This window comes from Chanodichthys erythropterus, chromosome 1 (assembly GCF_024489055.1).
Source record: "Chanodichthys erythropterus isolate Z2021 chromosome 1, ASM2448905v1, whole genome shotgun sequence".
In the NCBI taxonomy this organism is placed as follows: Eukaryota; Metazoa; Chordata; class Actinopteri; order Cypriniformes; family Xenocyprididae; genus Chanodichthys; species Chanodichthys erythropterus.
In genome coordinates, this window is record NC_090221.1 from 19,280,551 (window position 1) to 19,409,760 (window position 129,210).

General features: G+C 38.8%; 4 protein-coding genes and 1 long non-coding RNA gene across 14 annotated transcripts; 3 read left to right on the forward strand and 2 right to left on the reverse strand.

Annotated features, from left to right (window-relative positions):
- Positions 1–730: 730 nt before the first annotated feature.
- On the forward strand, positions 731–23,159 carry anxa6 (annexin A6). Of its 3 annotated transcripts, none has more exons than XM_067389047.1 (25): positions 731–965; positions 2,189–2,225; positions 8,111–8,195; positions 8,298–8,392; positions 8,485–8,598; positions 13,068–13,158; positions 13,247–13,326; positions 13,488–13,544; positions 13,783–13,876; positions 14,225–14,320; positions 14,406–14,464; positions 14,551–14,673; positions 14,925–14,983; positions 17,500–17,578; positions 17,971–18,052; positions 18,140–18,234; positions 18,345–18,458; positions 18,836–18,926; positions 19,115–19,194; positions 19,291–19,344; positions 19,441–19,534; positions 19,622–19,717; positions 21,073–21,131; positions 21,735–21,857; positions 22,734–23,159. In XM_067389047.1, exons 2-25 carry the CDS (start codon positions 2,217–2,219, stop codon positions 22,791–22,793), a joined length of 1,989 nt encoding a protein of 662 aa, XP_067245148.1. In that variant the 5' UTR covers positions 731–965; positions 2,189–2,216; the 3' UTR covers positions 22,794–23,159. The 3 variants fall into 3 exon arrangements, with proteins under 3 accessions (XP_067245148.1, XP_067245142.1, XP_067245157.1); XM_067389041.1 differs by having other exon boundaries at positions 732–965; positions 21,735–21,872; positions 22,734–23,157; XM_067389056.1 differs by lacking the exons at positions 731–965; positions 2,189–2,225; positions 8,111–8,195; positions 8,298–8,392; positions 8,485–8,598 and adding an exon at positions 9,049–12,989 and having other exon boundaries at positions 21,735–21,872; positions 22,734–23,158.
- LOC137022724 (uncharacterized) lies at positions 21,879–37,511 on the reverse strand. The gene is made up of 4 exons (XR_010895424.1): positions 37,315–37,511; positions 36,826–36,988; positions 34,454–35,319; positions 21,879–22,111 (listed from the first exon to the last, which is right to left on the reverse strand). It is a non-coding gene; the product is annotated as an uncharacterized lncRNA (long non-coding RNA).
- On the forward strand, positions 25,560–55,814 carry tnip1 (TNFAIP3 interacting protein 1). Of its 7 annotated transcripts, none has more exons than XM_067389095.1 (18): positions 25,560–25,578; positions 40,153–40,335; positions 40,716–40,865; positions 40,969–41,057; positions 41,960–42,022; positions 42,611–42,805; positions 42,919–43,013; positions 43,284–43,419; positions 44,534–44,626; positions 44,737–44,802; positions 45,634–45,765; positions 49,887–50,015; positions 50,695–50,820; positions 51,321–51,446; positions 51,583–51,662; positions 51,800–51,989; positions 53,042–53,126; positions 54,208–55,813. In XM_067389095.1, the coding sequence occupies exons 2-18, from the start codon at positions 40,191–40,193 to the stop codon at positions 54,267–54,269; spliced, it is 1,962 nt and encodes a 653-aa protein (XP_067245196.1). In that variant the 5' UTR covers positions 25,560–25,578; positions 40,153–40,190; the 3' UTR covers positions 54,270–55,813. The 7 variants fall into 7 exon arrangements, with proteins under 7 accessions (XP_067245196.1, XP_067245180.1, XP_067245188.1 ...); XM_067389079.1 differs by lacking the exon at positions 25,560–25,578 and adding an exon at positions 36,051–36,096; XM_067389087.1 differs by lacking the exon at positions 25,560–25,578 and adding an exon at positions 37,649–37,736.
- A 146-nt stretch (positions 55,815–55,960) lies between these two features.
- gpx3 (glutathione peroxidase 3) lies at positions 55,961–61,568 on the reverse strand. Its single transcript, XM_067389159.1, has 5 exons — positions 61,333–61,568; positions 59,922–60,072; positions 59,625–59,742; positions 58,935–59,034; positions 55,961–56,571 (listed from the first exon to the last, which is right to left on the reverse strand). The coding sequence occupies exons 1-5, from the start codon at positions 61,414–61,416 to the stop codon at positions 56,353–56,355; spliced, it is 672 nt and encodes a 223-aa protein (XP_067245260.1). The 5' UTR covers positions 61,417–61,568; the 3' UTR covers positions 55,961–56,352.
- A 1,457-nt stretch (positions 61,569–63,025) lies between these two features.
- On the forward strand, positions 63,026–72,758 carry dctn4 (dynactin 4). Of its 2 annotated transcripts, XM_067389141.1 has the most exons (14): positions 63,026–63,303; positions 63,874–63,944; positions 64,173–64,351; positions 66,034–66,077; positions 66,170–66,277; positions 67,287–67,307; positions 67,845–67,918; positions 68,648–68,760; positions 68,968–69,077; positions 69,699–69,772; positions 69,870–69,924; positions 70,218–70,325; positions 70,677–70,774; positions 71,923–72,758. In XM_067389141.1, exons 1-14 carry the CDS (start codon positions 63,169–63,171, stop codon positions 72,134–72,136), a joined length of 1,404 nt encoding a protein of 467 aa, XP_067245242.1. In that variant the 5' UTR covers positions 63,026–63,168; the 3' UTR covers positions 72,137–72,758. The 2 variants fall into 2 exon arrangements, with proteins under 2 accessions (XP_067245242.1, XP_067245250.1); XM_067389149.1 differs by lacking the exon at positions 67,287–67,307 and having other exon boundaries at positions 63,030–63,303; positions 71,923–72,757.
- Positions 72,759–129,210: the final 56,452 nt, after the last annotated feature.

Below are 129,210 nucleotides of genomic sequence, written 5' to 3' on the forward strand. Positions count from 1 at the left end.
TCTGTCTGTCTGTCTATCTCTCTGTGTTTGTGTGTGTCTGTCTGTCTGTCTATCTGTGTATGTGTGTGTCTGTCTATCTGTGTGTGTGTGTGTGTGTGTGTGTGTGTGTCTGTCTGTCTGTCTATATGTGTCTATCTGTGTCTGTCTGTTTATCTTGATAAGTTCTCTCAAATACTTCTAATTGAAGTGTACTGTTTTAAAGGACTGACAAAGCATTACATAATATGAAATTAAGTCTAATAATTCATAATGTAGTTTCAGATATTGAGGGTGCACTTTGTTTTTAGCTGCTCTTTATTGATCCCAAAAAGTTTTGACATACTGAAACTTGGCTCATCGCTTTATGTCCCAGCAATGTACTTTCATGTTTATGTTTTTAAAGAGGCTCAAGTTTTGTATATAAAGAAAAGTATGTAAATTAAATGCCAATGATGATTGTGTAATGCCAACATGGCCGCTGCCATAAGAGGGCAACCCGCTCCATGTAGAATAAAGATGCTTAAATTACATTTTCAATATCATATTTATTTTATATTGTTTTATTTGTATAAAAAATAAATTATTTTACAAAAGTTGGTGAGTACATCTTCAACCTCACAAATACTGTGTATTTGTTTCTCAAATGTTCATCTTGACTCAGGACTTACAGGAACCCCCCAAATGTGCTGCATATGCAGATCAGACCAGGTCAGGAGGTGCACTGCAGATAATACTGACTGAAAAACCAACGGCTCATATGCCTTCCCATGCTCCACGTCATTTGTGAGAACTGGCTATCACGACACGTCACCCGTGGACATTACATCATAGCTGGTTATCCTGAGTTTAATTCTCCCTGCCATTTGCGCCGCATGCGTTGCGTCTGGGAAGAACAGCTGATACTCGCCTGAACGTTTCTCAGCAAAACCACTGACAAGAGGCAGCGGACCACCCTCAGCCGCAGCTCGAGAATTCCTGTGATTAAGGTAAAATGTTGTTTTGTTGTTATTATTTTTTTAACTATTCGTAACGTAATTTATTAGCAAATAGCGGAGTTTTGGGGCGCATATTATAGCATATATATGCGCGTTTTATAGGCAAATGCTTCACACAGAGGCGTTCACATTGTTTCATACCACCACAGACTTTATATAGACATTCAATTCTATAGAATAAACATACGTATGATGATTCAAAAAGTTGACCGTAAACCAAAAGTTTTAGGCTTATGATTGTAGTAATGGTCTTTTTGTATTATATCACATCAGCTGAGAATGGTTTTATTCATTTTTGATTGATTTAATTATAATTTGTGGTATTGGTTGGGTGGGGCTATGTGAATGACTATCTCAGACCTTGGATGTATTCCTGACTCAGACCAGAGACATGCCTATTTTTGGACTTCTCTGATACACATTTACAAACAATACTAAAAGGTTCCTGGTATTTTTCTTTTCTTTTTTTTCTTTATTTTATTTTATGAAAGTTTGCAGAGTGCCAAATCAATCATTCTTACACGACAAATAAGAAGAAGCAAGAAATTTGATGATTTATCATTGTACAGTAACTGCTTGCATACTCCGGATGCTTTGTGCACAAGTTTAACATTATAACAGAATAAATTTCCAGTGAACTGCAGACTAAACATTTTCAGTCACTGAGAGATCCCTGTTCTCTATTTGCCTGGTTATGATGTAGTGAAAGAGAGCATAGTATAAGTTCAGAGGGTGGAGCCACGAGTGTCCTGTGGAAAATGTGGCTGTGCCTTCAGCATTTTATCCAGTAGAAATGGTTTAAATTAGGGGGAATTTAATATATATTTTTAGAGTGTTGTGTGATGAAACAGGTTATAAAGATTAAACAGGTTTGGAGGTTACTTAACTAGGAGTATACATTCATAGTCTGTTTGCTTCGGCACTGCAGAAATGTATTTTGAACTCATTTACACTGCAAATAGAAGACTTTAGATAATGTATCTAACAATTTCCACTGTGGCTTATAGCTCAGAAAAAGAGGATTCTGAAAATAATAAACAACCATTTAAAAAAAAAATAAAAATAAAAAATATATATATAAATATATATATATATATATATATATATATATATATATATATATATATATATATATATATATATATACACACACACACATACACACACAGAAGCTAAGGATAGTCTAACATGCTTCTTCTTAATTCTCTCTCCAGGTGCCAGATTATTATTCCATTGGTAAACATGGGCAAAGTAAGTTTAAATTTCTACATCATTGTGTCTGCTTGCTTTATGCAGTGCTTACAATTGATATTTATGTATAATTTGTTTTTGGTCATGTAGCAAGAAAGAATTGCCACAAAGAGATGACCTCTGCCCCCTTTCTCATTGTCATCATTCTCGTTTTCCATCTATTGTAGTTCAGGGAGTGTAGAATGTCAGAGTTTTCTTTAAGGAATCTCAGAGGTCAATGAATTGCTCATTAAAAAATTAGATCTGCTGAGAACATCACAATGCCACATGTCGACCTGTGCTCAGTGATCATATTTTTTTCATTTTTGTTTCATTTTTTGAAACAATATCTTGTTTAGGTATCATTTTAGATACCTTGAAATGTATAGTGGCCAATCTATTATTAAAGCACACTAATAATTTATAAAACATTAGTGCATTACTATTGGTATTGCTTTTGTTAGGATTAGGGATTTGAATTAACCTCTAGTATTAAACATGGTTTGCACTGTGCATGTGAATGTCTCAAATGATCTTATCTAAGGTGAGCTATTGCTCTTTTATGTGCTCAGAATGTCCAAATGCTGAATGACAAAACAGGAGAAAACCCCCCCATAGATTTAAATGGAAGGATTGACCTGGGCCATGTCTAGGATGAGATTTGGGCATGTTTTTATATGACCTATTCACCTTGCACCCTAAAAACACCCTAGAAACTGTATAGTAACGCCCTGGTAACCACTAATAACATGGCATAACATTTTAATCAGAAAATCTAGTTTATCTTATTATGTTTTATATATAATTATAAGTTATTTTCTTATTTGCAATGTTTGCAAAACTTTCAGTGACATCTTAGATATTTCCTGAAAGAAAGAAACTGGCTTGCTACTACAATGGAGGACTTAATATTTTAGAATATTTCTTAAAATACTGAAAAAGTGTGTCTGGCTGGATGTTTGTTTGCTGAGATCAGTGTTGCTAGGGGTCTGTTCTTGTAGACGTGGAAGCCTACAGCTGCTGTGTTGAGCGATATCTGCAGGACAGGCCTTGAGCATGTGCAGAGAAGCATGAGGGGGAGGACTCTGGATCTGTGCCCTTTTATACTGAGACACGCCAGTGTTGTGGGAAATAAATGTAGGTAGACAGTGAATACAGAGGAGCTTTGAAAATGCACAGTCATGTAGCATTTATGCCCTGTCAGATGTAAGGTCTGCAGCTTTATGAAGGGGAATGACATCCTGTAGATTCAGTAGGACTGAAAGTGTAAGGTTACAGACATTTAAGTTGCACACAAGCTTTCTGTCTCTCTCCGTCACACACAAACTGAAACTGCCCTTTGCTACTGACCATAACACACAACTGCTGCACTGACAGGTGTCAGCTGACCATGCTATAGTCCTGCCTGTGCCTCTGAGTTTGGACCAAAGGCCAGATGAGGGAGAGTCTGATTGTTGGTGTAATATTTTATTTTGGGAATATGTAAACACATGTAGGCTGTCCCACCCAAGAGCAACTTAAAATAATTTGAGTTCTGTGTAATGCGTGTGACTGTAAATGCTCTCTAAATTTTCTTTATCAGTATTTTCTCGTTTTCAGTAAAAATATTCAAATATCCTTTAAACAAACTTTCTTTTTTTAACTCTGTCTCTCTCTCTCTATGTATATATATATATATATATATATATATATATATATATATATATATATATAAAATATGTCATATATGTCATAACTCTCAGAGATTGGCATGGAAATGGATATGGCAATGTTAATGTATTTGGTCTTGGCGGAATAAATCTGCTATGCTGCTGCTGATTATTGCTGCTGCAGCAGAGCAAGTACAGGGACTTGATACTGTCAATACATAATGCTGTATTGCAACATTTCAATGCTGAGCTTCAAGCTCATTGGCTGCTGATGCTACGGCAACCATTCAGCTGTGCTATGTAGATAACGATGTGATCGCTAACAAACTGAGCTAAGGACCTATCAGCCTGTGCCATATATAGTTTTTATAACAGAACATTTTATATATATATATATACACTATATTGCCAAAAGTATTGGGACACCCCTCCAAATCATTGCATTCAGGTGTTCCAATCACTTTCATGGCCACAGATGCATAAAATCAAGCACCTAGGCATGCAGACTGCTTCTACAAACATTTGTGAAAGAATGGGTTGCTCTCAGGAGCTCAGTGAATTCAAGCGTGGTACCGTGATAGGTTGCCACCTGTTCAGTTGTTACGGTGCTGGTGTGGTAGAGATGAGGCATACACAGAAATCCACAACACTGGGTACTTTTAATCAAACAAAGGACACACACACACACACACACACACACACTAGACTAACAATAGGACAGACAAGGAGTGAAGGGAGTGGGTGCTTCTCAATTCTTATTTGTGCATCCTCGTTTCCTTTCCTTGCTTCCTTTCCTCGCGTCTTAGCTCCACCCCTCCAGGAAGCGAGGGAGGGACGCAAGGAAAAGACGAGAGGACGGAGGAATTGAATCAAGTGAAATGATAAATCCTCGCTCCCTTTAGCGTCACTTCAAAGCGTCATCAGCTGCGCTCGAGGGATCTACCCACATGTTGTTAAAGTTTGGTTATTTAAAAAAATATAATATTAATAAAGCAAGATGCCTAGTTGAAATATATGAGATATAAAGTTTATTTAATCTGTAAAAAGCATACATTTAAATGATTGTGACAGATAAGAAGGGGGAGGAGAATTTATGCGTGCGTCAGGTTACTCGATGAGAAAGACTTCCGCAAAGGATGCACCTGTGTATCCTCGCTCATGACTCCTCGGGAAGCCTCCTCACTCCTCGATCCTCGCCTCCTCGGGGTGCAATTAGAGAATTGAGATGTCCTTCAAGATGGCTGAGCTTGATCGTTTTCCGGGTCATAGGATGGTGGACGGAGGAGTGAGGAGACGAGGAGGGATATTGAGAAGCACCCATTGAGTCCATAATAAAGGGAGTGCAGATGATCCAGTCCAGGTGTAGGTGATGAGTGCTGATGGGGAGATGACGAGAGAATTGAGTGCAGGTGTGGAGACAGGAGGATCTTGGGAAATGGAGTCCGGGAGACAAGGGAACTGTGACAGTACCTCCAGCCTCGCGCCATAGATGGAACAACCGGGGAGGGGGGGTGGGCGCCCTGGAGACGTCACGCAGGTGCAGGGAGAGGAGCGGACAGGAATCCAGGAAGCCATGGCGAGTCAGAGGCCGTGGGCGGCCATGGCGGGTCAGGAGCCGTGGACAGCCATGGCGATGGCCATGGAGCGGGTTCGTTGGCTGCTGGAGCATGTTTGTAGGCTGCAGGAGTGGGCTCGGCGGCAGCTGGAGCGAGTTTGGTGGCAGCTGGAGCGGGTTTGGTGGCAGCTGGAGCGGGTTTGGTGGCAGCTGGAGCGGGTTTGGCGAGGGCTGGAGTGAGCTCGTGAAAGCCTGGAGTGGGCTCGGGGAAGGTTGGGGCTGCTGGTTCAGCCGAAAAGTCTGTTAGCCATTTCTCCTCTGAAGGCGGTTCTTGGCAGGTTGAAGTGGGCTTGGCGAAGACTGGAGCGGGCTCTGCGAAGACTGGCCTCTTAGACCGCCTGGACCTCTTTGTGGCCCTTCTTTTGGACAGTTTGGGCGTGGTCTCTGGTTGGAGCCCTGGTGCACACCCATTGGAGCGATAGGTGGAGGAAATTCCTCCACATATTGCTCCAGCGGGCAGTTGTCCTGCCGAAGCATCCACAGACAATCTTCAACAGAGAGTCTGGGCTGGCATTTTCTTGAGGACTCTGGAACTAAGAAGATACCCATTGTTAAGTTTGTGGATATCCGGTGGTTTGTCCTTCTGTTATGGTGCTGGTGTGGTAGAGATGAGGCATACACGGAAATCCACAACACTGGGTACTTTTAATCAAACGTAGGAGATACACACACACAATACACATTAGACTAACAATAGGACAGACAAGGAGTGAAGGGAGTGAGTCCATAATAAAGGGAGTGCAGATGATCCAGTCTAGGTGCAGGTGATGAGACAGGAGGATCTTGGGAAATGGAGTCCGGGAGACAAGGGAACTGTGACAGCAATAAGTTCATTTGCGAAATTTCCTCACTACTGAATATTCCACGGTCAACTGTTATTGGTATCATAACAAAGTGGAAGAAATTGGGAACAACAGCAACTCAGCCACCAAGTGGTAGGCCACGTAAAATCACAGAGCGGGGTCAGTGCATGCTGAGACGCACAGTGCGCCAAAGTAGCCAACTTTCTGAAGAGTCAAAAGCTACAGACCTCCAAACTTTGTGTGGCCTTCAGATCAGCTCAAGAACAGTGCGTAGAGAGCTTCATGGAATGGGTTTCCATGGCCGAGCAGCTGCATCCAAGCCTTACATCACCAAGTGCAATATAAAGCATTGGATGCAGTGGTGTAAAGCACTGGACTCTAGAGCAGTGGAGACGTGCTCTCTGGAGTGACGAATCCGATGGACGAGTCTGGGTTTGGCGGTTGCCAGGGCAACGGTACTTGCCTGACTGCATTGTGCCAAGTGTAAAGTTTGGTGGAGGGAGGATTATAGTTTTGGGTTGTTTTTCAGGGGTTGAGCTTGGCCCCTTAGTTCCAGTGAAAGGAACTCTTAATGCTTCAGCATACCAAGACATTTTGGACAATTTCATGCTCCCAACTTTGTGGGAACAGTTTGGGGGTGGCCCCTTCCTGTTCCAACATGACTGTGCACCAGTGCACAAAGCAAGGTCCATAAAGACATGGATGAGCGAGTTTGGTGTGGAGGAACTTGACTGGCCTGCACAGAGTCCTGACCTCAACCTAATAGAACACCTTTTGGATGAATTAGAGCGGAGACTGCGAGCAAGGCCTTCTCGTCCAGCATCACTGCCTGACCTCACAAATGTGCTTCTAGAAGAATGGTCAAAAATTCCCATAAACACACTCCTAAACCTTGTGGAAAGCCTTCCCATAAGAGTTTAAGCTGTTATAGCTGCAAAGGGTCGGCCAACTCCATATTAAACCCTACGGATTAAGAATGGGATGTCATTAAATTTCATGTGCACATAAAGGCCCTTTCGTGTCATTTCCTGTTCCACCTCTTGCGTGCGTTTTCATGACAAAATGTGATTTGGGGACCAGATAGAGTCGTTGGGTGACAAAGTTGTTGTCAGCTTGTGTGTGACCCCCTGTTGCGGATCATTTATGTAGTATCATGTAGTGTGAACACCTCAACAACTTAAAGACTCCACAGCAAGTTATGTAGTCTGAACAGCACAGCGATCTGCTGACGTTTAGACATGTAGTCTGAACTATGCATTAGTTAGCTATACAGTTTTATATATATTTATATATATAAACACTAGAGAGGAGCTTATTTACTGTTAATATGTTTAAATAAATTTGTTATGAAGTCAAGTGCTTATGAAAACTATGTGCAACTGAGTTTTATACAAACATTTCAAAGTGTTATTATATCTGAAAATAAATAGCAGAATATAAAATCTCTGTTGTTAATTGTAACCTCTAATATTATAGTGTACCAAATGAGAGGGTTCCCTTTATAGTTTGCATTTTTATTTGTGAGATTTTTTTTTTCCTTAAGAACTATTTGCATCGTCCGATATCATTCTGAATAATCGGCAGAGAAATTTAAAGTAGTATCAGTGCATCTGTAATATATATGCATATTAGTTTAGTAGTGTTTTTTGTTATCTTACCTATTTTGAAGATTGAAATTTTTGAAAAGTACTTGAATAAAAGCTTGGTCTGCAAGGAGCTTATAGCAATGAAGGAAAACATTTTCATTGTTTGTTATTCATAGGCTATGAGAAGATTCATCTCTCATTTTTGGCTTTGCTGTTCAGAAAAACAACTAAACATCTATAATTTTTGTTTTAGGGATTCAGAGGTATAATTGTAGATCACCCTGACTTTGATGCAGGCAGTGATGCAGAGGCCCTCTATGATGCCATGAAAGGCATTGGTGAGTGCCAGGACTCCTCATCTATAGATGTTTAATATGTATCTAGTGGCTGCTGGGATATTTCTATAATGATCACTCAAAAAATTCTCTGTTGTGTCACAGGAAGTGACAAGGATGCCATCTTAGACCTGATTACCTTACGAAGCAATGCTCAGAGGCAGGAGATCCGCTCTGCCTACAAATCACAATATGGGAAGGTACTGGAAAATCTCCAGCAAGCATTTAATAAATGAATAAATGGCTTATTGAAAAAAAAAATGCTTTATTAAAATATGCTTTTACATTACAGGATTTAATTGATGATCTGAAATACGAGCTGACTGGGAAGTTTGAACGTCTGATCGTGGGTTTGATGAGACCTCCTGCTTATCATGATGCCAAAGAAATCAAGGATGCCATTAAGGTATATAAGAATCTAGATTCTGTGTGAATTTGAGACTCAATTAAAACGTGCTGTGTTCGGCTGATGTAATTGCACTAAAAATTTACTATGCACTAAAATTTACTATGCATGACTTGCACTGATAATTGTATTCAGATATGTTATGCTGTATTATTTCATTTTGCATTTATATTTTCTGAAAATATTGCTGTTTGATGATATATAGTCTTGACTTAGATTTCTGTCAATCAGCTAAACAGAACACAGTAGTCAGAGATTTCCAAATCACTTCTCTAAGCATCATTCATTAAAAGTCCAATTACAATATCAGCTATTGTAGTTTCTCTTTGTTATTTACTGCATTTTCTTGTCCTGTGAATCTATTTGCCCTTGGCTATCGTTAGGATTCGGTAAGTTACTTTCCTTAATTATTTTAATGACGATAGTTAGCTCTTTGCTTTGGGAGTGTTAACCATTTCATGATTTTATGGCTGTGAAAAATCACAAAGAATCCAGCCATTTGGGACTTTAATAATAGAAAACATACCACATTGAAGAACAAAGAAAAATGTCTATCCTTTTGGAAAATATATACATTTTTTATTACAGTATCCTCAGTCGCTTTGGCTCAATTCTCAAATGAGACTTATTTTTCTCAAAACAATACGTTCAAATCTCTGAAAAATTTGTTTTAAATTGATTTAAGCAAATTGCTTTTGTTTTGGCACATGTGTGAAAAAGAGTAAGTACAATTGTCTACAATTTGCACAATAACTAAATGTGCATGGCTTGTTGATCAAAACTGATTTTGCTGAAAAGCTGATTCTCATTGAAATTGTCAAACTCTTCACAACTTAAATATTCTTTCATCATGTAAGCCATCACATGCAAAATGATCCATTCAATTATCAAAATCTTTCTTACTTGCATGTATAATTCAATAAATACTTATGACATGGAATGTTTGTAATGTCTGCTAAATTGGCCAATGGCCTGCCATTGTAATGAAATAAGAATCACAATCTTTCTTACCAATCAACCAATCTTGGAAGTTTGGAAGCATACGGTAGTCTATATGTAGTTTGTCCAGCACAGTCACTACCATTTTTGAACATGAAGGAACGTCACAACCTGGGCTTGACATTAACTTTTTTTGCTCACCACCCACTGTGGCTAGTGGTTTTCCGAAGTTACTAGCCACTCAGCATTTTTACTGCCATGTCTCATAATTTGAGATGGTCCTCACTGCAGAACATAAGTAATCTAGATCCAACTCCTCCCACTTTTCATAGCCTTAAACCTACCCGACTCCGCCCCCTGGCTCTAATGCTTCGTTCACGTCACCTCGTATTTACCGGATTCTTGAAATGACAACACGTGACGTTATATTCGGAGTTGTTCACGTCCTCTGACTGGGAATTATGCGTTTCCATGGCACCACTATCAACGCCTAAATGAATCTACAGCGGTCAGGTGGTACAGCGGCCACGTAGTACATGTGGGAGCTTTCAGAAAACTCCCAGCTTACAAGCTGTAATTACGATCTCTACAAGGACGTGAATGCTTTTTAAAAGCAGGAATCTCGTAACTACAGGAATTACGAGGCCGCGTGAACGCACCTTAAACCTACCCATCTCCACCCCCTGGTTCTAGATCCAACTCCTCCCACTTTCCATATACCTTAACCTACCTGACTCCGCCCCTTGGATCTCGAGTGTTCTGCAGGCTACTGCATAATTTGGCAGGAGGTATAGGCTGCTGTCACTTTAAGCCCTGACGGTTGGATCCATTACATATGCGGCCCTAGACCTACATACATTTTTGTTTCTGCTGGTTGGTGCCCACAACTCCGTAACCGAGCGCAAACACGTAATAATATGTGATGCAGAGTAGAGCCATGAAGACGCTATTGAGAGCTATTGATGCACTCTTTATATTAGATGTCCTTATCTCCTATGTACTGTATGTTCCAGCAAACAGTTATGATATTTGCACTTACCTTTTAGAAAATGTTTGGAAAAATGTGCCAAAGCAATTGAGAAAAACTATAATACATGTGTTACTTGCTTAGCTTCACCTCTTACATTTTTTAAAAATTGCTTACACAAAATTTCTGAAACTGGCTCCATTTGTTGAAATTCTATGCACAAAACACTACTATATTGTGTCTTTTGCTTGTTCAGTGGAACACACAGGCATTTGTCATAGCACTCACACATACATGTATGTGCACAAATACTATATATACAGTATGTATGCACAATTGTTGCACAGTTGATGAATTTTACAGCTGTTGAACTGAACTGAATCAACACTGAACTCACTTGAGCTGAATAATGACACTATTGGCTTGTTAGTTGAAAAATTTGAATTTGTTATATTGTGAAGCCGCTTTGAAATAATCTGTATTTAATAAAGTGCTATAGAATTAGAAATAATCTGTATTGAATAAAGTGCTATAGAATTAGAAATAATCTGTATTTAATAAAGTGCTATAGAATTAGAAATAATCTGTATTTAATAAAGTGCTATAGAATTAGAAATAATCTGTATTTAATAAAGTGCTATAGAATTAGAAATAATCTGTATTTAATAAAGTGCTATAGAATTAGAGGTAACTTGACTTTGTATGCATATTCAGTATATATTTACAAAATAAACAAATGCAAGGGGGAAATATTGATTTGTTTCTCAAAACATTGAGTTTTGATTTCTAAGTGATCAAATTAGGTATATTTACACTATAAACAAATACAAAGGGGTAAAAATAAATAATTTTTTTCTCAAAACAACAAGTTTTGATGTCTTAATTGGAAAAATTAATTAGCAATAAATAATAGAAAAATAAAAAGCAATTTTAAAAAACTGTAATGGGAAATTTACACTTAAATTGCTGTTTATTGCAGATTTAAACAGCTTTCTGTGAATTACCATAAGAGACTGCATGGTTTGACATTTTTTACAATACTGACACTGTACTATATGACAAAATAATAATTCTTCTCTCATTTGTACTGCAATTTCACTGTCACTCAAGTAACTCTACTCATTTCCCTCTGGATAATTATACTAGCTGACTGTTCATTATCCCTTCAAATTAAAGCAGTGGTGTAAAGTATTTGAGTAATTGTTATTAGTTACTGTATTTATCTTTTTGGCTTCTTTGTAGTTTTACTGAATATCAAACATTACCGGTGGGAATCTTTAGTTACCTCACAATCCGATCCAATTCTGATTCCGCTTCTGGGAGTCACAATCCCATTCCAAAACGATTCTTGATCTACCTTTTTTCTTATTAATTAATTAATTAGGTTACCAACTTGAAAATCTTAAAATCCACAGCTGCATGTACGAGCACTCTTCACAAAAGTGCATTTGAAATTAAAAGCAGCCTTTTGAGTTTAATTTTTTTTAATATATAAATCCACTGCATTCCAAACATCATAAATGATGACTTCATGGAGCATTTGTAAAGAAAATACCGGCGGGTGAGACCGCACACTGCATGTGTAACATCAAACAAAGCTTGCGTCTCTCACAGGCCATTCTGTACAATGAAGCCTGTGAATGCCCTTTGTAATTCGCTTAAATCTAGTTAAAACTATAAGCTCAGAATCGATTCTGAAATTCTCAGAATCGTTGGAGAGAGAATCGCGATGCATCGACGGATCGATTTTTTTTCTCCCACCCCTATCAAACATATTAGCAACTTTACTCTATACTTGACTACATTTTTGTACTCTTTACTCCAATACATTTGTAATACAGTAACACAACACATTTAATATGGAACCTAACTTTTTCTGCAGCAGTTTATTTCTGCTACAAAAGAAGTGATATCGCCATCTACAGGGCATTGAAGGTACTATATCTTGTGCGTTTTGCCCTTACTTATTAGTAACGCCTTCCCTATTCTACTTACGGAAAAAAATGGAACTGGCGCCGCATTCGTTCTGTAAGTTGAACAATACGGAAAGCGGAAGCACTTGCAGGGCAATCATTTGTTTATATAAAGCATATACAGTTGTATTTTTCTCAAAAATGACAGATCGTTTCTCTAGATAAGACCCTTATTCCTCGTCTGGTATTGTTTAAAGCCCTTTGAAGCTGCACTGAAACTGTAATTTTGACCTTCAACCGTTTGAAGGCCACTGAAGTCCATTATAAGGAGAATAATCCTGGAATGTTTCACAAATCAAATGTTTCTTGTTTTTCACTGGCATGTCTCTTAGGTGTTGAGGACTAATGCATCTTTGAGCCTACATTCAGTATGAGTAAAATACTTAAGTACTGTTAAAATCAGATACTCTAAGACTTTTACTCAAGTCGAATTGGAATTGGTGACTTGAAACTTGTCAACTAGTCATTTTTGCTGTAAGATGTCTGTACTTTTACTCAAGTATGGTTTTCAGGTACTCTTTACACCTCTGCATTAAAGAGACTGAATTTGCTTTGTGTTCAGAAACTGACTTGCGTGTTTTGCTTTAAAGGGAGCAGGAACAGATGAGAAATGTTTGATTGAAATTCTCGCTTCACGAACTAATGAGCAGATTCATGATCTGGTGGCAGCATACAAAGATGGTGAGATTTTTTTTCTTTCATAAATCAAGAAGAAACCCAATATTCTTCTGAAATGAAGCAAAGCCTGACTATGTGATTGTATTCACAGCGTATGGCAGAGACCTTGAAGAGGACGTTATAGGGGACACATCTGGACATTTTAAGAAGATGCTGGTTGTTTTGCTTCAGGTCAGTGAAATCTTTTTTGTTGATTCATGATAGTATATGTCAAACCTGCAGCCCAAAGATGAGTAGTCATTATCTATGATTGTTTTTCCTTTTTCTGCTGTATTTTTTTTTTTTCATATTGCGACATTCATAATAATAATAGTGATTGTCTTGTTTCTCAGGGGACCAGAGAGGAAGATGATGTTGTTAGTGAAGACCTCGTGGAGCAAGATGCTCAAGTGAGTTCAAAGAAGTGTGTGGTTGATATTGATCACTGGATAAATTATACTACAAATCAATATTACATTGATTCTTATTGGTAAATTGTGGCCTTCTGTGGTCAAACATATTTTTTATAATGAGTGTGCCGTTTACTCATTTATTTGGACTCCTCATTGCATAAGAACAACAGGAAAACAATTGAGTTTGCCCGACCGTGCAACCTAACAAGTGTGTTTTTGACCTCTTGACTTGTAGGACCTGTATGACGCAGGAGAGGCACAGTGGGGCACAGACGAGGCCAAATTCATCATGCTTCTGGGAAACCGTAGTGTGACCCATTTGCAGTTGGGTATGAGAACCGCAGCCACACACTGGACACAGAGATTTCTGCTGACTAACACCCCTCCTCCACTACACAATCTCTCTTCTGTGTCTGTAACACTCCTCACCACACCACCGATTAGATTTGACCATCATTGTTGCTGCTTTTAATAATGTGAAAGAGAGTTTGTAATGCAACAAACAAAACCACTGTGCAATAACCTAAATGATGTGTGATTATGCAAGATGTACTGTTATGCAATATTATGATTGTTAATAAATGTAGATTATTAATGGTTAAGATTAGGATTACTCAATATAATGGATCAATTCTTTATGACATAACAAATTACAAACAAAAAATTGGGTTTTTCAGTATTTGATGAATACCAGAAAATTGCTGAGAAATCCATTGAAGACAGTATTAAGAGTGAGCTCTCCGGAGACTTCGAAAGACTGATGCTGGCTGTTGGTAAGCTTTGGCAGCATGCAATCAATTCCTGAATGCTCACAGCTGCATTTTCACTAAAATCTGCTATTTGATTTATCTACCACAGTTCAGTGCATCAGGAGTAAGCCCATGTTCTTCGCCAGACGCCTTTACAAATCCATGAAGGTTGTGTTAGCCTTGTTATAATGAATATTAATGGAGTAAAAGTACAATTCTCAAGTTTTTAGTCAATACTTCCCATCTGTCTGCAGGGTCTGGGCACAGCTGATAACACTCTGATTCGCATTATGGTCTCTCGCGCTGAGATTGACATGCTGGACATCAGAGAGTGCTTCAGACTGCGCTATGAGAAGTCTCTGTACAACATGATTCAGGTGCCTATACACAAACAAAACACAATTTCTTGATTATGTCAACACATTCATGTGTGTTACATTCAATTATTATAATTTGAAATCATTTCCAATTCTGTCATTGAGGTTTTACTCTGTGATCTTATAATTGCAATTGTCGTTAATTGTGTAGTCACATAGTTTTACATATAAAATGTGGTTTATTCATGTGTTAGACTTGCACACAGCGCACATGTTGTAAAATGGTAAATAATATATTGTGAACCCAACAGGATGACACATCTGGGGAGTACAAACGCACCCTCCTGAGACTGTGTGGAGGAGATGATGAGTAAGCATTTTTCAGGTCTTGAAGTGTTTCATTTATGTTAAAGGTGCCATCGAACTTTTTTTACAAGATGTAATATAAGTCTAAGGTGTCCCCTGAATGTGTCTGAAGTTTCAGCTCAAAATACCCCATAGATTTTTTTTAATAAATTTTTTTAGCTGCCTATTTTGAGGCATAATTAGAAATGTGCCGATTCAGGCTGCGGCCTCTTTAAATGCTCGCGCTCTCCGCCCACGGAGCTCGCGCTTACCTTAAACAGCATAAACAAAGTTCGCACAGCTAATATAACCCTCAAAATGGATCTTTACAAAGTGTTCGTCATGAAGCATGTCTAATCGCGTAAGTACAGTGTTTATTTGGATGTTTACATTTGATTCTGAATGAGTTTGAAGCTGTGCTCCGTGGCTAACGGCTAATGCTACATTGTTGGAGAGATTTATAAAGAATGAAGTTGTTTATGAATTATACAGACTGCAAGTGTTTAAAAATGAAAATAGTGACGGCTCTTGTCTCCGTGAATACAGTAAGAAACGATGGTAACTTTAACCAACAGTAGCCTACATTAGCAACATGCTAACGAAACATTTAGAAAGACAGTTTATAAAATATCACTAAAAATATCATGATATCATGGATCATGTCAGTTATTATTGCTCCATCTGCCATTTTTCGCTGTTGTTCTTGCTTGCTTACCTAGTCTGATGATTCAGCTGTGCAGATCCAGACGTTAATACTGCCTTGTCTAATGCCTTGAACATGAGCTGGCATATGCAAATATTGGGAGCGTACATATTAATGATCCCGACTGTTACGTAACAGTCAGTGTTATGTTGAGATTCGCCTGTTCTTCAGAGGTCTTTAAACAAATGAGATTTATACAAGAAGGAGGAAACAATGGAGTTTGAGACTCATTGTATGTCATCTCCATGTACTGAACTCTTGTTATTCAACTATGCCAAGATAAATTCAATTTTTAATTCTAGGGCACCTTTAAAAACCCAGCTCTATATGCAGACAACTATAAGTAAGTCTTTTGATGTCTGATTCCCCACCAAAAAACTTCACACGCTTCACCTTTTAAAGGGTTAGTTCACCCAAAAATGAAAATAATGTAATTTATTATTCACCCTCATGTTCCACACCTGTAAGACCTTCATCTTCGGAACATAAATTAAGATATTTTGATTAAATCCAATGGCTCAGTGATGCCTCTGTAGACAGCAATGCCATTGTAACTCTTGAGATCCATAAAGGTACTAAAACATATTTAAAACTGTTCATTTGAGTTCAGTGGTTCAAAACACTGCTTCGGAACTTTACGAATCAAATCAGTGACTCGGATCTCCTATCAAATGGCTAAACTGCTGAAATCACGTGACTTTGGTGCTCCGAATCACTGATCCGAAGCAGTGTTTTGAAAACGGCCCATCACTATATTGTTGAAAAGTCGTTATTCTGTTTTTTTGGCACACAAAAAGTATTCTTGTCACTTTTTAATATTAAGATAGAACCACTGAACTCACATGAACTGTTTCAAATGTGTTTTTAGTACCTTTATGGATCTTGAGAGTTACAAGGGCATTGCTGTCTACAGAGTTTCAAATGTGTCATGCACCCTAAGCATACAGTTGAGTTTCACTGAGCCATTGGATTTAAATAAAAATATCTTAATTTGTGTTCCAAAGATGATTGAAGGTCTTACGGGTGTAGAACGACATGAGGGTGAGTAATTAATGACATTATTTTCATTTTTGGGTGAACTAACCCTTTAACTGTGAGTCTAGGATAAAAGCTCTAAATAAGTTTCGCAGTAACTATGAACAGACATTAGAGGGAGACATTGGTCCATCATAAAATAGGACAAAATGTTTTATGTCAAATGTTTGAATGTTTGGAAACAAGACTTTAGTATGTCTTTCTTTAAATTTTCATGTACACTACCATTCAAAATTTTGAGGTCTTTTAAAGATGTTTTTGACTGTCTCTTATGCTGCATTTATTTGGTGAAAAATACAGTAAAAACAGTAATATTGTAAAACATTATTAGAATTTTAAATCATTACTCCAGTCTTCAGTGTCACATGATCCTTCAGCAATCATTCTAATATGGTTTGATTGATATGATTTAATGTTCAGGAAGCATTTTTATTATTATCAATGTTTTTGTGTAAATTGTGGTACATTTCTGTCAGGATTCTTTGATGAATAGAAAGTTCAAAAGAACAGCATTTATTTGAAACAGTAATCTCTTGTAACAATATAAATGACTTTTTTCTTACTGACCCCAAACATTCAAAGAGTGAGGTATTTATATACCTTCATATTTACAATTTACAAACTATATTATATCATTTAGATGTACTTTCAGATTTCAATGAGCCAGAGATCAAGAACTGAAGCTTGCTCTCAATCCCTCATGTCAAGTTTGAATGTGAAGAATGTGAAGTTTTTGTCAAGCTCTCAATCCGCACATTGTTATTTTGTCAGCACAAAAGTTTAAAGAGCTGTTTGTTTCTCAGTATGGCAGGGGAGTTCTTCCCAGAAGCTGCACAGATTGCCTACAAGATGTGGGAAATCAGCGCCACGACCAAAATCCAGGTTGGTGTCACCCACATTTTCTCTCAGCGGCATGCATCATATTACCCTCTGCTCCGGGCCAAACTAGAGTTGATAACTGTGTCATGCACCCTAAGCACACAGTGGAGCTTTTGTCTGTGCACAGATAGCATCCGAATGCTGCTCAATTTGCTAATCAGAGTCTTGATTCACTGCCAGTTCCTGTGACACCTTTCCAGTTCAGTGTCACACCATCCAACAGATCTCAGTGTGTCCTCACATGTGTTTATGCTGCTGGTGTGATGTTGCTGTGATACTTTATAAATTAAAATTACAAGATGAAACAAAAGGAGAATGAGCTAACCTCTTTGCTATTGCAAATCTGATTAAAGAGTGTGTAATTGTAAACTTTTGTCTTTTCTATCTATCTCTAGTTAAGAGGAACTGTGCGACCATATCAAAATTTTGACCCTGCGAGTGATGCGCAAGCTCTGAGAAAAGCAATGAAGGGGTTTGGTGTGTAAAAACACAGTTTGATAGCATGCATTTGCCAAAAATATTAAGAGTAGCAATAATAATATATGATTTCATGTTATTTCTCAGGCACCGATGAAGATACGATTATTGACATTGTGGCAAACAGGAGCAATGAACAGAGACAGGAGATCAGACAGACTTTCAAATCTCTTTTGGGACGGGTAAGACGCTGTCCTGCCCAGTTTTGTAACTAGTTGTACTGTAGTGTATTAGTGTAGTTACTGTAAATGTGAAAGTATTTTTGCTGATATATAAAGTTGTTTTCCATTAGGATCTCATGGCTGACCTAAAATCAGAACTGTCCAAAAACCTTCAAAGACTCATTCTGGGTCTCATGATGACCCCAGCAGAGTTTGACGCCAAGATGATGAAGAAAGCCATGGAGGTACACAGAAACATTTGTGACGGCACTATGGAACCAAACCAAAATTTTATTTGAGTCATAGAAAAGGGCCGTTTCATCATTTAATCAGATCGACCTGCTTTTGTTATTCAACTTCTGTGCTCTTTTCATTCACTGGGTGTCAGTGACCTTTCCAAACTAGAGCAGAGGTGATGGTTGTTTCTCTACAAGGACTGTTTGCGAATGTTGCTTTCATGTTGAGTTTTACTGATAAAGAAATCAGTAGTAGAGAAAGAAAGCAGTATTTTAGCAATATACACAGTAGTGTACAAATAATAATTTAAAGCATTTTCCTATAATATAACTTTGTCTATGATTAAATAAATGTAATGTTTTTTTGTTGTTGTTTTTTTTAATAGGGTGCAGGGACTGATGAACATGCCCTGATTGAGATCCTGGTCACTAGGGGCAACCAGGAAATTCAGGAGATGTGTTCTGCCTATCAGAGTGGTAAATAAAAACCTGGCTGTTTGATTGAATAATGTGTCCAGCAGGTGGCGCCATGTATATAGGCTAAACAGACAAAAAGTCTGCGTAATGGGGTATTTACTATGATATGAAGAGTCATTTATTTACAGGCTGGACATACATCACGTTATCTCTACCCGATCCATATATTTTAATTTTCTCCTTCATAGCTTTTAAAAAAAGTTTGGAGGACGCCATCGCATCGGATACATCTGGGCATTTCAAAAGGATCCTGATCGCTTTGGCACAGGTACATTTACACAGTTCTCACATCCAAACACTGACCCACAGTTCATACTTTGTGCTTTATAAACTCATATTTCACTTCACTGATGGTGTTTGTCAGGGAGCCCGTGAAGACGGCCCAGTCGACATGGCCAGGGCCTTGGAAGATGCCCAAGTAAGTGTGAAATACTTACAAAACACTGTCAAGTGTTGATGGTTTACGAAGTATAAAGGTAATACCAAAGTATTTAATGTTTTCATCCAATGTAAGGAACTGGCAGAGGCATGCAACGCAGACTCTGGTGACATGGAGGACAAGTTCATGAGTATCCTGTGCACAAGGAGTTTCCCTCACCTGAGGAAAGGTAACGCAAACGCATGTTTGCTACTGCACACATGCTAATACATGTCTTCATGAACGCTTCAGCCAACATTTTCTATATCTCCTCCAGTGTTCCAGGAATTTGTGAGGTGCAGCAACAAAGATATCGAACAAATCATAAAGAAGGAGATGTCAGGAGATGTTAAAAATGCCATGTTTGCTATCGGTAAGAACTTTGTCAGTTCAATGAGTGAGCACCAGAAAAATAAATCACTAATAATAATAATAATAACACAAGGGTCATGTCATCTTAAAATCAGAAATGAACTTTTGCTCTTTTGATTTCAATGTACTATCAAAGATAGCCGGTTAATGGATGAAGAGGCAGTTAAATTATATTTTATATTTAATTATAGTATTAAATTGAATTCTATTTTTCCCAATAACCAGTGTTATTTTAGTGTTATAGTAATTTATCATGGTATTTATTAAAATTTAGATTTAGTTTTTAGTTTTCATTATAATTTTAGTTTAAATTCTAATAATTTTGTTAGTAATGTGCTTTTATCAGTTTTAAGTTGTTCTAAAAATGTTTCTATTTAGCTTTAATATATTTTTTTTATTTCTGTTTTAGTCATTTTAGTACTTCAACTTAAGCTTATAGTATTTTAGTTACTTGTCAAGGCAAGATTTCTAATTTAGGACATTTAAGTAGCTTTTATAAACATGCCATAGAATAAATAAATAAAATTACTGGTTTGTATCTTAAAATAGCTCTGACATTTTTTAAGATTTTAAGATTTTTTTTATTTTTTTTTTAAATAATACATATTATTTTAAGATAATACATCATCCACCAGTCAAATTTCTGATCAGGTTTTACACATTTTACAGTTTTTTTTTTGTTTTTTTTTAGTTTAAGTAATGTGCTTTTATCATTTTTAAGTATTAAAAATATTTATATTTAGCTTTAATGTATTTTTATTTCTGTTTTTAGTAATTTTAGTACTTCAAATTAAGCGTAAAGTATTTTATTTCAGTTACTTCCCAAGGCAACATTTCTAATTTTAGGACATTTTAGGACATTTTCTAAGCTTTTATAAACATGCTGTAAAAAATAAAATAAATAAAAAAACATCACTGGTGTGTATCTTGAGGGGGGAAAAAAAACAATGGCAGTGACATATTTTGAGATATGTCAGTGCAAGTTGCTTTCAGTTAAGAAATATGAATTTCAAATATGAATTTTAGTCTGGAACTAGGCTTAAACCTGTTAAAAAAAATTTAAATAAATGAAATACAAAAGCTGCTGCCATATACATGCAGTAAAATTCTGCTATTTATTTTATATGCAAAGAGGCCATCTTAAAGTCTTAAAATAATTAAATAATACGTTTCTAGCTCAGAATCTTGACTAACATTATAAGAGGATTTAAAATGACAGGAACAATGTATAACCCTTATAACCCTTTTAACAATTACATCAGCAAACTTCTGATCACATATTACACATTTGACACAAATAGATCACATGTCTGCAGTCATCTGAAAAAATAGCAATAACATGTTTATATTTTCCAGTGCGAAGTGTGAAGAATCAGCCATCTTACTTTGCTGACCGACTGTACAAAGCCATGAAGGTAAAAGTGCTTCATGTAATACACTTCCCTCGACATCACACTGTGAGCAGGAGGACGAAACACAAACAGCTGACATCAGTCAACTCAAAGTGCTCATAGAATGAAAAAAAATCAAATAAAACAACTGATCTCTTTAATATCTCTTATATAGTAATGAAATTAAAGTAAGACCAAATGGAGATATTTGTTTAAGGCTCCTGCTTCTCATACACTAATAATCACACTCTAGGAGTTCATAAGACATCTCAGTAATATCTGTGCTCAGATTCAATCAGATATCTGCAATCAGATATACAATAAAGCATAACCGCGGACAAGTTTAAATCTCCTGAGCTGATCTCTGAGCAAAAACTTTACTCTGGGTGATGAATAAGAGACGTTGATTAAAAACATGCTCTACTGAAACATGTTTTATGATCTTTTGTGCGCATAACACACTAATGTAAGGCAACAGTCATGTAGAGCTCATCTGATGACAGTGTATCTGTGCCAGCGATGGTTCTCAGACTTGATTATGAGTCACAGGCCCTGTGAAGAGCATCTGCACTATTGCTGATCAGCAGCCAGACCAGAGCTTTCTAAGCGCTGTGACTTTCCCTGCAGGGGCTGGGAACAGACGACAGGGCTCTCATCCGGATCATGGTGTCCCGCTCTGAGATTGACCTCTTCAACATCCGCAAAGAGTTCAAGGACACCCATGAAGCCTCTTTGCATGAATTCATCCAGGTAGAGGCGTTCGTTGTAAGTTGTGTGGTCCTTGTCGTACATATACTGCACGCTTTCGTGCATGTCTTGCTGGTGTGATCGGACGCTAGTTAGTTGTGTAGATATTGTGTTTTGTCTTACTGTAGGCGTTGTACATCCTCTTTTAGTTAAGTTGAGGGGAACAGAGTGTTTGACAGGTTCCTGCGGTGTACTCGCTCAACTCAGCTGTTTAGGAATTTCCCCTGCATGCTTGACTTCCTCTCAGTCTGCTGATTCTGATTGGTGCAGAGAGTGGAGACAGGAAGTGTTCAACAACAGGTCTATACTGGCTCTGAAGTCAAAATTCCCTTCACAGATCAATAACAACACTAAATTATACATTTTATGCTTTATGTTTTTTTGGGCTTATTACAGTATGTTACATTACATTGGCAAGTATGCAAATAAACTAAGCAAAGCATTATTTTAATTCAAATCGCATTTAAAAAATCAAAAATAACAGCATGATTTATTTTTAGATGCTTGCAGTGTTAGATAAAGCATGCAGAGAACAAGTCTGTGTGTGTTTTTAAGGTGTGTGTCAAATGATTTCCAGATCAGATTAATTGTTTTGTAGAATTGCATGGTTTCATAGCACTTTTCGTTTGCATTTTCAAACATTGTTTCCATGGAAATGCATTTTAGGATTTAAAGAGAAGAAAAACTTGTATAGTTATTATGTAAGTTGATATAAAACTCTTTGTAATTATGTAATGCAGTGAATTTCATAATGGCTTAATAGCATTATGCAACACTGAACTTTCACTGATATGATCATGATGTTCGTTCTCAAACTAGGGTGCCTTATTCCAAATTGGTCAAATGTTTGGTCTGACCAAATCGTATTATTTTTCTCAGGGCGACACATCAGGAGACTATCGTAAAACCCTTTTGATCCTCTGTGGAGGTGAGGACTAGAACATTTTTCATCGTCCTGGATGTGTCACAAGATGTTCACACACTATGTTCCTGTCCTTTGTTTGTGAGATGCTAGTCAACATACAGTCTTTGTGCCCTCTGCTGCTGCTGCCATGCCTATGCCAAAGCTAATGACCTATGCAAAAGCCACACCTTGTCCCATTTCATGCACGTAACATTTTTTTTTTACCGTTAAAAGCACTTTTTGTGGTGTTCCTCTACTAGTGCTTTATTTGTTACCCAAAACCCTGTTTAAATTGATCACCCCATAAATAAAAGATGTGATCATGTTTTGAGTTTGTGTTAATTGAACACCAATGTTGTTGTGTTTTAATACCAAAAGTTGCTTTAAAGGATTAGTTCACCCAAAAATGAAATTTCTGTCATTAATTACTCACCCTCATGTCGTTCCACACCTTCATTCATCTTCGGAACACAAATTAAGATATTTTTGATGAAATCCAAGAGTTTTTTTTTTTTATCCCCCATAGAAAGCAACATAATTACCTTCATTCAAGGTCCAGAAAGGTACTAAAGACTTTGTTAAAATAGTCAGCGTGACCATAGGCAGCGATGGTCGAGCACCCACAGAAAAAAACGAGATATTCTCCATTGATTTTAACCAAAAAAAAAAAAAATTGATTGCAGCTTTCAGACACGATCTTCACTTTTTTACGTCAAGAGCGCATCCAAGTGATTTCCTTCACTCTCGCACAAAACTGGACGCACATTCTCAAATATACAGTCTCATGACTCTGCTTGCACTTTCCCTAAAATGGTCGTCTTTCCTGGATTTAGAAGCTTTCATCCACCTGACTTTCATGATTGACTGATGAAATAACACAGTGTAGGCTACCTTTCAGGTAACGTTACTGATCATCAGATATCAGCGAGAGCACGACTTGCAACAACATTCATAAAAAGAATGTGCTTTTGGGTCGAAATTGTCATTAATTTCATTTATACGTTAATTTGATTTAAATAACAAGCGATCTGGCACTGGAACGTGTTGTTTTTGAAATCATGCTGAGTGTTGCTGCCGTTATTAGTGGAGGATCGGTCTCTTGTGGCTCGTGTAGTCTTCAGACATGTGCGTCAGTCTATCGCTTGACTCTTCTTTCCAGCGAAATCACTGACTAAATGCACACAAATGTGTCCCTGCTCTTATATAAGAACATTAATGAACTTCTTTGATATTAGTGAGGGTAAAAAAAATATACGAGGACGGATTCTGATCACTGATACTTAGAGCACGGCTGAACCTCTGACTCTATTAACAAAAGTTCTACCACGAGACCATTAGGCACTGGGCACCCACTGGCAGAAACATAAATCATCGCCTATGAACGTTTCTACAGTGGTTTAACCTTAATGTTATGAAGCGACGAGAATACTTTTTGTGCACAAAAACAAAACAAAAATAATGATTTTATTTCAACAATAACTTCTCTTCTGTGTCATTCTCCTACGCTGTTTACATTCAGCACTTCCAGGTTCTATGCCAGAACGCTGGCTCATTATTGGCCGGCTCCTGCGTCAGCGTTAGACACTTGTGACGTGCTGCTCATGTGATCATTGTTGGCCAATTCTGAGCCGCCATTCTGACATAGAACTTGGAAGCGCTGAACGTAAACAGTGAATTTGTTGTTTTAGCATCGAAATCACGATGTGCACATCTGCGATAGTGACATAGCAGGATGTGCGATGTCTAGTATAGGGATCGTTAATCCATAAGGACCAGACACCACGGTTCAAAACGCGCGTGATTCTATGATTAATTGCAAAGTTTGACAATCATACAATGAAAGATTATCATTTGAAAGTGTTTTAGGTCCTGTCAGTTTAAACATTCAAGAGATTTTATACCATTTGAGCGCACAAAGACGCGCTCAATTCTGAACATGCGGCTGTTTCACGCGTGCGCACACAGAGAGAGTCGCGCCAGATACATGTGAACACCAAATGATGTTCTCTTCTGCGTCTGTTTGTGCCTGAACGGACACATACTTGCAAAATAATTGTGAAAATGCACGTAAAAGATCGACTATCCTTGTAAACACAGTTGCTAATGGCTTAGGTGAATGAAACCATTGAGAAAGAAAACCGGGTGTGTGACAGTATTTTGATCCATGCTGTGCATTCGTTTTTAAAGTAACAAAAGCCCCTACTGCTTTCTGTGTCATGAATGTTAATCAAACAACAAAAGACAAAGAGAAAAATCACTTTTGTAGTTTTTACACAGATTGTTTCATTTATACAGTGAGACTATGCAGTGTTATTTTACGTTTGATTATTCAATTTCTCTACCTGAATACTGACTTTGCCTGAAAAAAATAAAGCACTATTTATTTAATTTGTATCTTTGTTCTATTATATTTATCTGTGCTTGTAATTTGTTCATTATTTTCTATGTGTATTCACTCACCTACAAAATCACCCCAATCATCCTAGGATGATTAATTCTTTCCAAATAGAGCTATTCAAGTCATCTGGTGAATTTTTTTCATATCGCAATATATTGCAGAAAAACAAAATATTGCAATGTCAGTTTTTCCCAATATCGTGCAGCCCTAGAATAAAGTCATCATTTTTGTTTTGTTTTTGCGTACAAAAAGTATTCTTGTTGCTTGATAACATTAGGGATGAACCACTGTAGTCACGTTGACTATTTAAACGATGTCTTTACTACTGTTCTGGACCTTGAATAATGGTAATTTCATCAAAAATATCTTAATTTGTGTTCAGAAGATGAACAAAGGTCTTACGGGTTTGGAACGACATGAGGGTGAGTCATTAATGACAGAAATTTAATTTTTGGGTGAACTATCCCTTTAAATCTAGTACAAAATGTGATGTGTTTCTGAACTTGTTTTATAGGATTGGATGTCAAATGGTGACCCAACACAGTACCAAACTTTTTATGGTACAGAAGTAAACAAAAATATTCTATAAAATTAATTACCAGTTAACAGGGAACATTCTCAGAACTTTGGCAAATGATCTGACAAGGATCTTTTTAAAAGTTACGAACAAACATTCTTCCAGTAATGTTAATAGATGGTTCTTTCAGAGTTATCTGGTTTTGAATAATGTTCTCAAAACGTTAGTGTCACGAAATGGCTCGCACGACGAAGGAGATTAAGGAAATAATAAAGTCTTTAATATTCAATGCAACTCAGGAGAACAAAACACATCTAACATAGACAATTCAGGACAAGGAACTGATAACCCAGGCCTTATAAACACAAGAGTTAATCAGAGTAGAAACAGAGCAGATGTGGGGAACTAATTAACAAACCAACGAGACTAATTAGTGAACAGAATCACAGAGATTGAGCATCCATGTTACAGTTAGCACAAAGTCGTTATTTATACATTGTTCATGGAACATTTTTTTTCTGAAACATTTAAGTTGGATGTTTATCTTACACTTTTTGATTGTTAATGTTTAGAGAATGTTATAATTTAATGGGAACGTTAGCAAAACGTTTTTTAGAACATATTTTTGTTAGCTGGATTTAATGTTATTTGGTGAATTTTCATGGACGAAATCTATGAATACGCATAATCCTGAATTTTCCATGAGGGTGAAAAAATTCGCAACAGGTTTAGGTTGGTCACGTTAAGTTGCAAAGGCTGCTTATGCTGGGTACACACTAAAAGATTTTTGAAAACTTATAAGATTTATAAAATGTGAGAGACCACAAACAAATAAATCCTAGATTTTGCTCCTATAGTGTGTGGTGTGCCATGATGTGACAAAGACACCACACCACACACAAACAGATTTTCAACCACAGTCCCAACTGTGAATCTCTCAAAATCTCTCAAGACTCAGAAAAATGGACAATAGGCAGGAAGAAATTGTGTTGATAGTGATTTGAATGATTTTGGTATGTTTTACAGGACACGTTGTATAAACACTCATGCTGTTGCCACAAAATCGACGGGCTGATCCCCCAACTCTGCTGTCCAAATCCATTTAACTTTGTGCTGCGACTGCATTTGTTATGCTTCTGTCTTCTCTAAGCTCGCTTTTTTTTCTTTTTTTTTTTTCTGATTGGATATTGTTTGGTTTCACGTGATGATCTCCAGAGCGTGCGCACGTTTGTCCTCGGGGTTCCCCCACACATCGGGAGTTGGTTCGTGATCGGGGCTCCTACGATGTTCTTCCGAGCAGATTCAGTCACTCTTAACACACTTCACACCACAGGAAAACCTGATAAGATAATCTGTAGAACCATCAAGATAATCGGGACATTACCTAGGATTGTTGGAAGGGGAGAAATCGGCCCAAAATCAGCCCCGATTATCTTGTGGTGTGTACCCAGCATAAGAGATTCAAAAATGATTCACCAATTCAAATCTCTGTGCAGAAGGCTTTTTATGGTAAAATATTTATGTGAAATATGAAAATGTGGCATGATGTATAATTTTGCTGCACTAAAAGTAGCTTGTTACTGGATAAGCTATAGTATTTTGAAAATAGATAAACTACTGTCAACTGTGGCTACTTTTTAGTTAGTTATTTTCCAACTATGCAAATGACGAGAGCAAAATATTGAAAAAGGTTTACAGGTTTCAGTTATGCAAGGCAAGTATTAAGTAGCCTATAAAATCATTCCAAACACTTTCAACGCCATTTCTCCCTGCCTATCGTCCCTCGTGTTTATTCCGAAGATTTTGCGAGATTTCCCATGCTGGAACTCTGGTTAAAAAACTATTTGTGTGTGGTATGCTGTCTTTGTCACATCACAGCAAACCACACACTATAGAAGCAAAACGCTGTAAATCTAGGATTTTTTTTTGTGGTCATGTTCAAGAGACCTCATGTTTGTGGTCTCTCACGTTTTGAAAATCTTATACGTTTTCAAAAAAACCCAGCATTAGTTTAAAAGTTCTGTGCAAGTTGTGCTTCATACAAATATATGAATACGCATAATCCTGAATTTTCCCTGAGGGTGAAAGAATTCGCAACAGGTTTAAGTTGGTCATTTTAAGTTGCAACAGCTGCTTATGCTGGGTACACACTAAAAGATTTTTGAAAACTTATAAGATTGACAAAATGTGAGAGACCACAAACATGAGGACAAATAAATCCTAGATTTACCCATTTTTTTTGTGGTCATGTTCAAGAGACCTCATGTTTGTGGTCTCTCACATTTTGAAAATCTTTTAGTGTGTACCCAGCATTAGTTTAAAAGTTCTGTGCAAGTTGTGCTTCATACAATGGACCTTTTTTTGCCAACAGAATTTCACTAATATGACCACACCTTTAGTATTTTAAAGAATTGCATAAGCTCATCAATATACGCAATTATTAACATGACATGCGCTGAATAGAAAAAAACGAGGCCCGGTTTCACAGGCAGAGCTTAGATTAAGCCAGGATTAGGCCTTAGTTCAATAGCTTTCATAAACATGCCTTAGAAAAAAACGTACTCGGTTACTAACGTAACCTCGGTTCCCTGAGATACGGAACGAGTACTGCGTATGGGGAAAGGTCTCCCTTTTTCCCCGCTGCTGAAGCCTTTTTCAATAACGCAGTGTAACTGCACCGTCATTGGTTCACTCATAGACAAGTTGTTGAACCAATGGCGGCGCGGCATAGCTGCGCGGCCTATGGCGACAAAGCGCGCGAATATTCCCGCCGAAATGGGCGGGGTATAGGGCTATATAAGCAGGCGTTTCGCCATAGGATTTCAGTGTCAATCGACTGAAGCGACGACCCTGAGCCGCAGCCTCGTGGCACGGCAAGTGACGCAGTACTCGTTCCGTATCTCAGGGAACCGAGGTTACGTTAGTAACCGAGTACGTTCCCTTTCGATGCTTCACTCGTACTGCGTATGGGGAACGAATTCAACCACGCCGTGCCACGGCTGGGAACGATATAGCTTGCATTTGGCCACCCAGAGGGGGGCAAAAAGGACAAGCGGAGGCAAAGCCTAACCGAACCCATGGTTACACTGAAGGAAGATACTTCCTATGGTGGCGTGAAGCGGGACCTGTTGGAAGCCGCTAATCACACCGACAGGACCCGAGCTTGTAAGGTCGGGACATCGAGGTGATAGAACCTGACAAAGGTGGACGGCGAAGACCAGCCGGCCGCCTCACAGATGTCTTGGATGGAAACTCCGTTGGACCAAGCCCACGAGGAAGCCATTCCTCTAGTGGAGTGGGCCCTGACTCCTATGGGGCAATTAGTGCCCAGTGAGGAGTAGCACAGGTTAATAGCATCCACTATCCAACGGGAAATGCGTTGTTTCGAGACCGGAGACCCTTTGGTGCGGCCGCCAAAACAAACAAAGAGCTGATCCGACAGTCTGAAAGACTGTGATCGGTCTATGTAGGTCCTCAATGCCCTGACTGGGCAGAGTAGCTGCAGCTCTGGTTCGTCCGCCGAGGGAGGAAGAGCAGAGAGCGAGATGACCTGAGCTCTAAACGGAGTTGAGAGCACTTTAGGACGTAGCCATGCCTAGGTTTCAGAACGACCTTAGAGTCACCAGGCCCGAATTCGAGGCATGCAGGGTTCACAGAGAGGGCCTGCAAATCGCCAACACGCTTTACCGATGCTAGTGCTAGTAGCAGAGCGGTTTTTAGTGTTAGGGGCCTGAGGTCGGCTGAACCCATTGGTTCAAATGGGGCTCCTTTCAAGGCCCTGAGGACCAACGAGAGGTCCCAGGAGGGAATAGTGAGAGGGCGAGGAGGATTCAAACGCCTAGCACCACTCAAAAACGGATCACGAGCCCGTTTCGTCCCACCGATTGGCCAGCAATAGGAGCGTGGAACGCTGCAATGGCTGCTACGTAAACCTTAAGCGTGGAAGGGGAGCGCCCCATTTCCAAGCGTTCTTGGAGGAAAGACAGTATGGAAGATACGTCACTCTCCACAGGGTCTATGTTGCGTGTTGAACACCAATCAACAAAGACTGACCACTTCTGGTCGTAGAGGCGCCTCGTAGATGGGGCTCTAGCCTGAGAAATGGTATTTAGGACGTCCTCGGGGAGGCTAGTCGGCTCCCATCGAGGGACCAGAGGTGCAGAGCCCAGAGCTGCGGCTGTGGGTGCCAGATTGTTCTGTTTGCCTGAGAGAGGAGGTCCCGTCTCAGGGGAATCGGCCACGGGGCTCTTAGAGAGAGCCTGAATAGCTCTGAGGACCAAACCTGGTTCCTCCAGAGCGGGGCCACCAGAAGGACTCTGTGCTGGTCTTCTCTGATACGCCTGATGACCTGGGGGATCAGTGCGATCGGAGGGAAAGCATAAAGGAGCGTGCTGGGCCATGTGTGGGCCAGAGCATCTACTTCCTTCGAGAAAAATGTTGGGCAATGAGAGTTGTCTTCTGAGGCGAAGAGGTCTACCTCTGCCTTCCCGAAGAACTCCCAGATCGTGAGGACCACTTGGGGGTGGAGCATCCACTCGTCGGAGGGGATGTTGCTCCGTGACAACATGTCCGCACCCAGATTGTTCCTGCCAGGAACATGAGTCGCTCTGAGCGACTGAAGCCTCGGAAGAGCCCATTCCAGCAGTCGTTTCGCCAGAGCGCATAAGCGGCTGGACGAAAGACCGCCTTGGTGGTTCAGGTATGACACCACCGTCATACTGTCTGACCGAACTAGAACATGACGTCCCGTCAAGTAAGCCTGAAAGAACTGAAGGGCTTTCATCACTGCTAGCATCTCTAGACAGTTGATGTGTAGATGGCTTTCCTCGTGGCTCCACGAGCCGAAGGCCGGTCTGCTCCTCGCACACAGCGCCCCAGCCCAAGTTGGAGGCGTCTGTTGAGAGCACCGTCCTCCGTGAGACCGCCTGTAGGGGACTCCGCGTTGGAACCATACTGGATCCATCCAAGGTTTCAGGGCTAGAAGACAGGCCCGATTGACCTTGAGACATAGGCGGCCGTGCCGCCATGCGCTGGGAGGAACCCGGAACTTCAACCAGTACTGAAGAGGCCGCATCCGAAGAAGGCCCTGGCTGCAGCACCGGGGAGGCGGAAGCCATCAGCCCTAGCAGCCTCTGGAAAAACTTCAGAGGGAGATAGGCTTTGTTCGTGACAGATGCCGTGAGCTGCTGAATTGCCAGGGCGCGCTCTGGCGAGACTACTGCCGTCATACGGACCGAGTCGAAAACTGCTCCCAGAAACGAAATTCGTTGAGTGGGGCATAGCGAGCTCTTGGCTAAAGTTGACCCTGAGACCCAGGCATTGTAGATGGCTGAGGAGCACGGATCTGTGGCGTTCCAGCCTCGTCTCGCGAACGGGCTAAGATGAGCCAGTCGTCGAGGTAATTCAGAACCCGGATTCCCATCTGTCTCAGAGGGGAAAGCGCCGCGTCCATGCACTTGGTGAAAGTGCGGGGAGCCAGAGACAGCCCGAAGGGCAGGACCGTATATTGGTATGCCACCCCTTCGTATGCGAATCTCAAGAATCGTCTGTGACGGGGGGCTATCTGGATGTGAAAATACGCATCCTTCAGGTCCAGCGAGCAGAACCAGTCCTCGGGGCAAATGTGCGCGAGGATCTGCTTCAGCGTCAGCATTTTGAACTTCCGTCTCATGAGGGAGTGATTCAAAAGCCTGAGGTCTAGGATGGGTCTGAGACCGCCATCCTTTTTGGGGACCAGAAAGTAGCGGCTGTAAAAGCCTGTCTCGCTCTCTGACGGAGGAACCATTTCCACAGCTCCTTTTTCCAGCAACGACATGACTTCGGCCCGGAGGACATGAGCGTCGTCCGGATTGACCGATGTTTGAAGCACCCCCGGCGAAGCGGGGGGGCCGTCGTGCAAACTGGAGCGAGTAGCCCTGGTTTACGATCCCCATGACCCATTCTGACACATCGGGGATGGCCTGCCAGGCCTCGGCCCGAGTGGCTAGGGGTTGAATAATGTTGGGTGACAGACCGCCGTTGAGAGGGTCGTACACCGCGAGGGGTGGAAGAGGAAATTTGCTCTTTTTGTGATGAGGTAAAAATTTGTCCGCCGTGAAAACGGCGTTTGGAGTGGGCGCAACAGGTGTGGGCCCAGCTGTCACTTGGAGTATGTTTCCCACGCCCGGAAATAAACGAGGCGGAGGGGAAATTACCCGTGGGAGCTTTTGGGGTGGTCCGGTCGTAACGGGACGGTCCCCCATCCTCTTCCTGTCCGACGAATCAGGACGACTTCGGAGGCACCGGGTCCAGCACAATCCTGGGCCGGGGTCCCTGGCGCCTCGGGAAGGGAGGGCGCTTCGCAGGGCGCGAGCGCTGGCGATGCTCCTGGGCGGCGCTGCCTGTGTTGCAGGTGGGGCTGGTTTGTTCTGCTGAGCCGGCGCAGTCCTGGGGCGGCTAGACGCAGAAGCGGAGCTGGAGCGCTTAGGCAAGAAATGCCTCATAGCCTGAGACGATTTCTGCGCGGCAGTAAAGCGCTCAGTGAAGCCATCCACTGCAGGCCCGAAGAGACCAGAAGGCGAGACCGGGGCGTCTAAGAAGGCCGTCTTGTCTAGGTCTTTGATCTCCGTTAGGTTGAGCCACAGGTGGCGCTCCAACACGACCAGGCTGGCCATGGAACGACCGATGGCCTGGGCCGTAGCCTTCGTAGCTCGCAGGGCAAGATCCGTGGCGCTGCGGAGATCTTTGAAGGCTGGCGCGTCGATTCCAGACTCATCCAGAGAGCGGAGGAGTTTGGCCTGGAATGCTTGAAATATGGCCATGGTGTGGAGCGCAGAGGCAGCTTGGCCCGCCGAGGTGTAAGCCCGTCCAGCCAGAGTAGAGGTGGTCCGACAGGGCTTGGAAGGAAGGGCCCTCTTCGTCTTCCAACCCACAGCCGCGGGAGGACAGAGGTGAGCAGCCACCGCTTCATCTAGGGGTGGCAAGCGCTCGTATCCCTTCTCCTCGGCGCCGTCGACGGCGGTGAGGGCGGAGCGGTGCGTAGTGTGGAGGCGGGCAGAGTAAGGAGCGCGCCACGACTTCGTCAGCTCTTCGTGGACCTCAGGAAAGAAGGGCGCTGAACGCTGGCGAGGTGCTTGGCGGCGGCCTGGCAGAAACCATTCGTCCAGGCGGCTGCGAGACGGCTCCTCTGGAGGGGCCCACTCGAGGTCCAGCTCTTCAACGGCTCTAGACAGGATGCGGAAGAGCTCGGCATCCATGCCCTGGCCATGCTCGATGGGTTCCAAGGGAGGCGGTGGAGCGGGGTCTTCCGGCTCGCCAGCCCATCCTTCCGCTTCGGAAGCCGCAAGAGACATGGAGTCGTCTTGTTCGTCGTCTGTTCCCCCGAATGAGACGAGGGTCACTCGCTTCTGCGGAGGGACGCTGCTCAGGGCGAGAGAACAGAACTGGAGAGAGTTCCCTGGGAGGAGAGGGCGAGGCACGCGGGGGCTGGGCCGGCGTGAGCTCGCTCAACTCCTGGCGCTGAGTCGCTCTACCCCGCTGTCTTTTCCTCGCCGGACCGCGGGAGGAAGGAGACGGGAGGGGCGCGGCGGCGAGATCGCCCTCAGTGAAGAAGGCGACCCGCGAGCGCAGGGAAGCGAGACTCATGCACTCGCAGTGCGGGCATGAGTCTCCAGCGAGCGCGCCGTCTGCGTGGGGCTTGCCCAGGCAAGCGACACACTCGCTGTGTCCATCGTCGTCGCGTGCAGGGGGGCGTGCCCACGGTGTGCAGGCCACATGAGTGGCGGGGCATCGTGAGACGCCGCTGCCGTGAAAACGGCAATTGGGTGGCTCTTTTAGAGCGGCGAGGGCCGCGGAAGCTCTTAAAGCGGTGAAAACCGCTGGAAATCGCTCTTTAGAGCGGCGTTTAAGCCGCGGATGAAGCTCTCAGGCGGCGCGCCGGATGGCGGCAGGGGACGCACAGGAAGCGGCCGGAAGCGGGAAGCGGGAGGCGGCGGCTCGGCGACGGCGCTAGAAGCTGCAGTCCGCGAGGGCGCCGGCGCTTTCTTCCACCGGCGAGTCCAGGCGAGTCCGCTGCGGGAGCCTCTTCAGACGGCGGCGAGAGCAGAAGGCGGCGAGCTTCTTCGGCTTCAGGCGGAGATCAGCGAAGAGAAGTAGATGTCGTCGCTGAAGGAGAAAACACTGAAATCCTATGGCGAAACGCCTGCTTATATAGCCCTATACCCCGCCCATTTCGGCGGGAATATTCGCGCGCTTTGTCGCCATAGGCCGCGCAGCTATGCCGCGCCGCCATTGGTTCAACAACTTGTCTATGAGTGAACCAATGACGGTGCAGTTACACTGCGTTATTGAAAAAGGCTTCAGCAGCGGGGAAAAAGGGAGACCTTTCCCCATACGCAGTACGAGTGAAGTATCGAAAGGGAACATTACTGGTGTGCATCTTGAGACAAAATTTTATTCGAATTCGAATTTTAGGATAAGATCATGATGTTTTCATGATATCAGCAGCTAATAATTCACCCACAAAATAAATTGTGGTCAGCCCAAATCATGTTTATGCTCGCTTCAAGATATTCAGGACATTTATTTTTCGCTTCAAGACATTTATTTTGTGTAATTGTTTTTTATTAAATTTTTCTTGAAAAGTTTTTCCATATATATATATATATATATATATATATATATATATATATATATATATATATATATATATATATATATATATATATATATATATAAAGTTGCTATCCTACTGTAACTAACTAGTTGCATTTTATTATTTGCATTTAGCATTGTTTTTTTACCTGCTGTTCGTTTCTGGCTCAAAACGTCAGTTGAAAACCACTGGCCTAAAACATTCAGCATTCAACTCAGCAGAGGATGTTTCTCACGTCCTTATTTTTGATTAGTGGTCTAGAGAGCTGATTCACCCAGATCAGTCATTAACTTTATTTACATTACAGACGCACAAGATAAGGAAATTCCCTCCTGTTTTAATCTGTGAAACTGTTCTGAATAGGAAATATCTGGTTATAAATTGCAGATAGATATGATTGCAAATGTGATATTTGATGTTTGGGAGATGTTATTTACTTTTCAAAGAATCAATCATGCATTATGACGTCAAAAAAAATAAAATAAATAATAATAATGGCATTCTAAAAACTTAAAAAGGACTAGTTACTGTGCCCTGAACACATTGCTTTTATTGGATTTATCCATGCACAACACACCTTAATTACATATCCCGTGACTGCCATTTTAGAGATAATTTTTTTTTTAAAACTTTTTTAAAATTGAACTTCAACACATTTTCTGTTCTCGTGAGCTTCACACCATTTCGAAGGACGTTTCCCAGTTAGCAGACAGCAACAGTATTGTCATCTGCAGATTTCAGGGTGTGAGTAGAAGCATTGACGGGTCTTTTTCTGTACAACAGCCTTCCTCTGTCAAAAGCGAGCCTTCAAACCATTAATTCGTTATACTCTTGTCTGCAGCTATATGTGTATGTGCGCGAGCACGCTTGTGTTTGCGTGTGTGCGGACGTGTCTTTGTGTGAGCGCAGCTGTTGTCAGGCCATCTTTAGTTAAAAGAGGAAAGAAGAAAAAAGCTTGTGGGGCTAGGAAATCCCCTGCAAGTAGACCAAAATCCCAGTCACCATCGATGATGTCTGCAATAGCAATAACATTGTTAAATTCAGAACAAAACATCAAGTACATGATCAAACTGATATTTTCAACTCTGTGAGAACAGTTGCACATGCAAAAGCAAAGAAAAACTGAACTCTCCAGGGTGTTACGAGATGATTAATGTCAGAGGTGACAAAAGGTTACTATGCAGGCAAACTTAAACAACAAGAAGAGATATTGTGCATTTCAAAGTGCACTTTCTGTTGACTTTGCAAAAGTTGCATGCAGTTTTGCATCTAAGAAATTTAGGTTATTTATCAGTGCACTTTCCTTGTGCGTGTAATCGTAATCGTTTTTTGTGCGCGTGTGGTTTAAAAACTTTTGAAAGACAACAAAAGTGCAATTCTACTTGTTTTGTGATCTTTATTCTTCTTTGAGGTTTATTTATAGGACAATTTCAAGACAAATGCATGTGGAATGATGGCGTATTAGAATCCACCAACTCAATATTAGGTATTAAACTGCTGATTTATGAAGTTATGTTACTATAATTTAATATAATAATCCTTTACTCATGTTTGTTACTTTTAAACAGTTAAAATGTGCTGTGTTACTATCAAATTTATGTGTTGTCTGGTAACACTTAGCTAAGCAGTCTCAAGTTCCTGGACGAATACCAGGTCCCACTTTGAGACGAAAATATCAAGGCCTTTCACTATGTGGGAATTCCCCCTTCTGTTTAAAAACACAGCAAACGCTTCCCCCATTGCCACTAGTTTCCTTAAAAAACGCCTCTCGGACACAAGTATAATGTGTAGGTGAGTAATTGTACCACGTTTTTATTGAACATTTTCTAGTATTATTAATAGAAAAAAATGCTGTATCTTTGTTTTTTACAACTTGGATAAAATAATGGGAAATTATACCAGTAAATCTGTGAATTTGCATTTCCATAAAAGCATTGATGAAAAGGTATTTATTTTGTTGATGCAGTAGTAGATTTCAATGGAAAATGTATTAAAAGTAACCTATTTATACAGTATGTATTAATTACTAAAATGTGCATGTGTTTTCTATTCAAACAAGACAAGTATAACTTTCTAAACTGTATTTTTTATTGTTTTATTCACTGTTTTCATTTCATTAACATTTAATTTGGACACTATTTTACTTCACATGCAGCTGTACACGGATGGCAAAGTGTTAAAGTTGACTGATTGCTGACCACCGATATTTTAAATAAACCATATTACAAGTTTTTTAATTTAGTTTAATACGCTACCAGTAGAGTTCTCAATAAACATTCAGATTACACGCATATGTGGCAGAAGTATGTGTGTGATTTTAATCTTAAATACCACAGTTGTAAATTTCCACAAGATGTCACCATTTATTTTCAGTGAAGGGTAAGATTTACAAATAGGATGTTAGGATAATCTTCCTGATTTGTGGTGATGGCTAAAAAAAAATGTGTCATATAAAAGTTGCATTAAATTTCCTCTAAGAATTGTATTGTTCAGTGGTGTTGATGGGAATTGAATTCATACCTGGATTACAGGAAAAAAGCTTAAATCTGGTCAATTTGGAAATCCCTTTGTTCTGAAGTTACCTCAGTGGTCAAAAAATACATCCATCCATTTGTCTGTCCATCTATTAACTTTTATCATGAGTTTCAGTTTCTATTTCAACAATGGTATCATTGGAAACGTGCTGAAAGTGACAAACCCAAAAAAAGAATTATTTAAATTAACTGGATATAACCCTTTCTTCATAATGGAGTAAGATGTACATTTTCTCATACATTCACAACTCACAACAGTTTTGTTCCTGTCAGAACACTATTTTGAGAACTGTGGAATATTTTGACAACATAATTCCTGATAGCCTATGCCAAGCACTTTTCAAATTGCACTCCTCATCATGAATTTTTTTTTTTTTTTTTTTTTTTTGCAGCTATTTTCCAATGCATACTTGACATTTGAAGTATTAAAAGGATAGTTGACCCAAAAATGAAAATTCTGTCATTATTTACTCACCCTCAAGTTGTTCCAAAACTGTATGAATTTCATTCTTTTGCTGAACACAAAAGAAAATATTTGGAGGAAAATGGTTAACCAAACAGTTGATGGGCCCCATTGACTTCCATAGTATGAAAAAAAAAAAAAAATGAAAGTATTTATAATAGACAAACAAATCAGTAATTTGCTTATAATGTTTAAACTTCCAGAATTGGCCAATAATGACAACTCTTCTGTTACCCAATTCAATGTCTCATTATCTGTTTCCTTGTGAATTTCTTAATGTCTATACTAGTGAAATGAACACAGCATTCTGTTTGAACACTCATATTTAAGAAATATTTTTGTTTAACTAGGTTAAAGGTGTTTAGAACAGCAGACAGCCATTTTAGTTCCCTGCAGTAGCCTACTGATTCAAGTTTTAAAGATAGCTCGCATCAGTAAGTATGGCAGTAAGTATGAGTAAGTATGGCAGACCCTTGATTATTAGCTTGTAGCTATAATCTAACCTGGACGCATACATTTACACATCGTCGTAGCCTATATGCTAGGCTATATATGGGTCAAATTAATGCACCCTGGATACAATTAGATGCATAATCTTTATAAAACCAGAATACTGGGTTTGTCAATTAAAATGCAAAATTAAAATGGTGTGTTGTGCGTGTTACTAACTTCAATTTTAACCAGGTGGATTGATAATTACGCCTATACTGTAAATCGCTCTGACTAAAAACACCTAAGTTAGCCTGGTAAGACACATTGCTACTTTTTTTTACTAAATATAAATTTGTTGACTATATTTTACCCACATTTGTAAACTGCAGACACACTAAAAGACGTATAAAAACTTTTTGGTAGGGTTTATGTTGACCACGAATTTTTCACGTAACGTTACATGATATTTGGCAGGAGAACTGGTGCAGTGACGTCAAGTGAAGAGCAGGCGCCCTAGAAAAATCATTTAAAGTTAATGTTCCATTAAAACACGGCATACAATCATGCAATGTGAAAATGAGTCAGTTTTTTCTATAGTAGTCTATATGGGCTCAGTCATTAAAATAGCCAAGTACAGCCACCAAATAAATATATTAAACTAATTTTCAAAAATGTGTGGCTGTTCAGTGCGAGCAAACTAAAACTCGTCAATGAATCATTCTTTTGAGTTGGATCTTTTCCATGAATCGGTTGAATAGGTTCACAACAATGAGTCTGAACAATTCTTTCACGAATTGTAGGCTATTGAATCGGCGGTTCGTAATGAGAATCGATTCGTAATGAAAAAAGTTGGAGTGTCCCAAAGATTTGACTAATTTTGGAGATGTTAATGAGCTGGAAATATGTTTGATTATGGCAGATTTATGAACTCACATACTAAAAAGAGTTTATCTTCATAAACAGACTAGCATTTTTTTTTTAAATATAGCCTAAAAAAACATTTTCAGCTAAGATATAATTATATAATTTATTTATGTTCTAAATGACAGGCTGTTTTTACTAAAACGCTGGCTGAAATGACCTGGACACATAAAAGTACAATAAACATCCTTATTAATAAAACTAGAAAAAATATAGGCCAAATATGTCTTTATTTGAACGTTAAGGATCATGTAAAAGGGGACCATTTGATGTCAATTACGTTCTGACGTAAACGAGTCACTGAATTATGTTCTATCAAATAAACAGTTCGAAAGAACCGAATCGTGGAAATGAGTCGGACTTCCCATCAGTGGAGTGAACACGGCTCTGTTTACATCTGCGGAATTTCCCGGCTCGCGCCGCGAACCACTTCCGCAAACCTCCGGCCGATCAAAGACGCATCTCCGTCAAGGTACAGAAAGAGCTATTCTTTTCATTGAAAACAAAAAAACTAACGGCAAAATACAGCTTATTTTAATAGTCACCGTGCGACCGCTATGTTTTATTCTTTCCTAGAACATTATTGAGCGTGTTTAGGTGCTGTTTGTGGCTTTAGGGAGAGCTAGCGTGAAAGCTTTTGTCTGCTAGCTTGGTAAACACATCACCTGCTGTTAGCTGGATGCTAAGCTAATAGCATCATATATTTGTTTTTTGTTTTTTTAATTGAGTCATTTGTTTAGGCTACAAAATACGTTGGCTTTGACCTTGTGTGGGTAGGGGGTTTCGGCTCATGCTTAAAAGCTAAAGCTTTCCACACTGTATCTCTTTCAGGTCGTATTGTTAAGAGCTTGGAGAGGATTAGAAATAAATATGATCCTCTAGATAAGGTTTCCTCTTATCCTAAGTGTATCTATCATTCGGTGATGGTGTTGAAACTACCTGAGTTGTTTAAACAGGTCTCGTCATGGAAAGGAAAGTGAAAGGGTTTGGCTTTAAGTCTAGTTTGTTGGATTTGCTGTTGCTGTGAAGGTAGGTGACTGTGGTTTTGTTGTCCAAGAGGACACTTATTAGGATCGTCTTATTAGGATTTCTGAGATATGTTTGGTGGGATATGATTATTCATTTGCTTGGCTGCTGGTTTGATGCGTCACTTGTGTAAATGTGTAAATGTCATTTGACATGGTTGTATGCTATTTAGGATTCGTGCTGGTCTTGGTTGATTGACTATTAACTTTTCTAGAATATCTTAATGACTGCTATGACACATTTTAGTTATGATATCAAAGACGTGCATTCAAATCATTATGTCTTGAAATAGCCAAAGAGAAATCCCCAATATGCCATTATTCAAATGCCACTCTTTGAATTGCAAATCAACAATCATTCTTTTTATGCACTTTTATGCCATCGGGATGTTACATTAGTAATCTGAGAGCTTTGTTTAATCTGTTTCTACAGTACACACAAATAAATGACCATGTGATTTCTTTGTTTTAGTACAGGGAAACATGTTTGCTAAGTGACGGGGGTGACAGATGGAGGGAAAAGGTCCATATCGCATCTATGACCCCGGTGGGAGCGATTGCCAGGTCAAAGACGAGGCCAGCAGCCTCAGCTACAGACAGCTGCTAGAGGAAAACACCGTTTTGAGGGAAAGAATGAAAGGTTTGAAGAGTTTAGGTGAGGGATCTGAAACTGCAACCCATTTTTTAATGCCTTTCAGAATCAAGAACCTGATGAAGGCAGACTGGCCATACCATTTTCAATTTCAACATCTGTCAGTGACTAAGCTTAAGGTTACATATAGTTAAATGCCTTACACGTTGCTCATTCAGGACAATTGAGTCATCAAACCCCTCTATTAATTCACTGGTATTTTTTGTGTTGCTATTTTGGGCTTACAGTTCTATTGTTAGGTCAAGAACAGAAAAATGAAGTGATTCTAGATTTTCAGCTTTTAGCAGTTGTCAGCGTGCCATTTGTTGTGTCAGAGCAGCTACGTGTTTTTATTATGTGCTTATGTCAAATAACTCATTGTTTGTTTTTCTCGTGACTGGTAGGAGACTTGTTAGAGGAGTCTCAGACAGAGGCAGCAAAACTTCGGAAGAGGGTGGAGGAGTTGGTGAGGGATAACGAAGCGCTGAAGTCGTCTACGACCAGCTTTGCCTCAAGCCTGTGCATGGGTGCCCCTGTTCAGTCAGACACACAAGGTACAGTGCTGTCGTTATTCCAATGGAGTGAGGTCGGTGAAGGGTTTGATACCAGAGAGACCTGATTTTAAACAAGATCTTTTGTGATTTTGGCTCCCTTTAGGTCATGGAAAACATCACGGTCATCCTACAACGGAAAGACAAGAATCTCGGGATTGTTTAACTGGAAATACTTTACAACCAGAGGCAGCGGTAAGCACTTCTACTGAAACGCTTCTTTTGGAAACGCGTAATAAAACAAGTTATAAATTATACCATTATAGTTTGAAGGTTATCAATCCATGATCTTATGCAACGTAGTAACGTAACTTTTTAACTTGTGAGCAGTAAAATATTCTTTGAGTTAATATTGTATAAAGCATAGCACGTCACATGTGTTATATTACCAATATAGCTTCGATGTTGAGAAACATTATATGATATTCATCGTAACATTGTGTGAAAATCTTATAATCGGAATGAACAAACTTCCAGGCTAATTTAATAAACTGTAGAATATCCTTAATGAGTTAATATTGTATAGGATTAACATGTTATAATGTGTTAAAATACCATTATAGATTTGAGGTTGCAAAACAATCCGAATCAGAAAGCGCTTTATTGCCAAGTATGTTTGCACACACAAGGAATTTGTTTTGGTGCCAGAAGAAGACAACAACAGTTGACAGATAGTAAAATAAAAAATAAAGATATTTGTGAATAATATATACAAAATAGACAGACAATATACTATATTCACATGTAACATGTATGAAAATCCTACAATGGGAATATAACTTCCAGCTATTTTGGTCCAACTCAAACAGCAAAATATCCCTTAAGACTTAATATTGTATTCGGCTATATATATTTGACTAAAGCAATGCATGTGGTATAAATGCGTTAGCCTACATTCCCTTCAGAGCTGTGTTACATGTGAATATATTATATTGCTTCACATCATGTTATGAAAAGCTACCGGGAATGTATCTTGCAGTTTTGTTAATTGCTTGTCACGTTCCTCTTTTGCGAACGGTAAAATATTCTTTACAAGTTTATATTGTGTATAACCGTCAGAACAAATGTCGCAACACTGTGAATTCATGTGTTTACAGGAAAGTTCATCGGAATTTGAGGTGGTGAATATGGAAGAGAAGGCACACTCTGAAACCCAGCAGGTGAGTTTTGGGGATGTTAGGAAATCCTGGGCAGCTGCAGTCACTCAGCTTGCACGTGTAATAACTTGTGTGTAATTTTCTAGATTATTGCTCTGTTTCGAACATTCCGGATTCTGTCATTCTGTGCAGCGGACATTAGTCATGTGACACAGATTCCAGTCAGTGTAGTTGCTCAGCTGTTTCTCTCTGTCCTTCCTTATCATAGATTTATTCATTGTAATGAATCAACATATCTCTTTGAGGCTGTTCCTTGGATGACTCAGAGGGAAACTCCAGGATTTAGTTAGTAAGCAGATAGGCAGAAAACTCATGCGTCCGTGTCAGTTTATGGAATACCTCTTTGGTTAAGGTTATAAAAACTTTTGTTCACAAATTGTTTGCAAAACTGGAAATATCTGTATAGAGGTATTTTAGTTTTTTTTCTTTTTTTCCACTTTCAGTTTATGGTTTCACAATGCTCTTGTATATTGGGGAAGATGAAGGGTAGATATTGACAGTAAGGTTGCTACTTGATGCCCAGTGATTGGTGTTATATATCAGAAATGTTTTTGTAAAGAAGTTTAAGGTAAACTCCACATTATAATGCAGGCTGGAGTGATGCATCTGCCACAGGAGAACTTGGAGCTGGCGAGTCAACTCCGGCGACTGGAGAGTTCTTTCAGTGTTTTTGCTGAAGAGTCCAATCCCAACCAGCTGCTGGCTCACCTGGGCCGCATGGCCGTGGAGTTCCACCACTTATCATCCAAGGTCCAGAAGAACGAACAGAGAACATCTCTCCTACAGGTGAGACGGCAGGGCTCACGACACCTTCTAGGCCTCTGTTTTGGCTGTGAGTTGTGTTATGTGAATTAATCGAAGGTTGATTTGCTGAGTACTAAATTTGCTTTTGTCTCTAGACGCTCTGCGAACAGCTAAGACAGGAAAACAACGAGCTTAGGAAAAAAATGGAGGAGGACCTTCAGTACCGTAACCGTGATTTGGAACAGCTCAGGTAATTTAGTTCACATTTATGTTTTTTTTTTTTTTCATTAATTCATTTACTCATGGAACAAATAAAACCAAAAAAAAAGGCCCTTTGTGAATCTGTGAGAAGGACTGGTGTGAGTAATCTGTGAGAATATAGTAAGCAATATTTCCTGCTGTGCTGGAACTGAGGGGTCTTTCCATCTGATGCTTACTCTGAAGCTGAGTGTGTCAAATAGAGAATAATTTTTCTCCTCCAATCCTCAGTTTTGATTTTGGTTCTGTGTACTCTGGACAGGCAGGAGAACCTGAAACTGAAGGAGCAGGTCAGCGGAGGAGGCCAGGCAGCACCTATTGAGCAACCAAGCCCAAAACAGGAGCCAGTGAAAGAGGAGGCAGCCAAAACCAAGGTGGAAATGACCATGACTCAGCAGGTGTGCGCTTTTTTTTTTTTTTCTTTTTTCCATGAACCTCTTTATCTCAGGTGACATCACCATAGAATTCCTGGTGCTGTTTTAAATTTGTGCTGGGGTTTTTTTTAGTCTTTAATTTCCCTTTTAGACCAGTGATGTCGCAGTCTATTTGCCCCCTTTTTTTTTTTAGTCGGAGTTCTTAGAAAAAAAGACAAATGTGCACAATGCTTTCCAGTTTCTAAATTAAGAGGCTTCTTATTGAGTCACTTTTGCCACTTAGTTTAGTTTTGGGAATATCACCTTGGCTCTGAATACTGCTCTTCCTCAATGGTCTTTCTGGTTAAGTTCCTCATTTGTGGGCTTTTTTTCATGGTATGACTAAATATTGAAGAACAATGCACTTGGTCATTGTGTTATGTTCTGACTCAACCTCAAGACTGCTGTCCTGTAGTATAATGGGAAAGTTCTGGTGTCCTTTGGTCAGTCGTCAGCAAATTGCTGTGATTAATTACGTTATGTTATAATTTTAAAGTCCAGTTTGGATATTTTATGACATTTAAATGGGAAGACTATTCATACTCTTTTTAAGTTCTGGATGGATGCAGATTTGGTCATTTTTATTTGGGGGTCAAATGGTCACACACAGATCAAAGGATTATACTGTCTATTGGTTTAATGATTTTAAAATGTTCACTTCAATAAAAATTAAAACATTAAAATATAACAATTGTAAGCATTTTTCAGTTCAGTAAACTAATTATACAAAACAAGAACATTTACGAGATTACGTGATTTTCTGATTTTCTTTTGCCAGCATGGCTGTTTGATTATAATAAACCAAAATAATAATAGATAAAAGCTTTTTTATTTATTTATTTTTTTATCAGTAGGAGTTTTTGTTCAAGTTCAAAGCTGTTAGCCCTTGTTAATTATATATATATATATATTTATAATTATTTATAATTATTTATAATTATTTATAATTATTTAAAAATGTTAACATTTTAGTGTTGATTTGGTACGAAGTACTGAGATTTGTCTGCAAATGCATAATTGCAATTGCAAAATTGGTTAATTCTATTATTATTATTTATTATTTATTTATTTATTTATTTTTTTTTCAATAAATTTACAGTCTGGTAAAGCTGTGGAAAAAACACCATCTAAGACTTGTGATCCGGAGGTGTACGAGAAGAAGATCAAACTTCTGGAGAAACAGAGGAAAGATGTAAGAACTTTATGGAGGTCCCCTGCTTTCTTCATGCTGAAATTTCTACTGTCATAGTTTCCCATTTGTTTAACTCTGACGTGTAAACTCTTGCGTTTGACATTTCTTAGGTACTGGAGGTTAATAAACAGTGGGACATTCAGTGGAATTCTATGAAAGTACAGTTCGAGCAGAAGGTACATGACAACATAGAAATGCTCTATAAATATGTTCCAAGTGGCCTTGTAACCTTTGTGGCTCACCTTGTTGCTGGTAAGCATGACATAAAAAACATAAAGAAACATGAATCACTCTACTAAGAAACAACAATTGCTTAATGAAACCGACCAGCCAGTGTAGCATGTGAATGAAGGTGGGAGATTGTACCATATGATTCATCACATGAAATTCCTGTTTAAAGTGAAGGGTGCTGACAGGCCCTGTTACTGCATTTGGGTGGCGGTGGAAATGCTGTTGGGGCAAAGGAATGGAAAGCAGCTCTGTGTGTGTGTGTCACAGTGTTGCACACTAGACCACAGGCCCCTCCTGTCACACCTTTGGCAGAATTTCCCTCACCTCGCCCGTACCCACTGTCTTCCTGTTGTGGCTCGCCGTAGGGGCTGGCCAAGGTTGCACAGCCGCGTGATCTCACGGCCTAGAGGTAGTGACGCCTGTTGCATCTCCGCATCTGCTCGGCCTGATAGAAGAGAGAAAAAAGGATTTAAAAAAAAAACAACAAACCGAGGCTGTTTCTATACACGCATCCTCTGTCGTCATGGGGGGATCGCTTAGAGCAGTGGAACAAAAACAACTTTTTTTTTGTTCTCATTGCTTTGTTTTCATTATAAAATAGTTAACAATTCCTTATCAAACTTATAATAAAAATACACAAACATTTTTGCCCAGTTTAACGCAGCTCTGTAACTGATGGATCTTGTTGTTGTGTTAGTATGACATGTGAACAGATGTATTTGATGCCAAAAAAACTATGAGTCATCATCACTTTATGACTTTTCTCTCCTTCCTAGATCACAGACCTACGGCAGCGGCTTGCCGACTCCCAGAAGGCTGTGCTTGAGCTCGAAGCAGAACGTGAACAGAGGCAAAGAGATTATGATAAAAAACTCCTCCTCGCAAAATCTAAGATTGACAACGTGCAGGTACACCTTACTGTCAACCGCAGACAGCACACCCACAGATAAATCAGAACTTATTACTTTTATGTGCAGAGAAATTCTACTCTGAGAGTTTAAAAGTTTTACTTTCTTTATTTGGTGTTTTCTGGCAAATTTGAATACAAAATTTCTATGCCAGTTAATTATTGTAGTTTAATCCATTTAAGCCTGCCTCCTAAAGGGCATGAAATACAAAACAGCTTTATGTGTTTGTCAGACAGACTCTTCCTGTGTAAGTGGGTGTTTTTTTTTTTTTTTTTTTTACTTCATGCTGTTAGTTTTTTAATAATAGGGCTGAGACAATAATAGAGAAATGATTCTGGATCGATTCTGAGATTTTCCGAATGTATTGCAGTTCTCTCTTGAATCGATTCTGAGCTTAGTTTTTAACAGAAGATGGCACTGCGTGCTTTAGAAACAGCCGTACATGAACTCTATACACACCACTTGAACCTTCTATAAAAGAATCATTCATAAAGTTTGAAGCAACTTTTTTAAGGGTGTTTGCAGTGGGCTGTTTAATCTCATGTCATAAAAGTATATAGCACATAGCCGAATGCATGAGCGCTCTTCTTCGTGTGCATTTGAGCATGCAATTAGAAACTAGCCTAAAGGGCCATCTGCTGTTAAAAACTAAGCTCAGAATCTATTCAAGAGAGAATCGGGATGCATTCTGAAAATCTCAGAATCGATCAACGAATCGAGATGAATCGATCTATTGTCCCAGCCCTATTTAATAAACACTTCTTTATGGCCACATTCGGTTGTCAGTCCTGTATTTGAGTCCTTAATATGGTTACGTTCACACACAGCTCAGTTATTTACTGGAGTGACAATCGCATTCTGTAACCAAACTCGCATCCGTAAATTTTCAGGACTCACAAACACATTCTCAGAAAACCCGCGCTGTGTCTGAACCAGACTTTACAATAAAGGTGGGACAAAATATCGATAGGGTGATATATCGTCGTCCTTCTCTGTGCGATACTAGAATCAATACGCTGGCACCAAATATTGATATTTTAATTCATAAAATTAGGTGCTCTAAATAGATTTCCCTGCTCCCAGCGTCGCTACATCAAGGCGGCGCTCAACACATGAATGAGGGAAACGTGAACATAAGTTAAGCCTAAGAAATAGGTTTTTAACGGGATGGCAGAAGCAGTGTGAGTAAAATAATAGATGCCCAAGCCACGTTTTAGTTCAAAGTCTGGAGGTACTTAGGCTTTTATACCATTGATGTGACAAAGTAGACATCTTTGACGTTTTTCGAGCACTTACACAGATATACACAGGAGAGTTTAAAAGCAGGCATTAATCAGCAGATTCAAACGTTCTCATGTGAGTCTGTAAGCGCTCTGTGAAGAGCGTCAAATATGTCTATTTACAACATGTTTTTGAAGCATTGATCATTGTAGCCAATCACAGACATATATGTTGAGCTCGTAAAAACAATGGCCAATCAGAGGTGTTTACGAATCCGCTCAACAACGCTCAAAATGCTAGGCTATGCTGGTATCATCACATTTTAAAGTTTGTCTTTGACCACACTATTCCTAGGTTTATTTTAAGGAAGCTGGTAAACACTGAGATGTTCCCAGGTTTAAATAAAAGAGGTTGGTATTTTTTTTTTTTGAAATGAAACAAGTCGATAAGCAGTTAACTTAGGCTAAATGTGTCTGTTTACAAGAAAAGTTTAAGCTTTTAAAAAGTATAAGCATATAATGTTTAATTTACTTAAAATGTAAAATTTAATTTACAGACTAAAAAACTTTGTGCTGTTTTCTAACAGTGGACTTTAATAAAGAGAAAACCTGCACTTTTACTTTTACCATTTTACTGGCATTTTGCATTCATAGTTAGATATCATGATGTATCATTATAGGATTGTCTAGCAATATATAAATTATCTCAGAATCGCTGTATCGTGAGGTATCCTGCAATTCCCAGCCCTGACAACTAGTTGTCTCTCATGTCATACAGTGTGAGAGAGCTGCTCTGCGAAGCACAAATGCGTGTATACCATGTTGCAGGTTTTCATGTGTGATTTCGATAATTTACGGCGATATGAGCTGTGTGTCATCCGAAGATTTTAGATCAAATCGCTGTTCTCCACCGGAGCTGCTTCCATCAGTTTTGAGTTCATCCACTCCCTGCTCAGATATAAAAGCTGCTGTCGGTTAATGAAGACTTAAACGGATAGTTCACCCAAAAATGAAAATTTGATGTTTATCTGCTTACCCCCAGGGCATCCAAGATGTAGAGGACTTTTTTTCTTCAGTCGAACGCAAATTATGATTTTTAACTGCAACCGCTGCCGTCTGTCAGTCAAATAATAGCAGTGATTGGGAACTTGAACAATAAGAGTATAAAAAACTTCCATAGGCAAATCCAAATTAAACCCTGGGGCTCGTGACGGCACATTGATGTCCTAAGACACGAAACGATCGGTTTGTGCGAGAAACCGAACAGTATTTATATCATTTTTTACCTCTAATACACCACTATGTCCAACTTCGTTCAGCTTCCTGTTAGTGAGGTCTGATCGCGCTCTGACAACAGAAGTGATGTCTCACGCTCATTGAAGTATATGGGCGAGACATCACTTCCGTCAACAGAACGCGTTTTTTGACCTCACTAAAAATTATATAAATAATGTTCGGTTTCTCGCACAAACCGATCGTTTCGTGTCTTAGGACATTAATGTGTCGTCACGAGCCGCAGGTTTTAAGTTTGATTTGTCTAAGCAAGTTTTATTTTCCGTTATAGTTGAAGTTCCCAATCACTGTTATTATTTGACTGACAGACGGCAGCGGTTGCAGTTAAAAATCATCATTTGTGTTCGAATGAAGAAAAAAAGTCACCTACATCTTGGATGCACTGGGGGTAAGCAGATAAACATCAAACTTTCATTTTTGGGTGAACTATCCCTTTAATGGATTAACTTGCTGCTCAATTGGACTCTTGTCATATCAAATGTTTCAGTTTTCAGTTTTATGGACGTTGCTTTCTTTGATATTACTTTGGTCATTGGTTTAAAGGTTACTAGTAGGAGAATATGGGCTTGACTCCAGTTTCACATTCATACGGACAGTATTCAAGACACTACTGTAGGATGCTGTATGAACGGGACATTTTGAGACTTGCACCTGCAAGTAAATGTGGTTGTCAATCCCAAAAACCAAAAGTGTGAGCATAGCCTAATTAATTTCTTTTTAATAATCTTTTTTCTTTTCTTTTTGGAACATTTTGCTGGTATTTCCACCCCTGTGGAGCTCGATGAGACTCATGAGGCTTCAAATAGTCATTCAATGCTTTCAGTTTTCTCATGGGAAGCACCGGTCATTCCCTCTAACAGGCCATATGACATTCTTAGTATGCAGTGATAGTTTCCCTTCTGTCCCACAGGGGACAGTCGAGCAAGCAACACATAAACTGCCTTATAGTTTTATTGAGTCTCATAGACCATGTCATGTGATGACTGGTTTCATTTTCGCATCCACTGCCTACTTATCTGTGCATCTCAATGCTCTCATGATTTTTAGTTTATTTATGAGTTTGACAGCATTACATGGGTTTTGTCAGCATGACTCGCCCCCACAGCAGACCACAGATGTTCCATAGGAGAGGCCTTTAGGCAGAAGCGCTGGCCATATTTTGTGTCCGATACCGTTGCCACACACAGTAGACAAAAATGTGATGAATGCAGACTTTTATATTGGGCACCTTTTTAAAGGTCATAGTTTCATATGGGCTGGCTGTCTTGTCAGATGCTTTGACAGATTGCTTGTGCTGTTAAATACGATTAAGACTTGTTTTTTCCCAGCACATACCATACATATTCTTATCTGTTGATGATGTTAAAGTCATGTGATGATTTCCATTTTGCAAAACATCCCTGTATTGCAATTGGAAAAAAAAAAAAAAAACTTTAAATGTAGCACAATAGTTTTGACAAAGTGTGTGTTGTTTGTTTGTTAAATGTGACAAATGTGACATTTATAGTAAGAAGCCTTCAAATTGTATGCACAATTGTATGAAGTATAGATATATAACCAAGTGACTGTTTTGCTCTGGTGGCTTACCATAGTGTCATAATGTCATAGGGCGAGAAGGAGTGCCTCACCTCAGAGACATGTGAGCTGAAACAGAAGGTGCGTTACCTGCAGGACCAGTTGTTGCCTCTTACTAAACAAAGAGAATACCAGGAGAAAGAGATCCAACGGCTCAACAGGGTCAGTCACAAAACACATACACATACACTTCCTAGCTATCTAAATGGGGACTTTCCATTTGACTTATTGGTAGATACTGTAAGCAGACTGTGGTCATAATTATGAAAATGGGAATACTGATATAAACTTAGTGTATTTTATGTGTACAATAGGGGGAGTAATTGCTACAAAAAGAAAAAAATAGTGGATTTAGGGTTAGAATGCCCATCTGTCAGTCAAGTCTGAAGCAAGACGCACCGCATTATGGCAACGGCGTCTCAGATGGTCTGAATGCAGATAAAAATAAACAGTAAATAAATTACTTTTTAGTGATTCGTTAGAAAAGTGAGCATCAAATGCTAAGATTTTTAAAATGTTTTTGAAATAAGTCTCATTTATTTTCGACGTTTATTTATTCAAAAATACAGTAAAAAAAGTAATATTGTGAAATATTACAATAATATGTGAAATATATTTTCTATTTTAATGTATTTTAAAATTAAATTTATTCCTGTGATGCTTACTCCAGTTTCAGTGTCTCGTGATCCTTCAGAAATCACTGTAATATGCTGATTCAATTCTCAAGATACATTTCTTCTTATTATTATCAATGTTGACAACAGCTGTGCTGCTTAATATATTTGCTTAATATTGTTTTAAAAGCAAACATCAGTTCTGATTGTGTTCTTTTCTTTTACAGGCATTAGAGGAAGCTTTGAACCTCCACTCTCCATCTTCCACTCAGCCAGGCATGAACCTGGGAGAAGGTGTGGCCAACCTGAGACAGCAGGAGCTGCACACACAGATAGCTGTTTTGAAGGAGCAGGTAAAAACACATGGACACTTCATTTGGATACTTCTTGTTGTCCAACGTTAATGGAACAAGTGGAGACTTCGTACACTGGGAATGACCTGGGACATTCCCAGTTTTCAATTTGGGACCAGACAAAATTTTATAATTTATCCTCAAATGCATTAAAATTCATACATTTTGTGTCTCAAGTGTCCAAATACCTTTGGGGCCACTGTATACATTGATATGGCAGAGTGCCTTGCTTTCTGTCAGATGAGCAGAATGAGATCCTCGAGACGCTTGAGTTTTCTCATTGCATCAGAGGTTCTTTAAGAGTTGAGGTTTCACTCATTGAGTCTTTTTACCTCATTTATCAAACATGCTTTGTAAGAAATGAATGTCAAGGTTCCATGGTGAGTCATACAGTTTGCTTGAGGTTTGATAACTTCCTTCAGCCTTACAGTCTGCTGAAATGCACTAATGGCTGCAGAGATCTTGTAGATCTCCATCCTCATCACATGCGTTTTTCTCAGGTGAAAATCTTTGAAGAGGACTTTCGGAAGGAGAGGAGCGATAGAGAGAGGATGAACGAAGAGAAAGAAGATCTGAGGCGGCAAGTGGAAAGGCTGCAGGGTCAAATGACCAATCTGACAAATCAGGTCAGAAGCTACACAGACCCTACTTAGACTGTCAGCTTTAACCAATGAAATGACTTCAGAAAAATGCCCAATTAGTTAATAATGAGACATGAAAGAATCTTATCAGAGTTCTGAATTCAGTGTCTCTGGTTCTCAGCTTCATCAAGCACAGAATGAGTGTCAGAGAGAGCGTGCCGAGAGGTGTAAACTGGAGAGACTACAGATGCAACATAAGCAGGTAACTCAAATGCACCACAGTAGCACCACCTTGTGGTAGAAACTCTAATAATGTTGTTAATACAGATTACAAATATGGCAGATTCCCTTAACTGAAGACAACTGGAACTGATTTAGTTTTTGTTTTTCCATGTTTTGGAGGGGCAACAAGAAAGGAGGACGTCCGATCCCACTTCTGGCTCAGCCAATGGCCCGATGAGCCCTCCATACTGTGGCCCGTTTGTACAGGTGGGCCATCAAGGTCTGGAAGGGTGGCCCATACACTTCCCGCCCAGGATGCCTAACATCAGTACGGCACCCGGCAGGGATTTCCAGCCTGTCAACCCTGTAAGTATACAATAACAATAGCAGTAAAAGAGAAAATAACGGTCAGGCTCCGGAAGTAGAAACTCTATTCATTTTCTCCATAGGGAAATAGATTTTTAATGATTCATTTATAAAACTTTAAAGACCGCCTTACTGTGAAGCCATTAGCCTGCATTATCTCAATTTATTTTTAAAATAATCATGTTCAACAGCGGAATTCATGGTAAAAAAAACTACATTATCCATGATGCTGTACAGAAAATTCCACCAATCAGAATCGAAACACAAAATGCACCAAAGATCTCGTTAGCCTCGCAAATGACGTAATCGAGTCTCCCTCTCAAATTACTTAAATATTTGTTTTTTCCATCCCTAAACCAAAATCTGAAATGTTGATTCACCTTGTAGCCTGTTGATTTGGTTCATGGCTTATATCGCTTTAATGAACACTTTTTAAAAAAATCTTTATGATAGAAATTAATGGAAAAAATACACTGAAAAAGTGGGCAAGCACTGTTGCGCTCTATTGATGATATCACAGTCTTATTTAAATATTAATGACAAAATTAACAAATTAAACAAGTTTATTAAACAAGAAATATTTCTCAATTAAATAAGCATTGCTTTTAAGTTTGTTCAGTTATTCAAGTAAACAATCGATTATCAAAGAACAAATTACGCATCACTGCTGTATGATGTGCATTTTGGTGTTTGTTTAAATCAACTTGATATTGAAATACCAGTTTGCTTTACATGTCTATTGTTCATACACTAATACCATCTCATAGTTTGATTTTATTTATCTATTGGCTTTTTTAGTAGAGGTTAGTTTGATTAGTGAGGGGAAAAAAATCAAAATTTTTGCTTCCTTCATGTCCTGGAACAGACACAATGGTGTCATTCCAGCACTTTCAGCTGGTTAACCACACCACATGTGGTATGAAAAAGACATAATGATTTGTACAAACAGGATTTTACGAGAGGTACAGTGTGTCTTCAGTGTACAGAAGTGGACAGAGATCGAAACCGTTGTCTTTGTAACTGTAATGATTTCTTCTTTTGTGTGTGTTCAGGGTTTTCCCTGGCAGTCATCCTTCCCACAACCACGTGGTTCCAGAGGACAAGCGGACACAGCAAGACCCCCTCCAGAAACTGCAGGTATTTATTAGATTCATCCTGTGTCCTTTCTGCCCTCTTACATCCTTTCTGCGTCACTAGGATCCATTTTGTTTTGCCACACACAATGTCAGTCTGACCCAGTGATATTTTAAACATTCTTTGCTCTGAATCAGTGAGCTTCCACTGGAGGCAGTTCAAAAATGATGACGACAGTGAGAACCATGACAGAAGAAACATGAAATGAAAATAGCTTTACATTTCATAATGATTGTACAAGGCTTATGAAGTTTAGTTTCAGTTTGGTTTTATCCGATTATCTGTATCATCTATAGACATGACATACTAACTGACGCAATTTGCTTTCCATTCTGAATGATTTGTCAGTGTAAATTGTAGATCTTTCATCAAAACGTAATGTCGTTCTCCAACTCTGAAACTCTGAATCTTTGCTGCTGAAGTGATAAAGCTACTTATGCAGTACCAATTTTTTTATTAGTGGTATCATAGCCCAACTTTTAGCAAATCCAGATGTATGTACTTCATGTGGTCTTTTAACAATATCATGACCAGGTTCAGAAATTAATTTGTTGTTGACTAGATGTTAGACATAATCGTATTCATTTATTTCAGTTAAATAATTCACCTTTTAAAGCATGCTACTTCTCAAATGTCTGGGCTCCAGTCTTTAGTGTCACATGATCCTTCAGAAATATGCTGATTTGCTGCTCTTTTGAAAGTTCAAAAGAACAGCATTTATATGAAAACGATATTGTTTATAACAATGTAAAAGCCTTTTTACTGTCACTTTTGATCAATTTTAATGCACCATTGTTGACTAAAAGTATTAATTTCTTTTAAAAACAAAAATGCTGACCCCAAACTTTCGACAAAAACTATTGACAAAAAACTGATTTGACATAATTGGACTGCATTTATGAGCAATAATGAGCATCCCGTCCTCCTCTTGACAAGACCAAAAAAAAAAAAATCTTTCATTTCAATAATCTTACATTATTTACATTTCTGACACTGATCATTAACCCACCTCATTTTCTATAAAAATGGTAAATTATGTTTTATTAATGAGGATTCTTAACTTTTTTTTTTTTTATGCTGACAGAAATGGGAGCAACTGGATTCGGGAAAAGGGAGCGTCAGAACATAGACCCCGGAAAGCACTAAACACATATTCTCTCCTGGAATGGCTCCCGGCTAGTAGCATGATGCAGTTTATTTTCTTTTGGCATGGTGTGAACTATTGTTTTGTTTTTTCCTACTGTGTATATATATATATCTATCACTGATGAAAATGTTGTTTATATACTTAAGTTTTATAATCCTGTTTGTGAAACACTGTTCTGGCAAATTAGGAATATATACATTTATTATTTCACCTTTTTATGATTGAAGTTTAAATTATCTGCTTTATATAATTCTATGCAGGAATTGAAGTCAGTTATTTAATGGATAATATAATTGAACGTTATTTTTATAGCAATCTACCTATAGAGTTAAATCTCCAGTGTTTAATTGAATAATAACCACCTGATAACATTATATTTAGTGATTCCTTGACACATCAGAATGTGTTTTGGTATCGATGTATCTCTATAGGTGAATTGTCTTGAAAATGGCTAACAGTAGAATGTGACTGAACTGATTCATGATTCCTTCATTGGCCGTGTTCGGGATGGTCACACACTGTCTGCATATGTCACCTCTCTGACGGGTCATCTGCCCCATTGTTTATTGAAGCCATATACTGTACAACACCTTTTAAACCTTTCCATCATTAGATTATGTTCTGGGATCACTTTAAAAAGTGCTTCACATGGCTTGTTGATCTTTACTGATTGTAATTGAAATTGATCAAGGAGGGCCTTCATCTGGTCCTAGTAAATGGTCGCCAGAAGTAACAGTAGTTTTGCTTAATATTGTTCATGATTCAGTGTTCAAAAACATTATTCCCGATGTGCAAATGTAAGTGATAATTTATTTATATCTATTGTTTTGACAGCTGAGTGTGGTTTAATGTCTTAAGAAATGTTGTCTTTAGTGTATTGTTATGTCTCCCTTTACATATTGTAGCCACTGGAAGATTGTAGGATTTGAGTTTGTGTGCGTTTGTGAATATGCACAATCACAGAAAGTGGGCCGGAATAAATAAGTTAATGCATCACGTTAGTGCAGCCCACTTTTCATTGGTCTCGTTCTTGATTTAGGCTGAACATGAGCAGAAATCCAATCCCCGGATGTCTGATTTATAATGGGTCCAGTGTTGCACTTAAAAGTATTGTAAAATGTTTGGAAGATGATCAGGGTAAGAATCATATCCTTTAAACTTTTACAGTCATCTGCCATCATGAAGGCTGTTTTTGGTTTTCCATATGTGTGCAATGTCTCCAACTGCACTGACCAATGCTTTGAACCAAACGCAAAAAGGTTTGTATGCTCACAAAATATTCCCAACGGCGAGCAATTTATTTGCTTCCAAAAGGTTTGATATTTGTCATGTAAATGTTGAAAAAAAAATAGGCATTTATTTTATGAATATGTGGTTGAATTCAATGAACAGAACGAGATAAGATGTGTTTTCAAGTTGAAATGTCTTTGAGCTAGATTGCACTCTGAGATGTGTGCTTTATTTACTCATTTCCATAATTTACTGGTTGGTGGTTTTGTGCTTTTTGGAATGACTTTTTTTCTCCAGTGGGTGAAAGCAGATCTCATGTGAAACTTTTGTAATTGATTAGTATAATAAATATATTCTAACTGTCTAAACCTCCAGATGTTATTGTGTGAGTTAAACTACAAGTTTACGAGCCAGTTGCATCACCACCGTATGCCTGATGTGCATTGACCAGAGGAAACCATTTTGTTTCTTGCATTACAGTCTTTAATTAACATCCACAGAGATGGCAGCAAGTTCAAAGGATTGTTTAGGAGATGAGACATGATTGAAAAGGAACAACAGAGCAGCCTGAATGCACTAAAGAGCTGCCTGCTGGCCCTCGGTCTCAGGTCAGGCACCACAGAGTGTCTGTTTTCAAGCCTTCCCGTCATCAACATGCCAGTCTCCAAACAGATCCCTTGACAGCCTCTGGAAGCAGCAGTCTGAGAATCAATTCAAATTCTTGTAACAATAATCCAATTCACAAAGGTTTACATTTTTAAACTTTGCCACATGTAATCTTGCTGGTTAAACACAGTATATGCTGGAAAGAGAGAGAGAGATGAATGTACAATTGAATCCACTGTTTCAAAGTTAATCAGCCTTTTGCTGATTAACAAACTGGTGGAAATATTTCAAGATGTCTGCCCTAACTTCAGATACGTTCACCCTTGGAAACCACCTCATTACTGGTTTTCCGTCTGGCCCCACTAGAAACTTCTCAAAGTTCCACTTGATGTCGTTGACCTTGAGAGGTTCCCAAAACAATCTGTTGGCGTTACCAAAACTGTCTCCCACAGGTGGGCAAGCATTCTGAAAGAGATGGTTTACATTAAAATCTTGCCTTTTTCTTGATGCAATAAGTTGTAAGTATTTGGACATTTAAAGGGCTAGTTCACCCAAAAATAAAAATTGTCACTAATTTCTCACCCTCATGTCGTTCCACACATGTAAGACCTTCGTTCATCTTCAGAACACAAATTAAAGGTCCCGTTCTTTGTGATCCCATGTTTCAAACTTTAGTTAGTGTGTAATGTTGTTGTTAGAGTATAAATAAAATCTGTAAAATTTTAAAGCTCAAAGTTCAGTGCCAAGCGAGTTATTTTATTTAACAGAAGTCGCCTACATCGAACGGCCAGTTTGGACTACATCCCTCTACTTCCTTCTTTAATGACGTCACTAAAACAGTTTTTTGACTAACCTCCGCCCACAGGAATACACTAAAAAGGGAGCGTGGTCTTGTTGTGCTCCCACGGAGAAGAGCAAGAGTTGTGTTTGTAGAGTGTGTTTGTCGCCATGTCGTCGAAACGCTGTTATTTTCAATCCTGCAGTCCAATCACCTTTGTTTGGCCTTCCCAGGGACGCTGTACTTAGAGATCAATGGTTACAATTTATGTTTAACTCGGTTCCCGAAAATTATAATTGTGGTATCCTTACTGCAATAGTTAATGTTGGACTGCAGTGCACATAATGGCCACAAGAGGGGACTGTGTTTATGTATATGGCTGTTTTCCGTATGAGGTACTCTTCTGAGTGCTAACGTTGTACATTTTCTGTCGCTGCTTGTGGAGATTAAAGAGTTCAGTCTCTCGGGAATTATTGTATTTTGTGTTCATTCGGCACAACACCACAATAATCCACATGTAAAACTATGTGCAGCACACGTTATGGTAAGAGGCGTGACCTTTCCGGGCAAGGAGCGCTAAGCTGCTGTCGAATCACAACACAGGAACCGCTGGCACAATCAGAACTCGTTATGTATTTCTGAAGGAGGGACTTCATAGAACAAGGAAGTCATCAGCCCGTTTTTATGACAGTGGAAACAGCGGTATACAGATAAGTAAATTATGTGAAAAATACTGTGTTTTTTTACACGCGAAACATGAACACATGTTATATTGCACACTATAAACACAATCAAAGCTTCAAAAAAACATGAAAAACGGGACCTTTAAGATATTTTTGATGAAATCCAGTGAGACCTCTATTGGCAGCAAGTTAATTTACACTTTCAGTGCCCAGAAAGGTGCAAAAAACATATTTAAAACAGTTCATGTGACTACAGTGGTTCAACCTTAATGTAATGAAGAGATGAGAATACTTTGTGTGCACCAAAAAAACTAAATAATGACTTTTTAACAATATCTAGTGATGACAAAACACTGCTTAGAATCTGCCTCACTGAGCCATCGGATTTCATCAAAAATATCTTAATTTGTGTTCTGAAGAGGAATGAAGGTCTTACGGGTGTGGAACGACATGAGGGTGAGTAATTAATGACAGAATTTTCATTTTTGGTTCATTTTTAACCCTTTAAAATGTTATACACTCTTAGCTTCGATGGGTTTGTAGGGATCTTGAATCAATTTTAAAGAACCATTTATGCCAAAAAGTACAGAGCCCCTAAAGGGACATGGTGCAGGGGTGAAAAATTGTCAATGCTTTTGTTCTCTCAAATTTTTTGTGTTCTCCCAGCCTAGAAACTCAAGGTAACGCAAAATGTTGCGTTCCCTTTGCGTTCCCTCACAAAACTTTTGCATTCATAAAAGCATTTAAATATCACCATGTCGATTTAGGGGCTCCATTAAAAAAAATAAAAGGGAGAAATGTCTTTATGCTGCCTTCAAATGTTATCGGAAATTTGATAATTCCAACTTCTGAAGTTTTTTTAAATGGGAGGGTGTTCATGTGCAATTTTTACCTATAGGAAATTCGTATTTATGATAATTCAGAGAGCATGTGAAGGCAGCATAAATGATTGCATAATAATTTAATGTTTAATGGGTTATTTTATTTATTTTTTCTAGTAATAATTTATGAGCTTAAATTAATTCATATTAAATCCATAAAATGATCCCATGATGAGAATCCCTAAAATGTTCTATATATGAAGTGCCTTCTAATAGTGTATAAATAATATTTACTGTAAAGACAACACAAGCACACACTTCTCTAGGTAAACATATTGATATACATATTAAATGAATGCAATGGCATGCAGACAGATAAAATGTAATTTAAGTGCACTATATAGGCCTATTGGTGTTTTGCATATCAATAGTTTTGTTTTAACTGAGTTTTTGCTCTTGAACTTTTGGTCCTAACAGGCTTTTCTTGCGCAAGGTGTTGCAGTTTCAGATAGATTTTAAAATATGCTTTATGAAGCAATGGCCAACCTTTAAAAATGTGAAAAGGGCCTGTTCGTTGTCTCCATTCACATCCACCTTCTCAAATAACGGGAAATTTGGAACAAATCCATTGCCTGGACGAACATACCTGTGAAGACAAGGAGAAATTTGTTTCATCGAGGGTCTGTCTATAAGGAAAACAAATAGAGACTTCAGGGAGTCAAGACCAGAGAAGTGGCTTCAGATATCACTCCAGAAAAGAGCCTTTAGGTTTAAGATATATGATACGTGCAGTAATTTAAAGGGGATGATGGATGAGAGGGACAAGCTTATTGCACACTGTCTGATGCTCAGATTGTTGCGGCTCATGAGAGAAGAGCAGTAACCCCAAGGTTAAAATACTCTTGAGAAACCTTCAGTGTTCTTCCTTAGAAGAATGGATGAGTAATTTACATAGGTCTTGCTTAGTTTCTTAGTTTAAGCTTTAGAAATACTACTAGTTTTACCTAATTGTTCAACTAAATTTTTAAGTCAGTTTAATATAATTTCACTTGAAAATTTCAGTTAATTCCAATTTGATTGTAATTCAAAATTACAGGTTAATATTAAGAATAAATAAAATAAAAATATAAACACAAACACATATATACATATATATACAGATATATATATATATATATATATATATATATATATATATATATATATATATTATTTTTTTTTTTACAGTGAACTCACTTTAATGCAGGAAGAATTTCATTATTGTCTCCAGGCTCTTGTTTCCCAAATTGGTTGCAAGGAAACCCGAGAATAGTGAATCCAACATTTCGGAGCTCCTCATGTAGTGCATTCAATTCTGATTAGCACATAAAACTCACAGTCAATGCAGTTATTAATAACAGGTTTAATATTTGCTCTTCAAACTTTGCTGTCATGAGACGTGTAAAATATATATTTGTACATATTAATATGCAAACATAAGGAATGTTTGTATATACTTATATTTGTGTAAAGTGAAATAATATGCATACTTACCTACATATTGGAAGGTGAGTCCTCAGTAGGTGGCCACATTGACAATGAGGACATGCTTCCCAGAATAATGGGAGAATGGGATGTACTGGGTCCCATTTATGGTTTTCGCACCATAGTTGTGTATAGTGTCACCTACACCTGGGCTACAGACCTGAGAGAGAAAATCAGAAATTAACACTGTACCACAAATTAAAAAAAATATATATATATATTACAAAATATTTTTTTATTGTTGTGTTCATAAAATTATTCATGAAAAATAAACCTTTTTTCTAATAGAATTGAATACTTTTATTCAGCAAGGATGCATTAAATTGATCAAAAGGGTCAGGAAAGACATTTATAATGTTACATTTCAAATAAATGGAGTTCTGTTGAACTTTCTATTCATCAAAGAATCCTGAAAGAAAAATATGAAGCAGCACAGCTGTTTTCAACATTGATAAGACTAAGAAGTGTTTCTTGAGCAGCAAATCAACATATTAGAGTGATTTCTGAAGGATCATGTGACACTGAAGACTGGAGTAATAATGCTGAAAATTCAGCTTTGTGATCACAGAAATAAATTACATTTTAAAATATATTCAAATAGAAAAAAGTTATTTTAAATTGTAATAATATTTCACAATAGTACCACTATTTTTAATCAAATAAATGCAGCCTTGGCAAGCATAAGTGACTTTCAAAACATATAAAAATCCTGCAGACTTTTGAACAATAGTGAACAAACAATGAACAACTGGATGTACATTAACTAACGTTAACAAAGATTAGTAAATAGAGTAACAAATGTATTACTCATGGTTAGTTCATGTTAGTTAATACATTGACTAATGTTTAACTAATGAACCTCATTGTAAACTTACTGAAATGTTTTAGGATTATATCACCTTGAAGCTGTAGTAGTGGGGTTAAAGTGTCCTGACCATAGGCAAAGTAAATATTTACCATGACTTGGCTTTTGCTGCTGGTATTTGATAAGAACTGAACATGAGTCTCGTATTTTCTCTTCTCTTTTTCATTTATTTATTTATTTTCTGTCTCAGTTACTGTGGCAACCCACTGCACCTGCTTCTGGTGACAACAGAGCACACTAAATCACACTGAATTATAGGCTATAACCTAAACGTCTGTACAGCATTGAAAACATGTTTTAATATATAGAGGTTAAACTAAAAACTTGATGTTACCAATTTATTCCTATTTACTTTGTAAGCTTCAATGTAACATACAAATACTTAGATGTTGTTTACAATGCCTTCTACTTTAATTCAGTGAAAATGGGGATTTGTATCTTATTCTCATGTTCTCTGTTGCTAAAATGTTATCCCTTTGAGCAATCAAATGTAACCAAAATAGCATATTTTAAAGAGTAAAAACTGTATAATAAGTATGTGTCTCAAGATCTTACCTGGGTATTGGATAGTCCACTGACTTTCTGTAAAAGACCCACCAGGACCAGAGCAGAGATCCAGGGATTCTTCTGGTTCCCCATGAGGGTGACGTTTGGCCCCTGCAGGGTGTCTGCGCGCCGTCTGAATGAAGCGTGGCTGTGCTAGAGATGAAAAGCACTGAAGGAGAGTGACGCAGACAAACCAATAATATCACCAGCCTCATCCCACATATTTACATAGTGAATACTTGCATGGGCACTGTTTACTGCAGCTCTAACCTGCCTAAGATTTTATTGTAATATAATTTCTCAATATGTTTCAAAGAATAACCTCAGTTATTTGCTTGACAGTGGTGAAATGTTGACAGTTATTTTTGTCAACAGTCTTTCAACAGCTCATCGGTAACACTGATAACACAAAAGCACAAGAGTTCAGCTCTGCATTACCTAATAATCTTGGTTGAGAGTTGTTTTTAATGTATTTTTATTAAGCTTTGTATGTATTCATGTTAAATCTATCTATCTAATCACGTGTGATCTTGGATTTTGGACATTCAACCAGGGTTAGTTAACAGAAACTAAAATTAAAACCATAACCATAAAACCATGTTGCTTGAAAGAAAATAAAGTAGTACTTTAAAATTTTAATTTTAATTATACTAACATAACACTGCATTTAACATATAAGAAAGACAATATTCTCCCTTCCAAGGTGCCAAATTGAAGCCTTTTCTATAATGCAACATGAAGAAAAAAATTTATTACTCACCTTCACTTAAGCCTCGATTACTGTATCTCCCTCTTTACAGGCATGGCCCATCATTTTTAAAGTGATACAATATAGCACTAACTGAAGAAATGAAGTCCAAGTTTTGTAGAGTTTACTTTGGCTCCCTGTGTCTGTTATTAAAAATTATTTAGTTTTACTAGCTCACAAAGCACTTCATAGCATTGCAGCTGAACATTACTGGTTGCTTTATATTCTATACAGCATCAGGTGCCCTCAGATCATCTTATGTTAAGCTTCTGAAAGTACCAAAGGTTAAGCTTAAGTATAGTGGAGTGGCAGCTTTCAGCTATAGTGCTCAGCGTAAATGAGTACATTTTAAACAATATGTCCATGAACACACACAAAAAAAATTTACTTTTCAAAGGGGGTGTACTCATTTACACTGAGCACTGTATTATGTGTTTACAGAAAAATTACGGAAGCTGTCAGAGTGTAGCTTTTATTTTATGTCAACAATTTAAACTTTGTTTAATACATTTATTTACAATTTGATTATTATTTTTACTAAGATATAATTGAAGCAATGGTGCAAAGAATGCACAAGGGCAGAGCAAAATCAAGTAGGCTACATTTAGTACAGAATAAATATTTTTAGTAAAAACTAGATATTAAGCACTTTATAATGTTAAACATGAAAAATCCAAGGGAATGAGTTGCAGCTGCTGTGCCAATTACACCCTGTCAACAGAAACAGGTGTCTGACTGCCTCCATGTTTGATTAAACTATTATACTGTTTGCTGACCAAATTACTCACTTGATGGATTAATGGATCTTTTCCCCTAACGTTACTTAACACAGACTTGACCTTTAAAATCAAACTGGACCATGGACCAGCAGCTATTTCGTCTTAGTTGCCAATTCTTATAGAAGGAAAAATATGCATAAAACAGCTAAGACAGTCATCATAAAATAACACAGTATAAGAAATTGACTGAGGTAGTGCGAGAGGTAATGGAGAAAAATACAGTATGAACAGCAGAGGCGCTATTAACACAAATGCGGAAGAGAAAGCGACACGTATAATGACGTAATCGTTACGTAGGCAGCAGGATCTCAGTCAGAAATGGCGACGCTGCTGCAGCCAGAGAAAGTGGTTTATCTCGTCCGAGGCGAGAAAAAGATTCGTGTTCCGCTCTCTCAGTTATATTTTTGCCGATACTGCAGTGAGCTGCGATCCTTGGAATGCGTGTCACATGAAGTAAGTAACGCAGGATGTGACATTTAGTTGAAAACAATAGATGTCAACCGTGCTAAGAGCGAGCTAACAGGCTATTGATGACAGTATTGTAACGAATTCTGGTCCTGTGATTGGCTAGTTTATCCATCCGTCATAAATTATACTGCAATGGTGTCATCCAATTGGCTGTGCAACCAGTCTGTCAAATTCTGCACCGCCCACTTTTTTTTGGTATTTGACAAGCTAAAAGCTAGTAGCAGAATTCTGAATGAAATGTAAAATCTGCTGGTTGCATTTATTTCGATTATGTGCATATGCAGGTTATAAGATAAATGAGGTTCCAAACTCAATGTTTGCATCACACATTCGTGTTATTTTGAGGGCATAAACACTACCACACCCTGTAGACAGCTGGAATATTTTATTATTGTTCTTTCTTTCTTACTTTCTTGCTAAAGTAATGTGAGAATTTTTCCACTGGTACCAATTAATCTCCATTCAGCCTTTATCTACGTTTCCAATATAAAAAAAAAAAACAAATACAATTGCTTGTCTTGAAAATTGTTTTTTGGTGTTATGCCTGTTCTATAGGTAGATTCCCATTTCTGTCCCAGCTGTCTGGAGAACATGCCGTCAGCTGAGGCCAAGCTCAAGAAGAATAGGTAAACCACATCTGTGCTAAGTATCTGATAAGCCTGTGAGAGTCTATAATTTAACTTTTATCATTGCCTAATAACAGGCTTTGACACATGAAACTGGCCACTCTTCTCCCTAACCGAGATTCTGAGAATTACGTATATTTGATAAATTGACTATAATGATATTATATTGTCACATGAATCATTTTTCCTTGTAAAGTTGTTGAATTCTGTATGATACACCTGTTTCAGGTGTGCCAATTGCTTTGACTGCCCATGCTGTATGCACACTCTCTCCACACGGGCCACCAACATCCCAGCACCACTGCCTGATGACCCCACCAAAACCACAATGAAGAAGGCCTACTACCTGGCCTGTGGATTTTGTCGCTGGACCTCAAGAGATGTAGGCATGGCTGACAAATCTGTGGGTGAGTCCTGACAGTTCATAATGTGGACATGGGTATTAGTGTCAGTATTGTTTTATCAGTAAACTAGGGCTCCAAGTGCAACTAACAATTATTTTGATAATCGATTATTTCTTCGATTAATCAGGTTAAAAAAATTAGTGTTTTTTTTTTAAATTATTATTATCGACAAAACACTATTCCACATCCGGCCCAGTGCTGTCCTTAATGTTATGAAAACATATATATATTGAATATATCTATATATATATATGCTATATGCAAAAGAGCTATAAAGCAAAAGAACAGTTTAAATCCCTACATTAAAAATTAAGATAATAATAAAGATAATAAAGAAAAAATAAAAACACAAACTCAGTGTTAACAGATAAGTGGAACGTTCTGCAGGAACAAACACATTCACTCTGGACACAGTAACCTGTTACTATCATTTCTTTATCCTGTAAATGTAAGAAACGTCTTACATTTATTTTCAATAATAATTGAATTACATGTTGACTTTTAAACCTAAATTTAATGCCCAACAACAGATATTTCAGCAAAATGAATATTTTTGCGCTGAATATTTATCGTCTCCCTCTCCAACGCATCCCGTCTGTTTGACATGGATGCATGTGTCGGCGCTCATTGAGTAAAGTCTGGAATTTAACGCAGACTGTGAGGATGAACCTTCTTGCAAAATGGAAATACTCACATGAATTTGTCACACTTACAGAAAAGAATATATATGCTTTAATTGAAGTGCTTTAAGGTCATTATTATGTTGTTAATTGTATGCATACTATAGACATGCATAAATATCGGGTAATGTCCTGTCAAGAAATTATCATAATGCAACAGATTTACTGCATCAAGTAATTTTACTGTCCATACTCCATGTGAAAGGGTTAGTTCACCCAAAAATGAAAATAATGTCATTTATTACTCACCCACATGTCGTTCCAAACCCATAAGACCTTTGTTCATCTTCCGAACACAAGGTAAGATATTGTTGATGAAATCGGATGGCTCTGTGAGGCCTCTATTGAGAGCAAAGCCATTAAAAACGAATTGAATCAGTGAATTGGAGCGCCAAACGTGATTTCAGCAGTTTAGCCATTTTATAGGAGATCCAACTCACTAATCCGAAACAAAATTCATAAAGCTCAGAAGCTTCATGAAGCAGTGTTCTAAAATCGGTCCATATAGATATTGTTGAAAAGTTATTTTGTTTTTTTGGCACACAAAAAGTATTCTTGTCGCTTTATAATATTAAGATAGAACCAGTGAACTCACATGAACTGTTTCAAATATGTTTTTATTACCTTTATGGACCTTGAGAGTTTGAATGGCATTGCTATCTATGGAGGCCTCACTGAGCCATCGGATTTCATCAACAATATCTTAATTTGTGTTACGAAGATGAACAGGTGTAGAACAACATGAGGGTGAGTAATAAATGACATTATTTCAAGGGTTAGTTCACCCAAAAAAATAAAAATACTGTGCAAATGGTCATAACTAGTCACTAGAATATTTTGGGACAGTTGTTTTACTCTAGGCTGGAACATAACAGAAATAGAACAAAAATATGTGGTAAAAATTTTTGAAATTAACTAAACTTTTCACTTGTTGCTTTGTGTATGGTTAGGACATTTCAGTCTGCGTGCTAATTGTAATAAAACTTCGGTCTTTTTACATTTTAGCCAGTGGAGGATGGCAGGAACCTGAAAACCCACATACCCAAAGGGTATGTGTGAAACCAACTCTCCTCTAATTACATTGATGTTACATTGTCAGTATTACAATGTAGTTGACAAATCAGTTATGATATCTGTATAGATCAACAAGCTGCTTGAGTATTACCAGCAGCTGGCCCAGAGAGAGAAGCTGGAGAGAGACAGGAAGAAGATGGCACGAAGACGTCCGTTCATGCCTCAGGCGTTCTCGGTACACATTCACACCACTGTGTCTAGAAACACCCTCCTAACCTAACATTTACTTTCCAGTTAGCAAGCACTAAACGGGTGTGGTCTGTCTTGTCTAGTTTCTGAACTTTGGCTGAGTCTAATTGAAAAACAGAAAAAATACAGTAACAGTACTGCTATTTTGTTTTGTGTACATTAATTAATTGTAAAAATGACTAAATTAAAAATATTTATTGCATGTTTTGCACAAAACTAAAATTGCTGACAATGTTCACATTAGCTTTTTCTTAAACATTTCCTTTAAATATGCACCAAGGCTGGCTAAGACTGGTTAAGTTTACTAAACATAGCAGGGTCTGAAATGTGACTACATAATAATTTTCCTAATGTTTGCTATATACATTACCGTTCAAAAGTTTAAGGACAGTTTTTTTTTTTTTGTTTAAAGAAATTAATACTGTTACTTACCAAGGATGCTTTAAATTGATCAGAAGTGTCAGTAAAGACATTTATACTATAAATTCATATAAATAATATAAATTCATCAAAGAATCCTGAAACAACATGTATCTTGGTTTCCACAAAACATTTTTTTTCAACATTGATAATAATAAAAAGGTTACTTTAGCATCAAATCAGCATATCCAGCCAATAAATTATGTTTTATTTTTTTATTTTAAAATACATTAAACTAGAAAAACTGTTAAATTGTAATAATATTTCACAATACTGTTGTATTTTTGATCAAATAAATGCAGCCTTGGTGAGCATAAGAAACTTTTTCCAAAAAGTCTTACCAACCTCAAGCTTTTGAATGGTGGTGTAAGAAATGATGGCTTCATTTCTAACCCTGTGATACATGACTGAGTACTTTGAGCTGCATGTCTTGTTTACTAATGCAATCCTTGTTTCCTTGTGCGTCAAACTGCCACTTTAATGTTTGCTTGATTGCATTTGTTTCACATGATTCTGTCTCTCTCCTTTTCTTTGCTTGTGCACGGTGATATTTTTGGTTTTATACCCCTCTCCAGCAACACACTATTCACGTGGTGGTGAGTGGTATTTTTTTCCCCCACAATTCTTACAGAAACACTAAGAAGGTCTTTCTTTTTTCTCCCCAATCCTTCCATCAGTTTAGCATGTCTAATCTGTTACTAAATGACTTTGCTGATCACATGAGCTTCACTATTTCCACTTGGAATTCTCTTCATAATCGAATCCTTTGTATTTGGTAGGCGATATCTTTAATGGTACACTTGAAGAGTCCTGGTTAGGCTTGTATTTATGTTTGGAGATTATTAATGATGCTTGAAGTTTAGCTGCAAACATACAGTATTTGATTATATAGATTAGAAAAAGAAACCTATTTCAGTAAATTAAAGAGGCAGTCTGATTTCACTCATAGTTGAGCAACCAGTTTCTTGGAAAGCAAGCTTTTGGATAGCATTTGTGCTTAAACTGTTAAATATTACTAAGTGTACCATACCATTAATCACTGAGACATTCATCCATTAATAATGAGCTTTACCTTAAACTTAGAAAACATCTGATTAGCATGAACTGATGTGGTCTGTCTTTATGTCTAAAAGGAGAAGTATGGACTGGGAACCAGACTACAGAGACAGAGATCTGGAGCCCCAATCAGTGCCCTATATGGCCTTTCGTAAGTAACGCTGAGTACTGGAATAATCGATGCATCACGTTTTAATGTGCCCCTATTATGTTTAATATAACTGTTTGTGAATGTAAAAGGTCTGCAAAGTTTTGAAGATCAAAGTGCACAGCACAACAAATAAAGTTATTATCTCCTAAATGAAAGAATCAATTCTAATCTGCCGGATTGAATCGTCAGCAATTCTATCTCATTTAGAGTTCCATAACTATGTAACAAATCTGCATAACGCCAGCCTGTGGGTTTTATTGGCTGTCCGCGAACAGTGTCTACCTTGACTCGTCCTCAAACACTGTAGCTGTAGCTGAGGCCTGGGAGAGTTTGGTTCCTTTTTGTCGACATGTCCAGAAGATGATGTTTTCAGTGCTGCAAATCATCTTTGCATGCACTTTAAAAGGATGAGGACTCGTGCTGGAACTGATATGGAAAAAAACTACACCATCGAATTCGGTTCTGAAATTCAGATACGGTAATGGCCAGTTCGTTTCCGACCCGCAGACCAATCACAGCAGAGTAGGCTTGTGGTAAGGCAGGGTTTAGAGAGACTGAATCTTGGAACAAATCGTTTTCATGCTCTTTGAAAAAATGAGGTGATGTGAGGTATTTTCGATGGATGTTAACCTATTGTAGAAGACCTCCAAAACAAAACTAGCATAATAGGGACTGAATTTCTACTAAATGATTGTAGAAATTGTCTATATGGTGCTGAATTGTTTTCAGATTAAAAGAAGGAGAGGACCAGAAGGAAATCATTATAGAGCCAGCACAGGCTTTGGATGAAATGGAGCCCCTGCCTGAAGACTATTACACCCGCCCCGTCAACCTTCCTGAAGGTTGGTCTCATCCCTGCTTCACTAGTAATACTACTCAATTAATTTATTAATCCAGCACCTTTCCTAGTGCAGTGAGGGAAAGCAAAGCCTCACAGGTGTCATGGGGTTCATGGGGAGTTCACATGTTCAGGGTTAGGATCAAATGTGCAATAATTTTTATTGACTTATTTGATGCATATTTTAAACATGGCTTGTGTTTCACTGCAGTAACGACTCTTCGTCAGAGGCTGCTACAGCCTGATTTTCAGCCTGCAGGAGCTTCACAGCTGCACCCCAGACACAAACACCTGCTAATGAAGCGCTCTCTGCGTTGCAGGGTATGTAAACATATCCACAGCTTCTATTTCATGGCAAAGAAAGCCATTCAGGAAGCTACCGTTGAATCACTGCTCTAAAATCTTTCAGCCTGTTTTTGTTTTATGTACGGTAGCATTCAAAAGCATGGGGTCAGGAAGACTCTTATGCTTTCCAAGACTGCATTTATGTGATAAAAATATGAAAATTTTGTGAAATATTATTGCATTTTAAAATATCTGTTACCTATTTTAATATATTCTAAAATGCAATTAATTCCTATGATGACAAAGCTGAATTTTTTAGTATTATTACTTCAGTGTCTCATGATCCATCAGAAATCATTAAAATGCTGATTAATAAGAAACATTTCTTCTTATCAGTGTTGAAAACAGTTGAGCTGCTTAATATTTTGTGGTAACAACGATGCATTGTTTTCAGGATTCTTTGATGAATAGAAAGTAAAAAAAAAAAAAAAAAAACAGCATTTATTTAAAATGGATTTTTTTGTGGAATATTGTAAAAGTCTTTACTGTCCCTTTTGATAAATTTAATACATCTTTGATGAAAAGTATTAATTTCTTTCATAAAAAAATTTGAACTAAGTTTTTCTACTGTTTTTTTTTTTTGTCCTTTAATTTTAGAAATGTGAGCACAATCTGAGCAAACCAGAATTTAATCCAACCTCAATAAAGTTCAAAATCCAGCTTGTGGCAGTGTAAGTCCTGTTTGTGCCCTAAATTATACTATTTGTTGTTCTTTGAGTGTATATTTGCTAAAATGAATCAATAAATGGTTTCTGTCCTCTTTCATAGGAGCTACATTCCTGAAGTGAGAATCATGTCCATTCCAAACCTGCGTCATATGAAGGCAAGTTTGGTTCATGCTGGAACAGTTGAATGAATTTATGCATTTTTTATTTTTACTTTTTTTTTATTACTTACTTAATTATCTTTGTCCTGTGTGAGACATAAGGCCATACATTATTATTATTATTATTATTATTATTATTATTATTATTGTTATTATTATTATTATTATTATTATTATTATTATTTTAAATAATAAATAAAGACCATTTGTCTGGTTATACTTCTTTGAAATTACAAGTTATAGAACTTTTTATTTTTGTAAGCAATTGTAGTATTTTGTTTTTAATCCAGGAGAGTCAGGTTCTGCTGACCCTGACCAACCCAGTGGAAAACATCACCCATGTGTCTCTGTACACCTGTGAAGAGGGAGACCCAGATGACATTAACAGCACTGCTAAGGTAAAACGCCACAGATGAGCTTCTCTCTAACAGTACAGATGAATTATAGTGATCCTTTATAAATGAATCATCAGCAGTTTATATAATATGGCTATATAATGGACTATAATGATGGTGGTTGGTTATTGAATTAGATAATTGTCCTTATCTGGTTTGAGCTGAAACTCTCTAAAATACAAACACTCAGTTCAGTCTCCAGACAGTTGTTTACCTTGAGTGGGCCACTGCAGGGGAAATGATGTAGACAGCCTCACCATCACTGTTATGCTCTGTTTGTATTCACTGGCACTGTGTCATTGTCTTGTTTTGTGTCCCCCTACGGTTTGATTATAAAATATTATTGTTTAATAGGTCCTGGTGCCCTCAAAGGAACTGGTCCTGGCAGGGAAGGATGCCGCCGCTGAATATGACGAGCTGGCAGAACCTCAAGGTTTTCAGGATGACCCAGAGTAAGAACCACCCCTTGCTAATGGATACTGAGAGCAGATAAAAAAAAAAAAATAAAAAAAAATAAATAAATATATATATATATATAATATATATATATATATATATATATATATATATATATATATATATATATATATATATATATATATATATATATATATATATAAAATATCAAGAATATGTGGTAATACAGAGTCAGAAGGAAGACTGTGAATAGGTTATTTATTAATAAGCTTTGAATTTGAATGTCATAGTTTATTACATCCACTGTTCCTTTTTGACTCTTTTGATAACACTTTCGGGTACCTATAAGAGTATAATAGTACTTTCAGATCTGTTTAAAGTCCCCCTGTAGTCAATAATTTTATCCCTTGAAACTTGTCTTTGATAACCAAATTTTTTTTTTTTTTTTTTTTATTTAAAATAGCTTGAATGTAACTCTACACATGCGTTAACGTTGACAGTACTACTTATAGGATATAATCGATGTGTTTATGTGAGTATGAGGCAAGACATAGTGACAATATTTTCATGTGTATTTGACCATAAGCAGAGCAAGCCATGAAAAAGAGGCAGCTTTATGTGTACTTACTGGGAATGAAGCACGGGAATGAAATCATGCGCAACTCCCACTGAAATTCAGACCAACCTTTCTTATGATTTGCATTTTTATTATAAATTTGTGTTATTTGTTGTTATTGGGGACATCAGAGATTTATGGTACATAATAAATGACTTTTTACACATTTTAGCAATTTAGAAATGTTTATTAAAGCTATTAAAGCTCTATTTAACACCACAGAAAAGAACTGACCTCAGTTTTTTTGTTTAAATGCAAAAAATAGTGGTTGAACTTGAGGAACTTATAATGGAACTGGGTCAGGATTGAAATGCTTAAATGTAAGAGGAGCTTCACATGAATTATTTAGCAAAACTCACTTCATAATCTGAGCTCTAAATACTTTTCTAGGTAAATTTAACTTCTGTTTATGCACTACAGAATTGATTCCTGTGCAAGGGCTCTGTACTTTAAAGCCAAAAGTTGTGGGATCTTACATTTAAGCCATTCCTTCTACTTCTAATCATCTGATAAGATTGGTTCCTGTGATTTTACCCTTCATTAATAAGAGTCTGCTCTTTTGTTTAGTGTGGTGGCCTTTAGGAAGTCAAACAAGATCGGCTTCTTCATCAAAGTGATTCCGCAGATAGAGGAGGGTGATGTCACTGTTGCTTTCAAACTCCGACATGACTTCCGAAACCTCGCTGCTCCGATCAGACCTCCTGAGGAGGGAGAAGCCACCAGTGAGGCCATCTGGCTCACACACCATGTGGAGCTTAGCTTGGGCCCCCTGGCAACTTGAAAACATAACACACTTTGATGCAAGTAAAACATCATGTGGCACTAAACTCGCTTACAAACTTGCACAATCTCTCTCTTACTCATAAAGATGTTCATCAACTTGGTGAAGTGAGTGTAAATATTATCACGCATCACTTACAGGAACACGGTTACTTAACAGTACACACACTACTCCCACACATGTGTCAGATGCTTTGAGCAGTGATCTTTCTCTCTTTCTAGCGCCCCCTGCTGATGTATTTAAATGCATGTGATTACAGTGACATCGCCTTCTGTTGTATCTCACGGCTCCAACTCCAGTTCTTCTCAGTGTTAATAAAAACATTTAGATTAATGCTTCATCTAGTTGTTGTGTTAATTTAATATTTTGTATTTGCTGTTAAACAAGCAAAATGTTACTTGCAGTTGTGTGGCACTATTAGAAAGTGAGACAAAGACATTGGTTGTGAAACACATGCTAATTTTGTGGTAATTGAGAGGATGAACATCAGTGCATCAGCTTTATTTATCTCTCATGTTAGTAGCTGCAGTCCTGATTTAGTTTCTAATATGACTGCCTTAAAATGTGGTTGAGCAGTCAAATATCAAATAAAATGTGAGAAAAGTGATGTGTCTGGATGTGTTTTATTATTAATAATGACAACATAATATTATTTATATTATTTATTTTCATTAGCATTAATGGTTAAACAGGGCTCATGATATACTGTAGAGTAAACATGTTGTGTTTTCCTTTATACTCTGAAAAAAACATTTGAAAATACTTTTAAAAAAAAGTCAAAACTTCCTGTAAATAGTTTTTTTTAAATATAAGATTGATTAAATCATTATTTACACATCTATCCTGCTTATTTTTCAATGGAACAAAGAATTACTAAAATGTTATTCAATTAATTTTTTGTTCAATTATTTTATTCATTTTTTTTTTTGTCTAAATTATACTTACATGAATACCAAAAAAAGAAAGGAATAAGCTTTTTAAAACTATGTACAGAAACCATTGTTTTATTTTCAGTTTATTAAATCATATTAAATCATTATTTATTCTTCTACATTGCAGGTTTTTCTTTTCTTTCTTTTTTTTTTAAAATTTTTTGTATTTTAATATATAATAAACTTAAAGGGTTAGTTCATCCAAAAATGAAAATTCTGTCATTTATTACTCACCTTCATGCCGTTCCAGACCCGTAAAACCTTCGTTAATCTTCGGAACACAAATTGAGATATTTTTGTTGAAATCCAATGGCTCAGTGAGGCCTTCATAGCCAGCAATATAATTTCCTCTCTCAAGATCCATTAATGTACTAAAAACATATTTAAATCAGTTCATGTGAGTACAGTTCTTCAATATTAATATTATAAAGCGACGAGAATATTTTTGGTGCACCAAAAAAACAAAATAACGACTTATTTAGTGATGGCCGATTTCAAAACACTGCTTCAGGAAGCTTCAGAGCATAATGAATCAGCGTATCGAATCATGATTCAGATCGTGTCTCAAACTGCCAAGCGGCTGAAATCACGTGACTTTGGCGCTCCGAACAGCAGATTCAACATGCTGATTCATCATGCTCTGAAGCTTCCTGAAGCAGTGTTTTGAAATTGGCCATCACTAAATAAGTCGTTATTTAGTTTTTTTTTCTCGCCACTTTATAATATTAATATTGAACCACTGTACTCACATAAACTGATTTAAATATGTTTTTAGTACATTAATGGATCTTGAGAGAGGAAATGTCATTGCTGGCTATGGAGGCCTCGCTGAGCCATCGGATTTCAACAAAAATATCTTAATTTGTGTTCTGAAGATTAAGGAAGGTCTTACGGGTGTGGAACGGCATGAGGGTAAGTAATAAATGACAGAATTTTCATTTTTGGGTGAACTATCCCTTTAAGAATCATTTTTAATGAACAAGAACAACACTTCAGTAACATAGGAGAACCTTAAACCAGCTGATGTCATTTTGAATTGGTGTTTAAATGAATAACAATATTTATTTGAAACTTAATCTTTCCTTGCATCCTAGAATCTGTGAGGATTTCCAGTCAGGATTTAGACCATACCATAGTACTGAGACTGCTCTCGTTAGAGTTACAAACGATCTACTCCTATCATCCGATCGTGGCTGTATTTCTCTATTAGTGTTATTAGATCTCAGTGCTGCTTTTGACACTATCGATCATAACATTCTTTTAAAAAGACTTGAAAACTATATTGGCATTAGTGGAATTGCTTTGGCATGGTTCAAATCATACTTATCTGACCATTATCAGTCTGTGGTAGTTAATGAAGAGATGTCGTATCGATCACAGGTTAAATATGGGGTACCACAAGGCTCAGTATTAGGACCGTTGCTTTTCACTCTGTACATGCTGCCCTTAGGAGAGATAATTAGGAAGCATGGTGTTAGTTTTCACTGCTACGCTGACGATACTCAGCTCTATATTTCCTCGCGCCCTGACGAAACCTACAAATTCACAAAACTAACAGAATGCATAGCTGACATTAAAAACTGGATGACAAGAAATTTCTTATAATTAAATTCAGAAAAAACTGATTTCCTAATCTTTGGACCAAAAACTTCCTCACGAAAAAACCTTGAATACTCTCTAACACTTGACGGGTGCTCCATTAAACCTTCGTCCTCAGTTAGGAACCTGGGTGTGCTCTTTGATACCAATCTTTCATTTGAAAGTCATGTTTCTAGTATCTGTAAAACCGCCTTCTTCCATCTAAAAAATATATCTAAATTACGACATATGCTCTCAATGACAAATGCGGAACAGTTGGTTCATGCATTCATGACCTCAAGACTAGATTATTGTAACGCTCTACTGGGTGGTTGTTCTGCTCGGCTTTTAAACAAACTACAGTTGGTCCAAAATGCGGCAGCTAGAGTTCTTACTAGAACCAGAAAGTATGACCATATTAGCCCAGTTCTGTCAACATTACATTGGCTCCCTATTAAACATCGTATAGATTTTAAAATCTTGCTACTTACTTATAAAGCTCTAAATGGTTTAGCTCCCCAGTACCTAAGTGAGCTCTTAATGCATTATAGTCCTTCACGTTTATTGCGATCTCAGAATTTAGGCCAGTTGATAATACCCAGAATATCAAAATCAACTGAAGGCGGCAGATCCTTTTCCTATTTAGCACCTAAACTCTGGAACAATCTTCCTAGCAATGTTCGGGAAGCAGACACACTCTGTCAGTTTAAATCTAGACTAAAAACACATTCTCTTTGCTCTTGCATACACATAACACATTATCAATACATTAACATTTTTCAAATCCGTTAAAGGATTGTTACGCTGCAATAATTAGGTCGGCCGGAACCGAGAACATTTCCTATAACACTAGATATACCTGTACATCAGAACAAGAATGGCATCTACGCTAATATCTGTCTCTCTGCTTATCCTGAGGTTTGCCGGGTGCTGGATCCAGGCCGTATCCAGGTCAGATGGAGAACCTGCGTCTGGACCTGACTACAACGTAGCCCAGGATCCCCGTATCCGCTTACATATATTTATATATAATCGATTTTTAATCTCTATAATAAAAATGTACAATTCAGATTTTGATCTCCATATACATTTACATATATATATCTTCCAAGGGGTTTTTTCCCTCCTAGGACTTTTTTCCCAGTGCTAGCACGCTGGGTTTTTCTCCTAGGGGTTTTTTTCCACCCCTGGAAGTCAGCCGACATTGGCTTAATGTAGCACCATCTTGTATATGTTACATATTACCACGCTTGTTTGTACAGTTTTAACCACTTCCCTTTTTTTCTGAGCTTCTAATATGTAAAGCTGCTTTGAAACAATTACCAATTGTAAAAGCGCTATATAAATAAATTTGACTTGACTTGACTAGAATAACTTAATAAAGGAAATTGGGTACAATTTTTGAAACGCCAAAAATGCGGCCAAAGCCGTTAACAGAGCTGAGGGAACGATTATCAGACTTAAATGTAGGTCTGTTTCTCATACAAAGCAATCTTATGGCTACAGAAGACTTGGAATAAACTTAAAACTTCAATGGGATACTTTTATAATATTTATGGCGTTTTTGCTTCTTTTTGAAGCTTGACAGAGTCCATATTCAATGGCCTCAACAAAGCATTTCATTCAAGCATTCACTTTTTTTCTTCCACTGAAGAAAGAAGTTTGTACGGGTTTGATTGCACGATGGTAAGTAGCCTACATAAAACATATTTTGAGTGATTTTTTTTTTTTTTTTTGTAATATTCATTTAATATTTGAGGCTGTCCACCAGATGGCAGTCTATCACGGGTAAAACGTTTACTCTCAATTTTGACACTGTACAGTCAACAGACATTGCCTGTCAGATAATATGATCTGTATGTTTTACTTGACAGCAATGTGTTTTGAGTTGTTATTATGATTATTCATCAAATTAAAAGATTTTGATTAAAAAAAAAAAAAAATCTATAGGCCATAAAATGGCTTTACTTAAAGTGTTTAGAGATCCAAACTAAGATGAATATACTTTCCACAGGCCTTAATGTGCACTTACCTACTGAAGACAAGCAAAGCCAAGAATATATTTACTTAGTTAATGGAACGATTCAAAACTGTGAGCCTGTACTGTCTGGGAAAACATTTACCGGCCTGTATTTTACACATTACACAATATCCCACAGTGTGTTCAGCATAATGTCACAGTTCTTGTGCTCTTACTTAAACAGGTCTGCCTGAAGCGTAGTGCACAAAAGTACACATTACAACACACCTGATTATGATATTTTACAAAGGTGACAAAGTATGTTCCTAGTGTAATGCTTCTAACTGTCTAGCAATTGTGCTAGGGAGTCTGGATATAAAAATAAAGTGAGCTTTAATGGTAATTGGCAGACCTCTGTGTTTCTCTGCACTGTTGACATTGGCATGGTTGTAGTGCTCACAGTCGCAGTAGATGATGTGGATATGGAAATCTAGACGTTTTGTGTTCGTTTTTTTGGAACTGTAACCAGATGTGTTTTGTCTCTGTGCTTCGCAGATAATCATCTTAAACTATGGCTCTATTAAGAAAAGGAAGCTGTAGCTTCCATGTATGACGCATTAATTTTTCTTCATAGTCATTTCTGCACAGGCCAGCAAGGCCAAAACACTTTATGTGCTGATTGTTCAATGTCTTTAGATGAAGATAGATTAAAAGTATCTCCTGACCTTTCAAAAGAAGTCGGAGAAAAGAGTTTATGTTAGGTCACCTTTATGGCAAACATATGGCAAATAAATAATGGGGTGATGCATGATACACTATTTGATTACTGTTTTTCCAGGTCTTTGACTGACTTTTTCCAGCTTAATGTTTCCATGAGTTGTGTGTTTTTTCTTCTTATTTACAGATGTGTAGTTTTTTCTTATATATGTGGGAACAGTAGTTGACACACATGTTCATAATTCTCAACATCATGAATTTATTTATTAATTTTTTTTTTTTTTTTGCTTTTTGGTACTGTGACTTATCACAGTATATGATTTAAAAAAGTCTATGGATATGTTATGAATTTTTTATTAGCATTATTATAAATATCTAATTCTATTGAGAGTCATTAGAGGCCAAAAATGCCTCTTGTGTTGACTCTTTCTGCGAATGTACTACAGTCTAATTATACGCATGTAAAGTGTCTATTGCTGCTGATCTAAAGCACAGCCAAACCTCATAAGTTATAAAAGTCCTGAGTAGAAGTGAAAACTACCACAGTAAAAATCTCCTACCAGGAGAGACTTTAGTCTCAGGATGTTGTCAAATACCAAAAAGTCTGCTTATCTTCTTTTCACTGGATTCATTCGTAACCAAACACCACATAGAAAGCTTTGATAAACGATGTGTCAGAGATCCTCTCCTGCACTGCGTGTCTATGACCATGTAAATGATAATCTGGAGAATGTTTAAATTGCAGGCTGGTCCATTACGATAGAGGAGGCCCTGATAAAGCTCACTAATGATTCCTCTGTGTAGGATTAGCCACCTCCGGTTGGTTCCCATTTAGGGAATTCTTTTTACTGTTAAACCTATATGTCATGTTATACTGCACGGTTGACGTCCCTAGCTGCCATTATGGGGTGTTGGAAGGCCTCTTCTAATGGAACTGACACATTTTTGTGTAAAGACTCAATTCCGGCAGCATCTTTCCACTGGTGTCCTTCAGCGCTGACCTGTGACACTGCTTTGGATGATTTAGAGTGCACATTTTTGGCTAAACAGAATTCTTTCGCTTTCTATTTTCCACACAGAAGAAATGAAGCTTGAAATTATTTGATGATCTTCACCTGGAGACCTCTGAGAGAAGTGCATGATCGGAAAACACTTTGAAGTCATGATGAGAATTAGGATTCCAGCTTAATGCTCTGATGCTCGAGCAACTACCTCAACTAATGGTGTGATTACATAAAGAAATTTCCCCACACTTAAATGCATTGCACCTTATTTTCTAATGGAAAATAACAGTAGTTCCTACCTTGCAGTTGTCCAAGCCTGTGATGTCCTCATGTTGTTTTGGTTTTGTCTTTAGTGCAAGCACAGGAAAATATTCCACATTAAATTGTGGAGCTGACAGATGTCTGGACATTTCCACCATGACATCACCTTCAAACGCAGTCTTCAATTCTGAACTGACATAATATTCAGAGGCCAGTTGAGAAATAGCAGTCCACGAACACCCCGGTTTAATAGATATATTAGAAACTGAGAATTCTGAGATGCCCAGATGCTGATAAATGCCTTTTTTCAAAGCTTTCATATGGGCTGCAATATTTCCCTATACTGTTTTAGTCATAATATCTGCAAAAAAATGCTTTTAGTCATAACCTGGATACACACACACAAAAAGTACTTTTGTGATAAAATAGACACAATATACTTTAATATAAAAAATTCTGCAAGTACGATTCAAACACACACGAGTGACAAAGTGCGTGCTAACTTCTAGGTTACAGCTATGACACAGTTCCTGGCTTTTCACTCTGTTTCTGCCTAAGCTGGATGTTGGAGACCCAATTAATCACTGTGTTTCACCTCTATTCACCGGACCATCTTGTGACTGATTACAGGTAGTTGACCATGTCTACATAGACAAATGGCTTCAGTCTTTAAGCCCTGAGACAAGGCCAGGTCTGTGAAATCCATGCTTGCCTTGCACATAGTTCCGACAGCTCTCTCTCTCTCTTTCTTTCGGCTTCTGGTGGAATGTTGATTTTGGAGAGTTTGGTGAAAAGTAACACTCTTGAGAAAGCAGCCCTGCTCCGCTCTGCCTGAAACTAACATATATGCAGCCTGTCGCCCTAGACTCACTGTTTCACTTTCGCATTTGTCTTTTAGTCTGTGCGCTATGTGTGCAAGGGAAGGAAAAACAAATTACCCTACAATCCTTTATAGAAACCCCACAAGAACGTACTGTAAAGTCTGGACTCTAGAGGTTCTCCTGCCTTAGTTGTGAGTTTTTCCAGTGGTGAAAATTAAATTTCTCAATATTAATTTACATCTCAGATTTTTCCCATTTGTCTTTCTAATTTAAATTTGCATTCAGTCCTCTATATGAAAAGATGTCATAATTTGTGCTGGCCGGGTGCTGCAGGTTCATGTTTCTTTGTTGCCATGGCTCACTTGGTGTTGAAAGGAACCAGAGGGTGTGGAGGGATGCTGCCGAGATGCACATCCTCCATTGCTCCCTGAAGGCTGGGTAGTGCCAAAACCACATCACATCCCTCTATTATTTTTGATGAAGACTGTGGTTTATTGTGGGTTATTAGGAGGGTATATGGCTGATTTGAATACAGGACACAGTGTAACATGGAACTGGAACGAGGTTGGACTTGCCTTTTGAGCTCAAAAAGATTGAAGAGCATAAAATTGGCAAGATGAAACAAACAACTTCAACCATCAGACTGCGTAGTTTAGCATAGTGAGCAACAAACACTGTGACTAACCCTGTGAAGCCTACTGTATCATATTTAATATGCAAATTTCTAACGCATGATCAAACATTTGCATATATATATTAGAGAGAGAGAGAAACCTATATTTTATTTAGTTAATCATAGTTAATTGATAAACAAAATCTATTCATGACATATTTTTTAAAGCATCCTCACTTTAAGCACAGCATTTTTATACAAGTGCCTAAAACTTTTCCCAGTATTTTAGCTTTACAGGTTGGTTTCTTCAACAGTCTTGGACACATTTCCGCAGTTCTTCTGGCTTTAGTCTGTCACAGTTTTTCTCTTTTTCTTCATGTAATCCCAGATGGACTTGATGGTGAGATCAGATCTCTGTGTGCAGCAAACCGACTGTTTCAGTCTCCATGTGCATATATAAATCTCACTGGATTATTAAATTTAAAAGGCTAGTTCACCCAAAAATGAAAATTCTGTCATTAATTACTCAACCTCATGTCGTTCCACACCTGTAAGACCTTCGTTCATCTACGGACATATTTAAAACAGTTACAGTGGTTCAACCTTAGTGTTATGAAGCAACGAGAATACTTTTTGTGTGCCAAAACAACGAACAAAGCAACTTTATTTAACAATATCTAGTGATGGGCGATTTTAAAGGTGCCGAAGAACATGTTTTTAAAAGATGTAATGTAAGTGTAAGGTGTCCCCTGAATGTGTCTGTGAAGTTTCAGCTCAAAATACCCCATAGTTTTTTTTTTTTTATTAATTTTTTTAACTGCCTATTTTGGGGCATCATTATAAATGTGCCGATTCAGGGTGTGCGGCCCCTTTAATTCTCGTGCTCCACGCCCCAAGAGCTTGCAATTGCCTTAAACAACATAAAAAAAAGTTCACACAGCTAATATAACCCTCAAAATGGATACAAAGTGTTCGTCATGCATGCTGCATACATACATCGGATTACATGAGTATTGTATTTATTTTGATGTTTAAATTTGATTCTGAATGAGTTTGATAGTGCTCCGTGACTAAAGCTAACATTACACACTGTTGGAGAGATTTATAAAGAATAAAGTTGTGTTTATGCATTATACAGACTGCAGGTGTTTAAAAAATGAAAATAACGACAGTCTTGTCTCCGTGAATACAGTAAGAAACAATGGTAACTTTAACCACTTTTAACAGTACATCAGCAACATGCTAACGAAACATAAATATCATGATATCATTTATCATGTCAGTTATTATTGCTCCATCTGCCATTTTTCGAAGATGAACGAAGGTCTTACGGGTGTGGAACGACATGAGGGTGAGTAATTAATGACAGAATTTTCATTTTTGGTTGAACTAACCCTTTAATGGCAAAAGGAATATTCGAAAATGTGAACTGATATTTCCTACTGACACACTACAGCAAATCTTATTATAAGAGCCATAAAAGCCTGTTGTGTCAAATATGATGCTCAACAAAAACATGTATTCAGACTGTAAATGTTCAATATACTGTTTCATTTTTAAAAAAGTTGAATTTTCAGATATATTATAAAATATTGGATGAGGCGCATAAATCAGACCATATGATTTTAATATGAAAAATTTGGTTGATCACCATAATTACATCGATATATGGTTGGTATGGTTCATTCACCAGGTCTGATGTGTTTGCCATACAGTCTTGCAGTTTTATTTCATGTGCAATCTGGATCTTCAATTGAGGTTGGTCAAGAGACACGCCTCTAATGAGCAGAGGCCAGTTGTGAGATGATCCAGATGTGGCTTTCTTTTCTTCAGTTACTTATTAATAGCTCTGAAAATGACAGGCTGGAGCAGAGAACAACGTGTCTGGGCTTGATTTGATAACCCATTCGCTAATAAAATGAGACATTTGGATGAAATACAGATTGAGTGTGTGCCTCATAGTTTCAATATGTTGGTTTATTGTGAGATTACCAAAGCATTATTATTTGAGGGAGGAAGGTATCACCAGAGATGGAGATTACTGAAGCAGGCTGGGCCATAATGGATATAGATGTTAATGCTGCACGTTTCTCCAAGCATGTGTTCTTTAAGCTCCAGATATTTTAGCGCATGGGAGTTGATCTCGACATTCATCTCCAGATGAAACAGCAGGCCCCTGGAGAGTGTTTGAGAGTGATTGTATGAAAGTCCTATTGGGTTTCAGATCATTTGGGTCTGGCATTAAGGAATGCCTGTGCTTGGTTGGGCTTTTGTCTTAAACCATGTTGTTCTGTTTAATTTCCTGTCAAAGTGGCTCACAGATATGATTTCCTGTCGGCGAAACATTATCTGGGCCGCTCCATCTCGGGTGACTCGCCTCTCCTGTCATTTTGAGATGGGCTTCCGTCCGGCCTCTGCTTTGAGTTGTCTGGGCAAAGAAGTGAACTGAGTTTGTTGATGATGACATGCATTGGAGAAGTGGAGGATGTGGGTTTAAAATACCCTTAGAAGTAGGTCAGATGACTGGGGTTTGTAGATCAGGGGGAACTCAGAGTCTGGGATCAATTCTTATTTTTGAAGCAGTCAGACCAGTTTCCCATTAAAGCGCCTGCTTGTTTTGAGAAGTGTTTAATTTTTTTGTCACTCCAAATGTTTTATCTTGAATAAAGTTACTTTGCAGTTCCCAGATGTTCTATAGGGTTGGAAACACTAAACATGGTAAACATGACATTACATTGTAGCAGCGTATCCAGAGTATGTGATTCCTAAACAAATAACACTTTTTCAGTTGTTTAAAGAACAACGCAATTAGTGTTGTTCAACCGATTCCTAAACAAATTAATATTATGAGCCAATTCTTATCAAAATCAAAACCATATAGAGTGATCAGTGTAATCCAAGTATCAATTTCTGAGCCAATGACTCATATAAGATGTATTTTTTAGTGATTCAAAAATACACAGTGTGACAAGTATGGTTTAACCAGTTTCTGAACTAATGACTCCTAGTCAATTCTATTTAATAAACCAAAACCATACTGTGACCAACATTGTCCAATCGACACTGTGATCAGTGTATTACAATAGTTTCCTGAACAAATAACTCTAAGATGGTTCTTTTTTTTTTGTGAATCAAAACCATTCAGCACGATCAGTGTAGTCCAACCCATTCCTGAACAAGTGAATCTTATGAGCTGATTATTTTTAGTGAATCAAAACAATAGCACGACCAGTATGGACTAAAACCCATTCCTGAACAATATACAGTACAGTCCAAAAGTTAACCACTAAGATTTTTAATGTTTTTAAAAGAAGTTTCGTCTGCTCACCAAGGCTACATTTATTTAATTAAAAATACAGTAAAAACAGTAATATTGTGAAATATTATTACAATTTAAAATAACTGTGTACTATTTAAATATATTTCACAAAGTAATTTATTCCTGTGATGCAAAGCTGAATTTTCAGCATCATTACTCCAGTCTTCAGTGTCACATGATCCTTCAGAAATCATTCTAATATGCTGATCTGCTGCTCAAGAAACATTTAATGTGTACAATTGTACAAAATATTTGTGTACAATATTTTTTTTCAGGATTATTTGATGAATAGAAAGTTCAAAAGAACAGTGTTTATCTGAAATCTAATCTTTTGTAACATTATAAATGTCTTTACAGCCTCTTTTGATTGATTTAATGCATCCTTGCTGAATAAAAGTATTCATTTCTTTAATTTCTTTTCAAAAAAATAAAAATAAAAATTCTTACTGAACCCAAACTTTTGAACGGTAGTGTATAATGCTACAGAAGCTTTGTATTTCAGATAAATGCTGTTCTTTTGAACTTTCTATTCATCAAGGAATCCTGAAAAAAAAGTACACAACTGTTTTCAACATTGAAAATAATCATAAATGTTTCTTGAGCAGCAGATCAGCATATTAGAATGATTTCTGAAGGATCATGTGACACTGAAGACTGGAGTAATGATGCTGAAAATTCAGCTTTGCATCACAGGAATAAATTACTTTGTGAAATATATTTAAATAGTACACAGTTATTTTTAATTGTTATAATATTTCACAATATTACTGTTTTTACTGTATTTTTAATTAAATAAATGTAGCCTTGGTGAGCAGACGAAACTTCTTTTAAAAACATGAAAAATCTTAGTGGTTCCAAACTTTTGGACTGTACTGTATGAGTAGATTATTTTGTGATTAAAAACCATACAGTGTGCGATCAGTGTAGTCAAACTGATTCCTGAACAAATGACTCTTACGAGCTGATTCTTTTGAGTGAATCAGAACCCTGCAGTACAAAAAGTATAGTCTAATCGATTCCCAAACAAATAACTCTCATGTGCAGATTCTTTTTAGTGAATCAAACTCATACAGCTTGTTCTTGAGGCTTTAGTCTTCAGTGTACTGACTGGTTGTTCCAATAGTTAAAAATCCTACCCGCCTGTGTTCGGCAGAGCTTGTACTGTAAGGTTAACAGGAACACATACCAGCGAATGACAGCCATGATCCGTTATTAAAGGTTTTTTTTTTCTTCCGTGGTCCACTGAGTGCATAAATATTTTCATGCAGAGGGTTATCATAACATGACCTTTTTAAACAGTAAAACAAAGCATTCCTTCTCCTTATTCACTCAGAATAAGGCTCTGTTCCAAAACCTAGTGAGCTGTGTATGGCCTACATAGGCAACTGAAGGCAGCCTCCTAAATAGAATGCAACCTCATAAGTGATTCCATCTGTAACATTCTACACAGGCAGTAACTCCATCATTCCAATAGCGTTCTGTAAATGAAGTGCATGGTGATCTCAATACTGATGTGCTAATGCTAAGTCTGTGCTAAAATACATTTTGGGTAAAATAGTCTGTTTATAACATTTTTTTTTAAAAATCTATACTTTATGACATTTCTTTCACTATGCCTTTCATCTTGGATTTATTTTATTTGGTAAATATTAGGTGTTTAAGGAGGCAGCATAATTAAATGCTCATTAATTAACTGCATAAAAGGAGCTCACTATATTTTGTAATGTACGCTGCTGTTTGTTTCTGTTCATCAAAGTATCTAGAAAAAAGTATCAGCTGTTTTCAACATTGATAATAATAATAAAAAAAAATTCTTGAGCACAAAATCTGCATATTAGAATGATTTTTGAAGGATCAGGTGACACTGAAGACTGGAGTAATGATGCTGAAAATTCAGCTTTGCTGTCACAGGAATAAATTACATTTTAAAATATTAAAAAAGAAAACAGTTAACTATTAAAGGAGTCATGACATGAGAAATCAAATTTGTCTTGATCTTTTGACATATGAGGTCTTTGTACTATTAAAACGTTCTGCAAAATTCAGAGCTTAAAACGTATATATATAAAACATATATTTAACCAAGCTCTAAAAACAGTGGATATTGGGGGACTTGTGATGTCAGATGGGCAAATAAATTTGCATATGCCTGCCTCCAGAGCAAGACATCATCAAATAATTTTACATAATTGTACAGTAGGCCCCGCATGGTGTTCAGTTGCTTAATGGCTGACACTTGCTTACACCGGATGCGATTATCGCTTCAAAAGCTGCAAATAGAACCCATTATAAAAAGGCCCCTCTCTAAAGTCTTTGATTATAATCACTGACTTTGCCTACATTGGGTACAGTAAACAGATGTCTGTTCACTTTACTCCACATGCTTGAGTCTGCCGACAGGAGGACAGATTAAATAGAAGCAGGAGCGTTAGCTTTGACTCGTCCTGTATAAACAGTTGTTTGTGTCTCTGTCCAGACTTCTGAATGATTCCAGCATCTGAAACAAGTGGATGGTTTATTTTTAATGGTGTCCTGGAATGTGTCAGAGGATTATATGTTTGTTCAGAGAATTTGACTACAGATTGTTTTGTAAACGAGGTACAGTGTAATGGAGAGTCAGCAAAAAAAACTTTTGTTGATAGATGAAGCAGCTGTATTGGATCTGACAGCAGCTACATCGCATTTCATAATGCTATGTCTGTAAATAACTAATTTATATACAAACCCGATTCCAAAAAAGTTGGGACACTGTACAAATTGTGAATAAAAACAGAATGCAATGATGTGGAAGTTTCAAATTTCAATATTTTATTCAGAATACAACATAGATGACATATCAAATGTTTAAACTGAGAAAATGTATAATTTTTAAGGGAAAAATAAGTTGATTTTACATTTCATGGCATCAACACATCTCAAAAAATTTGGGACAAGGCCATGTTTACCACTGTGTGGCATCCCCTCTTTTTATAACAGTCTGCAAACGTCTGGGGACTAAGGAGTTGCTCAAGTTTAGGAATAGGAATGTTGTCCCATTCTTGTCTAATACAGGCTTCTATTTGCTCAACTGTATCAGGTCTTCTTTGTGCATTCTTCCTCTTTATGATGCACCAAATGTTTCCTATGGGTGAAAGATCTGGAATGCAGGCTGGCCATTTCAGTACCTGGATCCTTCTTCTATGCAGCCATGATGTTGTAATTGATGCAGTATGTGGTCTGGCATTGTCATGTTGGAAAATGCAAGGACTTCCCTGAAAAAGACGATGTCTGGATGGGAGCATATGTTGTTCTAGAACTTGGATATACCTTTCAGCATTGATGGTGCCTTTCCAGATGTGTAAGCTGCCCATGCCACACGCACTCATGCATCCCCATTCCATCAGAGATGCAGGCTTCTGAACTGAGCGCTGATAACAACTTGGGTTGTCCTCATCCTCTTTAGTCCGGAGGACATGGCGTCCCAGTTTTCCAAAAAGAACTTCAAATTTTGATTCGTCTGACCACAGAACAGTTTTCCGCTTTGCCACAGTCCATTTTAAATGAGCCTTGGCCCAGAGAAAATGCCTGCGCTTCTGGATCATGTTTAGATATGGCTTCTTTTTTGACCTATAGAGTTTTAGCCGGTAACGGCGAATGGCACAGAGGATTGTGTTCACCGACAATGTTTTCTGGAAGTATTCCTGAGCCCATGTTGTGATTTTCATTACAGTAGCATTCCTGTATGTGATGCAGTGCCGTCTAAGGGCCCGATGATCATGGGCATCCAGTATGGTTTTCCGGCCTTGACCCTTACACACAGAGATTGTTCCAGATTCTCTGAATCTTTGGATGATATTATGCACTGTAGATGATGATAACTTCAAACTCTTTGCAATTTTTCTCTGAGAAACTCCTTTCTGATATTGCTCCACTATTTTTCGCCGCAGCATTGGGGGAATTGGTGATCCTCTGCCCATCTTGACTTCTGAGAGACACTCTTTTTATACCCAATCATGTTGCCAATTGACCTAATAAGTTGCAAATTGATCATCCAGCTGTTCCTTATATGTACATTTAACTTTTTATTTGTATTGCTACCTGTCCCAACGTTTTTGGAATGTGTAGCTCTCATGAAATCCAAAATGAGCCAATATTTGGCATGACATTTCAAAATGTCTCACTTTCAACATTTGATATGTTATCTATATTCTATTGTGAATAAAATATAAGTTTATGAGATTTGTAAATGATTGCATTAAATGATTTTTATCACAATTTGTACAGTGTCCCAACTTTTTTGGAATTGGGTTTGTAGATAATGTTTTCAAAACACTTATTCATGTGCAATAGCAAGTGGGTATTGATACCGTTTCCTATGCAATGACGTTAGCCAATCATAACAGATGAGTGAAGTTCACAACATAATTTCGTGAGGAGTGAACCCTAATCTTTCAATTAACGACCAGAGCATATAAGCAGCTACTCACCCTGCTCTGGCATCAGTTGTTTCGGTATCCCTCCACCTCCCCAACTCCACAACATAATTTAGGCATCTCATCTATCATACTCCCCTTCCAGACACTAGTAGTCCCTGGGGGGTATCCAATCTTGAGTTGAAGCTGCTTCCTCAAACCCCTCCAAAGCGGACAGTAAGCCAAATATGCTTAACCTTATTAGCTTAAAGATTTTATGTGGAAACGAACTCGTGAATTAATTCAATTCGTTCAGAAAGATGGTCAGAATGAAGGCTGAAAATAAATGTTTTTCTGCATATATATATATATATATATATATATATATATATTGTGCAACAAATTTTATTAACATTATAAATGAACCTCAAGGAACATATTAAAATAATAATACAAAAATGAATGTCATGACCTCTTTAAATTGTAAATTGTAATAATATTTCACAACATTATTATTACTGTATTTTTAATCAAATAAATGCAGCCTTGGTGAGCATAACGGTAGATTTTCTTCTCCTCTTGATGTTCTTCTCTTTGTTCTCTTGTTCAATCTAATTCATTCAATCACTCCTTTATTTCTATTTCTTGCCATTGCCCTTTTCTTTCCACTAACTAATTAAAGAGAGTTAAAAATACAACTGAAGTTGCTAAGCTCATGAGTTCTACAAAATAACTAGCTTGGTTTGCTGCCAGATGAGTCCCATGGAGTGTGTTTATCAGCACGCATTCGTATGTGGGTCAGAAAATTGAAACCCTGGGCATTCGTTTCTCCATCCACCTGTGAATAACATCCCTCTGGGGAGAGCCGCTGACCATATGCCATTCTGACACCTTAAATCAACACTCAGGTTTAGCCCAGCCATCTCCAACCACAAGCTGTTTTTATTGAAAGCATTACAAGCTATCACCTAAGGGTAGGAAGGTGTTTTTTAGATGTGGCAGTGCTCATGCAAGAGTTCAGGGACAGAAACAACTCTGAAGTATGAATCAGTAACGCAATGTGAGAGGCACATATGACTGAAGGGTTGCTGTTACTGTGGTTTAATGAGACGACCCTGATGGCACCTGGCAGCCATTGCACTTTATTTCTGCCTGCCTAGAGAGATATCCTCATTCTGTGCAACACACGCTCCATAATGCTGATTCATTTATATGTTTAAAAACATTGTCCAACATAAGTGTGCTAAGTATCTTTAAGATCTGGTTATGCAAACAAAAATCTGTTTGAAGATTTTTTTCAGATTCTTGTGTGAGATATAGAAACACTGTTTGTCATGTAGTACAGGGGTTTTGTCATGTAGTACATGTAGTACACTGTTTGTCATGTAGTACATACTTTGTTTTAAATCCTTTAATCAGAAAGAGCGTTGTGGTTACTCTCATAACCCTGAGATAATGGGAATGAGCATTGCATCTGCTTTAGCTGACACTTATGGGGAAAACTCCTGTTTTCTCCGAATGCTAAAGCTTGAATGGTTCACGTCTGTGCAATTGCAGAGACAAATGGCGTTTCAGCTGCCAGAATGGATGGGGTTGACTGCCTATAAAGTCATGCAGAAATACCACTATTTCAGATCTTTCAACTGAGAAGCAGGTAGCATGACTCGCTGGACATGGAAAGCTACGCAATACTCGTGCCTGTTATCTCAGGGAACCGATGTTCCTTCAAGAGCCGTCCTGTCGGCGTCTTTAATCTTTGTTAGACTGAGCCATATGTGGAGCTCTAGTACCACTAGGCTGGCCATAACTCGACCAATGACTTTAGTAGTGTGCAGGCGGTGGCTTTAGTAGCACGCAGGGCCAGGTCTGTTGTGCCGCGCAGCTCTTTGAATTTAGCTAGGTCTACTCCAGACCCGTCCATGTCATGCGGAAGTTTGGCCTGATATACTTGAAGCACCGCCATAATAAGTAGAGCAGAGGCAGCTTGGCGATCAGCGACGAACGCTCTGGAGGCAAGTGTGACATAGTTCTACAGGGCTTTGGCCTTGTTCTTCCAACCGATAGCCATAGGCAGGCAGAGATATGCTTCTTCCACTGGGGGAAGCTTTGTGTAACCGTTTTCATCGGCGCCGTTGAGATTAGAGAGAGCGGCCAAAGCAGAAGAATGGATGCATGCTGAGTACGGGGCATGCCACGTCTTGGTGAGCTCCTGATGAACTTCAGGTAAGAAGGGGGCTGCACAATTCTGGGCTGAGCATCATCAGTCTCTTTAGGCAGCGAAGGGGTCATCTCCGGAGTTCGCCCACTCTTCACACTCGTAGGCGGCAAAAGACAGATTCAAACTTGTCATTGGACCCGCCGAACAAGACCATGCCACTCACGCCAGATGAGGGGCATTGATCTTCGTGGGTGAAGAGAACAGGGGGACTCGCTGCGTTGAGGGGGGAGCAAGGAACGTGGGCACTGGGCTGAAGTCCGCTCGCTTGTGCCTCACTGCTCAGCCTGACAGCTCCGATGAGGGCGTGGACGGGTCGCTGAAAAGCTCGATCCAGGCACACAGCATTGCGAGGCTCAGCTGCTCACAGTGTTGGCAGCTGGAGTCCAGAAGAGCCATCATCATTCCGCTATGAGGCTCGTTCACACCGAGAATAAATAAATAATAAATAATAATAGCAATAGATTGTAAAACGTTTATCTGGATAACATAGTCACTTCAGTTATAGTTGAGTAAAGACTTGTTACAAAATATTTCAAAATGCTGTTCTTTTTAAAAGTATCATGATTGCCACAAAAAAAATTAAGCAGAACTGTTTTCAATCGTGATAATATTAAATGTTTCTTGAGCACCAAGCATATTAAAAAGAATTTCTGAAGAATCAACACTGGAGACTAGAGAAATGGCTGATGAAAATTCAGCTTTGCAGCACAGGAATAAATTACATTTTAAAATACATTAAAGTAGAAAATAGTTATTTTAAATTGAAATTGTTTTATAGTAATAATATTACTGGTTTATTGTAATAATGCAGGATGTATGTGTAAGAAGATAAACACAGGACACAGAGGTAAGTGGTATATGCAACAGCAGGTTTATTGAACAACGGGAAAGTGTGAGACGAGCAGAATGTCCAGGTAAGCAGGCAGGGAATGGGAAAGTCATAAGGGTCTTATCTGGTAGTGATTGTCCATTTGTCCTTTCCAGGGGATCCAGAGGGTGGAGACGGTGGAGATCTGGAGCAGTGGGGAACAAGGAGTGAACACAGGAACAACAGGGAAGTAGCTCACAGGTAAGCAGGTCGAGGAGCTTGTCATGAGCAAGCATGAGCAAAAGTAAAAACAAGCACCAGTAATTTGAACAGTTCGGGGAAATTACTTCTCATTATAATCAGTCACATTGCCAAAGAGAAATAAGAAATCTGATCATAATTACAGTCACTTTTTTTCTTTGATTTTGTTTTCATGCTCTCTCTCTCTCTCTCTCTCTCTCCTTTTTGAGTATTGCTTTGCCGAGTTCATGCTTTCTAGAAGAAACTTTAACCAAAACTGGTATTTAGCTTTCATGTAGCTTCTAATTAGGCTTTACTATGGTTAGAAATTCTGGCAAAAACTTTAGCAAAGCAGCTCTCGGATTGCTCTACACAGAATATTGTGCAGCACTTTTCAAAAATGATATTGTTTTCTTCCACTGAATATTGTTTTGCCTACTTCTTACACTCGATTGGCTGCGTGTCTGGTATCTGGCACATCAGTGGTTTTATGATAGAGCTGTCACTCACAATGCCACAGAAGCAAGTCTGCAAAACAACTTACTCAACTATTAACATGACTGAGGAGGAAGCTAAGCCCTGAATTTCATGAATTTTAATATGTTCTTTGGAAACTCATATCAAGAGTGTTTCCTTAGCAATCCTTATGTATATGAAAATAATACTTAAAACATTTTTTCTAAAGAATGCCACTTAAATTGAATCACATATGTAACATCCGGGTGTGTCTCATACGTTCTGAAAAGTGAAGCCACGGGCTCTTTGATCACCCCCTGGAGGCTGGATGCAGTACAGGTCATAAACCCCGCCCTCTCAATGCAGTCGAATGAGACTTCAGTGAAAACTTAAAAATAAATTCTGCTTCAAATAAAACTTTATGAAAAATGGTTTTGGTCATTTAAGGTAGTTGTTATCACACTGATATATATTCAATTGTTCGTTTTTGTGATGATTTAGATTTTAGCTAGCAATTTGATGCTATAAAAACGGGGCGTGTCGTCATGATTCGAACTTGATTGACAGCTCAGCTTGTCTGAGGACTGTCGGAGCTTCGAGGGGAGATTGAAGATGTATTAACTAACTGTTAATTTTCGATTTCTTTGTTATTTAACACCAACAAAATGAGTTGTTCAGCAGTAAACTGTACTAACCGACCTACAGGATCTGACGGATCACTGAACCTTTTTCTGTAACATTAAATATGGGTGTTATAAGCTAATTAATAAATGTTATTAGTTAAGATAACACACCTAATGTTAACAATGTCGGGAAAAAGCAGGTGATCGTTATCTGGCAGTTACTTATTATTTTTATGGGTATAAAATAATAATTAGCAGGACAAAACTAATGATAGCTTACTCTAATTACAGCAATCGATCTCCTGTAACATTAGTTGAACTTGATTTAAAATGGCAGGACCGTTTCTGACGATTTAGAGTTGTTTCTAGTGGCATATTATATTGATTTTATCTACTGAATTTGCTGTTTTAAAAGTATTATTGCTCTAGAAATAGAATAGCCTATTATTTTATAGGTAGAATTTTAAATTGTATATAATTTTTATAGTCTATTTAAAATACATGAATGATGACGCAGTCGTCTGGGCGGAAGTTTGATATCGCGACTCCGCCTCCGGCTCCACTGACGGTTCCTTCTGCGCATGCCCAGGCTCCAAACTTACGTATTGCGTAACATGTCAGCGCCCATTCGGTCGGCCATTTTGGCTTCAGTTCATTACAATGGAAGGAAGCGACGTCGCGTCGTCCATCTTTTTTTACAGTCTATGGTAACATCCTGTCATGAAATCTGAACATTTCAGTGGCCTTTTTTGGCTCTATTTATTTAATATTGTCTGTCTAACCATGAACGTGCATCCATCCATAAAGTTATTTTTGGGAACTTCTGCAGCATTATTTATATGTGTCTGTTAGTGAGTGTGTGTCTAAAAGGTCAGTGTTCTGGTGAAATGAGGCCTGGACGCGCACACACACACACACACACACACACACACTGGCAGCTCTGAGTCACCGAGGGGGGATTTCCTTTCGCTTACTGTGGCTTTCAGACCTATTGAAACAACATGCCTGAGTTCAGCATACTGAGAGAGAAAGTGCCCTGCCTCACATTGCAGATAGCTTTGGCTTTTATAAAACAGAGTAAGAGACACACATATACTTTAAATATGAACACATACATTTTGAAATTCAGCACAACTGTAGAAAAAAGAGATTCTGGTTGTGTTTACTTCTGTAATGTAATATATTTCTGATGGTATTCAGCAAGAGCATAACATGGGACAGGACTATCTATCTATCTATCTATCTATCTATCTATCTATCTATCTATCTATCTATCTATCTATCTATCTATCTATCTATCTATCTATCTATCTATCTATCTATCTATCTATCTATCTATCTATCTATCTATCTATCTATCTATCTATCATTACCCTTTTTTTTAATTGCAAGTTGGTCAAACTAGTTTTTATACAGTATTAACATAATGGCTAAGTTTATTCAACTGACCCCAGAAATGTGCTATAAGTAAATAAACAGCAAAAAAAGCAACAACAAAAACACATTCCCATGGTAACTTAATGTGCTGACATCTGCTGACATTCATCATGATGAATGGGGCTGGTTGTGTCAGGCTGTGTGACATAAGCCACATTGCAGTTTTGCATCAAAGTAAACAGCTCTTGTTATCCATCCTCTTTGAAGCCTCACAGTTCATTTCCCTCAAAGGGTGCCATGCATTTAGCAAATCTCAAAGTTCATCTGCATGAATCTGATTTCTTTTCCTGTGGCTTCTTTGAAGATAATGGTATTAAAGGATTAGTCTACTTTCAAATAAAAATTTCCTGATAATTTACTCACCCCCATGTCATCCAAGATGTTCATGTCTTTCTTTCTTCATTCGAAAAGAAATTAAGGTTTTTGATGAAAACATTTCAGGATTATTCTCCTTATATAGTGGACTTCAATGACCTCCAAGGTCATTGAAGGTCAAAATTACAGTTTCAGTGCAGCTTTAAACGGCTTTAAACGATACCAGACAAGGAATAAGGGTCTTATCTAGCGAAACGATCTGTCATTTTCAAAACTGTATATGCTTTATATAAACAAATGATTGCCTTTGTAAGTGCTTCCGCTTTCCATATTCTTCAAAAAGCTTACACTGCATGTCCTACGCCTTCCCTATTCAACTATTTACGGAAAAAATGTAACTGCTGCTGCGTTCGTTCCGTAAGTAGAATAGGGAAGGCGTAGGACATACAGCGTAATCTTTTTGGAGAATACGGAAATGCGGTTTTGGCGGAAGCACTTGGAAGGCAATCATTTGTTTATGTAAAGCATAACATTTACATTTTTTTTCGAAAAAGACCGATTGTTTGGCTAGATAAGACCCTTATTCCTCGTCTGATATCGTTTAAAGCCCTTTGAAGCTGCACTGAATCTAATTTTGACCTTCAACCGTTTGAAGGCCACTGAAGTCTACTATAAGGAGAATAATCCTGGAATGTTTTCATCAAACACCTTCATTTCTTTTCAACTGAAGAAAGAAAGAAAGAAAGACATTAACATCTTGGATGACATGGGGGTGAGTAAATTATCAGGAAAATTTTATTTGATAATGGACTAATCCTTTAAGTAGTTTGACTCAAGCTTTTAGAACTCTTCAGCGAAACAGGATTTTTGGGTTCTCTGAAACGCGATCTACAGTAATAAGCCAGAGTCCATTGTTTTTTAAGACCTTTGGTGGTAAGGGGCTAAATAGAATAACAAAATAAAACAAAACAACTACAGAGCCTATAAATGATGATATAGACAGTTCCCCAGACTGCTAACAGACATCAAGCATCTCTGTGGTGATATCTGTTCCTAATCAGAGTCACAGTTTAATTCCTTAATCTGTTCTGACGTCCTTAACGACCCATGGGTTTAACTGTCTGCGAGCTGCTGGCAGCTGTTCCTGCAGAAGCTGAAGGACTGATGTTTCGGAGAGGCAGATCTCCGAGGGACTGCGGAGCTGATGAAGATGCTGAAAGGGAAGATTTGTAACCAACGTCCAGTAAGTCGGCCGTAGTGTTCCCTCCTACTCGGGCACATCTGCAGCTCTCCACGGGACCTTTAATGGGGAACAGAGCGACGCATTGTGAAGCCCCTGCCCGGCACTGCCAACGCCAGCCAAAGTAGATTAACCGCTGTCAGCCAGGAAAACCGAATCCAAAGAGCTCCACTGGCCCATCAGGACACTAAGGGCACCGCATAATGCCATCCAACAAGATTGTGCAGCTCCACTCAATACCTGTTGTCTGTTTACAGCCAAGTGTGAAATCCACTGCATGAAACCCTGTATTCTGCTCTCAGGGTTTCCCAAGGTTGCAAAAAAGAAAAAAAGAAGAAGAAAAAACAGCCAAGCTACTCAAAGAGAGAATGGAAATATCTCCGGATAGAGCTAAAAGTTGTAGCTAAAAGCTAGTTTCCTCTCTTTTTTTAATAAATCAATTTTGATATCATGTTAAAGTATTAGAGACACAAATCCCATGCTTATTTTAGTGAAAACTATTACTTTAATCTGATTAATTGTTTCCCATTCTTTCAATGTTGATTTTGGCCAGTTCCACTTCAAAGGTTGTGACCTTCTTGACAATTTTTTTTTATATGGGGTTATTTATAAATTTAATTATTTAAATTCATGGGAAATAGTTTATCAGTAACTATAACAGAACAGAACAGTATTTGTTATCTTATCTTATCAGAAATTCCATTTAATGTTAATGTTTACTATATATATATATATATATATATATATATATATATATATATATATATATATATATATATATATATATATATATATATATCACACAATCAGGAATTAAAACTAAAAACATTTGTGTTGAAAAATGGCAAACCTCATATTGAATTGACATGTAAAATAATGGCTCGTATAATATTTTAGTTTAACCTCTTAAAGTTTGCAATCAATATTTTTATGAAAAAATTTTTTTTTTGAGAATTTAATTAACTGTTTTATAGCCTATCCATTGAATGTGTCTTTCAGCAACATTAGAACAAAATGCCATTCTGTAAATGTACACAGGATGACCGATGCAGTCCATTGGGACAAAAAGCTCAGATTACAGCATCTATCACTCCCATCACTCTGTGTGCCTCTGCTTTGAGAGGTCAGGCCTTTGAAGTTCACGTCCGTGCTGCAGGGACCCCGTCAACCCTCTGCTAACTAATCCCAGACTTTGGCTCCTCTACCCCCATTCAGCCCCAGCTCTTTGTCAGCCTGTTTTTACTGCAAGCGCTTGATGGCCAGACCTGTTTGCATTGGTGTAAAGGGAAGTGGGGCATTGTCTGGACAGGATCTCGCTCAGAGATCATGCATTAGATTGGGTTGGTGTTCGAAGGGCAGGACTCCAGCGACTGACGTCAGCTGTGTTTTATTTGGACCCGGCAAACGCTCAGCTAATCCAAGAACATAGACAGACATCCAGGAAGAGGGGACTTGTAAAAACAAGCATTGTACTGAAAAAAAGTCCTTAAAGTTATTATCGTCAATTCCTCACTTAAGAATGATTAAATATGTTATTCGACAAGCTAAGTGTCACACCTTCTCCTGTGGGTGGGCATGCATTGAAATGTTTATGAGCTACTTTTAAACAGATGACAAGGAACGCCTAAATACTTATAAATCATTGCTTCGCGTAGCATAGCAAATCAAGGGACTTCAGGCCTAAAATAGCAATGAAGCTAAATTTGACTAGTATTTGCAGAATTTATAAGCTACAAGACTTTAGTAACAACTACAGGGAGTTTTATTGCAATGCACCTGTATTTGAGTATGGCCCTTTTTGGAGTGTCTATTTACACTAAGTGCAAATAGCATCCTTTGTTGGCAAATGCTGTTTACACTAGCTCCGCCCACCAATGGGACAGTCGTGGCCTAATGGAGAGAGAGTCGGACTTGTAACCCAAAGGTCTTGGGTTCGAGTCTCAGGTCCGGCAGGGATTGTCTGTGAGGGGAGTGAATGTCCCATCCTCAATACCATGACTGAGGTGAGACCCTTGAGCAAGGCACCGTACCCCCAACTGCTCCCTGGGCGCCACAGCAATGGCTGCCCACTGCTCCGGGTGTGTGTTCACGGTGTGTGTGTTCACTGCTGTGTGTGTGCACTTGGATGGGTTAAATGCAGAGCACAAATTCCGAGTATGGGTCACCATGTCACTTCACTTCACTTCGCTTCACTTCACTTCAATGTCTGGTTGGGTCACTCAAGTTTTAAAAAAGACACATAGACACATAGAATTCAATATACTGTAGTGGTGCAGCAGTAGTGAGAAAGGTTCGCAGACCTGGCTTTTAATGTGATTGACGCAGGTTCAAACCTGCCTTTTGCCAAGCTCGCATTTCAATAAAAATGAAATTAATGTTCTAAAAGTCTAAATAACGAGTGTTTAGTAATATTAAAAGTGTTTATTGGATAGGGTTAGGGGAAGGTTTAGGGAGAATTTTTATTCTCCCAATAAGGCAGCATCCATTTAATAATTTTAACAAATATAATCATCTACACAATATTATTGCATCCAGTTAATGTACAAAAATACTGAGGTGCAAATAGTATCTGCCAATATAAAGTATGGATAGCATCTTATTACTATTTACTCTTATTGCAAAGAACTGATACTTTTACATGGTGTAAATAGAATCTATCGCTATTTTCACTTAGTGTAAATAGCATCTTTAGCTAAGAAAATATGCTGTTTTCACTTAGCACAAATAGCCGCTGCCTAATTTTTTTTCCCTCAAAAGACACTCCAATGCTGAAATAGTCTTACATATTCAGACTTTTGATTATACAGGCCCTTATCCTGTCTGCGTTGGAAAAAAGAGATTTTTTTTTTTAAATCTTTTTTAGCTCCTCTTGCTTTTTTATTTTAATTCTTGCTTTTTAACTTTTTTTTTTCATATATTTTTTTCTTTTTTCATTTTCAATTTTTGGTATCAGTGTTAAAAATATTCTGTATAAAATGTACATTTATTGTTATTGATGATGGCTTTTAAATATAACATTAAAAACCCATTTTATCCTTTGAATTGGTACGAAAGCTTCTGTTTGTGGGCTTTTAGTGCATTCTTGTTCCACATGCAGAAATGTAAGTTATAGCCAACACAAACTGTATACATAATGTACATGCCTCATTCAATGTGTAGATGTCTGTGACCCAACCTTTTTTTTTTTTTTTTTTGGTCAAAAATGGCTTTCTCCCACCACAGACGTTGCCACATTTTAATCACAAAGGTCGGTTACAAGTTGTTTTCTCACTAAGCAACGCAAATGTTTCTGTCTGCAGAGGAGAGCTCTCTATTGAAAAGATGCAAGCAACTAATTTATGTTTACTGCCTAACCAGACAATTAAGGCTTGGCAAAAGGCTGAAATTACAACACGCATGAGCTGTTGCGGCCTGCTCGATGGAGCGAAAATAGAGGAGACGTCTCTGTTTTCTGGTAAGCACTGATATATGCGGACATCGAGCTTGTTGGAAACTGGGTTTGGGTGCTAATACAACCCATATGTCCCTTTATGCTTTCATCAATTTGTCTTATGTTGTGCCTTTCTAACAGACATCATTATTAAACTAATACTATTTTGGTATTCTATATACAGTTATATATTTGTCAAAGACACTGATATTGCTGTTAGGAAGGGTTTTATTCCACAATGCAGCACCTGCAGCCAATCTGAGGAAATAGCTTCTCCTATTCTCACCATATTCTGAGACAGGCATTTAACCAACCCTTTCTTTCCGGAACACATCATATCCATGGAATTGAGTGCCGGGTCAGACCCACGCAGCGGGAGTCCACAGTGCAGAGCTTGGGTTTCTGTTGGCTTCAACAACCTACTGCAATTTCCACTGTGTCATTTCCTCCCAAGGTCAAAGAGAATCATGGCATTTCCTATTGGTTTGCCAAAAAACTGGCCTTCCTCCTCCCAGTTTCCACCTATAACCTTCTCCTGTTTGCCATAGAGTTTGTTCCCATGCCAGAGGTACTCTCTTTGAATGGAGACGGCGAGGATTTGGATGTCAGAACATCTGCAGTAGCTTTTAAGTGGAGATGACATAACAAAGATGACATCATCCCCTGTGAATACGATTTTGCTCCCTGTAATTAGCGTATCGTTCTCAGTACAGAGGCTTGTAAAACACTTACTATAGTCCCAGGCATGCAGATGCAACTTCTGATCTGTGCAACAGACTATGTTATATAGCAGAATTTATATGGAAGGGAGTTTTATTACAATGCACCTGTATTTAAGTATGATGTTTTTCCCCCAAAAGACACTCCAAGGCTGAAATAGTCCTGCATAGCCAGACCTTTGACTATCAACAGCAGATTACAACTCCTGCATGCTTAAAAAAGAAAAAGTGTATTTTATTGTATTTATGAGCAGAGTTGGGGGCATTACAGATAACACGACTTAATCAGATTACTTTTTTCAAGTAACTAGTAAAGTAATGCATTACTTTTATATTTAAAGGTGCCCTAGAACTTTTTTTAAAAAGATGTAATATAAGTCTAAGGTGTCCCCTGAATGTGTCTGTGAAGTTTCAGCTCAAAATACCCCATAGATTTTTTTTAATTAATTTTTTTAACTGCCTATGTTGGGGCATAATTAGATATGAGCCGATTCAGGGTGTGTGGCCCTTTAAATCTGGTGCTCCATGCCCAAAGAGCTTGCGCTTGCCTTAAACAACATGAAAAAAGTTCAAACAGCTAATATAACCCTGAAAATGGATCTTTACAAAGTGTTTGTCATGCAGCATGTCTAATCGCGTAAGTACAGTGTTTATTTTGATGTTTACATTGATTTTGAATGAATTTGATTTGATTTGAGGCTATGCTCCGTGGTTAACGGCTAATGCTACACTGTTGGAGAGATTTATAAAGAATGAAGTTGTGTTTATGAATTATACAGACTGCAAGTGTTTAAAAATGAAAATAGCGACGGCTCTTGTCTCCGCGAATACAGTAAGAAACGATGGTAACTTTAACCACATTTAACAGTACATTAGCAACATGCTAATGAAACATTTAGAAAGACAATTTACAAATATCTAACTAAAAATATCATGATATCATGGATCATGTCAGTTATTATTGCTCCATCTGCCATTTTTTGCTATTATCCTTGCTTGCTTACCTAGTCTGTTGATTCAGCGCTGCACAGATCCAGACATCCTGCCCTTGTCTAATGCCTTTCATAATGTTGGGAACATGGGCTGGCATATGCAAATATTGGGGGCGTACACCCCGACTGTTAAGCTGCATTCACGTCACCTCGTATTTACCGGAATCTTGAAATGACAACACGTGACATTATATTCGGAGCTGTTCATGTCCTTTTGGTCCTTGGACTGGTAATTATGCGTTTCCATGGCACCACTATCAACGCCTAATAAATGAATCTACAGCGGTCAGGTGGTACAGCGGCCACGTGGTACATCTGGGAGCTTTCAGAAAACTCCCAGCTTACAAGCTGTAATTACGAGCTCTACAAGGACGTGAATGCTTTTTACAAGCTAGAATCTTGTAACTACAGGAATTACGAGGTCGTGTGAACGCACCTTTATGTAACAGTCGATGTTATGTTGAGATTCGCCTATTCTTCTGAGGTCTTTTAAACAAATGAGATTTATATAAGAAGGAGGAAACAATGGAGTTTGAGACTCACTGTATGTAATTTCCATGTACTGAACTCTTGTTATTTAACTGTGCCGAGGTAAATTCAATTTTTGAATCTAGGGCACCTTTAAAAGAAAATATCTGAGCATGAATTTTCTCATCTCGCTTGCATAAAAACAGATTGAGTAATACACAAAATGAATAAAAACAATGAAACACAATCTCATAATATTATGCAAACCTGTAATCTTAAATATACTTTATGTATTTAATCTCACTTTATTAACCAATGTCTTTGCTGCTGACTTTCAATGATCCAGTTCAGCAATAATAAAAAAGCAAAAATTACTTAAGATAAACACTTTTGTGTTTCATTTTTACTGCTTAATTAACTGGCTGCTTCCGAAAACTGGAAAAGGCTGCCTTCTGAGGACACATTTCAAGGTAGTAAGGCATCAAGGCACGTCTGAATCTCATGAGATACCTTCCTCAGATAAATTTTTGAAGGAAGCATGGATGTATCCTTAGCTGCCTTTGATATCCCACAATCCTGTGCTTTCCATTCTGTGACAGTTGAGCTAGAAAAATAAAGATGGCATCCGAAAGTTGCGTTTGCTGCTCATTTTGTGTATAAATGTACGATTTTTATCAACATATTTCAATTTTGATATTTCTATCGAGAAATTACTACTGTAGTAATTAAATATTTGTTTAGTTCTCACCAAAGCTCGCGCTATATTGCTGTAGATCATTAAACTGTTAGCTGCCTCAGAAGTCTGTCCGAAATCAATTTCGTGAGGTACCTTCATGCACAAACGCTGCCGTACAAGTCATTCTCTTATAAGATAGCGAGGCAGCAAGACAGCTACCTAGGTTTTCGGACGCAGCCCTCGTGTTGAACTTTTTTTTCTTCTGTGTCCTATTCTTCTATGATCTACAATGGCAGCACAGCTGAAAGGTTTGTTTGAACTGCGCCCTCTACTGTACAGGCATGAATTTGCATTTCCTTCAGCCTGAGGCTTATTCATTTAACTTCTGGTCTGAAAGGGGCTTTTTTTTTTTAGTTATTAAAAGACAAACAAGCAAGCCCAGCCCAGGTGTGAAAAAGTAAACCAAAGTAATAAGTAATGTATAATGCATTACTTTCCATAAAAAGTAAAAAAAAAAAAAAGACGTTCAGTGAATGAACTGTGGGTGGTCCTGTCTGAAACTGAGACTAAAGCTGTTCACACTGTATGATTTTTGCCATTATTTGGCCGTCTGAGTCAAATTTTAAGGAATCCCAAAAGATTCCTCTGATCCTGGGCCAAAATCTGAAGTTTGACATTCGCCGAGAGCCGATTAATAACCATTGCAATCAAGTTTTACCTCCAACAAAACTCTGGCAGTATCAGAACATTTGCCGCACAGTCTTGTAGTGTGGCTTCTACTACAACAACAGTCAAATCAAAAACCAATAGGATTGCAGAACCTGCAGTTAGTGCAACTGATTGATGCAATTAGTGAGATTAGATAAAATTAGTGAGACAACAACAAGCAACCACTTGCTCCACTTGCTCTTATTTTCAAGACAATCCATGATCAAAATTCACGATAGAGATTGTTTCTGTTTGCTAGCCACCATTTCTATCCTGAATGTAAATGGAGCTCACCGTCATCAAACGTGTCATGGATTGATAACGTTAAACTCGGGACAAGTCTTCTTGTGTCCGTCCATTTTTAAAGCGTCTTGACTGCTGTACATGACAACTGAGATCCTACAGTGTGACATGGATTACAGCAGGGCTCGTGTTCGTACAGTCTGACAAGCAACAGTCGTAAAGGACTATTATAAATCGTATAGTGTGCACCTGACTTAACACTGGATTAAAATGTGCCTTGTAGCTCTACATTTGCCTGACGGTTCATATTAAATTCAACTTTGGTATCTGCTCAAAGAGCTCTTAAATGTCATCAACATGGCAAGTGTTAACAAGAACATAATTTTTTCTTTGGTCTTTGCAATGAAACAGACACTTCTTTGTCTGAAAAGAGATAAAATATGACAGTGGGCCAATGGAAAAAATAAAGATTTCCATGTGTAATGGGATTCAGCTGTGGTTCTAATCAAAGGAAGATGACAGGAAATGTAACAAAGCTGAAGCAAGATGGTTTAAACAATACATTAGACTGTTTTGAAACAGACCTTCAATCAGGCTGCTTTTATTCAGTCTGTGATCTCTGTCTGTTCTCAGACACCATAGAAGAGAAAAATCTTACAAGGAGACCTGGAAATGATTCAAACTGCTGCAGAACATCACACAAGGCCCAAATAACTTGGCTATGACCAAGACTTCTCATGCTGCTTTTACTACCACAAATCTCATTAATTTCTCTGGTTGTTGTTTTAGGCATGCCTCTGAAAAGCCTGAGAGTGGGTTCTACTGTATGTTGGACTTCCATGGTGGGCATCGCTTTGGCTGCAGCATTGAATTGTTCATTACAGGGGAGGCATAATGGTAAATAGGCCTACAGTATCCATCCACCCCTCAGACACATACCAACCTATCATCTGCATTACTCACAACTACATGAATATCCTGCATGCCATAGATTTAATGTGCATCAAAATCAATGATCCATTTTTATTCTGGCAGGCAGTTTCATGCATACATGTACGAAAAACATACTAGATGATTAAAGGTGCAGTAAGCGATTTTTGAGAAACACTGTTGATATTCAAAATTGACACCCAAACAAACACACCCCTTGCTCTGTCCCCAAAATAACAACAAATGCAACACAGGTAAGCATTAACAGCTTGTGTGTCAGAGAGCTCACGCAAGTATGGATGAATCAACATTGATTCAACAACAACAGCATATAACAGCATATCTTGGTTCTGAAAAACATAGCAAAACCTGTCATGTAAGAAGCAGAAACAAAGCAACCTCAGTGTCCATTGTATATCTCAAATAATATAATAATATTTTAAAAACAGTTATAAAATGATATAGGTATGTATACTGGATCATATTTGGTAATAAATAGTTCTTATAAAGATTCTCCTAACACTGTGTCTATACCGGACGTGAGCAGTGTGATGCGGCAAAAGAGAATAGAACCCATTATAATCAATGATTTTGTCTACACTGGATGTGGCGCAGTGCGACACAACAAATCCCTGGCAGTAAACCGATGCATCATTCTATTTATGATGTATTCCAAGCACTCACAATACTTCTCGGACAAATGAATTTGCGTCCAGTGAAGACAGCTTCTAACTGTTGCTGCGCGACGCAATGTGTCAATTGTCGTGTCGGATAAAGACACAATATAAAAAACCAGGCTGTAAAAAAACATTTGGCTTCAGTTAGAACCTTATTTTTAGGAGCACATGACAGTGGATGTCATTAGGTTATTATTAATAATTTGCAAAAACCATGTGCTAATGTAACAGAGGCCAGCTAGCAAGAGCTGTGCAGGTAAACCTCACTCCCCTGACCTCAAGAGGCGCGCTAGCGACTGATGATAGAGGCTGCAATCTTTAGCCTCTTTGTTAGCGCACCCGCCTCCTATGCCAGAGACCCGGGTTTGAGGCCTGCACAGAGCGGACCTGATCCGGATGGGGAGTGAATTTCAGGGACGTGAGTGTAATGGAGGACAGCTAGCAAGATCTGTGCAGGTAAACCTCACTCCCCTGGCCTCAAGAGGCGCACTAGCAACTGATGATAGAGGCTGCGATCTTTAGCCTCTTTAGCCCTATTCGGATGGGACTAGTTTCACAAGGGGACGTTAGAGAAATTTCTGTTTCACAGACGTACTTTGAGATTTTAATCCCGTTCGAATCTGCCATGTCTGTCTTTTTCTCACACGACCTCTGTAAAAATTCCAGAGCAAATTACCTACTGTTTTTCGTCAAACTCGGCAGTCCTCAGAGAAATCAAATTCCGTCCGAATGCGAATGTCTGTGATTTCTGAAAACGTTTTTTCCAAAACGCTTTTTCTTGTGTGTTTTGGTCAACGTGAACTACCGTACAATCTCTCGATATCGCGCCGGTATTCAAGTTTCTGCTTTTTGCGCACCGATAATGGATGTAGATGTGTTTGGTACACTGCGAAGAAATAAAAAAAAAAAAATCAACAAGAAGAGCCAAATCACGTAAACTGTTAAGACTGGCTACTGTAATATCAGTTTCAGGTAAGATTACTTTAATTTCTGCACTTAATTACATAACGTGTAAATTATATAAGTTAAAACTTTTTATTCCAGTGGGTTTATTATAAGAACCCAGTTCTATTAAATCATGATGATAAATGTATGTTTAGTTTTTTCACACTACAATTTTTATAAAATGTTTACAAAACACTAAATGTGTTAGGACGTCACTTTCTTTTTCGCCGCCATCTTGCCATTGATCGGTCATATGACCATACGCAATCCACGCATTCTGAACACGTGATCTTCTGAAATGCCCACATGTAAAACACAGACACTCCTACCTCGGTAATAAACACGGAGATATTAGTCCCGTCCGAATCCGTACATAAAATCACAGACGTAGGTTGATAAGAATTGTTACTCAAACGTCGTTTGGAAAACTAGTCAGGTCCGAATAGGGCTTTTGTTAGCGCACCCGCCTCCTACGCCAGAGACCCGGGTTTGAGGCCTGCACAGAGCGGGGCGAGTAGGACCTGATTTACATTTACATTTAGTCATTTAGCAGACGCTTATATCCAAAGCGACTTACAATTGAGAACAATAGAATAACAGTATGTAAGTGCTGTGTGAAGTTTTTTTTAAAATACACAAATAGATGGAATGAAAATAGAAATCGAGGTAAGTGCTACTATTACTGGGTCAAGTGCTGACGAAAAAGATACGTCTTTAGCATTTTTTTGAAAGTGGCTAAAGATTCAGATGCTCGGAGAGAGCGCGGCAGGTCATTCCACCAGCCAGGAACAGACCCGGAGAAAGTTCGTGAGAGTGATTTTGTGCCCCTTTGTGATGGCACCACAAGCCGCCGTTCACTTGCAGAACACAAGTTTCTGGAGGGCGCATAAGTCTGAAGTAGCGAATTAAGGTATGGCGGTGCAGAGCCAGCGGTCGTTCTGTAGGCAAACATCAGAGCCTTGAATTGGATGCGAGCAGCTACTGGCAGCCAATGCAGACTGATGAAGAGAGGAGTGACATGCGCTCTCTTCGGCACGTTGAAGACCAGTCTTGCTGCAGAATTCTGGATCAGTTGAAGAGGCTTGACAGTGCATGCTGGAAGTCCAGCCAAGAGAGCATTACAGTAGTCCAGTCTGGATAGAACAAGAGCTTGGACAAGAATTTGTGTGGAATGCTCCGATAGGAAGGGTCTAATCTTCCTGATGTTGTACAAGGCAAATCTGCAGGACCGGGCCGTTGTAGCAACATGATCTGAGAAGCTTAAACAATCATCCATCACCACTCCAAGGTTCCTGGCTGTCCTGGAAGGAGTAATGGTTGACGACCCAAGTTGAATTGAAAGGTTATGACGAAGTGTGGGGTTGGCACCGACCACCAGCAGTTCCGTTTTTGCAAGGTTGAGTTGAAGGTGGTGGTCCTTCATCCAGGCAGAAATTGCTGTCAGGCAGGCTGTGATGCGACCAGCAACCGTCGGATCATCTGGTTGGAATGAGAGGTAGAGTTGTGTGTCATCAGCATAACAGTGATAGGAGAAACCATGATCCTGAATGACAGATCCTAGTGATGACATGTAGATGGAGAAGAGAAGTGGTCCAAGCACTGAGCCCTGAGGTACCCCAGTAGCAAGATGATGTGACTTGGACACCTCACCTCTCCAAGATACCCTGAAGGACCTACCTGAGAGGTAAGACTCGAACCACTGGAGTGCGGTTCCCGAGATGCCCTTCGACATGAGTGTTGACAGGAGGATCTGGTGGTTAACGGTGTTGAAAGCAGCAGACAGGTCCAGCAAGATGAGTACTGATGATTTTGAAGTCGCTCGTGCCAGTCTCAGTGCTTCAGTGACTGAGAGCAGAGCAGTCTCAGTTGAGAGGCCACTCTTGAAACCAGACTGGTGGTCATCAAGGAGGTTCTGTGTGAGATAAGTAGACAGTTGGTTGGAAACAACTCTCTCCAATGTCTTGGCAATGAAAGGAAGAAGGGATACTGGTCTGTAGTTTTCTAAAAGTGCTGGATTCAGAGTGGGTTTTTTAAGCAGTGGGGTAATCCTACCCTGCTTAAAAGCTGTGGGAAATGTTCCAGTGTGAAGGGAAGAATTGATGATGTGAGTGAGTGCAGGTAGAATTGAGGAGGAGATGGCCTGAAGAAGAGGAGTGGGGATAGGGTCTAGCGGACAGGTAGTAAGGTGATTGGAGAGGATGAGTTTGGAAACATCTGCCTCAGATAGCATGGAGAAGGAGGAGAGGGTTTGTGCGTTTTCCGTTAAGATGTTATTGTCCGTGTGTGGTGTGGAGAATTGGCCGCTGATGGTTGTTATTTTGTGTGTGAAGAATGTGGCAAAGTCATCAGCTGTAAGAGCTGATGTGGGAGGGAGGGGAGGAGGGCAAAGAAGAGAAGAAAAGGTTTTGAAAAGTGTGCGGGAATCAGTCGAATTGTTAATTTTAGTGTGATAGTATGTGGTTTTAGCATTGGAGACATCAGTAGAGAAAGAAGAAAGGAGTGACTGATATAAGCTAAGGTCAGTAGGATCTTTAGATTTGCGCCACTTCCTCTCTGCAGCCCTGAGTCTCGACCGATGCTCACAAAGAGCATCAGAGAGCCAGGGGGCAGAGGGGGTGGCACAGGCTGGTCTGGTTAAAAGGGGGCAGAAGTCATCTAAGCAAGATGTTAGAGTGGTGCAAAGAGTGTCAGTAGCATTGTTAGTGTCCAGTGATGAGAACTGGTTGGGGGGAGGAAGTGTGGATGAGACCAAAGAGGATAGTTGAGATGGGGAGAGAGAGCGTAGGTTTCGCCGAAAAGTAATGTGTGATGGAGTGTGTGTTGAGTTAGGGGACAGGTTGAGTGTAAAAGTGATGAGAAAGTGGTCTGAGGTGTGTAGTGGAGTAACCAGTGCATTGTCGGTGGAGCCACAGCGTGTGTAGATGAGGTCCAATTGCTTACCTGATTTGTGGGTGGCTGAAGTGGCTACTCGCTTGAGATCGAATGAGGCAAGTAGAGTGTGGAAGTCAGCAGCCTGAGGTTTGTCTAGATGGATGTTGAAATTACCAAGTACTAGCAGAGGAGTTCCATCCTCAGGGAAGGATGACAGTAACACATCTAACTCCTCCAAGAAGTTACCTAGCTGACCTGGGGGACGATAAACAACTACAACATGGATTTTAGTAGGGTAGGTGATAGTAATTGCATGCGATTCAAATGAGCCATTGCCACAGAGAGATGGTAAAGGATTGAACTACCATTCACTGGACATAAGCAAACCAGTACCACCACCCCTCCCAGTCTGGCGTGGGGTGTGAGAGAAAGTGAAATTAGAGGAGAGGGCTGCTGGTGTGGCAGTGTCCTCTGGTTTGATCCATGTCTCAGTCAGAGCCATGAGATGGAGATCTGAATAAGTAGCAATAGCATTAATGAAATCTGCTTTGTTTACAATTCCAGAGCCCAATAGAAATAGAAAATGATGTACGAGATGACATGGGTAAACTACGCAAGTTGTTATGGTTACACTGCCTCCAATGTGTAGCATGCGATTAATGAGTGTTAGTAATAGTGGAAATTTGAAAGCACATATCGAAGACAGGACAAAAAAACAGACAGACAAGAACACACTGTATAAAGAGGAAAGCGGAAAAAAAAGTGCAATACTCAAGTGCCTTGCCGGTGTGGTTGCTCGGTGGAGTCGCACAGGTAGAGTTGATCGTCTTTACACTCTTCGGTCTTCACACAATGAGGGCTTCGCAAGAGGGCTGCCGCGTCCGCTGCCGCAGTAGACTTACACATTTATACCAACTGTACAATGCTAATTAGTTCAGCAGGCCACGCCTTGCTGACTCACAGTGAAACGAGAAGAAACGCGATTTGCAACGCGACCACACAGTAAACACTTCCTAGCAACTACACAGAACTAAAATCAAACTAGAAACAACACAAAACACTTACACTTACACTTACTGATCCGGATGGGAGTGAATTTCAGGGGCATGAGTGTAATGGAGGACAGCTAGCAAGAGCTGTGCAGGTAAACCTCACTCCCCTGGCCTCAAGAGGCATGCTAGCGACTGACGTTAGCAGCTGAAGTCATTGTTATTGCACCCATTATATTATAGCAGAAGACGTGCAACTCTTTGTCAGGTAATGGAAGAGATGATGTTATGTCGAAGATAAATAGCAAGGAATTTTTCTCATAAGAGTATTGTGGTCTGTTTTTATCTCTTTTAAATCTCAAGACTTTCCTGTTACTGGCAGTCAAAACACTCAGATCCCACAACAACCTGCTTAGACTCAAACCACATAAAGAAAAAAAAAAAAAAGAAACCCTGTTTGGGAGTGGGAGTAATTTGTCTACCATTTACAAGGTGCTTGGACATGTACATGGGGGAACATTGTACAGAATTTTTTTTTGCTGAAAGTGTTTCGGTCTCCCTGAAAGAAGAAGAAAGAGAGAATTTGGCTTTATTTAGCTATGTATGCAGACAGCTGGGACTTTAAGATTTGGTTTCACTGAATGACATCAGTGCTTCATCAGTGCTAGAAAACATTCCAGTCATCTGGAAATGTCAAAGTTTTTTTGTTTTTTTTCACTGTTTTTTTTTCTGCATAACAATAGTGATTTTTTGTTGTTGTTTCGCTTGTATTTTTCTATGAAGTTAGGTGTACTCAAGAGTTTTGTCCAAGGATAGCTTTGGATTAATATGGTTATTAGTAATTTAGTCAATCCACATTCCTCACAGAGATCGGACTGCTTCATTTATCTTAGATGAAGCCAAATCCCTTTCTGTGCCTGTTGATAACAACCCACCATAACTCAAGCCACTCCTGGATTACTGTGTGATTAATGTTGTGCAATATTATATTTTACAGAAATATAGCAGATATTTTAGATGTAATAGACTGTAAATACTAAAAAAAACAGCCTTTTATTTTAAAATACTGATAGAGTTGACATTTCTGAGTTGAAGTTTCCAGGGAATCATTCATCACCTTGAAATGTTAGGAAAACAAGACGACGCCTCATTGAGACAATTTCATTTTGTTATGCCAGTTATGGCAGTTATGGCAGTTATGGCACACACATGAAAACCAAGAACAAACAAAATGCTTGAGAAAAGTAACATTACATTTTATATTTAATTCATGAATCAATTAATTTCATTAAAAAATTCAGGGTCAGTTTGACTTTGTGCTCAAGAAACATTTCCTATTAATTACATCAAATGTTGCCGGATGTCCAACCTTGAGCACCATTCCAGTGGTTGTTTTAAAGAAGGAGGGGGGAGAATTCTAAGTTGTCTGGAACTCAACATTAGAGAAATGATTACGGTGGGGTGAGGTTTTTGCACAGCCTTATGGGAAGTGATGACATATCAACCTCAAAGGGCAAGTCTGGTCCAGCCATCCCGGGTGAGGGCATGTCTGCGGTCTTTCTTTTGTGTTCACATATTCTGGATAGTGGCCTAGTTAACACACACACACCTAACTCACACAAAACACACCTGAATGCAAGGCCTGTGTCATGAGCGGAAATATTTTTCCCAGTAGGTGTTTTTCTTCCTGCGTAGCTGGACTTTAATAGGAAGATAGAGGCAGAAGTGTCTCCAAAGACATGTTGACAGTTTTGTGTCCCTTCTTGATTGAATTATTCATCCAGATCAATAAAGCTTGACCTTGAAGTTTTGCTTTACCAAGTTGAGTAAGAAAGGTTTTTGGCTTTATGTACTGCAGAGCAGTAAAAGAACTAGAAATCATGTCATCTGCAGAAAACATTACTGTCTTCTTATAATATGCTATATTAATGCACACTCTTCAAACACTAGATGTTTTTGTTTTTTATGTGAACAAATTTAACATGTCTACTGTGGTTTGTTGTTTTATAGTTTGTCTTTCAGTGATTTGGGTGTATTTACTGTAGAAAAATGCTGGGAAACATTTCAGTGCATTGGCAGAGGAAAATGTTGCGTAAGTTATATAACATTTTTCAATAAAAGAAGGAATAGTTTGTGCACCACAATGCAAGGCTGGACTATGGGAATTGCACAGTAAAACAAAGAATAACGAGTCTTTGAAATCAATCCCTATGACTTCATACGATCACACAACAATAACCCAACTCAGAACTGACACATATAAAAGAAATGTAGTTTCAGTGAGGTCACACACCCCAATGAATCACATCGCTTTTAGAAAAGGCTGTCTAACTAAAAAGGTAATGTCAAATTGGCCAGATCTCCCTTTCTCTCGCCTCCCGTTTCCTCTGAAACAAAGGAAATTCTTTCCCCAGCTCCAGTTGGTCGATGCATCATATCTCAAAGACGCAGTTATGTTCCGATAGTGCTCTGTGAACCTCCACACCATTAAACACCTGGACTGTATGTGAGGCTGTTAACAACACACAACAGACTTTCCAGTAAAATGATAAGCCTTTCTTTTAGGGCTGGACTAGCAGGACACACACCGATAGTGGACTTTTAACCCTGTCAAGTAGCCGAGAGGGCCAGTAAAACCGGGGAGTTCTGCATGGAATAAGCATCAAAATCCAGCTTCCTAGAGAGGATATTAAAAGAGAAAAATGCATGAGAGGGAATAAACCATCCTCGAAAACCATGTTTAGTCTGTTTCTAGTTTTCTATATTTGTTTTGGGATGTCTGTTTACTTGGAAAGGGAGGTCATTGTTAAGTATCGAGTGAGTTAGAGAACTTTACAGCTGGAAAGCCCAAGAGACCCTTCTGAATGCCATGCTGATGTTATACTGTGGTTCACCTAAAAATGAAATTCTGTCATTATTTACTCATCCTTTATTTCTTTCAGATCAGTTCTGTAAATTGGATCAAATGATTCATTGGAAAGATCCAGCTCAACAGAATGATTCATTCAAGAATCACTATAGGAGAATGTGCTAAACGAGCCCTATGGTGAATGTTAAGATTTTCAATGAATAACGACTAAATTTTCTTCTTGAGAGTTGCATGTACCATTTACTTTTATCTTTTTTGGTGCTTTTACATAATTTTTGAAGTTTGAAAGTGCACATTTATCATTAATTCTTTGCAATTACAGTACATTTCAAAATCCTCCTTTTGTTTTACAGGGAAAAAAGAAAGGAGGGTTTGGAGCGATGTGAGGGTGAGTACACTGTAAAAATTATTTTCATGATTTGTTAATAGAACATTTTTTCTTTTGTCAAATCAACTTAGATAACTAATGTGGTTCATATAACATAATCTTTTGAGTTTCTGTTGACTAAAGGTGCCCTAGAATTAAATATTGAATTTACCTCGGCATAGTTGAATAACAAGAGTTCAGTACATTGAAAAGACATACACTGAGTTTCAAACTCCATTGTTTCCTCCTTCTTATATAAATCTCATTTGTTTAAAAGACCTCTGAAGAACAGGCGAATCTCAACATAACACTGACTGTTACGTAATAGTCGGGGTGTACGCCCCCAATATTTGCATATGCCAGCCCATGTTCAAAGCATTACACAAGGGCAGGACATCTGGATGTGCACAGCTGAATCATCAGACTAGGTAAGCAAGCAAGGATAATAGCGAAAAATGGCAGATGGAGCAATAATAACTGACGTGATCCATGATATCATGATATTTTCAGTGATATTTGTAAATTGTCTTTCTAAATGTTTCGTTAGCATGTTGCTAATGTACTGTTAAATGTGGTTAAAGTTACCATCGTTCCTTACTGTATTCACGGAGACAAGAGCCATCGCTATTTTCATTTTTAAACACTTGCAGTCTGTATAATTCATAAACACAACTTCATTCTTTATAAATCTCTCCAACAGTGTTAAATGTTAGCTTTAGCCCGTTAGCCATGGAGCACTATCAAACTCATTCAGAACCAAATGTAAACATCCAAATAAATACAATACTCACATGATCCGATGTATGCATGCAGCATGCATGACAAATATCTTGTAAAGATCCATTTTGAGGGTTATATTAGCTGTGTGAACTGTTTATGCTGTTCAAGGCAAGTGCAAGCTCCGGGGGTGGGGGAGCACAGGAATTAAAGGGGCCACAACCTATATATCGATGCATAGTTAATGATGCCCCAAAATAGGCAGTTAAAAAAATTAATTAAAAAAATCTATGGGGTATTTTGAGCTGAAACTTCACAGACACATTCAGGGGACACCTTAGACTTATATTACATCCTTTTAAAAAAAGTTCTAGGGCACCTTTAAACCAATCGCCTTCATTGTATTAACCCAAATTTTTAATTTCAGTGAACTCAAAATATTAATGTAACTTCCTTTTTTAAGTTAAAGGGCACCTATTATGCCCCTTTTTACAAGATGTAATATTGGTCTTGGGTGTCCCCAGAATGTATTTGTAAAGTTTCAGCACAAAATACCCCACAGTTAATTTATTATAACCATTTGAAAATGTCATTTTTGGGGCCTGTTTTAAAAAGAGCTGTTTTGGTGTGTACCACCTTAAATATAAATGAGCTGCATATCCCCGCCCTGCCTTTGGATGAGGGCGTAACTTGCAAACGGTAGAAGCAGAATGGCTGAGAGTGAGAGACCCGCTGTTTTATATGGCATTCAGCCGTACATGTTTGAACCGGAATCAGACCCAGATGATGAAGAGACTCCGGCAGAAGAAACACAATTGAGAATGGAGCAGGACGTCTCTGAATGGTTATTTGATTAATTTATGTACTTATAGAGTTTTAATCGCGCCCCTTTTGCAATTATGGATGTGCAACACACACACACACACACTGATAACGTTCGCACAATTTTTTGAAACTACAAACACAAACACTGTGATAACGTTTGCTAAGTACGTTAGATAGACACTATACAAACAAGGTTTAAATTATATACACAGACATTCTACGACGACGACGACAACTTTAGACGCATTTGTTATTGAATTGGCTGACATCGACTGAAATGACTATTTGCTCAAAAAACATTAAATACACTTACTTCTTCTGGAGGTGACGTTGGATCGCGAACAGTAGGCAACGATCCACACTTGAGGATTAACTTTGAAGCAAGACCTGCTTTGAATTGACCCTCGTTCTCAAAACAGTCAGTCAAAAAATGATTCGCGCAAACATAAACGTATTTTGGAATTTTGAGTGGCGCCTTTCCTTCGTAAATAAAATCCATCCACTGCGTTTTCAGTGGCTCTGATGTCGGAAGTAAGTGAAAATTACTATGTTCACTATTACATCCCACAACAGAACACTTATGTTTCTTAGGAGACATTACCGGCTGTCGTTGAAACAATGGAGGATGGTTGACAGATCACCGACGGCGGGGTCTATGCCAAAACCAGATTGTCAATCAAACCATGTGGGTGGGGCTTAGCGCAATTCTACGTCACAGTGAGAGCAATCTTAGAACAGGGTGTTCTGAGACAGTATCTCTATGTTTTTTGTATGTTGTGTATATTATGGCTAATCACCTGTGATTTGTACCTTTTTGCAATAAAAAAAAAAAAAAGGGTGTTCTGAGACAGTGCTTATGAATTATTGAGATTGTAAAAAAAACACTGGGGGGATTTTTCTCATTCTAGGGTGGTTTTGCTCACACACTGCCAACACACATTTATGGTCAAACAGCATGTAAAAGTGAATTTTGCATAATAGGTGCCGTTTAAACCAACAATTCTTTTTTCGCAGTGTAAATAATGACACCATTTAAATTTTTTTGGTCATCTAATCCTTTAACTGATGGTGAAAAAAAATGTAATTCTTTCATTTATGAATCCTGATGTTGCTTCATACATCATTTTAGTGAATAATGACATACGGTCATAGTTTTTCTCTCAAAACTTTTTTATAGCCTCAGAAGACTTGGAATGTATGCCGTTTAATGGTGATTTTGCATCATTTTTGAAGCAAGTATTCATTTATTGGTCATTCTTTGTCATGCAATTACAGTATGATTCATCAAAATCCTCCTTTTGTGTTACAGGGAATAAAGTCATAGAGGTTTGGAACAACATGAGGGTGAGTAGATAATGAAACCATTTTCATTTTTTGGTCAACTAATCCTTTAACTGGTGGTGGAACCAATTAAACAACCCAGGTGTAACAGTAGTCCTAAAATGACTGTCACCCACAAGTTTGAGCTTGAACCCACTTTTGATGTGCTGTCAGCTCAGATAGCAGCTTATGTTTCGACAAGGCATTAGGAAATTCAGGAAAAGGTAGAGATGTAATTCGATGTGCACATCCAAATGCATAGCATGGAAGAAGGTCAAGAAAAAGCTATGTGTGCAAAAATATACAGCCTGACGTTAATATACAACTCTGAGGCATGACATCAACGACTTGACATTCTCCTTTCATCTCGTCCTGTTTGACTGGGTGTAAGAGGCAATGTAGGTCTGTTTATTCACTTTCTTGCATGGATCATCCCAAGAAAGTGGGGTCATCCTAAGGACCACGATCAAGGCATCTGCCTAACAGCTGCAGCACAGCTCATTGTGGGGGTGGAGGGTGGTCCGGACTCATGCCCTGGAACTCCAGTGCTCATCTATGGAGACGGTGAACTTGAATGAGCCCTTTCTGCCTGTTGAAAAGCTTGGTTTTGTGCTCATGGCCTGAGGCACTTTGCCTTGCTCGAAATGTCCCATTTTCCACAGCAGGGGCAAATGGAGAACCCTGTGGTTAAATAACGCATATAGTACACAGTGTAAAACGTTCCTTATTGAAGGATTTCCCTGAATCCAAGGATCAACTTTTATGAGAGAAACCACAAAACTTTTCTCCGTTCTGTATTATGGTCAATTTTTACCATAGGAGAGAACCATCAGGGCGAAAAAGTGCCTCTTTGAGTGTATTAAAAAAGGTCCGGCTGAGCCAGGGAGGAAGCTTTCATCGGAAGCTCAATTCACACATAAGGTTAGATCATTATGTAATTATTCAATATTCATTTCCCCTTTGAATGTACAACAAAAGAAATGCACTGTAAAAAAAATCCCGTTGTTTCTACGGAAAAATACTGGCAGCTGTGGTTACCAGAATAAAACTGTAAAAATGACATCAAACCGTAAACATACTTACGGAGTTACATGTGAATTTTACATTTTAAATATGTATATTTAACATTGGATTTCAGTACACTGTAAAAAAAAATCCCGTTGTTTCTACGGAAAAATACCGGCAGCTGTGGTTACCAGAATAAAACTGTAAAAATGACATCAAACCGTAAACATACTTACGGAGTTACATGTGAATTTTACATTTTAAATATGTATATTTAACATTGGATTTCAGTGACATGAGATGATTGCTGAAAGCCAGACAAGCTGGTGACGGAAAAGAATTTAAAGAAAGCATTCAAGTATTGTTCATTGTCCAAAAAATAAAAATACCTCAAGTCATTGAATGGAAAAGATATGAAGGGGGGGGGGGGGGGGGGGGTTGTTAAATCAGAGAGTAAGAATTTGAGAAGCCCGAGCACATATGGCTGGAGTCATGGAGCGTAATTGCTCCCAGGCCTGTTGCAAAAGGAGGGAAGAGAGGTAGCTGTACAAATAGCGCTATGAATCATGGGATTCATATTTTTCCTAAGAGGCTATCAGACTGGAGTACCATATTTGGACAGTCTGAAAAGCCCTGAGACTTGTCTGGACATTTGAAAACCATCAAAACGTCTTAATTAAAAACCTGGGAGACCAAACGGAGCATTAGTGCAGAGGTATAGATTAGTTTATTGACGTACGATGGATAAAGGCAATGAATTTCTAGTAAATATTGACTTAGCCCAGCGTATCTGCTCTGCCCCTAATTGCTGCCGGTCTCCAGTGACCAAGTGAAAAAGAGAGAGGCCTCCGTACAAAGGACATGAGCCCCTGCTCATTACAGCAGCGCTGGCTTATATAACGAAATACACAGTGCAGCACAATCACATTGGGGGCCACTGAGTCCCTGGAATGCTGAATTACACATCCAGAGAAACAGAGAGGGAGAGACAAAGATTGAGAGTGAAAGAGACAGAAAAAACAAATTCCAAGAGATTTCAGCCTCATTGATCTAATGTCTAATTGGGGACAAATGAAGGTTACACTTTATTTTAAGGTGATGTAGTTACATTGTACCTACTTTAAAGGTGCCCTAGAATCAAAATTTGAATTTACCTCGGCATAGTTAAATAACAAGAGTTCAGTACATAGAAAAGACATACATTGAGTTTCAAACCCCATTGCTTCCTCCTTCTTATATAAATCTCATTTGTTTAAAAGACTTCCGGAAAACACGCAGATCTCAACATAACACCGACTGTTACGTAACAGTCGGGATCATTAATATGTATGACCCCAGTATTTGCATATATGCCAGCCCATGTTCAAGGCATTAGACAAGGAAAGGCAGTATTAACGTCTGGATCTGTCCAATCTCTCCAACAGTGTAGCATTATCCGTTAGCCACAGAGCATATAGCCTCAAACTCATACAGAATCAAACGTAAACATCAAAATAAATACTTTACTCACATAATTCGAAGCATGCATACAGCATGCATGACGAACATCTTGTAAAGATCCATTTGAGGGTTATATTAGCTGTGTGAACTTTGTAAATGCACTGTAATATAGTCGAGAGCTCGTGTGGCAGGGAGCAGGCGAATTAAAGGGGCGGCGCGCTGCCAAAATCAGTGTATAGTTAATGATGCCCCAAATAGGCAGTTAAAAAAATGATTTAAAAAAAATCTATGGGGTATTTTGAGCTGGAACTTCACAGACACATTCAGGAGACACCTTAGACTTATATTACATCTCGTGAAAAAGCATTCTTGGACACCTTTAAATAAGTACTGAGGGTAAAACTTTGTTTTACAGTGTCATTGTTACATATGTTACATGCAGTTACTATAGTAACTATAAATGATGTATAGTTACATGCAACTAACCCTAAACCAAACATGTAGTTACTTATTATTACTCAGTACTTAAATGTATATATACAGTGTAACAAAGACACCTTAAAATAAAGTGTAACCATACTGAGTAATTTTGTTTAACTGCATGTACTTACTACAGAGTTACTGTTAGGGTTAGGATTTGGTTTAGGGTTAGTTAAGTTAACTGTTATTACTATAGTAAGTACATGTAGTAATGTGTAACTATGCCACCTTAAAATAAAGTGTTACCCAAATAAATCTTATGAGTTGGATCATTTTAGAATCAGAACCCTGACAGCAACATAGTGTCGGACCAGATCTGGCCCACTTCTGGTCCATGTGTAATCCACATGTACCAGATGTGAACTGGATCTGGGCCACGCTATGTTGCTTTCTGGGAAACCTACAGTGCAATCCATGTAGTTTGATTCCCAAACAAGTGATTCTAGAGAGTTGGTTCTTTTTAGTGAATCAAAAACCTACAGCAGAACAAGTGTAATCCAATTCACAAACAAACGATTCTAGAGAGTTGTTTTTTTTTTTTGAGTGAATCAAAAACATTCAGTGCAACAAGTGTAGTCCAATTCACAAACAAATGATTCTAGAGAGTTGGTTCTTTTTAGTGAATCAAAAACCTACAGCAGAACAAGTGTAATCCAATTCACAAACAAACGATTCTAGAGAGTTGTTTTTTTTTTAGTGAATCAAAAACATTCAGTGCAACAAGTGTAGTCCAATTCACAAACATATGATTGGGACCCACTTTATATTAAGTGGCCTTAACTACTAGTACTTACATTTAAATTAATCATTTGATACAATGCACTTATTGTTTACAAGTTTTTACATTGTACTTATATTTTAAAAACACCTGCATGTAATTACATCTGTAATTACATTTATAATTACACTGTTGACCCATCCCTTACACCTTACCCCTACCCTTAAACCTACCCATACCACCAAAGCTTTCCCTAACCTTACCCGTATCCCACCTCAATAGCTGAAAATGTGTTTTGCAATTCAATATGAACCCAATAAGTACATTGTACTTATTTTTTGATGTACGTACATAGTTAAGGCCACTTAATATAAAGTGGGACCAATGATTGTAACAGATCACTTCTACTGCAAAAATGGTTTAAAATTATTATTTTTTTTATTGAAATTATCTCTTCATTTGACAATAAAATTGTATATATATATTTTTTAAACTGGTTCCTTACAAAACCAGAACTAGAACTGTAATTTTTTATTTTATTTTTATTATTTTTTTACCATTTTTAATTCCTATGGATCACAAACTCACAAAAGGAGATACTTTGCTAAGAATGAATTATGCTTGATAGCATTGTTTATTTCTGCTTGTTTTAGCGTCTGATTCAATAAAAGAATTATGCAAACCAGATAAAAGCATAAAGATGCTGACCCTGTTAGTGAAGGTTCAGGGTTTTCAGATGAAATATGGTATGCAACTGTTTAGTAAATTCACCCCAGGTCTTTGGACACAAGTTCAGCTTGTTTCTGAGGTATTTTGTTTATTTGCATCTTGGAATGATTTTGATTACAATCTACGGAACGGGGATCAAAACAGTCCAAGAGGGAAATGTCTGTCCCACTCTGGTTCTCATCTGTGCTTCAATTCTTTCCCAGGGCATGTTTAAAAACACCACATCATTTTTATTTTTGTTCCAGTTCATCCAGAGATTTTTGCTTATCCTGTGGCTAAACATCATCATCTAAACATGTACAGTAATTTAAAGGTGTATACTAGCATAATAATAATAAAAAAAAATGTATTTCATTACAGGGTCTATGAGCAGCATTCAGCCATTGGTTACTTGCTGGTCATCAATGCCACGTAAATGTGAATGTTCCACCAGGAATTCAGAGGTGTCTGTGCCATTCTGAGAGAAAGCTCCCACCCATTTCCTGTCATTCTTTCTCATATTAACATCATTAAGATGCATAACAATGCTGGCAGCCATTCCTCAGTGCCTTGTAATACTGTGTGCTGGGTGGAATTGGAATATGACTGGAATGTACAATAATCTACTGTTCCATAAATCAAATGTGTAATTGGCTTCATGCAAGACTATAGTATGTGCTCATTTTAATAACTGATTGTAATTTTGATTGTCATGTCCCGCCTGAATATTTTACCTTTTCAAAGAGTAAATTTGCTGGTTTTAAATCTAGCTGACTAGCCATCAACAACCAATGAAATAGTGAGAGTAAAAGAAGGATGGGTTGAAACTTTTCCCCAACCACCTTCTCCTCCATATTTTTAGTCATTAATTGCTTCAGTCAGAAAGGAGAATGGTTTTAAAGGGACAGTTTACCCAAAAATGAGAACTCATCAATTACCCTTGTGTTGTTGCAAATCATTTGGACTTTGCCGCTTCAGAAAGTCGATTGTAAAAGATATCCATGTGAATTGAGCAAGTTAATCCATGTCTTCTGAAGAACACAATCAATTTTTGTTTATGATGAATGGATTTAATTTAGGAGTTTATTCAGATATATAAATAATGATCAACGTTCATAAATAAAGCACATCAAATGTGGTAAACTGAAGCTCAGAATTGCTTGCTAAATATCCATAAAGAAATTGTATCTCTTCAGAAGTCCTGGATTAAAGGGTTAGGTCACCCGAAAATGAAAATTCTGTCATTAATAATTACTCACCTTCGTCAATTTTCGGAACACAAATTAAGATTTTTTTGATCAAATCTGATGGTTCAGTTTGACAGCAAGTTAATTTATACTTTCAAAATGCCCAGAAAGGTACTAAAGATATATTTAAAACAGTGCATGTGACTACAGTGGTTCAACCTTAATGCTATGAAGTGATGAGAATACTTTTTGTGCACCAAAATACAAAATAACGACTTTATTCAACAATATTTCATGATGGGCGATTTCAAAGCTTCATGAAGCTTCGAAGCTTTGCAAATCTTTTGTTTCTCAAAAATATCTTAATGCGTGTTCCGAAGATGAATAAGGGTTTGGAACGACATGAGGGTGAGTAATTAATGACATTACTAACCCTTTAAACCTCTCAATTCATATTTCTTTTATGACGTCTTAATGAACTTTTTGAAGCATCAAAAAGTTTTGTGTAATTAAACTTACAATGGAGGGACAGAAATCTCTCAGATTTCATTAAAAAAATCTTATTTTTTGTTTCCAAAATGAACTAAAGTCTTATGGATTTGTAATGACATAAGGTGTAATGACTGAATTTTCATTTTTGGATGAACTATCCTTTTAAAAGTGATATTGTAGCAAGAAACCATGAGTGTCTTTTAAAATTATTTTAATATGTTCCTTAATGTTCACTTATAGTCATATATTTGCCAGAACAATTATTTTCAACCCAACCATTCTGCCCTTCTGTCTGAAATGATCCATTTAGGGATGATTATAGGCTAAAACTGTTATTTATAGACACTGTAGCAGATAGCATCTTCATCTTTCAACAGAAGTTTTTGCGAACTCTCCAATACTGTACCTTGTTTACACAACAGTCTTCAGTCATATGCTCCGAACAAACATATAATTCTCTGACATGATCCGAATGTTCCTTTACTTTTCCATTTGTCCTGCCATTTTTTGAGCTTGGTTACATAAATGGTTTTTTGTACTGAGGACATTTTAAGATGGTAATGGTACAAATGCCTGTCAAAAGATCAAGGAAAATTTAATATATCATGTCATGACCACTTTAAATGTGCATTTGGCCTTAGTTAGGAAAATGAGAATGAATTCCAGCTTTTTGAGTTTGAAAGATGTGCATAGACAAAGAATCTCTCTGTGGTTGAGAGTTTAACTTGCCTGGAATGTCTTCAAAGGTAGATCCTTGTATCATGAAGATTTATCGATCGGTGGGAGGAAGTGTTCGATATGGGATGTTTCTGTGCTGACTCTAAAGAGCAGTGGAAAATCTTTCAGTCTCTTTTTCAGGTGCATTTGCCTGGAGACTGGCAAACACACCTGTGATTGGCAAGATGTGTGGAAAAACATTGCTGCACCCATAGAAGGCCCGACTCCTAGTCTCCATTTATTGCACAGATGATTTCATGGCCATATCTGCCATTTGTTTGCGTTGGCCCGTGTAAAATCATATCTTGTGTGGTGATGGATTACACAGCGGAGCCAGTATGTGTCATATTAAGCAAGCTATCAAAACAGCACTAGGTAAAAAAACAAATAGCAGTGATTGTTTCCAAGTGTGTCTTGTGATTAATCCAGACTTGTAATGCTGATTCATATCTTTTAGGAGTTTCTCTCACTTTGCTGGCAGAACCAGCGCCAACCGCTTTCGCCTTTCGGGTTTTTTTGCTGTCTGAATGGATTCTCTTCAACGCAGGAGCCCTGTAGACTAAAGAGGTATTGGGCTTGATTTGTACTTCCCTCTTGACAAATGACATAAATATGCATTAAACAGTGAAAGCTGTTTGTTTTAGGAACTCTTTTAAAACACCTCCAGAGACCAAGAAATGCTTCATAAAACAAAGACGTTGCAGTGCTTTTTAAAGATGGGGCTTAAAAAGGGGGTATGGAGCTGATTGAGGTTTTGGATGGGAGTAGAGGAGCTCTGGCCACATGAAGACGCCCAGTCGCTTGCTCTCAGGGACTTTGACTTTGCGATTTCTCACGTCATTGCTCAATCACACACCCACACCCTTCACCGCGTTCAGGCACGCTGTATGATACTCGCTTTGCTCTAGACCGCAGCTCAGCGTGCCCTGCAGTGTCTGTGGTGCTGATCGCTCTCTGGGATAAATCAGCTTAAGTCATTCTGATGAAGATATAGTGGGAAAAATTTTTGTGAAAGGAGAGAGGCTGTAAAAGGCCTAAAGGTTATTAGAAATTAGTAAGTTTCAGGGGTTGGATAGTCTTAGAGAGATAGTTCACCCAAAAATGAAAATTATCCCATAATTTACTCACCCTCAAGCCATCCTAAGTGTATATGACTATCTTCTTTCAGACAAACACAATCGGAGATATATTTAAAGGTGCCCTAGATTCAAAACTTGAATTTACCTCGGCGTAGTTAAATAACGTTAAACGTTAAATAATAGAGTTCAGTACATGGAAAAGACATACAATGAGTCTCAAACTCCATTGTTTCCTCCTTCTTATATAAATCTCATTTGTTTAAAAGACCTCCGAAGAACAGGCGAATCTCAACATAACACTGACTGTTACGTAATAGTCGTGGTGTACGCCCCCAATATTTGCATATGCCAGCCCATGATTGAGGCATTACACAAGGGCAGCCAGTATTAACGTCTGGATCTGTGCACAGCTGAATCAACAGACTAGGTAAGCAAGCAAAGACAATAGCAAAAAATGGCAGATGGAACGATAGTAACTGACATGATTCATGATAACATGATATTTTTAGTGATATTTGTAAATTGTCTTTCTAAATGTTTTGTTAGCATGTTGCTAATGTACTGTTAAATGTGGTTAAAGTTACCATCGTTTCTTACTGTATTCACAGAGACAAGAGCCGTCACTATTTTCATTATTAAACACTTGCAGTCTGTATAATTCGTAAACACAACTTCATTCTTTATAAATCTCTCCAACAGTGTAGCATTAGCCGTTAGCCACGGAGCATAGCCTCAAACTCAATCAGAATCAATGTCAACATCAAAATAAACACTGTACTTACGCAAATAGACAAGCTGCATGACGAACACTTTGTAAAGATCCATTTTGAGGGTTATATTAGCTGTTTGAACTTTTTTTGTTGTTTAAGGCAAGCGCAAGCTCTTGGGGCGTGGAGCACGAGAATTAAAGGGCCACACACCCTGAATAGGCGCATTTCTAATTATGCCCCAAAATAGGCAGTTAAAAAATGAATAAAAAAAAATCTATGGGGTATTTTGAGCTGAAACTTCACAGACACATTCAGGGGACACCTTAGACTTATATTACATCTTTTTAAAAAACGTTCTAGGGCACCTTTAATAATATCCTTAGTCCTCCAAGGTTTATAATGTTGTGAATTGGGGGCCACATTTTGAAGCCAGTTCAGAAGTTCGCCTGCCCATTCAGTCTGAATGGTAAATGGTAAAACAAACTTGGCTTTCTGTCCTCAAAGGAGGCTCGACCACGAGGCTCGGCATGAGCTCCGAGTTAAAAGCCCCTATAGCAGTACTGCGTAGAGGGAGAATAAGAGATCTAGAGGAGGAGATGAGGAGGAAGAGGGATGCTGGAAGAACTGTCGTTGGGATGACGCAGTGACTGCTGCTTATATACGCTCGTAATGATGATTGACAGGACTGAATGTTTACGCTCCTCCCGAACCTGCATTTGGAATGCATCCATCCATAAAAAGTAATCCATATGACTCCAGGGGGTTAATAAAGGATTTCTGAAGTGAAGCGATGCATTTTTGTAAGAAAAATATCCATGTTTAAAACTTTATAAATTCAAATAACTAGCTTCCGGTGTCACGGTAGGAAATCCATTGTTTCCTCCGTGTCATGTTTTGTGTTGTTGTTGTACTCACGTAGTCTCCATGTGCTCGTTTGGTTGATTGTTGTCACCTGTGTGTTGATTGTCTCGCTCCAGCTGATCCTCATCTCCACTCAGCTACATATACTCACTCATCTCTCTGTCTGTTGTCAGATCCTCATTCATGTCTCCACTGCCTAGTTGGTTTACCGTCTTCCGTGTTCGTGTGCTGGATTGTATTCGTGTTGTCGTCTTCGTGTCAGTGTTCCGGTCTGTTCCTGGTTTCATCCATTGACCGTCTTCACCTTCACCTGCGACTTCACCATCCAGCTCTTCTCACGCCACCGTAGACCTTCGTTGCCATTGCCTACATTCTGGACTCTGATTTCAATAAACTTCTTCTGATTGCCTGCAATTGCTTCCTCCTCTTTTACCAGCCGTCACAGTAGGATCTGACCATCATGGAAGCAGCAGGCGATCGCTCCCCATCTCATCTAGAGGAGTTTTTGCAGAGAGCCGTTGATCGCATGGATCAACAAGACAAGGCGATAGATGAGATGGGTCGAGCTTTCCAAGCAATGGTGACGAAGGTGTCCGAGCTCGCTCTCCAGGCTCAGCGACAACAACAACCGCCACCCGCTGCGCCTCCCACGCCACCCACACCGCCGATCGTCTCCGGAGGGATTTCCCAGTCCGAACCACGCCTCCCCATCCCTGAGAAATATGCGGGTGAGCCAAAGTTTTGTCGATCATTTCTGTCTCATTGTTCTCTGCACTTCGCCCTGCAGCCCCGCACGTTTCACACCGAGGAAATGAAGGTGGCATTCGTCTTGTCACTACTGACGGGGAGGGCTGCCCTCTGGGGGACGGCGGTGTGGGAGAACCAAGACAGCTGCTGTGCCTCGTTCCACGCCCTTTCGGAGGAGATGAGACGGGTCTTCGACCGCTCCGTCGCCGGGAGGGAGGCGGCTAGACTTCTCACGGACCTACGTCAGGAAGACAGGTCCGTAGCCGACTATTCTATTGAGTTCCGCACCCTGGCGGCGGAGTGTAAGTGGAACGAAGAGGCGCAGTGGGATCACTTCCTGCATGGGTTGGCTGACCGCATCCAACAGGAGATCCGCGCCGTCGAGCTCCCCACTTCTCTCAATGGCCTGATCGACCTCACCATCAGAGTAGACAACCGACTCGACCAAGCCGCCAGACGGAGGGGGAGAGCAGTTCTCGCGACCAGACCGGAGGCTCAGCGTCAGCGCTCAGAGGTTGCGGTCAGCCCACCGGGAGATCTTGAACCCATGCAGGTGGGGCGAGCTCGGCTCTCCCGGGAGGAGAGGATCAGGCGGAGATCCCTGGGACTATGTTTATACTGCGGCAGCCAAGAACATCACATCCAGCGCTGTCCGGGTAAAAGACCAAGCCCGATAGTAAAACGGAGGCTACTATCGGGTGGGATCTCTGCCAGGAAGACCTCATCTACATCGACACTCCTTCCGGTGAGTCTACGGTGGTCCACCCACGCACTTGATCATCACGCTTTGTTGGATTCTGGGGCAGAGGGTAGTTTTATGGACGGTAAGTTGGCTACTAAACTCAACATTCCCCTCACCTCCCTCAAACACCCCATTGCACCTTTTGCACTCAACGGACACAGACTGCCAGTCATCACACAGACCACTGTACCGGTTTCTCTCATCACATCTGGCAACCATACGGAGGAGATTTCATTCTACATCACGGACTCACCTCAATCCCCCATTGTTCTAGGTCACACCTGGCTCCAGAAACACAACCCCAGGATCGATTGGCGCCTCGGATCGGTGGTTAGCTGGAGCGAGGAGTGTCATTTGTCTTGTCTTTTGTCTGCTGGTGTTAATGTTTCTGAGTCTGTGTTTCAGGGGGAAGCAGTGGATTTGGCTAACGTGCCCGCGGAGTACCACGACCTGAAGGAGGTGTTCAGTAAGTCTCGGGCTGATTCTCTTCCTCCTCATCGTCCCTATGACTGTGCGATAGAGTTATTGCCAGGAACTTCTCCGCCTAAGGGCAAGTTATATTCTTTGTCCATTCCAGAGACGGCGGCCATGGAGAAATATATATCTAGTTCTCTAGCAATGGGGTTCATCCGCCCTTCTTCTTCTCCAGCGGGGGCGGGGTTCTTTTTTGTGGGAAAGAAGGACGGATCCTTGCGACCTTGCATTGACTACCGAGGGCTGAACAACATAACGGTAAGGAATACCTATCCTTTGCCGCTTATGTCTTCAGCTTTTGAGAGGTTGCAGGGAGCGTCCGTTTTCACTAAATTGGACTTACGTAATGCTTATCATTTGGTCCGTATCAGGGAGGGGGATGAGTGGAAGACTGCCTTTAACACCCCTAGAGGCCATTTTGAGTACTGCGTGATGCCTTTCGGGCTAACGAACTCGCCGGCAGTCTTCCAAGCACTCGTCAATGACGTGTTGCGAGACATGGTCGATCTGTTCATATATGTTTACCTGGATGACATATTGATTTTTTCTTCGTCTCTCCAGGAACACGTGCAACACGTACGACAAGTGCTTCTGCGGTTGCTAGAGAATGGATTGTTTGTCAAGGCGGAGAAATGCGTTTTTCATGCACAGTCTGTTTCCTTTCTAGGACACATCATTTCGACTGAGGGTGTTCGCATGGATCCTGAGAAGGTTAAGGCTGTGGTAGATTGGCCATCCCCAGAGTCTCGCAAGGCCCTGCAGAGATTTCTGGGGTTCGCCAATTTTTACCGGCGTTTCATTCGCAATTTCAGCCAACTAGCCGCTCCTCTGACCGCCTTGACCTCCCCTAGTTTGACGTTCAGGTGGTCAAGCGCAGCCGAGGCTGCGTTTGCCAAACTGAAAAGCTGCTTTGTTTCAGCTCCCATTCTCGTCACCCCTGATTGCTCACGTCAATTCATAGTGGAGGTCGACGCATCAGAGGTGGGGGTAGGAGCAGTGTTGTCCCAACGCGCATCCTCAGACGGAAAGGTGCATCCTTGCGCGTATTATTCTCACCGTTTATCTCCTGCAGAGGTTAATTATGACATTGGCAATCGAGAGTTGTTGGCAGTCAAACTTGCACTGGAAGAATGGCGTCACTGGCTTGAAGGGTCGGGTGTACCTTTCATTGTATGGACGGACCATAAGAATCTCGAATACATTAGAACCGCCAAAAGACTTAACTCCAGGCAGGCTCGGTGGGCATTGTTTTTCGGTCGTTTCGATTTTACACTTTCTTACCGGCCGGGTTCCAAAAACATCAAACCCGATGCTTTATCCCGTCTTTTGAGCGTTCCGATCGTACTGCTACTCCCGAGCCCATTTTACCGGGGACCATCATTATCTCCGCGCTCAGATGGGAGGTCGAATCGAAGGTGTTGACTGCCTTAGAAGGGGTAACGCCCCCGACTCGTTGCCCACCGAACCGATTGTTTGTGCCGGAGGGGTTACGGTCAGACGTTCTCCAGTGGGGTCATTGTTCCAGTGTTGCTTGTCACCCAGGGGTTAGTAGAACTAGGTTTCTAGTCAAGCAACGATTTTGGTGGCCTGGTATGGCTCGTGACGTCCACGACTTCGTCTTGGCTTGTTCAGTTTGCGCTATTGGTAAGACTTCCAATCGACCTCCAGATGGGTTACTCTTACCGCTGTCTGTCCCTTCGAGACCCTGGTCCCACATTTCGCTAGATTTCATTACCGCCCTCCCGCCCTCTAAGGGCAATACGGTGATTTTAACCGTAGTGGACCGGTTCTCGAAGGCGACTCATTTTATTCCCTTGCCCAAATTACCATCAGCCAAGGAAACAGCGGTAGCTGTCATTGACCACGTCTTCCGTATACATGGCCTTCCGACAGACGTGGTTTCTGACAGGGGTCCCCAATTTGTGTCCAAATTTTGGCGAGAATTTTGTAAATTGTTAGGAGCGACTGTTAGTCTTTCTTCCGGGTTCCATCCCCAGAGCAATGGTCAAACCGAGCGAGCCAATCAGGATGTCGAAAGGGTTTTGCGATGTTTGGCTTCCAATAATCCTTCGTCCTGGTGTCAGCAACTCTCAATTGTGGAGTACGCACACAATTCTTTACCAGTGTCATCTACGGGCATGTCTCCATTTAAGTGTAGTTTAGGGTACCAACCACCTAATTTTGTCAGTACGGAATCCGAGGTTTCGGTCCCCTCCGCACACGCACTAGTCCAGAGGTGTCACCGCACCTGGACCAGAGCTCGCAGAGCTCTGCTCCGGGCTAGGTCGCGCACCAAGGCTAAGGCCGATCGCCACCGGTCGAAGCCTCCCCGTTACGTCGTCGGTCAAAGAGTGTGGCTTTCTACCCAGAATATTCAGATGCGTTCCGTTTCGAATAAGCTTGCTCCCAAATTTATTGGCCCGTTTTCTGTTACCAAAATCATTAATCCGGTAACAGTGCGTCTTAGCCTTCCTCCGGCGTACAGGAGGGTTCATCCCGTGTTCCATGTGTCCAAAATTAAACCGGTTATTTTTTCTCGTCTTAACCCGCCTGCCCCGGTTCCCCCCCCGCCTCGTATCGTTAATGGGGAAACCACATATTTGGTTAATCGTATTCTGGACTCTAGACGGAGGGGACGCGGATTTCAGTACTTGGTGGATTGGGAAGGTTACGGTCCGGAGGAGAGAAGGTGGGTTCCTGCTCGGGACATACTGGATCACCGCCTTATTGATGATTACAATCTACAGGTAAAGCAGGCTGGGAACGTCAGGTGACGTCCTAGGGGAGGGGTACTGTCACGGTAGGAAATCCATTGTTTCCTCCGTGTCATGTTTTGTGTTGTTGTTGTACTCACGTAGTCTCCATGTGCTCGTTTGGTTGATTGTTGTCACCTGTGTGTTGATTGTCTCGCTCCAGCTGATCCTCATCTCCACTCAGCTACATATACTCACTCATCTCTCTGTCTGTTGTCAGATCCTCATTCATGTCTCCACTGCCTAGTTGGTTTACCGTCTTCCGTGTTCGTGTGCTGGATT

Bases quoted from the DNA above. Each gene is read 5' to 3' on its own strand.
- anxa6 (XM_067389041.1), top strand. The intron at 13,327-13,487 runs GTCAGTGAAATC...CTTGTTTCTCAG, and splicing joins TGCTGGTTGTTTTGCTTCAG to GGGACCAGAGAGGAAGATGA. The intron at 19,345-19,440 runs GTAAGTGTGAAA...ATCCAATGTAAG, and splicing joins GGGCCTTGGAAGATGCCCAA to GAACTGGCAGAGGCATGCAA.
- tnip1 (XM_067389095.1), top strand. From the start codon at position 40,191: ATGGAGGGAAAAGGTCCATATCGCATCTATGACCCCGGTGGGAGCGAT. The intron at 41,058-41,959 runs GTAAGCACTTCT...ATGTGTTTACAG, and splicing joins CTTTACAACCAGAGGCAGCG to GAAAGTTCATCGGAATTTGA. The intron at 43,014-43,283 runs GTAATTTAGTTC...TACTCTGGACAG, and splicing joins CGTGATTTGGAACAGCTCAG to GCAGGAGAACCTGAAACTGA.
- dctn4 (XM_067389141.1), top strand. From the start codon at position 63,169: ATGGCGACGCTGCTGCAGCCAGAGAAAGTGGTTTATCTCGTCCGAGGC. The intron at 67,308-67,844 runs GTGAGTGGTATT...TATGTCTAAAAG, and splicing joins AACACACTATTCACGTGGTG to GAGAAGTATGGACTGGGAAC. The intron at 69,925-70,217 runs GCAAGTTTGGTT...TTTTTAATCCAG, and splicing joins CAAACCTGCGTCATATGAAG to GAGAGTCAGGTTCTGCTGAC.